At 40.5% G+C, this 109,321-nt stretch overlaps 6 protein-coding genes and 1 non-coding gene across 9 annotated transcripts; 4 read left to right on the forward strand and 3 right to left on the reverse strand.

Annotated features, from left to right (window-relative positions):
* The first annotated feature begins 266 nt into the window (after positions 1 to 266).
* Positions 267 to 5,961, forward strand: LOC145438851 (uncharacterized). Its single transcript, XM_080316213.1, has 4 exons — positions 267 to 519; positions 611 to 718; positions 3,164 to 3,381; positions 5,571 to 5,961. The coding sequence occupies exons 1-4, from the start codon at positions 324 to 326 to the stop codon at positions 5,775 to 5,777; spliced, it is 729 nt and encodes a 242-aa protein (XP_080172339.1). The 5' UTR covers positions 267 to 323; the 3' UTR covers positions 5,778 to 5,961.
* On the reverse strand, positions 3,487 to 3,623 carry LOC145440042 (U8 small nucleolar RNA). The gene has a single exon (XR_013915414.1). It is a non-coding gene; the product is annotated as a U8 small nucleolar RNA (small nucleolar RNA).
* Positions 5,962 to 14,240: 8,279 nt separating the features above from the next.
* LOC145438857 (uncharacterized) lies at positions 14,241 to 19,249 on the forward strand. Its single transcript, XM_080316219.1, has 3 exons — positions 14,241 to 14,541; positions 14,603 to 14,663; positions 18,387 to 19,249. The coding sequence occupies exons 1-3, from the start codon at positions 14,302 to 14,304 to the stop codon at positions 19,022 to 19,024; spliced, it is 939 nt and encodes a 312-aa protein (XP_080172345.1). The 5' UTR covers positions 14,241 to 14,301; the 3' UTR covers positions 19,025 to 19,249.
* Positions 19,250 to 19,333: 84 nt separating this feature from the next.
* Positions 19,334 to 28,848, reverse strand: LOC145438854 (organic solute transporter subunit alpha-like). The gene is made up of 8 exons (XM_080316215.1): positions 28,574 to 28,848; positions 27,956 to 28,122; positions 26,727 to 26,956; positions 26,546 to 26,657; positions 25,871 to 25,973; positions 24,368 to 24,520; positions 24,228 to 24,294; positions 19,334 to 22,260 (listed from the first exon to the last, which is right to left on the reverse strand). Exons 1-8 carry the CDS (start codon positions 28,635 to 28,637, stop codon positions 21,975 to 21,977), a joined length of 1,182 nt encoding a protein of 393 aa, XP_080172341.1. The 5' UTR covers positions 28,638 to 28,848; the 3' UTR covers positions 19,334 to 21,974.
* A 157-nt stretch (positions 28,849 to 29,005) lies between these two features.
* Positions 29,006 to 32,511, reverse strand: LOC145438856 (uncharacterized). Its single transcript, XM_080316218.1, has 4 exons — positions 32,015 to 32,511; positions 31,642 to 31,710; positions 30,535 to 30,764; positions 29,006 to 30,043 (listed from the first exon to the last, which is right to left on the reverse strand). Exons 1-4 carry the CDS (start codon positions 32,460 to 32,462, stop codon positions 29,810 to 29,812), a joined length of 981 nt encoding a protein of 326 aa, XP_080172344.1. The 5' UTR covers positions 32,463 to 32,511; the 3' UTR covers positions 29,006 to 29,809.
* A 3,917-nt stretch (positions 32,512 to 36,428) lies between these two features.
* On the forward strand, positions 36,429 to 58,626 carry LOC145438855 (thrombospondin-1-like). The gene is made up of 10 exons (XM_080316216.1): positions 36,429 to 36,956; positions 37,023 to 37,201; positions 38,551 to 38,616; positions 40,330 to 40,476; positions 41,390 to 41,440; positions 42,679 to 42,822; positions 44,664 to 44,729; positions 45,203 to 45,349; positions 47,586 to 47,692; positions 58,341 to 58,626. The coding sequence occupies exons 1-10, from the start codon at positions 36,892 to 36,894 to the stop codon at positions 58,449 to 58,451; spliced, it is 1,083 nt and encodes a 360-aa protein (XP_080172342.1). The 5' UTR covers positions 36,429 to 36,891; the 3' UTR covers positions 58,452 to 58,626.
* A 3,914-nt stretch (positions 58,627 to 62,540) lies between these two features.
* LOC145438862 (uncharacterized) lies at positions 62,541 to 76,044 on the forward strand. 3 transcript variants are annotated; one of them, XM_080316229.1, is made up of 19 exons: positions 62,544 to 63,088; positions 63,155 to 63,327; positions 64,120 to 64,253; positions 64,441 to 64,537; positions 64,598 to 64,714; positions 65,233 to 65,355; positions 65,784 to 65,825; positions 66,022 to 66,156; positions 66,218 to 66,259; positions 66,356 to 66,460; positions 66,535 to 66,648; positions 66,723 to 66,773; positions 70,111 to 70,224; positions 70,295 to 70,360; positions 70,421 to 70,564; positions 71,575 to 71,640; positions 73,868 to 74,017; positions 75,074 to 75,192; positions 75,816 to 76,044. In XM_080316229.1, exons 1-19 carry the CDS (start codon positions 63,024 to 63,026, stop codon positions 75,918 to 75,920), a joined length of 1,962 nt encoding a protein of 653 aa, XP_080172355.1. In that variant the 5' UTR covers positions 62,544 to 63,023; the 3' UTR covers positions 75,921 to 76,044. The 3 variants fall into 3 exon arrangements, with proteins under 3 accessions (XP_080172354.1, XP_080172353.1, XP_080172355.1); XM_080316228.1 differs by lacking the exon at positions 75,816 to 76,044 and having other exon boundaries at positions 62,541 to 63,088; positions 70,114 to 70,224; positions 75,074 to 75,664; XM_080316227.1 differs by lacking the exon at positions 75,816 to 76,044 and having other exon boundaries at positions 62,542 to 63,088; positions 75,074 to 75,658.
* The last annotated feature ends 33,277 nt before the right edge of the window (positions 76,045 to 109,321 follow it).

Below are 109,321 nucleotides of genomic sequence, written 5' to 3' on the forward strand. Positions count from 1 at the left end.
GAGACAGATGTAAGCAAACAGTGCGTGAAGAAACATTTCGATTTTGGGTTAAGTAAATTGATTGGTGCTATCGAAATGTTCCAGTCATACGTACAGCATGTTTGTTAGTTTGCAAGCGTATCCAGCGAGCGAGTATAAACGAATGCGCGATGCCGCATGATAATTATCCCCAATTATTGTTAAACATTAGGGAAGTCCGAGATTGTAGTAAAGTATAGATGCTCAGTTCGTTGATTAGGTGATTATGATACAGCATGTTTGAATTTGCTTTATTGTGATATAACTCCAGTTTCTGTGGGGTAGTTGCTGATCGCCGTTAGATAATGGTGCAGCAAGGAATTGTCCATGGCGCCACAATATGGCTCTTTCTATACTCTAAAATATGCCTCGGCCATGCATCGATGCTGGATGCGACAGACACAAATGGCAACGATACTACACTCGATTTCGGTACTTTTCTGGAATACGGCGAGGACGTAATAGCATCAACTGACGTCGACATTCAAGACATCGGACTAGGTATGCTATTCCTTTTCCCCACTCGTTTCATGAATGCGGAGCTAGCGTTTCCGAATGTAACCAATTTTGCGTTTGTTCGCTCCATTTCTAGTGTTTGAAGATCTCAATGAGAAGATATGTAATCTGAACTCGCAAATTGCAGACGCGCGGAGCGCACTGAGATCAACCGTGTTCGCTCTAAACCAGGTCATTCATTCAGGTGAGTATCTGTTCGATGGCATTGGGAGCATTGCACGAAAGGGCTAGCGGTGGACAAGGTTTTCAGCGTTGCTATTCAAATATATGCGTAGAAGTAGCGCCGTAGATTTCAACTCAAGTATAAGTAGGGCTTTTCAAGTTGTGCCAAAACTACTTCAAGTGTAAGTATTATAGCAATGGAAGCTCGGAATTGCATTCAAGTAATTGCTTTCGAAAAGCTACTCCCGAAATTGCAACACAAAATGACTCATGTCTCTACCGATAATAACTAAATTCTGGTCTCAGTGGTGGCAATTTCACGCGGTTATTATGACGATTTCACACATGGACGTGCTGAGAACTAATCCCCAAACTATACTTTCCACTTTACAGAATCCAAAGTGTGAAAGAATATATTTTTGATTAAAATACCGTTCACGGCGAAGTGGTCTACACACATTAACACCAGGACAGTGGTTTTTAACCAGTTTATGGGGTTCCGCGGAGTGCAAGAGACACACTCAAGACTCAACTCATACATGTGATATGTGATGTTGCGCCGATCTTGGTCATGGGTTGAAGGCCGGATCGGTAGTCAAATTGCGACTGTAATGGTGGATAATCCGAGATTTATCTACGGAAAACTAAAATAAACTCCGCTTCCACAAGTTGGAATTGAGTCAAATTTGTTTCGCATCGTCTTTGAAGACAACCTGAAAATTTCATGGGGTTGACCGAAAAATTTGATTTTTTTTTTAAATTTTCTCAAATAAATTAAAATTTTTAACTGAATCTGCCGAACCTTATATTTGTTAGAATTTAACCAAATTTGGTGTGCAGCGTTTTTAAGGGTAACCTGACAATTTAATCAGCGAATGGATGGAATCCGGGAAAGAAGTTATTTTTTGTGCAGTAGCGTACGTAGAGGAGATTGGAGTTCGCAATCGAAGCCCCATTCTTCTGAAATATGTCAACTATATTCCCAATTTTTATAAGCTCATTTGTAATTAACCAATTGGTATCACGCTGTTAGGGTTTGACCGAACAAAACTTCCCAAGAAGAAGTCTCGCATTTCTGAACAGGTATCAGAAAGGGAACAGCAGTATCATAATAATTTGCAATGTATATTCCTTACACTGTTTTCGCTTTGTGTAAAAACTATATTTTAAAGGCTTAGTTCTTTTACCACTCCATTGATGCACAGGTCATTTTGTGCACCAGTAATCTATAGTAATGAATTAGATGCGTAGTTAGATGTGTATTGCTGTGCATTTTTTTTCATGACTCATAGAAAATGTGGGGTTCCGCGAAGGCTTGAAGGTTAACCTAAGTGTTCCGCGGGTTGGTAAAGAGTAAGTATAGTGCTAGTAAGCAACACCTAGCATTTCGAAATAAGCATAAGTACTCCGTAATCGACCACCTCTTATTAGAAGCGCAAACGTTCGAGTACTCGGATCCGAATCGCGTATAAATTCTAACGATTCGAGCGGGCTAGTGAGAGACGATTTTTTCGAGCTCATTGTCATTAGGAGTTGATTCGATAGCATCTTCCGTTGTGGAAAACTTGACACCTGGGTTGGTCGTGTCGCAACATCCGGAACACGTAGTCCAAAGCTGCTGAAGGCGGTGGAAATGAAATATCGGCAGAGTTGTAATCAAGTCACGAGGTTCCGAGTCGCAAGTCAATCTCACTTTCATAGTTTTGACTCGTGTCAAGTCGAGTGATTTTCAATTCACAGCCGAGTCAAGTTCGAGTTCAAGTCATCTAGTTGAGGCTGGAGTCCGAGTCCAAGTTCAGTTTTCATTTCAATCTGGTTCAACCCACTTTTTCAACTCTGCTCGAGTGATATAGAAAAGGCTCACATTCATAATATAGTAATTTTCCTCAGTCTGGTCTTATTTTCCAAGTATCAGGACTGATAGACGAAATACCAAGAATGTGGTAACAAGTATCAATGAAATGTCTGTCTTCGCCGTCATTTTACGCATTTGAAAAAAATGACTCGAGTTAAGCCGAGTCACCAAAAATTCGCAACTCCAGTCAATATAACCCTGCATATGTGTGACGTCGTGAAAAAAGTACCCAATAATCTTTAATGCGGTGTAGAACTGGTATTGTATTCTTTGTGGCAGCGTGACAGGTACATATTTTAAATTTCCACGTTGTTATGACGTCATAAGGAGTGATATTCGTATGCTCGACTCGAGATCTAATACTCGCCTCTGAATCGAATCACTCGGCCCAGTCATAATTATTACTATTATTTTGCTACGATTGTGAAGAGGATGGAACACGGGTCTTTGGTTCGGCAACAGATAAGCTTGAAGTGCTGCAAAGCATAAGGAACATAGGGCACTATATAAGAATGATGTCGATACCACTGTGACATCCCGATATTAAAATCGGAAGCCTTACTTCTCCTCTGATGTCTTTGCATGCCTCTGAAAAGGTTGACTTTATCGCAGACGACTGTGACTTAGAATACGAGGGACGTTGCTTCCACTTGAGGTTTGAAGCTGACATGTCTTCTGTGCAAGCGACGAAATATTGCAAACGTATGGGTTGGAGTCTGGGAACTGTGTATTCTAAAGAACACTTGTACTCTCTGCGGAAGCACGCACGCAGCGTATTTGATGGCAACGTCTCAACAATGGAATTATGGATCCAACGAGCAGACCGGGCGGTAGGCATAACTATAGTAACTAACCTACGGATAAGCATAGATGATGTATATACTACTTAACTGTAGTTTCTTTGCGAATAAATGGTGACGATATCGTCGTCATAACTCAGACTTCCCACGCACTGGAGTCGCAAGCCAGGGCGGGGCGCCATATAACTCATGCAGTCATGATAGGCGCTGTCATCATGTGTTTCTCATCTGATAGCCCTAAGGCTAACAGGTAAGGATCACCAGACTGACGATGCGGGTAGAGGGTTAAAAATGTTTATTTCGCGCGAATATATATCACTATTTGTGGTGAGTGGTAATCATGTAAATGTTGATGGTATGAGGCATATTAATTGTCAAGATTTTGTGCTTGTATATAGTAGGGTTACCATATTTTGGAAATCTGAAAAGAGGACACTTTTTCAGAAATTCTAAACTTGCAAAACCGGAGTAGAATTCTCAAAAAATGGTAAAATTTTCCGACATTGAGGTCGGTTGACTAAAAAAGGTCAACTTTCTCGCTCGGTGCCCAAAATACAGTATTTTCCTTCACACTGCCGGGTAGTTGACTAAAAAAAAGGGCAACTTTTTACTCGGGTCCCGAAATACCTGCCTGAGCGTATCTCCGGTGCTGATTTACGGCATGTCAGTTGAATTTTGCTTTATGACCAAAATTCTCAAAAAAGAGGACAATATCTCAAAAAAGAGGACAAAAGGGCGTCCTCCGACGACACTTTCAAAGTCAAAGAAGAGGACAAATCCTCTTAAAAGAGGACGTATGGTAACCCTATTGTATATGTGGATAAATGAGCGAATGCTGTATCGATTCAGCAATCCGGCCCGCCAAGTACTTAATTTTCCTATATCCGGCCCGCCGACTAGAAAAGATGCCCGCCCCTGATTTACAGAAATAAGTCTAATTTTAATCGCATTTATAGAAGAACGGTATATACCTAGAGTAGGTTTAGACCAGGGGTGTCAAACATACGGCCTGCCAGACGATTTCACCCGGTCCGCGAAGCAATATAAAGTAGATTTAAGAATGATCGTGTTATCCAGCATATTTCTTACAAGTATTTCGATTTAAAGTAAGAAATACTTCCAATGAATATTCCTCTCAAGACAACAAATTTCATGACATGTTCTTGTTCATATAGGCCACATTATAACTAACCCACAGCGGTGCTATAGTTTCACTCTAGTCGCCATTAGGAGATAAGTTGCTGTCATTGGCACCCGATTCCAAACAGGCGAAAGGTGCACACTGAGTTCAAAGGTTTATGAACAAATGGGTAACCGTTATATGCAGGTACATGGAGAATAAAAGAGTGACATAAATAGAATTCAAATATCTTTTGTCGCTCAGCTGTATCAGTTTAGCCGCAAATAGTCCCCATAGCGCCCAGAGAAACCCGAATCGCGATTTAATACTGATGTCCTAAATTCCTACTTACGTAGGCTTACCATATTTTGGAAATCTAAAGAGGACACTTTTTCAGAAAGTTCAGACATGCAAAATCGGAGAAGAATTCTCAAAAACCGCTAAATTTTTCCCACTTCGTGATCGGTTGACTAAAAAAAAAGGTCATCCCTTCCGCTCAGAGCTCAAAATACCGTTTTTTTCTCCACATTTCCAGGTGGATGACTAAAAAAAGAAAAAAAAAAGGTCATCCCTTCCGCTCAGAGCTCAAAATACCGTTTTTTTCTCCACGTTGCCAGGTGGATGACTGAAAAAAAAAAGAAAAAGGTCATCATTTCGCTCAGAGCTAAACTCACCGTTATTCACTCCGAAATACCCGCCGGAGCTTAACTTCTGTGCAAATTTGCGGCATATCACTCGCAATTTCCTCTAAATCTGACCTAAATTTTCAAAAAAGAGGACAAAATCTCAAAAAAGAGGACAAAAGGGCGTCCTCCGAGGACACTTTCAAAAAAGTCAAAAAAGAGGACAAATCCTCTTAAAAGAGGACGCATGGTAAGCCTAGTATATAGTATACTGTAACAATGTGCTAAAGCAGAGTCAGACACTATCTTGTACCCTCGAATATCACGTGATATCGCTGCATTGTTGAATTTATTTTGTCCCTTCCAACTGTTCAATACGCCGCTAACACTGTACAAACCACAACGTTTCAATTTTCGTGGCGACATACAAAAGTTACTTCACGAAATGTCATTAAGCACTTCACAAATCTCTTCAGGTAATAGAACAATCGGAGCAATCGGAACAATCGGTTGCGTCTGGGTCAGGCGCAGTGGACAATGCCCTGGATGCGGATGTGACGTCAACAGAACTCGGCAAAGGATTTGGTACTGCCATCCAAATAAGCGCGACCAATACCGACGAAGACAGAGTCTGGCAATATCCAGTACAAACCTCATTGAACGGCGTCATATGCGAGTTGTAACTCGAAAGATGCTCCTCTGGCGGTGGTGACGAGCGGCATGTTCTGTCCTAACATCTCGCTGCTGTTCACAGACATAAGGAAGCATTTTTCGAACGCGCGGTGGCAATACGCATGTTACGCTTGTTCCTATCCCTTTCCACCAACATAAACTCTATCAACTGTTATCCAGTTTATATACATTTCACGCGATGAGTCATAAAAGTCCGTGGCTTACACTATAGTAGCCTGTGAGTTAATTATGTGCTGTTCAAGGTAAACATCGACATACTATACGTATAGAGAAGATCTACATGTTACTAGTACCTGACGGCGATGGGAGATAGACTACACGAAGAGTAGTGTGGAAAGACTTGTATTCCCTGGGATAAAACGCATATAGTATTGACGTATGAGGTCATATCTTCGTATATGCTTCCTGACGGCTTAGGCCCCTGTGGCATCTAGGAGAAGACAGCATAGATCAATATAGGTCAACCGCCGACATAGATGAAGCGGTACTTATACCACAATTAGCACCTGTTATAGTTGAAAAATTGAAGGAAAGTGTACTGGGCCACCCGGAAAAGAAACGATCTCCCGTAATGTCAGTTTAATCAGTTATGACTTTGTGGTGGGCAGTATATAAGCTGCGGTCACATTGGGCATTCTTCGTCTATTTCAGATGTCACCAATATGATGCGATTCTGTATGTGCTTTTGCTTAAAATCTGAGGCTGAGACTAACTTGACTTGACTTAATGCGAGATATGTAAGTAGGGCAGTGTAACGAAAAAGATATTACCAACGACAGAGCGATTCAATTATATGCATGACGTAATGCAGATAACGCAGCATATAAACTTTTTATTGTGATTTATAAATTGATGTAATCTCTTGCATATTACATCATAAATGCAGAGTACTCGACCGGCGATTGCGAGCCGACATTCCCGCAGTAAGCAGATGGGTAGTTAGTTAATAGGCGCGATGCGCCACGTTTAGATTATGAATAATTTCCTATTTCCCGTTGTGACATGCACATTATTTGTTCGGTTAGCGTAACCTTCAATCGATATTTGAAATTCTATCTGCACTATATTTCCCCCTTTTCGTAACTACGATACGTATAGCATACACTACGAGCAGTACGATTGGCAAATGTTAATTGTGCAGTGTAATGTACACACTGCCGTTGATAGAAACGGTGAAACGCTACAGAAAGCCCATTGTATGACATTGAGTGCGTATAGGTTAGGGTTACCATATTTCTGTCACTCAAGTTCCGGACACTCTTTAGCACCCGCTAGTGCATTTCAAAATGAGGTATACGATCACATTGTCTGTCAATATGACGCAACACTAGCAAAGCTTCGCTTACCGACCAGAGGTGGTCACGATCCGGTTCAGGGGTATATGGCTGTGTGTTGTGTAACCAGGACCGAAACCACATTTTTAAGCCCCCTCCCGCCCAAATAAACAATGATGTTGGGCCCACCATAGGCCGCATAGGGCAATCGATGCAACTTCTGAGGGGCTTGTTATATGCATCTGGTCGTTAAATTTATTGAATGAATTTTGTCAATACTATTGGTTCTTCCGTATAGTAATATATAGTTTGATTCACTCTCCGCCCACATGATCATAGTTAGCGGTAGAGCTGATGGAAAATGATGACTTCGAAAATACAGGGAGCGTAATTTTACATCGTTAAGTCATATTCATGTCACACCAATAAGATTATTTATCAGCCTAATGTCGGTGCGCAGCACGGAGCTTTATAAACACCCCACATCCGGTGGTTTCCAACCTTTTACAGTCGCGACTCCATCTCCAATTTGAAAATGTTCCGTGGCCCTGATAAAAATTCCACGAGCTGATTACTAAAATAAGTCAGCACCTTTGCCAAGGCGTACTTCCGGGCTATTTTAAAAGATGATTACGCTAAACATCTTCACCAACCCCAGAACAAAAGCAAACGACCCCCACATTTTGAACCACTATCTGTGAATATAGCATTCAAACGGTCTTAACCATCCCTAGGAATACACCGTTCTCCTATAATTGCGATTACAATTAGGCGGTCTGCCGTTCTCATTGTGGACTATGGAAAAGTCCGTTCGGTCCGCAGTTCGGCCTGGTCCACCGTTTAGTATTGCGAGTTCCGCCTGCCTCGCGGTCCGCTCGTTCCGACGTGAGTTACTTTCTCTTGGTCCACTCGGTCCGCTTTTAAGTATTAGAAGTTCCACCTGTTTCACGGTCCGCTCACTCCGCCGTTTAGATTTGAGCTATTTTGTCTAGGTCCGCTAGGTCTGCGGTCCGCCGTTTAGAGTTCACCCATGTGGCGGTCCTAAGTGTAATGACAGCTCAATTTTTTCAATCATAAATTTGAACGCTAAATATATATAAAATATTACGTATTTACTTTTGCTCATATTATATACCACGAATAGACAGAAGGATTTCGATTGGTTGAATTTGAATGACAAAAACAACTTCACTACATTTCATAAAATTGATCTAAAATATATGCTGGATGCAAAGTAAAGTATATGTGTGATATGCAAACACTGATTACATTGAACTCTGATCTCGGTAGCAAAGCATTGCCAACGATCGACGTATTGCAGTTAGCTTTTGTCTTCTTTGCCGATTGATACGACCACAAATATCGAATACGTTAATCTCTTCCATTGTACAGAGAAAATCGCAACTTCAAAATATAGATTATAGAATATATCTCACGTGTCTCGCCGCTTAACGATTTAGGGTTTTCTGAGACGGCTTTATCGTTAGAAATAAATAAAATATCATATGATCTTCGCACTTTGTTTCTGTAGCCTGAATATACCTTCATATCATGAAACCTTTGCAGATTCTTTATTCGCAACTTCGCAAGGAAACCAATTATATAGGACAAGGTTATCATAATTCTAATTCAAATAAGTTTATTTTATTGGTTAATTACATTGCCACATACGTAAGGTTGTATTTAAAACGAAAATCAATTTAAAACAAGCATGATGTCAAACAATGCCCTTGTTTAAAACATTTTTTTGATTTTTTTCAAGTTACGAATATTAAATTGTGACGTCATAGTAGATTGACATTGACAATTGAAAATATAGGGTAAATATAGCTCGTTTGTCGAAATATCTGTACTATTGTTGTTGAACCGACTATTCTAGGGGTTCCAACATACGTCGGATATAATGGGTGGTAATTATCCGTAGGATCATACAACATGTTTTTTGGTAAGTATTTACACAATTATGACATAATTTTACAACTTTAAAAAACACTATTTTTTTAAAAAAGGCCTTTGTTTGAAACACTGTTTAAAACATGTTTTAAACAAAGTGTTTTAAAACGTCGTTTGTTATAAATTCAACCCTACACATACGCATTAGGTCTGTTGGGCTCTATATGGTTTTCTATGTTTTCTAAATCAGTGCCCTTCAACCTTTTTCGTCGTAGCACACCGTGTTAATATTTACTCGTAACTCGTACACCCCTGACCATTTAACTCACTGGTTCCGTATAGTATAGCCTAAGCCTTATCCAGGGGTGTTCAACGTCCTTGCTATTTACGGCCGTGCTTTGATTCCAGATATAGCATACGGCCGTTTTCCGGCGGACAGACGTCATGGCCCATCTGGACGTCAGGTAGGCTACTCATGTTAAATTGGCTATTGGAAGCTTCACACCGCGGAGAGCCCTTGTGGTGTTCTGTACCATCACTGACTTCTTGAGATATACCTTGCGTATAAAAGTTTGAAATTGTAGCTGCAGAACACCCCACAGGCTTACTATCTCTTCACAAAAATCGTGAGTATAAATGCTAAGAAATGGTAACTGGATGGCTTTTGTGGTCACGCGAGGCGTGAAAACATTTTCCACATGGAAAATTAATTTTGTCGATAATATTGGTTGTTTCATATACTGTTAAATATTTATCCATTCTTAGCTTACATCATCAGATTAACCGATAAAGCTGAAGGAGGGGGTGTCTTCGAAAATTTTGTGCACAAAATTAATGATGATGCAACTTCTGCCAGTTGTTATTAATCACTTTGTTACATTTTTTTAAATTTTTTGACCTCCCATCCAGGATTGTAGGCATAGTAGAAATATATATTGGAATCAGCCAAACGCACGAGAAAATCCTTCGTTCGGAAGACGCACACGATTCCGACTTGGTATTTTTTTATGGGGTGGACCATTTTCCTCTGCGGTTCGCATTTGTACGGTGGGACTCAGAATACACTATTATATTAAAAACGAAAAATCCAAGTCACCCTGAATGGCCCCAAACGTTAATAAAATTTTCAAGTTTTTTATCTCTCAAAGATTTGGAACCAATTCGTTAATTCAAATTGCACATGGACGGTCGCCAACACACGCTAATATATTTTTTGTTGAGGGCCGCATAATTATTGTTTAACGGCTCTTGCAACGTCTGCAGGTTGGCCATGTCTGGCCTGTTGAAATAAGGATGAACAAGGCTGCAACGTATTTGTAATGCTAAATACTAATCAGGGCTCGAGATTACTGGACCACCATCTAGCACAGTGTTTCTCAAACGAGGCGGCCCGAGACACCCTGTCCATGCCCCTGCAATTATGTACATTGCGCTATTTATATGCGTCTGGCAGAAAGTACTAATTCAATATTTCTGAGCACTAGCGGTGATTTCCTCGAGAATCATTATAGATGGACAGATATCGCAACCATAACATATGTCAATTCCATCCTGTTCTACTCCAAAAGAAACCAGCAAGCCCATTACTAACGTTTAGATCAGTGGTTCTCAAACTATTTTAGACACGACATGACATTTAAAAATTTCGCCCCCCCCCCTTATCGTCATATCACAAAGTGAAACCAGAATGGTATCAATCCCAATGGGTAGTTTGCTGTCATGGGAGGTTATGACTGTTGATTAGATAATTTTAAAATATGAAATTAGGACTATACACAGAGCAATAATTGGAGGTAAATCGCGCCGAGCACGATTTTTTTCAGTTCAACGCAGCTTCGTGTCCTCCTTCAGATGCTCTCACGCCCCCAGTTTGATAACCACTGGTTTAGAGGATCAGGAAAAGCATCTGCCTATGACATCACAAAAGTAATATTACTTAGAATTTACGTACAGCTGATATGAACAATGAACATTGTACGATATTGCACACCCAGCCAACATGTTCTGAAGCAAAGACTTCCCCTTTCTTGTGATAGCTAGTCATTGGTATATTTTAATGCGGATCTGGTTCAGCCCTGTATACGCCATCTGAGTGGTACACCCTTTTACAATTTTGGTACGCTCCAGGGTGTACGATACACCCGGTTAAAGAGCCCTGTTCTAAATGATTGCGAGGCAATCTCGATCAGAGGTTCTTAACCAGGGGTCCATGGACCCCTTCCGGTACGAAGCACCGAAGTATTGGGGTACGATATGCAGTGTGAAATTATACGTTATGGGCAGATTTAGTCCATGGGTGCGAAATCTCCTTTGACGGGACTATCACAGTCCGGTATTTCAGCGCTGACCGTAACTTCAGCCCCAGAACAGACCAAGACTCATGACATTTCGATGTAGCCATGACCAAGTTAACTGCATTGCCAAAAATATCGGCGGCGATAAACATTTGAACCCTAAAAACACAGCACCTTGGTGAAATGAATCCTGTCCAGCTCTACGGGGGCCAAATACCAGGGTTTGGAGCAGCGTGACAAAGTGCTGATTATATCCTGGATAGGGAGAAACAGAAACAGAAACGTTTCATGACAGCTCAAGGAGGTAAAGAAATACTGATCTTAGAGTAAGTCACATGCCTTTGGAGTGACGGATTGCCTTAGCCCACAGTTCTCAGTAATTTATGCCCCCCGTTTGCAGTCATGTCGATCAAAATAGCATGCGACTTTGTGGCTCATGCTGCGCTTGTCGTGAATCAATACACTCATTCACTGAACACCACGTTAATAAAGATGTGTGTGATGCAACTGACGCCACTATTAACCATTGATGTGATATTGACATTTCATGAAACGAGGGCATCGATAAAGAGACAACAACCACTTCCGAGAACTAGTCAAACAATCTGAAGTGTTCTCCTTCGAAAATATTTTGGTATTTTGCATATATAAGCGTCGAGGCATGAATGGACAATGGTGACAATGATATATCCTTAACAACACTATCGTTAAATTCTAACGGCTAGGCCCTTGAGCACACACGGTGGGGTACATTAAATATGAAACTCTTGATTTTGTGTTTGCTCCACCTCATGAAAAGCTGAAATATCTGCAAATATTAGAACTGACCCACTATCTCCTGCCTGAAAGCAACAAAGATAAATCTTTTATATGGATTCCAGGACACTCTGATATAACGACCGACTCGCGAAGGAGGCTGCAGCCTATGACTTCACCGACCGAAGTGTAGACATTACCATCAGCGAGGACAACTCCTTGGTCCTGAGTAACTGCAGGCAAGACTGGAGCCAAAGTCTCGTCGAAACTGTCGCTGGAGCCTATTTCAAGAAAGTCCTGCCCTGACATATACAGTGTATACACGAAACTGCCAACTATAACGAGGCCACGCCGTGCCGAACCGACCATCTTCAGATTGCGGACGGGATACTGCCGTCTATAATCTCACATCGTACCAAATTTGGGTGTTCCGATACCCCTAATTGTACCATATGCCATGTTGAAGAAACTGAAAAGCTCATTATTATCGAAAGGGGGAAGTGCGCCAACAAAAGGTGGCAGTTATAACGAATAAAAGTGCAAAGTAGTTTTAAGATGGTTTTGCATCATTATATGAGGAAAGTCGCTACAGGAACCGCGCGAATTAGCCTACCCATCACAGTAACTATTAAGCATATTTTCGCAGGTTGTAGGCTACCTATTTGTTGAGTCATTGATCATTATCAGTCGCGACGATGCATCTTGCAATTTTGAAAGAATCGAATAAGAAATGGTAAGCATCGGCCCCAGACTTTAGGTTCGTCAGCATTTAGGGTCGCAAGATTGGACCTTTTGGGAAAAGATGACAAACTGTTGTTTCTGTCTCCTATGGAACGATACACTGTCTGAGCACCCGATGGGGGACCCGAGATTGGCCCTTTGGGGGACAGCTGAAAAATTGCTGTTTCTGTTCCCCATAGAACGATAAGCTGCACCGAGCTTTGTTGGTTTCATGATTCCTGCGCGGAATTCTTTGAAGACGGAATTATCTGAAACGCTACCTCTGAAAATCTTTATTCGAATGAGATGGATGATGATTCTCACAACTAGCGACGACAAAAGCGGTCACTGGAGGCTTTTGTGCCCAGGAAAGGTGCTGTGCTGTTTGTGAGATGGTGCGTTCTGTGTCTAAATCTTATATACTTTTGCGCAACGCATTTCACTGACAAACAGCGATGGCCCAGAAACTACAAGGCCTGTCCGCGTGGAGAAGTCCCTCAGTTGTCAATTGAACATATTTGGCGTACAGGTTGTCGTTCTCGCCTGTCTGCTGGCATGCGGCCCTAGGGTATCGAAGAAATCGAAATCGGCCGTGCATATAGCAAATAGGTTGGGCAGTATAGGCAGTGATCATTGGGCAGCCTTGAACTATTAGAAGATTCAAATAAGCGTTCAGAAGTGAATATCTACAATATCGAAACACACAATATGTTCATACTGCCACATATATTCCACTTGAAGCTTTTCGACAGACTCTCACAGGCAGCAAACGTCAGTAAGTGCGATTAACAAAATTCGAAATACAAATACTTTTGTCGTTGTGACGTAATAACGACAATCATGCGGTCGCGAACGGCAGATATGCAGTATTCACTATTCACACATTGCTAGGGTTACCATATTTTGGAATCGGGAAAGGAGGGCACTTTTTCAAAATTTTCAGACTTGGAATTGCGAAAAAAATGGTAAATTTTTCCCAATAACTCTGTGGTTGGTTGCTCAGCTCTAAAAGCTGTGAACGAGGACGAATCGCCAAAAAGGAGGACATTCAGGCGTCATCGGATCAATCCGAAAAAGGATGACAAATCCTCCTAAAGGAGGACGTATGGTCACCCTACACATTGCACAATTACGGTATAACATGGACAAAATCGGCTGTAAAATAACCGAATAACAACACAACACCAATGAAATATTCCCAGATATAGAGATGTTTCATATCGTATCACAAAATGCGACAATTCAATATGTTATCCTTTTGTAACGGCACAAAGTCAAACTGAACGCACTCGTCCAGATACTTTCTGTTATTCTCAGCCAGTCATTAAGACTTTTTGTACCTATACACTTCAGCAGACAAGTAAACTCGGAAACTTGTTTATTGAGAACCTCTTATCTAAACAAAAACTACACTTTGCAGCTTTGCATATTTTGCTGCGACATCGAGAGTTCTTCATACAAGCCATCGATCACAGTCGTGTTTACTGAGATAGGTCTTGACAGCCCATCAGGGTAAGTTGAAGAAAGTTGATTGAGAGGGAGGCAGGTATTTATTGACACGATAATATCGTATATAAATGAATGCCGAGAAGGATCTGGTACGACTAAGAAAATTTTCTGTTCGAGTCACCTTTCGCGGAATAGGCTGTACATTATTGTCTTACTTGGCGATCTGTCTTGCGACTATCGCGGAAAGACGAAGTATTCTGAGAAATATGAGCAAAAATCAGCCAATGACAATCAAGAATATTATGTGGCTTTGTCTTGCGGCCATACTTCACGGAAGCGTTGCTAGTGAGCTGGATGGAATAGGCATGGTAGTTTGAAATTAATGTGATTGCACTATTAAATGCATACAGAACTTGTCTTGCTTCGCAGAACGAACTGGACTTCCAAAATCAACCTAAAATGACAACGCCTCCGGAGGATAAATCCAGTGGTTTGTAAATGCCTTCTTCACTAACTTGCAACGTTTCATTAATCGGCCATTTTACGATTTTCTACGGTCTAGTTATATACTTTCCTATGTTACCTTTCCCAATACAGGTAGCGAGGTAACCTAAATATCGCACAGATCAGTGCTTTTCAGTCATTTTCAGCACCATGCGCACTTTTTTTGCAAAATAAATTTCATCCACGCACACCAACCGAAAATTGTTATACAAAAAGAAGATTGAGATACTTAACAATATTCTGTTCAAATGTGCAACAATTAGTCCATCATAGCTTAAGCCATCAAGTTTCTCATTAAAAAGACAACTGAATCCCCTCGCTTTGATATCAACTATAGTGCACTAAAACCCTTCTCGGTCAAATAAGTTGATGGGTTTTGTACAAAAACGTCTTCTAGTGTTTGGATGACAAGGTCTTTACAATAACCATCCAGCACTCCTATCCAAAATAGAGCGTACTTTCACTGTGCGAAAATGCTTGCAGGCAGAAATCGTTCTTAAGAGACGACACAAAGGTCCCAGAGGCTCCAGTTCGTCGAAACTGTGAAAAACCCGCATGTTTGCGTTGGGGCTTCTGCCTCATGGTTCGGAATAAAAGCTCCAAAACTATCGAGAAAGGGAAGGCACATTAGGGCTCGCTTATAATACTTCGCTTCAACTTGCGGTCTGTTTTCATTTTCAATTTCCCATTTTGTGTGCCGAAAATAAATGAGAAGAGCAGAGAAAGTCCCGACACTGTGTGTTCGGCACTTTAGCTCGATCTAACTTGAAAGTTCATAACAGTTGAATAAACATAAAGCTGCTTTTTAGACCACGAACAAATTACAAAAATCAGAGTGGCATCTCACGACCCGAGCCTCACATATGAAAAAGGATGCACTTTTAACATAGCCTATTCACAAGATTCTCTAACTTATCACGACAAAGTCAAATGAAGCGAAGCGACTGACCTACTCCCACGCTTCGGTAGTAAAAGTCCCGGGATCTGCCGAGTGATTTGCAACTTGGGTTTTCACTTGACGCATTGACGACTGCTATCATCGTAGCACGATTTTCATATAAACGGATGGAAAAATTGATCCACCACGAACATAACAATGCAAAATGTGATAAATATAGAATAGAAGTACTAATATAATTGTTTCTATACTAGGATATATAGCTTATAAAATTAGCAGTCTATCACTTTAAGTCAATAGCAGCAACATTCACCTCGAAAAAATCAAGTACGAATTGCACTGAGGACCAGCGCGTCTACACCTTCTTCAAATGTCAGCTAATATCATCCAGGACCGTTTCCCGATGACCACTCAGGTTTTAATATACTCATCTGATTCCATAGCGTACTGTGAAATGAAAGTAAATTGAAATCTTGCTAGGTTAGACACGTGTCCAACTATCACTTTGAAATTGGCTTATCATTACGCGTAAATTACGATTACCAGCAGCGCGTGTGTACCATTTTCAAAGTTAATTTAGTGTCACCCAGAACAGTTTCACGAGGACCAATCTAGTTTTAATATACTCGAATGATCATATACTGTGATATAAAAGTAAATCAGGGCAATTGTAGGTCTGACACGATGTCCAACTATCACTTTGAAATTGGTCTATCAATACGCGTATATTGCGATTACCAGCCCCGCGTATGTACCATTTTAAAAGTTAATTTAACGTCACTCAGAACAGTTTCCCGATGACCACTCTGGTTTTAATATACTCATCTGATTCTCTAGCCTACTGGGAGGTAAAAGAAAATTAAAATCTTGCTAGGTTAGACACGATGTCCAACTATCACTTTGAAATTGCCGTATCATTACGCGTAAAGTGCGATTACCAGCAGCGCGTATGTACCATTTTGAATTTGAAGTGAACTGATCATTAGATGACTAGGATTGTCGGCCAAACATGAGCGGTAAATCGCTGTCTAAACACAGGATTTATCATGATTGCGATTATCGCTCATGTTCAGCCCACAATCCAAGTCATCTAATGATCGGTTCACTTCAAATTCATATTTCAACATCGTGTCGGGCCTAGAATTGTCTAGAGTAGTCATCGGTAAACGGTTCTGGGTGACACTAAATTAATTTTGAACATGGTACATATACGCGCTGCTGGTAATCGCAATTTAGCGTATTGATACGGCAATTTCAAAATGATAGTTGGACATCGTGTCGGACCTAAAAATGTCCTAATTTATTTTTATCTCAAAGTATATGATCATTTGAGCATATTAAAACTAGATTGGTCCTCGGGAAACAGCTAGTCCAGGGCGTTGCTAAACAAAATTTGAAAATGGTACATACGCGCTGCTGGTAATCGTAATTTACGCGTAATGATAAGGCAATTTGTTATAGTGATAGTTGGGCATCGTGTCGGACCTACAGATGTTTTAATTTACATCTATATAAACGTATAGGATCATTGGAGTATATTAAAACCAGATTGGTCCTGCAAAGTAAGCATATTTCGCGTCAAATTCTTGAAAATTCGCCGATCAATTGAACTATATTATAGTTGCTAACATTTCCCGGCCAGCGATCTTCCCTACATCACACGACAAAGCGTGAAATACCCTGCTCCAAAGACGAGTCACTAAACTTACGCCAAAACGCATGACAAAATCTCCAGCCATGACGAAGGGCTCAGTATTCTCTCGAATCGGTCTCACATAACCGATCAACTGGAAATCTCATCATGACGCGTTCTGGTGTGTCATGACACCAAATTGCTGCATGTGAAAAAGCTTTTCACATGCAGGCTTTTCACATGCAGCAATTCGGTATCACGACTGTATGACGGACAATGAAGACATACAAAACGCGCACATCGCAATTCTACTTAACACTGCTCTGACGCACGCGATTTCAAATTGGGGTGGATTGAATTCCTTTGCGTTCGCACATTTGTACTATTGTTGTCTACTCATATTGCATAAACTAGACTATTCGGTGCCGACTGTCGACCATTTCGACGACGGAGGTTATCCAATTATCGAAGTTTTCGCCAACCAGCGACGGTCATTTTTGGCCAAGGTTTTGTCGCCTGTAATCTTTTTGGCACTGCATTTTTATAAGCGGTCTTAGGATAATTTGAATTATACCACGTCAGAAAAAGTATTATACGTCTGTCCGCTGAAGCGGCTGGAAGCAAAAGGGGAAGTGAAAGCACGATGAAATGATACTACAACTGACATAAGAGGCAGTATAGAGCAAGACTGCCACAAATGGACGTGTTTCTTGAGATTAGGTTGAAACCAACTGTGACATAAAATCACACTTTATACGAACACCAACAATTGTCCATGCAACAAGGGCGAACGAAACACATAAATGTACGAATGTTCAATTATATTTATATATACATATATAATGTGTAAATTACATAAAATAGAAACGCATCCATGGTTATGAGTTGACATAATAAATTATGAATTATAAATGGTCTGTCCTTCATAAATTATATGTACTGGAAATGTAAACAATGTCCCTGTGTATATCACTAGTAAAGCGAATTATGCAGTAAACGACGAAGGATTTACCTCTACCGAAATCGAAACAAGATTATACTGACATATTCTTGCTATCGCGTCTATTAAGCATGAAACCATTTATGTTGGTTCATATGAAACATATAAATCATCAGCAATTTTCATGATATTGAATCCACTAAAATCTAAGTCGAAGATATGTGTTTTATATTTTCAGGATGCCCCCAAGCCTCATTCCGATTCCCGTACGATAACCAGCTCGGTGATTACATCCGCTTAGTGGAGCCCATACCGCAGTTGACGGAGTTTACTGTTTGTTTCGAATTCACTAAAAGCCACCGGAAAGCTGACATGGTATTTCATTATGCAGCAAATATTCATCACGATTGGGGAAATGACTATAGGATGCTATTTCGATTCAATGAGCTGTGTATTTCGATAAGTAATCACGAAACTTGCATTCAGTCATCTTTTCACGCCCAGAAAAAATACCATATTTGTGCTGCTAATTTCGCCACGACTTCCGTTGTTAAATCGTACGTTTTCGTTAATTCGATCTTACAACATATCGTTCACTTTGGCCATAAGGGGTCTATAGTCGGAGGTGGAGTGATAGCTCTAGGAATTGATCAGGATCTTGTTGGAAGACAGGGAAACGCGAATCTCCTATATCATGGAATCATATCGAATATGAGGTTCTGGAGAAGGATTCTCGATATCAAAGAAATTGAGCATTCTTACAAAGATCCGTGTTTCTGTCCTGCTGGTTACCTTTTCGCAGTGACATTACGTAACGTGGACTTGTTCGGAGCGGCAGCACCGATATTTACTGAGCAATGCAAGCCGTCTGATTAGTCACATGAAACCGATTATTAGCAAAGCACTGGTTTCGAAAAAAGAAGTTTTCCACAAGTTTTGAAGAATGCAATCGAAACAAAGTCAATTAATCTTGATGTATATAAATGTATATGATATAAACGCCCAAGGATGGTTGAAGACTGAACGAGAAAAACAATTCGAAATCGTGTAGACTTTTTTGACTTCGTCGCACCATATTCAATAAATCTAAAATATTATTTATCCAGCATTTATATTTGTAATGGCTGCGGGTTCCCATCTTATTCATCAATATTGCTGCAACGGCCGGAATAGCTACTGTTGTGGTAGCTGAGACAGGTCTATGAGGTAATGACGGTGGCGTATCCAGGGGGTTTCAGGGGTTCTTCCGTATATTACTATTTAGTTTGATACCCTCTCCGCCCACATGATCAGAGTTAGCGGTAGAGCTGGCGGAGGATGATGACTTCGAAAATACGGGAAGCGTAATTGTACATCGTTAAGTCATATTCATGTCACACCGATAAGATTATTTATCAGCCTAATGCCGGTGCGCACCACGGAGCTTTATAAACACCCTACATCCGGTGGTTTCCAGCCTTTTATGGTCGCGACTTCATCTCCAATTCGAATATGCTCCGTGGCCCTGATAAAAATTTGACGAGCTGATTACTAAAAGAAGTCAGCACCTTTTTCCAGACTTACTCCCAGGCTATTTTGGAAGCTGATTATCTTCAACATCTTCGCGAACCCCAGAATAAAGACAAACGACTCCCACATTTAGAATCACCATCTTTGGATAGAGCATTTAAAAGGCCTTAACCGTCTCTAGGAATATACCGTTATCCTATAATTGCGATTACAATTAGGCATATTTAGGTAAATCAAGGTTATTTTTAATTTATTTTTATTGCGGTTTTTGCGAAGGTGGTAGTCCCATATTAAAATCAATATAGATCAGTGGTTCCCAAACTTTTTCGGTGTCAGGGCAAAATTTAAAATTTCAGAGCACGGTCGGGGCCGCACGAATATCAGAGCAATTAAACATACCCAAATGTCATCAAAATATGAAAATTGGCATTGTTCCGATCAATCACTTGACGCCATTGGCCATTGTTATACTCATCGTGTTGCTGCGCTCCCATTGTTCAGAACAGTCGACCTTTGGAGGCTATTTCGGAGTAGTTTTATTGCCCTGGCGAGATTCCAATTTGCATTTTTGGAATCAGTGCATTCCTATAAATACCGGACCTATCAAATTATGCAGACGCTTCGGTCGTGATCGAGCTACAGGACTACCAATTATGCTCCTTTCGGGGCGATTTAGTGAGTCACGTTTTATCGCGTAGACGCGCAAAGCGCAAAAATTTTCTGTAATTCATGATTGAATCGGTCAATATGATCGGGAATTGCATATATATTGCTATCAATTTTTATCCTCTCTCTCTGCTCACGTAATCAGATTTACAGGTAGGGCCGAGGGAAGTGTGTTTGAAAAGGTAGGGCCCCTCAATAATAATTAAACATATTCGCGCGTATACCCCGTTGGCAGGAAGGAAACAGCACTTCGTCACCCCCCCCCCCAAAAAAAAAAAAATAAAATAAAATAAATAATAAACTTGGGTCTTGGGCTCCAATAGGGTGATAAACCTACCCGCATCACCTTGTTCGCTTTTGCCACGAAATTAGCAACACTATTAAGGGAGCCAGCGCGAAGCGCTAAAATTCTCGATAATTCATGATAAAATCAGTCAATATGGTCGGGAATTGCATATATATTGCTATCAATTTCTTTTCCTCGCTGCTCACGTAATCAGATTTACCGGTAGAGCTGAGTGAGGTGTCTTGGAAACTGTAGGGCCCATTAGTATGATTCCGTAACACGGTATTTCGTGACCTTCTGTCTGCTATATCAAAAAATATCGAATCGCCCAAACAGGCTTCTAATCTAAGATACGCCCACGATTTCAAATTGGTATTTCTTCGCAGGAATATAATTTTTCCCTGCGGAATGGTATTTGTCTCGTGATGTTATGATTGCCAAGACAGTATTTTGTTTATATAACGACGTTTTCGCTCAGCATACGGGCAGTCCTGTTCGGCCAAGGTTTTCTCGCTTGGTGCGTCGTAGCGCGGTAAAGGCTAACGCCGATATGCCCGATGCCCATTTCTATAAATCTTGCGCATTTTTTCTTGGGGATGCATGAGTACCCAAAAATCAAGATATTTGGCAACATAGAATCACGCCTACAGTAAAAAAAATTGAAAAAGATGCATAAATTTTCCAAAAAATACTCTATAATTTATGCTAATTCACGAAATAATTTTGAGCGCCGTTCGAGCGAGCTCGCCCCCACCCCTTCATTGGGGCTTTGGCGTGCGGCAGTTACAATCCTGTCTTTACCTATATCTATAGCTACTGCTCGTTCAATTGGACGTAACGATAGCAGTCTACTCACAAATTTCCTGCAATCTTAATTAAAAACTCCAGACTCCAAGCCAAGGTAGTGTATTGTATAAATATAAATTTAATTTTTTGTCATAACTCGATTTCTTAATATTTTTTGGGGGCCGCATGCGGCCCTCAGGGCCGCGCTTGGGAATCACTGATATAGATGATAGTTAATCGCGAGCGACGCCAAGAAAAATTTCATGTAGTATAAATCTTCCCAAAAACAATGTTAATATGTTGTTTTACGAAAATATGAGGCAACATTAAGCCTTCAAAATTCCGTACATTTGGGCATATTTTATAAATTCCTCCCGGACCCAGTTTGAATAGTGAAATTCCGGACTTATGGCAACCCTAGTATAGGTGAGACTGTCCCACAGAATATCGTACACCGAGCAACAATAAGTCTCATAATCCACATTTTGAAAGTCCACGAGACTTTCCAGCCCTATAACGTGCGGAAGTCCCACAAAAAGCAAACACAGTCGTCGTCGTCGTCGTCATCATCTATAACTATCAAGACGTTTTACTCGGAAGTTTACTTTGGTGATTGGCAATAGAAAGTCTGTCGTCGTCTCGACTCGACACTGTAACGGTGGCAGCTTGCGTGTGTGAGTTGAATCTGATGTTCGTTGGCGAATCTATCGTGCCGAAGTTTTGCACTCCTTCAACAACTACAGCGTCGTATTCCCGCGCTGAGCGAAGGCTGTGACTTGCGGTTATGCAGGCCCGGCCAGCGTAATCCACCCCGATCGTAAGGTCATCGTGAAGAACAACTTGGCGTTGGATATCTTGCGATCGTCTGAAACAATTTTCAATGTAAAGTCGATGAGGGCTGTCGAGTCGGAGTCGCATTTCAAAATTATAGTTTCAGTAAACTGCTCTAAAAGTAAGTTGAGTTGGAGTAGGATCTGCGGATTATCAAGTATCTGCAGTTGGAATTAGAGGTAGAGTGGCCTCTCCTCCGACTACTTTGAAAATAAAGCTTAATGTTCTCATTTATCGCTAAGAAGTCCCATCACCAAATTCGGTATTTCAAAAGACAATCACGAATCGTCATTGTCAAGGGGCAGGTGGTTCTCGTATACGAAGTATCTGAGGGTTATAATAAGAATCGAGTGAGCTCAAATACTCATGACCCTGATACTATAGGCTTACACCAGGAGTGGGCAGACCTGCTTCATGCGCGAGCCGCATATCGAAAATCTTGGCTCTAAAAGAGCCGCAACACATAAATTCATAAAGTACGAATGTATGACGTCAAATGAAATGTAGGCTATCGAATGAAGTTGATTATTGTGAGGCAGGGCCGGCCAACCCGTGGCCCGCGGGCCACATGTGGCCCGCGAGAAGGTTTTGAGTGGCCCGCGAGGTCATTTCCGAAATTTCTAATATCATCATTCATCAAAAATGGATTGCACAGATTGTGAACTTGCAAGGCCAACCAAAAATTTGATTAGTCTGGCCGCAACACTTGAGATGTGATGACTGAAATATCAGATTCGACGCATTGACAGATCCATCAACCATTCACATATTGGTATATCTTTGTACACTACCATAAAGCAGAATAATTTGCGGTAGATTTATCAAAGGTAAAAATTTTCTACAAGCTTGGCGCAACATGTTGTCGCTCGATTTCTTGTTTTTAATATTGTTGCCCTTTTGTGAAAATGGAAGAACACCTAATGAATCAGATCGAGTCTAACTATATTCGCGATTACGAGACAAAGTGTCGTTCAACGTATGCGAAATTGCGTTTGCGCTCGCAGTAAAACCGTCGACTATGAAACCTAGGCACGAAATGACTGACGCATGTTGGTCGCATCTTTCGATATCGATATGTCCATGCGCCGAATAGCCCAGTCCTCGCAAACTTAGCCCAGCGATATACAACAGGCCCGCAATATAGTCAAATGACAATATTATTGACCTATGAACTTCAAAAAATTTTCGCGCTTCGCGCGGCTAGTGGCCCGCGCAATAATTCGTCAATCGAATGTGGCCCATTGGCTGAAAAGGTTGGCCAGCCCTGTTGTGAGGTGATACGGTGCGTCTCCACCTGGGCAGGTGCTTGAAGTCAGGCTTGATATGAAATTATGACGTCTAAGCAGAGCGGAGCAATCCCTTCAAGTGCTGATGAGAATTTTAGGAAGATTACAGCTCGGTAATCTCAACGATATTTTCTTGGCCAAACTCTGCAGTTATTGCTAGCCTTTACAATACAAATGGAAGAGCTGCATTCACGATTGCTAGCCTGGAAATGACTGTGGCCTGCGCTTGGCATAATTAATTATCAAGTTCATTGTTGAACACAATGATGTATCATTGATTGACGACCAGGCATCCATTGTCGCGGAAGGAGCGTTTATGTGAACTCGATTCGAGCGTTCAATTGCAAATTTCTTTCGCTAAATGTTACAAGTATTGCGTAAACCATAGAGAAAGAAACAACACGAAAACAATACGCATATTGTTGATACGCGATAAAATATATCAATTTATAATCCTCTAGCAAAATGGCGAAACGTCTGCGCAATCATTTTAAAGATTCGCTATTATAGGCTGAAAGAGCCGCAGTTTGACCACTCCTGGGCTACACCGACCGCCTATTATAACCATGATAATTATAATGATTATCTGCAGGCAAAGCAGGCAAATCAATATCGTAATCAACGGAAACGATCGCCGCTATTGACTGCATTCGCCGTTCCTAACCAATACTCAAAACCGCTATATGCTAATATGAATACGTGATACATATCTTACCTGTAGAAATGTCTAGCCACAATTCCCAAAATGAACATTTGATAAATGACGCAGCAGTTGTAGATCACTGGGTTTGAAACATAAGTCGAAGTTTAGGTTAAAACATTTATAAATCCCCGAAACTCAAAGAAAATGATTACCTCGCCTATTGCTTTGAAAATTCAATGGAGGATTGCAAGGAAAAGCGTCAAACTGCGCTAATATGTTGAAGATCAGAGCTTCGAAGCCGACAACGAAACTGGCAAGCTGGATGCATAGAGTTTTTCCTCGAATCGCATGAGTACTTTCCATGCCTGTAACGAAATAATGTCCATTGTATATTCGTATTGAATTTATGAGATATCAGTTGATCAGACCAAAATGTACAACAAGAATAGGTATTCAAACCGGAACATGACCCAAACGTTTCTACATAGAGGCATGATATTTCTGGCGGGAGCAGAATATCTCACGAACTCGCAAAATACAACTCGCGAGTTGCGTATAGCCTATATGATTCTTTTTCGGCTCTTGGCACACTAGAAAAATTATATAACACTCGCGGCTCACTAACAAGAAAGTAGCTTAAAATCAATTCGCGTGTTAACGCGATGGCAATGCTTGTTTACACAAAATACATATTCGACTGAGGTGATGTTTAATTGTTGACAATCATACCCGCTTTTCGTCGTTTTCAAATCAGTGTCTCTGTCTCTCTGTTACGGCTTTTTATTTAAGTCAAAAAAATTGTTCAAATAGACATTAAGGTACAAATGACTATATAATTTTGATTGCAGTCATGATGGAACAGGATTTTTAAGGAGACATCCAAAACTTTATGCAAAAACGGCATTACAAAAAACGGGAGTTTCGTAAATAAATGAGCTGTTCTTCTACAAAACGATTGCTTGGTTTATGGCTTTCAAATGAATTGACCACCCACCTATGCATGTTTGCTGCAAATCCTGAGAAGTATTGTCGAAGTGCGAGCAGAATTCCAGACACTGTGCTCACGATCTGCGGCACGATTTCAAGTTTCTGAGTTGATTTGCAACTTGTCAAAGAATTCTATCCAGACATAGCCGCCCAGTTACGATGTGGACATTACTATTCATCGGCAATGTCATGATTAGTTTCATAGAAATGGTAAAATGTTCTGATTTATCAGTATGCTTTAGTCGCATCTGCTTGTGTGCATGCCTGATATTTAATATTATACAGTGATTTTCCAAAATCCCTCAAAGGATAGCGGCACACCTGAGATTCGGTGGCGGCACACAGTTTTGGAGGAATAGCCTAGTATTTACTTCGGGCAAATTCCACAAGACTTGACACCACTTGGCATTGAATATTTTATTGATACATGCAAGTGCCTACTAATAGACGATGTTAGCGAATGTATAAATAATTATTTACAGCAAATATCAGTAGGTCATGGCTCATCGTAATAAATATTAGGCACTACGCAGGCATACTCATATGCATCAGAAGTGTTTCGTTGAATTGTTGAACAATAGGAGTCAAGTGCCCCAATGTTCTATCATTGTGATGCCCTGTTATTCATACGAATCAAAATCCGTCTAAAGCACAGCGCGATCAAATAACATATCATATCCAATACATAATGTCGAGATTATCCTTTTTCGCGAATAGTCATTACTCACCTTCGATCGCGATAGTGAATTTGAAAAGCAACTTCATTCCATAAATGCATATCAACGTCGAGGTGGCGCTGATGAGAGAAAGATAAACTGCTGGACTTGTTCCCTAAATTGAATGACAGAACGAAGTTTATAGGAAACGATAAAGACAGAGCAAGAATATTGTGACTACTTCAATCAGAGAGGATGGTAGAATCATGTGTAATCAGCGTAGATACTATATCAGAATACCTTTCGTCTTTACAAAAGTCTCACCTAATAGAAGTAGCTAGGATGTCTCGCAAATCAGTGAAGCTAGGATAGGAGTGAAAAATCATTTGACAACATAATGTTATACCATTCACTGTTGTCTATAGTCCAGGGGTCTCAAATTCAGATTTCCCATAGTTTTTGATGACGTCGCGGACTGCAGCATTAATAATAAGGGTATTCAATGTCTTTCAAGTAGGAAAGTAGGCCTTATTTGACGCTACCTTACCTTGCAGAATGATATTCCACCCACTCCTCTGGTGAAAATGTGATTTACTATGTAGCAATTCACGCCAGACACTAAAACTTGCTTTCGAAGCGAGCCACAGAAAAATGTACGTACAGTCGTACACGCGGGCGGCGTGTATGAGACCCCTGGTCTAGTCAACGCAAAAATTCAATGTCATGTTTAAGTTTATAGCATCTCACCTCCAGTCTATAATATCTCCCGTCAGCTCTGAGAATCACTGCGATGGCTCCGCATAGAGGCGTAATCACTACGTATTGCAGTATCAGCCACTTCACCGTCTCAGTCACCTTCCTGAAGAAAGTTACATGAAGCTTCAGTCGATATCCAATTGGTCATTCGTTCGAGATAAAACGGACTCACGCAGAATTCCTGATCGGCGGGAGGCAGACGAAACAAGGACAAGGCACCGCGTTCGGACGGACATCGACATTCCTACTTTTCTCGACGAACGGTATTGTACCTCCCGCAAATACGATGATCAAATAGTAATACTTGTAAATCGCGTACGCTTCGTATATGTTGTACATAAACCCCACTTCAACAACTGCCCGCGGCACGAACAGGCCTACGAGAGCTATCAGCATGATCGCCTGTGAAGGAAGAAGGGTTTGGAAATAGATCGGGCATCAAAAAGCTGCCTTTACTCAACGCTAAGAGGCATTGTTTTTTGCAAGAAAATATACATATAAACGAGATAAATACATCAACCGGTCATCAGCGAAATCATATTAAGGATTATCGAGGCTTGACGCCAATATTTCAAGATAGATATTAGGAAATTAATAATAACGATATATGACAAAATAATGAGTATACAGCACACCATCCATCTTTATGAATGCTCTTCTATACTATGCTATAATACCAATCATAGTAGGCCAATCAGTATTTATTGCTAATTTTTCCTAATTATAAATAAAGTCACTTGAGCAGATCCATCGATGATGTACATTGTATAATGTATATGTATAGCAGAGTTGAAATGATTCGAGTCGCGCCGTCAAAAGTTTCACTGAAGTAAGTTGAGCCTGATTTGAACTCGATGGTAAACAGTAACACTATGACTTGGACTTGACTCGGTGGCGGATTGAAAATGACTCGACTCCATTCGAGTCAAAACTATAAAGATCAATTTGACTTGTGACTCGGAACCTTGTGACTTGGTTCCAATCCTGATGCATAGTACACAGGTCACTATACTTCATGAAATGGGCGACTGACCTTGTGAATTGTCAAGTTCCTTCTCCATTGGCCTAACAAAACTCGAAATCATGATACTTATCCTAGACGGAAATAGATAGATACATAGTTAATGCAGAAATATTTGGAGAATATTGTTCTTCGGGTCGTACTTAGCTGCGGCAAGTGACATTGTTCAATTTTGATTTACATATTGACTGCGATTCTGAAAGAAGATTATTATTATTTATTTGATTTGTGATATATCTGGCATCCAAATAATATCATCGCATATGAACCATTGGTAATATATTATATACCGAAATTAAACCTGAGACTATCCACGTATGGCAATACTCCTTTAAATATATCATTATTCGGTGTTGTAAAGTTTGACAGTAAAATCATACCGGATAGGTGCTCATGATCCAGAGTAATGCGTTTCTCAGCATCTTGGAGTTAGATTTCAACATTACGTAATACACTTCTTCGAAAAATACTGCAAACGAAACGCCTACTAGAAGAGACGGAATCACGAGAAAGGCTACTCCCCCTCCACCCCATTCCTCTACCACATCTGCAAAAGCGACAACTATTAGACTTCGCAAGGGAATCAATGGTCCTCAAGTCAGAAACCTTTGCATGTCAAACATAATTATATATTTTATAAACTTCAATGTAGGCAATATTTTAAAAGGTGATGACTATCGTCTCAATTAATAACCTTGAACATTGGCAAAAATCATATGCTTCCATGTAGTGATTTGCGTGAGTATGTAAGTTAATTATGCCATGTTGTCAATATCACAATGCTCAGTTCATGATCTGAGGTGGGGATAGTGCCCTGAGCCATGAATGACCTATAAGGGAGGGGACTATATACCAAAAATAATCTCTGTGTGGCGGCTATACTATTCTTCTTCCTGCCCGCAGCGGATAGCCACACGGGATGTCATATTGATCGTAGCTTAAAACATAATAAGATCTATTCACCATTGCTATAATATATACATTCATGTCCTACTTACTTGACGCAAATTCGTCCGAAGGAGGGACATACACACCGCAGCCTTTGCCAATGTTATCGAACATAATACGTTATAACGCTGTAGTGTTATACGCACGGCACTTATCAAATCGCCGCGATATCAGCTTTGTCGATACCCCCGTCCCGTCCTATATCATGTTTGGTGTATTGCCATGTATTTGGTTCACGTAAATATTTACTTAGACCTCATGACAGCATGATGATGTAATGTCAATTCCCTATGATTGGGTATTGAAAACAGCACGGCCGCCTGGTTAGAAATATGCCAGAGGGATTGATACTATATACTGATACGTGAATAAGTTCGGCACAAAGAACTATAAATATATTCTGATACGCGATCGTAACAAACAGCACACCGAAATATCACGAAAATGTATTGAAAGTTGCCTACATGAGAGCTAGAGACGACTCACAATAACAAAGACATTTGTATTCATACAATATAACGGAATGCACGCATATTCATAAATATTAAACATATTTTCGGATATCACAGCGAAGTATTAAAGTCGCATTCCTGATCGGCACGGGCTCTAAAGCTGCCTCGACACTTTTGAGAGCAGTTTTTAGTCAGAAAGTTCGATTCGAATGTGTAACCAATACTTCAGTAAATGCAATACTAGCCATTACATTCCAAGATGTCATCCGCACCAAACACCCCAAATCTCAAGTAGTTAATCACACAGCCGGGCACCTCATTCATGGTATAGGCAGAGACCGTATGGATCCAGTGACACGCGGTTCTAGGGATTGATGTTTGTGGTTATGATATATACCCCTGATATTTACCGTAGGCAGTCGGGTGGCACAATTTCGTCATGATAAATCTCAAGCCACGTACCATTGCACTGCACTTTCAATTTATTCTGCATGGACTACGCATGAAACACCGGTACAGGGTACACCAATAAAATGATTTTCACGATATCGCTTTCATCACAAATAGGCAGCTCAATCGTAAACAGTTTTGTTTATTTTGACAGTATGTATCCGTATACCTTATTCACACGAGCTAGCGTACAGCAGACCTATCGCGTCCACCTATCATAGCCTATCAACCATGCATCAAAGAGTCATCCATGCAAAAAGAATTCAAATCAAAGTATCTAAATGAAGCCTGAAATATTCAGGTAATATTATTACAAGAGAGTAAATAAGTCACGCATTTAAAGCCAACGACAAATTCATATCGCTACGTATCCGTCCGGGTCCTCTAATACTCGGACCCACTGCCTTCGTTGTCGCTGATGTCAACGGCGTATTCACACAGACCGAACTGCCTCACGTGGTTGCCGGCGCGGTTGTAAAATCCTTGTCCACCAACGTGTGGATTTGACTTCACGTACAATTGAATTGTAGTGTGCGTCGGGTGCCTGGTTGGTGTTTCGGGTCTCCATGGAACAATGAAGTTTGCCTCTGTGCCGTTGTGAAATAGCAATTGTCGCAGCTGCAAATGAAGAATGCTTTAGGCGGCGTAGCATGCGGTTGATTTAACTTGATTGCGTCGGTTACAAAGAAATACTGATGAAAATGCTGCATGACGCAGTCAGAAATTTCATCGACATCACGCGACCGAATCACCGAAAATATCCATGTTCAAATTCATGAACTTGCGAAAGGAACAACGACATGAATAGATGAATAGAACATAACATTCCAATGTGCGCGTCATCTGACTACCTCAAAATTGCGTCGCTGGTTATGGAGTTTACAAATACGGCATCTGTATAAACAACAATCGAGATTCGTGTATATGTGGGAGCTAAAGATAAGGAAATGCGAGTCCACAGCAAACGAAGCAGTTGGCGCGTGAGAATGAGATCATACGTAACATTTTAATATTGACGTCTCAGCTGCTACGTATATGATTAGCAGCATGCCGGGTCAAAATAAAACAATTATAATCACGACTATGGCATGTAATCAATGGTTACTTACGAATACGTCGTATCTCATTCCCAGCATCAGGTGCGTACTGCGAGGCAGTCTTGTCGCACGTATTGCATTCACTGTGAGATTATAATGAATGGGATCGTATATGTTTGCAGCTGCGCCTCCCGAACTCTCGCAAGCCTCGACGTATTGCTGCCATGTCCTTGGGTTTCCCTCACCGCTGTCGGTGAGATTGTAACAACGATTTTTGTACACAAGCATGCAGTCATCAGGATCTAGAAACGACAACAGCATCGGGTGACGACATTATAAATATGAAGTAGCGCTCTAGTGTTTCGGTTACAATTTTAACTAACGTGAAGAAATCCTCCGCATACCATTATGATTTCCAACACGACTTGTATTGGTCTCGAGATCAGTAATGCCGTAAGCGGAAATAGTTATCAGTGCATGCACGGCGTACAATATGTCCTGTGTAATGTCCAATGTATAATGTACATGTATTGTATATTGTAAATTTATTTCCATCGCCGGGGTAGCCCGCATGGGGTGCAATTGTTAAGATGTCGCTCGTGCAATGCAACGAAAGGTCTTATCACGGGATGTTGTAACAACTGGTGAATAGAATTCTAATAGACCCAAGGTCATTTTGTACTTGTAGGACCACGCATTCGCACCTAATATTATATGAATTCCAAAGAGAAGCTTCTGAGCCAGAGTCAGTGACTATTTGCACCACGGTTCCTAAATACACAATTTGCATCTCCCGACATAGATGACTCAACGACCGTGCGGCTATGTACTCATAGGAGTGACTGAAGAAATAAGTCATGTTATTATAAATTAAGATAAATTCCCAAAAATCAGTACAATTTATGACCTCACAAGTTCCTCTTAGTTTTGTGTTATTTTTCCATTTTCGCTGTCATCGTGATGTAACAGATGGTATGAAGTTAAATTCCAAGGAATTTTGATCATATATGTTAAGATTATTAAGAAAACACTGGCATTTCACAAAAATGCTCTCAAGATAAATCCTTCTAAGATTCGTTTACGAACGCGAACCTCTGTATTATGATGATTCGCATACCGACCACGGGCGTGAATCAAACTTTCACGCCATCATTATACCTAATACCAGCAAGTACTAACCTCTATTGCTCAAGTGAGGCGGCAAGTATGGTCCTCTTGTGCAGCAGGACCCAAGCACCTCAACTGTTCCTAAAAGGAAATGTGATCATGATTAACCGACAATGTCGAAATAAAGACGTGGGGTGCATACATTTGATATGATACAAATGTAGCCACATACTGTCGAATGTAGATAGTTTGGAATTTGTGTCGCCATGCCAAATTCCACGGGATTAATACTCTAAGTTCCAGTTCTTACTTTAGAATTTGATAGTCATCGCTAAATCATTACGAGTTTGTCATTTGGACATTATCTTGCTGTATTTCTCCTTTCTCTCAGAAACTTTCGTTTCGTTTCAAAGAGAACGAAATTTATGAGTCAATCAAAACTAACTTCGTAAGACTTCCATCTCTTTCTCCATTCGAAGCCTCCATTCCTGAAATTCCGAGACATCAAACCCAACAGATCCGGAGTTTCCTTTGGGACCCGGAAGCCCAGTAGTTCCTCTCTCTCCTGTGGCACCCGCATCACCTTTGTCCCCTTTGCTTCCTTTAGGTCCCAAAGGACCGAAATTTCCGTATGGACCCCGAGTGCCACGCGGACCCCGAATACCTACCTCGCCACGATCGCCCTTGCTCCCTTTTAACGCTGTGATGAATTCGTGAGATGGGTTACACTGCATTTGGGAAGATTTCTTTACAGATGGTTGGCATGTTATCGTGTATTCTGACTCGATTGTTACCCACAGTGATGTTGACAATAGTAAAACAGCTAACCTCATTTTGTGGAACGTATACTTATATCTATAATAAATAATGATCTGTTGATCACCAAAACACATAGTGTTAAATCTATTACTAAGTCGACAACTATAGCTAGTATATGTATGCAACACCACGACTGCCAAAAGTCTTGTGAAGCTATCCGCTAACCGAACAGCAATATGACTCTTGAGCAATGACGCTTGCCGTATTTATTTTCAAATAGCATTTGATAAACCTCATCAAATTACCCTACAGGTATATTTATTTATCTCAATCCGTGGCCATTTCCGACGAATGTGACACATCAGGTGTGTAAAGATTCGAAAATTAGATTTCCGACATGATTAATTGGTGCCTGCGGGCAATGTGTGACGTCAGAACTATTGTGGGATCGCCTTGTAATTGACACACAAGCGGGACACATAAGCGTCAGATGTCAGGTAAACTGTTAGATGAATCGACGGTACCACATATGGGAGCGCATTACCATAAATGTTTTTCCGGGAGTGGCACATTCAACAAGTAATCAGAGCCGCATTCGATAATGTCGGCGGTGCACATTACACGACACAGCACTTCAGAGTGCACGATATAGCAACAGTCGCCGCCAATGCAGACATTGTAGAGAAAATTATTACATATAAGGTAGGGCTCTTCAGCCGGGTATTACGTACACCCGAGACAAGGGTGTACCACTCAGATCGGGTGTACAGGGGTGTACTAGATCCAAATTTAAATGGACCGATGACCAGCTATCACAATAAACGGGCAACTTTCTTCTTCAGAACATGTTGACCGGGTGTGCAATATCGTACAATGTTCATATCAGCTGTACGTAGCTTGTAAGTTACATACCCTTTGTGATATAATAAGGAAATGTTTCTGAGTTTCTCCCCACCATTTAAACGTTGGTAATGGACTAATTGAATCCTTTTGGAGTAGAACAGGATGAAATCGACATATATTCCGCTTGCGATAGTTGCCTATAATGATTCATGAGAAAACCATGCACCGCGAGAGCTCAAAAATAGTGAATTGGTACTATCTGCGAGATGTTTATAAATAGCGCAGTGTACATCATTGAAGGGGCGTAGACAGGGTGTATCTGGGGGTCGCGTTTGAAAACCACTGTGCTAGAAAGTGGTCCGGTAACCTCGAGATCAAATTAGTATTTAGTTATCTGGTCAGGGGTGTACGAGTTTCGAGTAAACGATAAAAGAGTGTATCACGACGAAAAAGGTTGAAGAGCACTGATTTAAGGCATCATAAACACAATACCTGCACACAGCACAGAGTGCGCGAGTGTAGGACCTTAAGATCACAACTTTGCAAGGCTGCTAACAGAGTGGCGAGTTGCGTCGAAAATTACGGCGTTATGCCCGCGCGTGGGCAACGTGTCCAGGCCGCACTACAAATTCATGTTGGTCCCATGAAACAGCAGTACTTCTCGCAACCAGTGAGTCACGAAGCTATTTCAGGTTGGTCGCGAAAATGTTTTATAAGTTACATTTTTTTAATTCAATTTGCCAAATATGCGACACACCTCATTATATCACGATTAAACTAGCAAATACACGTTCTCCTTCTCTAAGTTGACTGTAAATTGACATTTTCGTGATCACAATAATTCGTGAGCCACATTTTCGTGACAGTCATTTTGATTGATTGATGAAATTTGACCTTGTGTTATTGTGCATGCCTGAGAATTGGAATTCATTCCTGCTCCAAAGACTTCGACAACGTTGACCGGGAAATGTACCAATTCACCCTGATTTGCCGCTATATCAGCAAATAATTGCTGCGATCGAAGCTGCCTATAACTTCTTTACGTTCGATGTAAAAGACTAATTACTGATTGGATACCCGCCTTCTCGTTTGTAGACATCTGTTATTTGTTTAATTATAGTCCTATTGATTCACTCGCATTTCCGAATTGTCGCCGAATTTCACATTGGTCGGCGTCGAGTCACACTCACACAACGCATTGTGTTTTGAATTAGGTCATGGGTGGCCAACTCTGTGTACATGTCCTAGTTAATGAAAGAATTCGGTCAATAATAATGTTAATTGCATATATTGTAGATCGCCCCTGTATACCGCGGGGCTCATTTGACCATGAAATGATTAATCGGCGCTTGGACATATCAATATCGAGGATTTCAGTGAACGTGCGTCTATCCCTTTGTGCAGTGGTTCTTAACCTGGGGGTAATTACCCCCAAAGGGGTAATTTACCAATTTTTTGGGGGTAATATACATTTTTTTTAAACTTGTAACGCTGCACTGAAATATTTTGAAACGTAAATATGAATGTAGGCTAACTATTATTTCTGGGCGCTTGAATATATTTTGTTTCAAACACACCATGCCTGCTGTGATATCATATTAACCCCTAGTGATTATGAATAACAGGGTCGAATGTAGTTTAGTATAGTGCTAGGTAAGTCCAATTTATTTAGCAGTATTGGGGATCATATATTGTTACGGATGCTGGCAAATTAAAAGACAACGAGGGTCGTCTAAGTTCAGCTTTACATCTATAATGCAGTAACAATATCATAGAAATTGAGTAGTCAGTATTGAAAAGTGTAGTGGTCTAGTCTAGTCAGAAAAATTAAGTCTAACATCATCAAAATGCCTTCGAAGAAATGAGGGAAGATATTGGAACCTTTTGTGTTCGCCTTCAAAATGAATAACCAATCTACCTCAGCATGAGATTGAACTTATTGCCGTGAAATAGGATTTTCTGCAATGGTATCCATCAACACGAAATAAGTTTGCGATTGACAATTACATGAGATGATGTCTATTATCCTCCCCTTTTTCTAGATGTGACCACCGGACAACAAAAAAAGAGCCTCAGCCTTCCCATTGACATGATATTTTCAACAGGCATTTCAGTGTACATTATGACGTCACTTTATGATGTGATATTATGATGACGTCACGTTATTTTTTGAAAAGGGGTAATTGCATCCCATCATTTTTTTCTTGGGGGTAACGATATGAAAAAGGTTAAGAACCACTGCCTTTGTGCAAAGATTTCATCGCCGACGATCTTTCTGCTAGTACAGACGCGAAGTCGCATGTCGGTCGACACGTTCTCACATAATTGCGAATATAGTTAGACTGAATTCCGTAAATTAGGCGCATTTTTTATGTTCAATTTCCAGGAGGAAGCACCAATGCTAAAAGCAAGAAATCGATTGACAATAAATCGCGCGCAATGCTAAAAAATATCTAGTCAAATTAATCTGCCACGAAATATTTTACTTTATGGTCATATATGAAGATATACGAAAAATGTGTATAGACCCTGGCTAACGCCAATACGTCGGAACTGATATTTTAGTCATCAACATCCCAAAGTCCGCGGTCAGGCTAATCCAATTTAGGTTGGTCTTGCAAGTTCACAATAAATTACCTGGGTAATTTTTTGTTGTTGATATTATAACTAATTTCTAGAATTTCCCCGCGGGCCACTCAAAACCTTCTTGCGAGCCACGGGTTGGCCGGCCCTGAATTACGTTGCCATCGTTCGGTCATATGATATCTCATTGTGGGTCGCGCATTGAAGTCTGCATTGCAAATGGATCACGAACTTAAAAAGGTTGAAAAGCAATGCCATACAGGATCTAGAATCAATACGAAGTATTATATTCCAGGGAGCTCATCATCAAAACCACCTACCTTCGTTTGCCGAAATGATGCATTTATATACATATATCCGATATAGCTGGTGAGTTCTTGTCGCCCGTACAAACTTAATGCTGTCTTTCCTCGCCCCCTCGTATCCTGATGTGCCATCGGTTGATGGGGAGAACGAAAAACTACATTTCTATTAAAAACGGAAACCATTTACTCCACAAAGATTATGTACGCCGGATATTAGATCATGAACTAAACAGAGGCTACCATCATGACCACCTATAGTCCTGCGCAGACAATAGTGCTCGTGTTCGTGCATGTGCAATATTACTCTCAGGTCAGCGACGCCTACAGGGAAACTATTATGTATATAGCCACAACATTACATGTGTTTCATATAGGCTACACTCGGGTTGGCCTGACTAGACTCAATCCTTTCTTGGTTGGTGACGGGAATTCCCACTGTAAATTTTGGCTATGCCATCAGATCACTCAGTGAATCGGAGGCTAGCGCTAGGAAGATGGCTCTGGGATGTCGCAGGAGGCCTATATCAGTTCGACCGATATGGATAATCATAAGTGTAACGACTGCAAAAGTATGTTTCTTGCCCGTCTTCTCTTTTTGGTTTCTTGAACTGGATGGATTTGATAAATACACATATTCGTCATGAATTTCAAAATGCTGGTTTCAAAATATCAACTCAAACGTTTCAAATCTGCACCTTCCCTATTTCGGAACGCATTAATTTCGATGCGGTGAAACCATTGGAGTACTAAATAAAGCTCCTGCAGAAGATTTGCATGTATCTAGAATATTTGTATTAGTTCATTACGGAGGTATATTTTACACGATCTAAATATGCATCTGAGTAAAGTGTTAACGGCAGTAATGCTGACAATGCTAATTGCTGAAGCCAATGCTTGGTAAGTCCAAAACTTCGATGCGAACTTTCCGTATAACATAATGTTCTGCACCGCTACAACGTACAGGCGTCGTCGTCGTCGTAGGAGCTGCGCAACTAATGGGTGTACTTGGAAATGGGGAGACTGCAGTCGTACGTGTGGCGGTGGTCAGTCCAGTCCGATAATAACCACGGAACGCGGTTCATGCGGCCCCGCATGTCACCTTCCTGCTCCGCGCGCATGTAACGTTGAATACTGTAGAGCAGGTGTGTCAAACTTACGGCCCGCGGGCCACATCCGGCCCGCCAGGCAATTTCATCCGGCCCGCGAAGCAATTTTGTGTTGATTGAAAAATGCTTAGATTATCCAGCACATTTGTAACAAATGTGGAGATATTTTAGAGAAAATACTCCCAATAAATAATCCCTTAATACAGAAAATGTCGATCATGTTCATAGGCCAGATTAATACCATCTGACCGCGGCGTTGTGGTTTCACACTAGTGGACACTGATAACAAGTCAGTGACATTGACACCCAATTTCGAGACGACAAAAAGGCCACACTGAGTTAAGAGTTGTGTGTAAAAATGGACCAAAAAGTAGTTATTCACAGAAGCGAAAACGCCAATGTTAGATCCATTATATGTAGCATACATGGAGAATATATTATTTACAAAAATATGATTCGACTATCTATGGTCGCACTGCTGTATCACTTCTGACCGAATAGGTCACCAGACTTAGAGAAATCAGACTCGTGATTTAATAACAATAAACCAAATTCCAATGTCCGCGTTTACAATTAAATATCGTGTATTCACCACAACGCATACGCAGGGCTAATTCTAGATTACGACTAAAGCATGGGGAACATGGAAATAGCCGTTAGCCCCACTATTTTAGCCGTTCGTAACTGTATTATTTTTGCCAATTGCATTGCTCGCGAATAATAATGCTAGAATGAAACAGCTATGATCCGTGCATTATCCTAATATGCTTTATATAATAAAGTATTCAAGTGAGAAACAATAACATCATGATGTAATATTTTGGAATCAGTCGACTGGTCCGGCCCGCGAGCGATTTTAAGGCTTGAATCCGGCCCGCGAGGCAATTTGACACCCATGCTGTAGAGGTATAATCAATATATTTAAAACTACCATCACTTCATGATCGAGAATGTAATAAATATATATGGTACGACTAAGCCAGTTTCAAAAAATGCTCTATAATTTATGCTAATTCACGAAATAATTTGGGGCCCCCTTCGAGCTTGCCCCCCCCCCAATTGGGGGGTTTGGGGTGCGGCAGTTACGGTCCTGGGTGAGATATGGTAGTACTCACGGTGTTTCTGGCTCTTGCTCAACGGCGCGCGTTGTACATGAACCAATATATATAACGTTTTCGCTGGTATCAGAATTTTGCGCTGGATTCTGATCGTGATATGAATTAGCACACACACACGCTCTCACACCTGACCGAGAATGACATTGCTGTACCGAGAAAGACGCGACCTAGAATGTACACTACCGAGAAAGTAATAATACATTCAGTCGCATTTAAAACGATGGAATTTAGATCACTCGCGAGACGTGACAATATTTCCTATTGCAGATATTGACGAATGCGAATTCATTGTAAACCACAGTCTCAAGCTCAACGACTCGCGTACTTATATCGGTAAGAATCACTCCTGCTCAGGACATATGATTATCGAAGCTAAGCAGCTACTGCAGCTAAGTCATATGGTGGAATTTTATTGTATAAGCAATGTAGGCTATATATTGAAAACGTGTTCGATGAAATAACGATTAGTCTCTTTGCAGTAAACCACAACGTAGTAGCAACCTAATCAGGGATTGATCCACGAATGAACACTGTTAAACAATTATGTTGCTTTTCCTTTATCCTCCACTCTATTACATGAGCTAGACAGTGGTTCTCAACCTTTTTCACCTCGCGGACCGGTAAAATTTCCAAAAATGTCTGGCGGACCGGGGAACTTTCAAAATTGAAATGAAGCCAAAATGTAAAGTATGTAACCGTTTTTTGCAATTATATGGTGCTAGAGTGTGACATTTAGACGGATTTGATTAATTATCTTCATGATGGCATCCATGTGATTTTATGCTAGTGAGTCTGCCAAGTCGAGGTAAAATTGCCTTGTCCAGATAAACGTGCTACCGCTGAGAGTCGTTTACAGTCTTTCGCGCCAAAGGCCGTGGGTTTAAACGGCCACGCCAACTCAATACCGACCGACAATATCAAGAGTAGAAGCGTATCGGAGTCGAACCAAGCACCTTGTCGTGCTACCTTGCTCATTGCACACTGTCACCAGACGCAGGATACTCTCGCAACTACGAATACAATGCGTGCCGCAAGACAACACCTTGCAACAGCTGTACCGGCCATGCACAAACCCGGGCCGAAAAATTACTTCGTCAGCTCACCCCAAAAACGCTGGTCTTGGGATCACAAAGGGCGATAAGCCAAACTTCCGGAGACTTCGCCCCCAGACCCTAGAGTTGGGTGGATGTTTTCACCTGTACTTGTGAGCACATTCATTCTACTCAGTGTAAGCAGAAAGTTTATGCAGCCTAATCGCGCCAATAGCGAAAATTTCCGATCATTCATGACTGAATCGGTATTCTCGCTGCCGAATTTTTGGCACAACCTTCGGAGTCCCATGTTAGCCTGAACTTGTGTTGGTACGTCGCGGCGTGGTAATGGCTGACGCCAAAATGTCTATCTATATAAATCATGCGTATTTGTCGGAAAAAGGCACCTATAAGCATGACATTTGGTGGCATTAAATCGCGCAAAGCGCGAAAAGAAGTTGAAAAATGTTGAAAAAAGTTCCAAAAAAATTACACTATGATTTATGCTCATTTGTAAAATAATTTTGGACCTTTTTCAAGCTCGACCCCTCTCCAATTGGGCGTTTTGATGGCCCCAGTTACGTTCCTGCCCGAAGTGAATGAATCGAAAACGAATGATCGCACAAACTGCGCTGTTTAGCGATGAGTCAGCTCGTATATGTTCTGTACTTGTCGCCTTCAACATTGCATCTTGAAATTCAGGTATAAAATTGTAATATACCTCGCGGACCGGCAAGAATGTCGTCGCGGACCGGCACCGGTCTGCGGACCGGCGGTTGAGAACCACTGAGCTAGAACACAATATTATGTGCCTGTCTCCGTCTATTTCTCCGTATGACCGGTAAGAACGCAAAAATCATGGTTTCCTGCTGCAGCGCCTAGGTTGCATATTTATATTTGTAAAACTTGCCGATTATCGCACGAAGTACAGTGCAAAACGTGTCTATGTAAGTCTCGATCAAAAATATCATGCAGGCCCATACATATATTATTTTTGTATTTCTCACAATAACAGATATCCCGGTGCATGGAGGAGACAGAGATAATTACGAGCTGTACAAGGTACAGCGATGTCACGAAAAAGCCAACTGTTCAGACATTCCGGGCAGCTATATCTGCGAATGTGTGAACGGGTATTCTGGAGACGGGTTTCTTTGCCAAGGTGGGCACCTGGCTTGATTTGCGATACATGCATCATTTCTGACAAACCCCAGCGTGCTTGAAACGACAAATTTGTAGTGAGTTATGATGGTTCCATAGAGGCTATCCCGCAAATAGACATTCAAAAAGCGAGGAGCAGATATTGAGTGAGAGGAGAATCATCTAGACCTCGATGAAACAGCTTTTTCTACCTCTCGAAATTCAGTTTTACTGTTGACCAAGTCGCAACAATCCGTCCAGGACACAGCATTTCCACTTAGCATGACTTTGCGGCGTTTCACCATGTTCACCGCATTCACTTCAGGGATAAATCGACATCAGCACAAGGTCTGTTCACATTCACATTGTATTAACTAATTCCAGATCCTATCTGTAGTGTCGTCGATTGACTTCTCAATTTTGCCATACCTTGATTAAAATTGAATTACTCGCTATTCAGATATATATAATATATAATGCTTGCAGCCTGAAGAGATGGTTCAAGTTGCCCTTTTCAAGTACAGAAGTAAGTGGACCTAGTTTGGCATAAAGCGGAAAACTGTAAAGTATAACGTACAGGTAGACTGAAATCATACCAGCTTGAGTAAGTAGTGGAATGGAAGTATACGAGAACGACTTGGAGTAACTCTAATGGTGGTAAGGTGGCTACTCACCACCTCTCACAACTTCACCAAGATATATAACTGTACCAATATTTCAGCCTAGACATGAACAGTGAACATTTTCCCAAATTTCCATTTCTGTACCGGTCATTAAAATAAACTATAAAGCGATGCCACTTTGCTGTTGTGGGTCATTCCATCTATATAGAAGTTTTTCGATGGTGATCGTGTCATATGCTTGCTATATGTATCAACCGTATATGATTCCTTCAGGCGGGGGCACTCAAAGCTAAATTATATGCAATTTTTCAGATGTTGATGAGTGCTTAGCAATGTTTGGACGAGAAAACAACCATACCAGCGGTGAGTGAGAAATTATGAACGCTAAAAATATCCTATAAATCCATACAAGGGGGACATACAATAATTTATATTTAAATTAAAAAATAATAATTTCTCGCCATGAATTCCCATTACCCACAGCAGTGTGAGTCACAATGAACTGTAAATAGTAGGGCATACCTATTGACACCTCCAGCTCATCACAGAGATTCCATAGCTAAATATTTCCACCCAGATCTAATACTTATCTCAGCATCTCCTTAGTATGTTTACTTGTCCATAAAATGTACGCTAATCTTTTTACAAATAGTGTCCATCGCTCTGAAACTGATTATGAGCCGTGGACATATAAGCAATAAGCATGCAACATAATAGCATGTGGCACTTGAGCACGGGGGTAAAATTTGGGGTTCGGGTCGGGTATGGTATGGTATGGTTGAGATTGGGTTCGGGTTATGGTTTAGATTTAGGATATTTATAAGTGTAGATTTTGGGGCAAGGGTCGGGGTGAAGCATGACAAAGTGACGTATGTTAAAATGTCGCATGCTGATCTGTCGTTTTTCATTGTATCACATATGCTCATATGTCGAGCAACCGCTGATTACCGGATAAGTATAGCTAATGTATAATACCAGTCCCCGACCGGTTCAGACCAAAGACCTGATCAGTAGTACTGGTATCCGTGGCTTCGCCACTTGGCGCTCAGCATTTGCGGGATTGCATGGAGGGGTGGTGCAGGATTTAATAAGCCTTACAAGGCTATTTATGGTGGCATCGCAACATCATGCACCCATGGTATGCATATGTACAGATTGTGTGTATGTTTATCATGCGTTGCTACGCTACATGAGCCGTTTTATATGCCGCAAAAACATCAAGAACAAAAATACAGACATTCTGTCCCATCCTAATAGTCAAAATACTTATTAACTAATCACTTTTATTTAGTACTGAAGATCAGTTCTCATGAGTGCCATGACAAATCGACATGCTACAACCAATTTGGAAGCTACGCATGTGTGTGCTACAAGGGCTATTCGGGAAATGGATTTTATTGCGATGATATAAGCACTACGATTTCATGCGCCATCATAGTTACGGCTTCCAAACTTCTTTTTCTCACACCGCCCTATAGATCTTGACGAATGCGCATTTGCCGAAGAGTTCGGTGACGACCGTGAAGCTGGATACATCACCCGAAGTTCTGCGATTAAAGGCGGCATTGGAGATATTCATAATCCACTTCATGCTTCTTTAGAGAATCCCGTCCCCACTTACGTCAACGCCACTTCACTCTATGCGTATAAAAGCTGTGGCAGCAATTCGACTTGCACGAATATGGATGGAAGCTACGAATGCGACTGCCTTTCGGGTTTCGTCGGAGACGGTTATTATTGCGATGGTGAGATCAGGGCCGTAACAGCACTTCGTCAGCCCCTCCCAAAATGTTGGCATTGGGCCCCCCCATAGAGTGATATACCGAACTTCTGAGGGGCTTTGCTCCCCAGACCCCCCCTTTGGCTAGCCGCTCTATGCTGTTACTTGTCATCTATATTGGGTGTCCGTTTGGTGAAGTACCTATTTTCGCTGAGACGCGCAAAGCGCCAAAAATTTCAGTAATTCATGATTGAATCGGTCAACATGATCGAGAATTGATATATGTTGCTATCAATTTCTTGTCCTCTCTGCTCACGTTATCAGATTTACCGGTAGAGTTGAGTGAGGTGTCTTGGAAACTGTAGGGCCCGTAAATAATAATTAAACATCTTCAGGCGGGCGGACCCGTTGGTATATGATTTCGTTACATGACGTTATTTTGTGACGTACTGTCAGGGGTGTAATGACTCGACGAGTCTCGATTTTCTGATGACTCGACTTGACTCGAGTCATTTTCTTAAAATTCGGAAATGACTCGACTCGAGTCGATCTCTGTATTGACTCGACTTGAACTCGATTCATTGCGTATGACTCGAACCAAGTAATATGACCCGAGATTCAGACGGCCAAGACCGACATTTCATTGTAATTCCGAAGAATATTTTAAAGTAACCACACTATCGGGATTTTGTCTATTGGTACTGGTACTTGAAAATACGACCAGAAACTAATGAAAGTGAGGAAAATTAGTATAATATAAATGCTAACCATTCGATATCACCAAACAGAGTTGTAAAAAGTCAGTTTAACTAGACTTTAACTGGAAACTGATGAGCAGTCAACAGTATAACTTATTGGACTCGGACTCGAGCCATAACACTGTGACTCAGACTCGACCCTCTGCTCGCTGACTTGGACTCGGAATTGACTCGGTGGTGAATTGAAAATGACTCGACTTGAGTCGAGTCAAAACTGTAAAAGTGAAATTGACTTGTGACTCGAAGCCTTGTGACATGGTTACAACCCTGCCTCCTGTCTGCTATATCAAAAAATATAGAATCGCCCAAATTAAACTTAAAGACACACACGATTTCAAATTGGTATTTCTTCACGGGCATATAATTATCCCTGCGGGATGGTATTTGTCTTCTGAGGTTCAGATTGTCAAGGCAGGAACATTCGGCGCGAGTCATTTAGGCGCCTGTATCTATTTTGTTTATATAACGAAGTTTTCGGTCAGCGTAAGGGCAGTCCTTTTCGGCCAAGGTTTTCGCGCTGCCGATCATTATGGCACACTTTTTGGAGTCGCATGTAATATGTCCTAAATCGTTATATTTCTTGGTTAGTCGTGGCGTGGTAATGGCCAACGCGAGTTTTTTTCTTGGGGGACAGTACCAAATATTGAAGATATTTGACAACTTGAAATCGCGCCCAGCGCGAAAATTTTTTTAAACAGTTGCGTAAATTTTCAAAAAATGCTGTATAATTTATGTTAATTCACGAAATAATTTTGGGCCCCCTTCGAGCTCGCCCCCCCAATTTGGGGGTTTGGGGTGCGGCAGTTACGGTCCTGGGTGAGATATGGTAGTACTTACGGTGTTTCTCTTGCTCAACGGCGCGCATTGTAGCCTACATGAACCAATAAATATAACATTTTCGCTGGTATCAGAATTTTGCGCTGGATTCTGATCGTGATATGAATTAGCACACACACACGCTCTCACACCTGACCGAGAATGACATTGCTGTACCGAGAAAGATGCGACACAAAATGTACACTACCGAGAAAGTAATATTACATTCAGTCGCATTTAAAACGATGGAATTTAGATCACTCGCGAGACGTGACAATATTTCCTATTGCAGATATTGACGAATGCGAATTCATTGTAAACCACAGTCTCAAGTTCAACGACTCGCGTACTTATATCGGTAAGCATCACTCCTGCTCAGGACATATGATTATCGAAGCTAAGCAGCTGCTGCAGCTAAGTCATGGTGGAATTTTATTGTATAAGCAATGTATATATTGAAAACGTGTTCGATGAAATAACGATTAGTCTCTTTGCAGTAAACCACAACGTAGTAGCAACCTAATCAGGGATTGATCCACGAATGAACACTGTTAAACAATTATGTTGCTTTTCCTTTATCCTCCACTCTATTACATGAGCTAGAACACAATATTTTGTGCCTGTCTCCGTCTATTTCTCCGTATGACCGGTAAGAACGCAAAAATCGTGGTTCCCTGTTGCAGCGCCTAGGTTGCATATTTATATTTGTAAAACTTGCCGATTATCGCACGAAGTACAGTGCAAAACGTGTCTATGTTAGTCGCGATCAAAAATATCATGCATGCCCAATTGCCCATACATATATAATTTTTGTATTTCTCACAATAACAGATATCCCGGTGTATGGAGGAGACAGCGATAATTACGAGCTGTACAGGGTACAGCGATGTCACGAAAAAGCCAACTGTTCAAACATTCCGGGCAGCTATATCTGCGAATGTATGAACGGGTATTCTGGAGACGGGTTTCTTTGCCAAGGTGGGCACCTGGCTTGATATGCGATGCATGCATCATTTCTCACAAACCCCAGCGTGCTTGAAACGACAAATTTGTAGTGAGTTATGATGGTTCCATAGAGGCTATCCCGCAAATAGACATTCAAAAATCGAGGAGCAGATATTGAGTGAGAGGAGAATCATCTAGACCTCGATGAAACAGCTTTTTCTACCTCTCGAAATTCAGTTTTACTGTTGACCAAGTCGCAACAATCCGTCCAGGACACAGCATTTCCACTTAGCATGACTTTGCGGCGTTTCGCCATGTTCACCGCATTCACTTCAGCGATAAATCGACATCAGCACAAGGTCTGTCCACATTGTATTAACTAATTCCAGATCCTATCTGTAGTGTCGTCGATTGACTTCTCAATTTTGCCATACCTTGATTAAAACTGAATTACTCGCTATTCAGATATATATAATATATAATGCTTGCAGCCTGAAGAGATGGTTCAAGTTGCCCTTTTCAAGTAGAGAAGTAAGTGGGCCTAGTTTGGCATAAAACGGAAAACTGTAAAGTATAACGTACAGGTAGACTGAAATCATACCAGCTTGAGTAAGTAGTGGAATGGAAGTATACGAGAACGACTTGGAGTAACTCTAATGGTGGTAAGGTGGCTACTCACCACCTCTCACAACTTCACCAAGATATATAACTGTACCAATATTTCAGCCTAGACATGAACAATGAACATTTTCCCCAATTTCCATTTCTATACCGGTCATTAAAATAAACTACAAAGCGATGCCACTTTGTTGTGGTGGGTCATTCCATCTATATAGAAGTTTTTCAATGAAGATCGTGTCATATGCTTGCTAGGGGAATAGTCCTGGCAAGTGCGGCCTTGAAATGGGGGCTTTTATGAGAGTCAGGCTACATCTAGACCAGTGGTTCCCAAAGTGGGCGCCAGCGCCCCCCCTCTTGGGGGCGTTCGCGAGCGTGAAGGGGGTGCTAGCCATGAAATGGGCGATTGGGGGCGCTAGCTATAAAAGTGGGCAGTATAGGGCGCTGAGAGCAAATGGTGGCGGTGTAGATTTAGATGGCAACTGCTGCATGGGTAGTGTTGAAACGATCGATAAATAAAGCAGCTAAATTCGCAGTAAAATGCAGAATCGATTCAGCCAGGGCAATCTATGGTCATCCGCCTATTTATTCAGATGCACCGGAAAAGTCCATTGTTACTTAACAATGTCGATCCATCCCATCAAAAGACTGATTTAGCAGACGGCACTATCTCTGAAAAGCGTGGTTCATTGTGTGCTGTGAGAAGTACTAAGTAGGCCCTATTTGAGCAGTTATTGCTCACTGCAAGGTGTGGTGGCTTTGCTTTGTTTCATTCGATCGTGGATTTACCATAGTGCTTCGACCGTGCGAGAAACTATATCGCTTCCCCTTGACGGGCAGATTTTCCAAAATTTATGAGTAGAATATATCCGTTCTTAGTAATGAATAATGATGAAGCCTAATAAAGGTGAAAATAGCACTGTCCGGATTCAATGATAAGCCCGTGATTTTGCGACACGTGAACTGTTTCAAATTCTCAGCTTGCATGAGCTACCGGTCCAGCTCGAATACCCTATTTTGATGGAAAAACATAAATCGATCATCTCATAAAATTGCACGAGGATATGATAATTTGATTCCAGGATATATTCCAATTAGAAAACTTCTCACCGGATATTCAATCCATTCTGTGAAGTTTCCGAGCATGAAATGATTGAGGAGCTGATTACATTGTATTGAGTTCAACCCAAAGTTCAATATCTACTATTAATCGTTCTGGATACACAATTGAATCAAATAGAAATACTCTGACTGAAGCCGGGTTGAGTTTTTCGTTGTTTCCCTTCCGCGCTCATATTTGATAGAGCGTGTGTTCACTGCCGTGGAAACTGGAGATTTTAGAATGAGATTGTTCTTATCAAAACTCAAACCCAATATGTCAAGGATGATGATCAGCTTCATCCGCTCATTATTAGCTGTAATGAATGCAGAACAACTTTCGTTTTATCATTTAGGCGTGGTGTGATGGGGTGTGTCGGCGGGCACTGGCACTTTATTCGTTGTCCAGGGGGCGGTAGCTCAAAAGAGTTTGGTAAACACTGATCTAGACTGTGATGATCATAATAATATGAGTAAATGAGTATGCTGTGTACAGCATAATCTTCGAGCCGAGTGCGATGAGAAAAGTAAAATAAGTTTTATTCTATTTCAGAGCCTAGCAAATTGAAATCACCAGCCACTGACATTGTCACCACTGTATGGATATCTGCTGTAGTGATTGTAACCTTCGCTGTCGGTGTCGGTGCTGTTCTTTTAAAAGTAAGTCGGCTTCGCGAGTCAGCCTATACCAAGTATAAACTGAAGATGCGGAGTGGTGTATCCGTGCAACTCCAACTTGGTAGCAACAAGACACATGCAAGGAGGCTTGTACGTGTGAGAGAACGATTGTGAAAAAATGCGTGTATGAATGGAAGTAGTCAGAAAGCGTACCAAAGATCTATGAACATTCCAATATTCCTTATAGTGGTGCAAACGAGCTGAATAGGCGATAACCACAAAAATAGTGTGTGTGCGAACAGGGCTTTGGAGCCGGAGCCGGAGCCCCGGAGCCGTGCATTTTCACCGGAGCTCTACATAAAATTCAGCCGGAGCCGGAGCTGGAGCCCGTTATTTGAGGAGTATCTGCTGATTTCATATAATTTAACAGCAGGCCTGAATTTTATTGCTGTCCACAGCAATGGCATGGAGTAAAGTGCGTTCTAGTGCAACTATGATGTTTTCGACTATTGACAAGCATTCATCATGACGTCACAATCCGACATGGCGGCACCTATGTCTTCGTTGCTGCATCCGATGTTACTGACGGCTGACAGACTCTAGATTACTATAGATAACTAACCTATGGGTATATTAGTAATCTATATAGATCAGGGATGGCCAACCTTTTCGGCTAAAGAGGCACATGCAATTGACGAACGAGTGCGCGGTCCACTAGCCGAGCCAAGCGGGTAAAATTTTCAAAGTTTATAAATGAACTAGGTCAATAATATTATTACTTGAGTATATTGTGGGTCTACTGTATACCGCCCGCTGGGCTCAGTTTGCAAGGACACGACTATTCGGCGTCTGGACACATCGATATCGAAGGTTTCCAGTAATATGCGACAATCATTTTGTGCCTATATTTCATCGTCGACGATCTTTCTGCGAGCGCAAACGCGAAAAGACTTTCTCCCGTAATGGCGAATACAGTCAGACTCAATCGGGTAAATCGGGCGGTTTTTTTTCATTTTCAGGAGGGGGTAGGCTATCAAGCAAGAATTCGAGCGACAATTAAATACGCGAAGCGTGAAGAAAAATTTCACTACTATTTTAGTTTATTGTAATGTACGACGATTTACTAAAAATGTGACTGGACACTGGATCTGCCAATGCATCGGAACTGATATTTTAGTCATCAAAATCCTAAGTGTCGCAGCCAGACTTGTAATTTTTGGTTGGCCTTGCAAGTTCACAATCTGAGCAATTCATTTTCGATAATATAACATGATTTCGATAATATAAGAGGAAATTACCTCGCGGGCCACATTCGGCCCGCGGGTTGGCCACCCCTGATATAGACAGACCCATTCGATAATTTCCAGAGCCGGAGCCGGAGCAGTGGTAATAACGGCGGCTCCGGAGCTGGAGCCGGCGCTAATGTATGATAGAAGAAAGCTCCGGAGTCGGAGCTGGAGCAGTTAAAATATACGGCTGCTCCAAAGCCCTGTGTGCGATAAAGAACAGCAAAAGCAACTTGGCCAGGTTCGTTTTCTGAGATAATGGCTTGACAGCACGAAGTGAAATGTGCAAACGTTTCCAATCAATATAGCTCAAATCAAGGTATTAAAATATCCAATATTTGCTCACTTTAATATTAATCGCCTATCGCCAGCATGAAACAACATTCACCATAAGATCAATATCTACTCAATCCTTGACAAATTTATGCAAAATGCTTGAGAAGGTCCATGTTGCAAGATCTAGCTTATGATGTATGTCTAATGGTAAGATGCCGGTGAAGCACCGTACATCAGAACTGGACAATAAACATTAAAATGACGAACAAAACAACTATCCCGATACTGTTGTTTTCCCTGTCAGAGGGATGTCCTATAGGCAGGGTTGCCATACCGTCCTTATTTCTAAGATTTGTACTTATTTTGAAAGGCCAGGTTTTAGAAAACTCAACTGTCCTTATTTTTATAAAATGTCCTTATTTTAGACTTGTGTCCTTATTTTGTCTTATTATTTTCAACAACTACAGAACTTCGATCGTTTTCCTCTGGCATCCGTGTGGCATAATATTATAAAATTATGCTTTTGAGTTGTGATTTTATGACATAAATGAAAGGAACTCCCGTGGTGCAGAGGCTACATGCTACACGATTTGACTTCTAAGTGGTGAGATACCAGTTTTGGCTGCGCCAAGCTATCGCAGCGGACGTCATTTTAACAGTATTAAACAGCATTACCAGGTTTCTGTTGTTTAGTCTACAGCAGAATAAACTGCGGGGAAGGCAGCATTTATTGTGTAGTGAAAAAGGGAGCAGTGCTGTCGACAATTGGGTTAAAAAGTGATAAAGCCCTAAATCCTTGATAAATTTATCTAAATTATACTGCACATATAGTTTTAGCTGCTAATGAGGCTAAATGTGATTAGTTAAAATGAGCAGACGTAAAAACGATATTTGTGACAATTATGGGAGAGAATTCAAAAGTATCAAACGAAGCTTGAAGGACGAGTGTTTCGCATATTGCAATATCTGCAATTGTGATATTAACTTGTAGGCCTATAGGAAAGACCGCTATTTCAACTCACACAAAGTATGCACAAAAACGCTTTTTAATGCTAATCTAATTTTTCGACTGTCCATTAGGGATGTATGTGTAATGATTCTTAGTTGCTATGTAATCATAGTGTCGTATATGGTGTCGACACAAGCACATCTCACGGCTCAGTGAAACTGGCTACGTCATACTTTCCATTTGGTAGAAGGCAAATTTACGGTAATTTTTGACCGGCTTGCCGAGCATCAAATTTGATAAAACGGGTATCAATCGAAAGCTCCCGCTGTACTGATGACGAAAATATAAATTTTATTTCGCTCATGGCCCTGGAACCCCCACAATCAGCCTCGAATTTTTCATTGTGATTGAGAGCGGCATAGTGACGAAACAATGCTGTCTGTCGAAAAGAGAGCGTAGCTCAATAGCAAATAAGTGGCTGCGCGGCGAGAGTGAGTGCTCAGCTGATGTCGCGGCAATGATATCGCTGTATTAGTTCTGACGCGAAAGGTCTCCGGCATTCAGAGAAATCCGAATGGTGATTGATAAATTATAAACCAAATTCCAACGTCACCGTTTAGTTAAATCTATATCCCTGACAAGGGCTACATGGGTCTAGGCTTGGTAATAGAGCATTCCAGTGGAAAACAAAGGTAAAGATTTGTTATGGTAACATTTTGGAATCATTTGACTTGTCCAGCCCGCAATCTATCTATTAATGGATTGAATCCGGACCACGATCCCAGTTTAATTCGACACTCCTGCTGTAAAATTTTAATCAACATTTCACTTGCTGCATTCGCGGACCAAGTGCTACCCTCACAGGCAGGGCTGTGGAGTCGGTAAATTTTACCACCGACTCCGGCTCCGACTCCGACTCTACACATTTTCAATATACCGACTCCGACTCCGACTCCTGAGTCTTTAAACGTACCGACTCCGACTCCGACTCCAGGGTCTTTAAACGTACCGACTCCGACTCCGACTCCCGACTCCGACTCCAGCATTATTACCAATTTACTTCGAAAATTATATGCCACCTTGTCGGTTGAATGACTATCATACAACCATTAAACATATGCAAACATATGATTACCGGTGACATGCTAAATTGTTTCATTGTGGCACAGCTCGAATTATCCACTATGCAATTAACATGAAAGAACGATTTGCTAAATATCCTTCCTTTTTCAAGATTTTATAACATGGACTCTATAATATCCTGAGATGTATGAATCATTCAAATATGGCAGATATCCGATCCTGTATAATAAAAATGTAGATAAAAAATCCAAGTGTAGCTCTTGTGTATAAGTCAGCAACTAATTAAGAGATTGAACTTACTAATTTTGTCATTGCACACTATCCTGATTAGAAGCACACACACTCTTACTACTAATACAGATTGGTCATAAATGGAATTTAGTTAAGTAGTCAAAGACCATAGCCAATGTCTAGTCTACATGTACTTAATCAAGTATTCAAGGATTGGGCATGCAGTCTTTCTTAATCATTTGTTCGACCCAAACAGCTAAGCAACACTTCAAATATTTTTAATTTTGTCAATTGAGAAGCATCGTTTGGTCATATTTGCATCATTGTTACAATTTAACAAAACCAGCCGATGCATTTGCTCTGTCACAGTATCATGGTATAATTTCAAACATTGCAACAATTTTGACTGCATCGCCAAAACGAATATTGCGATTTTCTTCCCATGTGCAACTGAATTGTAATTTGAAGTAATGTCTAATTTTATCCATATCAGGGGTGGGCAACTTTTTCGGCCAAAGGGACACATGAGATCTACGAACCGCTGCGCGGGCGATTAGAATGTTGATAACCTTTTTTAGTCGTCCGATAGGAGCGAACCGAATTAGGTAACATTGCAAACAAGACTTATATCATTACGCTCTAAAATTGATAACAATATGTCATGCAACTGTGCAGTGCGCAATTAGGCTCTGGTCGCGTGAAGCGCGAATTTTTTTTGCAAGATATAATGACTGAATTATATAAATAAATATGTTGCTAACATACCTCGGGAGTCGCATCTGTATACCACTGGGCTCATTTGGCAAGTACTGGATTATTCGACGTTTAGACATAGCAAAATCGACGGTATCAGTGAACATGCCTCTATCATTTTGTGCAAATGTTTTGTCGACGATCTCACTGCGAGTGCACAAGCGAAGCCGCATGTTGGACGACACGTTATCTCCTAATTACGAATATAGTTAGACTCAATTCTGTGAATAATATGTATTTATAATTTTCAGAAGGGGCTCAAATACTGAATGCAAGAAATCTATAGTGACAATTAATCATGCGAAGTACCGAGAAAAATTTCACGTCAAATAAATCTGCTATGAAATATTCTACTTTATGGTCATATACGAAGATCTGGGATAAATGTGGATGGCCCCTGGATACGTCAATGCGTCAGAACTGTTGTTATAGTCATCATCAAATTTCGCGGTCATGCTAATCAAATTTTGGTTGGCCTTGCAATTGTACCTGATGTCATAAATAATTTCGAGAATTACCTCGCAGGCCACACCTAACCTTCTCGTCTGCCAAATTCGGCCTGCGTGCCACGGGCTGGCCGCACCTGATCTGTATGGTTATTAATAACAGTGATTGGTGGTACATAAAAATTCTATTGATAATTCTTTGAAAGCAAATGTTTTCGTGATAGAGAAGTTGGAGTCGGAGTCGGAGTCGAAGTCAGGGTCATTCTCACAAACTCCGACTCCGACTCCGACTCCAGCTATTATAGTTTTCACGACTCCAACTCCGACTCCATCAAGCAAAAATTACCCAGACTCCGACTACACCGACTCCGACTCGGACTCCACAGCCCGGCTCACAGGTCACGGAAAGGCTGATAATGTATGCTCATGCTCACACTTAACCAAACGACTATAAATTATCGACATCCGTATCAACGTATCCCACCCGTAATTATCAACAGCGCGACGTGTTTCTGGAGCCATACACAACAAGTGGACTAAGCCAATCGACATTATAATAATCTGACATATCCAAGGTAGACTCGTAGACAGCTACTTAGGTGGAAAGATCTCTATAAGTTGAAGGATAATGCGCGAAAATTCGTAGGACACTAATACATTCTGTGGACCCAATTCTACCCTTACAAGTCAAGGAAAGGCTGTAATGTGTGCTCGCTTCTAGCCTAGAAAATGTATCAACAGCGCAATGTTTCTCTGCGACGCGATTGCACTTAAAAACACAAGCTCATTGTCCAATGGCCATTGCCGCGACGCTAGCTGAGCACTCTCACCTCACTCTCGCCGCGCAGCCGCACCATTCCTCTTGAGCTACTCTCTAGTTTCGCCAGACAGCATCGTTACGTCACCATGCCAATCTCCATAACAATGGATAAGTTGAGGCTGATTGTGGGGGCTCCAGGGCCGTGAGCGAATTAAATTTATATTTTCGTCATCAGTACAACGTCAGCTTTCGATTGCTACCAGTTTTATCAAATTTAATGCTCGGCAAGCCGGTCAAAAATTACCGTCAATTTGCCTTTGACCAAATGGAAAGTGTGACGTTGACCAATTTACTTCATTGAGCCATGAGATTTGCTTGTGTCGACACCATATAGGACACTATAACTTCGTTTCCATGGACGGCCGACGGACGGCCGAAAAGCCATGTCGCAGGCGTTGTACATGTCGGCCGTGTTTCCATGACCAGGCGTAATCTGACCGTGACTTGGCCGAACTAGGTGGGCGAAGCGATCGCGATGACGTTTTTGGCTGACTTACTCAGTAATATTTTCATAATAATCACAAGATTGCGATAAATGACTCGGTAGGAATGAGCCGAGATGATTTGTAGCGATCATTCAATCAAACAACCCGCTTTGACATTGAACACGTAGAGGTGGTCAGTAACGAAGTACTTCTACTTTTTCGAAGTACTCAAGTAGCTTTCCTCTACTTCTGGTGGTAACTCAAGTAGATTTGATTTTTGCTACTTCTACTTCTACTTCATAATATTTTGTGATCTACACTTACTTTTCGCTATTTTCTGTTTGTCAAATAGAAGTAGTTCAAACTTCCAATCAGGAAGATAGCCTGAGGAATTTCGGGGCTGTTTTCATAGAGTACCAACATTTAATTTCCATAGAAGTTGAGTAAGGCCCAGGATTTTCGACGCGCTGAGCGCGCAGTGGTATGGTCGTTACTAGGGTTGGGACTTCGGGATCAAATTTGAAATCCCGGGATCGGGATTAGAAAAGTAGTAAAATACACATACAAGTTACACAAATAACATTTAGTCCTTGCGATATTGAATTGACGCAAAACATAAGAGCATCAAGAGTATCATCGTTTAGATCAGGGGTCTCAAACTCCAATTTATGCTCGCGGGTCAATTTCGTAGTTTTTGATGACGCGACGGGCAGCAGCATCAAATAGGGGTATAATATGTATTTCCCAGTACGCCTTTTTTGTCGGACCTTGCAGATTAGCATTCCATACACACTGTGAAAATGTGATACACTATTGTAATATTCACGGTTGCCACGAAAAAGTCATATTTTTCAATATTTTTTGAAAATATTGTTGTGCTTGGCATAATTTGGCGACATAAGGAGTTATATAGACATTTAAAAACCATGCGAGACGACAAATGCATCGTGTCATCGTAAAGGCTGTCGCATTATAATTTAGCAGCTAGTGGACGTTTGGTGTGTGATAGCGATTAAGGTTGTTGGAGTGGTTTCAGAAGGAAGTTTCAAGTTCTCAAATCCGAATTCTGAAATTTTCGAGTTTAATATTGTCGAATGCTTGAAAAGTCAAAACGCCGACGCGGCTCGCAAACACAGTTCTGGCGGGCCGCGTGTTTGAGGCCACTGTTCTAGACAATCAGCCGAGTTTGTGACATTGCTTTATTACCAAAATAAGAGATATGGCGCTACATAAGCCTTGGTAGATGCTGTTCACAAATCCAGGGATTTCATCGGGACCAATCCCGGAATCCCGGGATCGGGATTGCTTCAAATCCCGGAATCCCGGGATCGGGATTTCCCGGGGTCCCAACGCTAGTCGTTACCAGTATGATTTCATGAAAGTATCTATGAATATAATTTAGGTAGCGGGTTGGCGTGATTCCGTTCATACAGGGATATCTAGAACTAGATATCTAGATATCCCTGTGTTCACACTACATTGTCGCCCTTCGCCTATATGAAATAACTCATCGCAGTATATATGGCTCATCATAACGTTTGAAACTGATGTTTCGCAATCTAGCATTTACTTGTCATATCGTAATCTAGCATGTCCATGGCGCTTTCTAACCTGGAAAAGTGGACTCTGACATTTTTTGTTAGTTTTAGAGCTGTTTTAGCATACCACCTTTGAGACTTTCTGGACTAAAGGCATGAAAAACGTGTCCCACTTTTAGAACTAGTATTTATGTTTTATTTCCAATTCCCAGTATCATATACTTTGAGTTATAATTAATATCAGTTGTTTTGTATGGATAACATACATGTTGAAGTATAAAAGCAAGTGTAGTAATGCCTTTAATTTCCCGAAATAAAGCTACACAATATGGCATTTTACGGTCCACCATATTTTTTATTAACGTTTACTAATTGCGCAAAGTGTTTACACCGTATCCTCAGGGATATCTTGAAACTCCGGGATTGGACACCCCTTTTCAAGGTGCCCTGAAGTAGGCCTATGTTGATGCAACCAAGCAGCTGCAAAAGACTTCGCAAAACATCAAGGACGTGTCTTTTGTACATATTTATTAGGAAATAACACAATAAATAACAATAGGGATGTCAGTTGTCACGGTGACGTCACAGTCAGTTGTCGTGGCGACGTCAATATGACACCATTTAGCATTTTGCAGAAGCCTTCGAAGTCAGTTTGCGGATCTTGCGAACGTTTTTCTTCGGTGCCTCTTCAAGCATCGGTCTGGCATTCAAACGCTTGAGGTGATTTTTTGCAAAACAATTGAAAGCACTTTGCACAATAAGGTTGAAGTTCAAATGGCTAGATTTACATTTGACATGCATGAGGTGACGAAAACGAGATGTAGAAGACACAACATAACGCATTGCATTCAAAAAAACGTTGCGCTGATTCATACAGCACATCAACTTTTTTAACGTGTCTTCATCTGCTGAAACAGCTGAGAAATACTGCACAGCCAATAATGTAATGGCAAAGCAAATTTCAGTTGGTTCAGCAAGTCCTCCACGATCTGCCATGTCAAAAATCGTTTTATATCTCTCAGGAATGCAGCCATTAATATCTGGAACATTATTAATACCGGATATGAGCACGCCTCTGCAGTCGTCACAACGCCTACGGCGGAAAATTGAGCGACCAATATATCCACTAACAAAGACTACAACAGATGCATCAGTATCGTCCACATCATTTGTGACGACAGTTTTCATGAAGTCAGCAAGCCACTGGAAATCTTCGTGGTTTGCTGATGCATCTTCCTCGCCCGGTTCACAACTGATAATTGCTCTGGACAGTCCATCCCGCTGCAGCTTCTAGATATCCCTGCGTATCCTATACAACTTCTCCGTATTGCTCTTCGACTAAACTACGGGCCTTATAATATGGGGGATGGCGCCATACCATGCTATTTTCTAAAATGTGCTGTTCGAGAAAACAGGATAAGTATGGCATTTCCATATCAATCCTATCATTTTCATCTCATGATGTGGACGAATGCTTATGCTATCGAAAATTGGATACCTGCTGGTATGCGTCAATGTGAATCAAGCTCGTCACCTTTCGCATAGCTCAATTTGCACCTTTGTACAATCCATGTGAACAAATTAGGATCGTTTTCACAACTACTTACTTACTTGAGTACTTTTAAAGTCAGTCAATTCTACTTCTACTTCAAGGAGTTTTAGGTTGCTTATGGAAGAAGTACCTCTACTCGTGCTTTAGTAGATTTTTTCGTCGCTACTTCTACTTCTACTTGAGTAGCTTTCTTGACTACTTTGACCACCTCTGCGTACGCCTAAATCCATCCAACATGTAAATGGTCATGATGAACCACTTGCATAAAACTAACAGAACATAAAATAAGATGAAAAGAAGATGAGAATTAGGTGGCATATCGTAGTATGTGGGATATATAGATGTGGGATATCGTGGTCCGATAATTTCGAGCGCAGAACAGTAACTCAATCATTAGTCTACCGATACTATACTGTTTCGTCATCTGACATGAACTTCGAGTGTCCTGTTGATGATCTGCTTACCAGGGGAATGTGAATAAGTTCACCTATTTGTGGTCAAACGGTAGTTTGTATTGTATCCATGCACCAGAACACAAACCCTCGAATTGTGGCAGCAGCGTATGTGAGCAGATCACGAAGAAAATTTCGGTAGCCTACGGGTAATTCGTAGCAGTACGGTTACTACTAACTTCCGCTGCAATCATAATTAAATTCCTGGTTTCTCAATGCATCCAAGATCCGCCCGGAGTGCAGCCATGATTAAGTTGATACGAAAAGTGTATTGTAAGTAGCAAATAGCTAATCGAAGACGCAGCGCAAGCTTGGCCGAACGGCCAAGCCGAAGTATTCACTCGATGGCCGACGAGTGGGTCGAAGTGGGTGTGCTTGCGCAATAAAATTCTCTCGTTCGTCGGCCGAGTCTCTCAAAAATGGGCCCATCGGCCGTGCATGGAAACGCAGTATATGATGTGATGGCACTGTGTCTAGTGTCTAGCACAGACCACGTGGAATGGACACTTGGTGGAAACATGACAATGCATGCTTCCTTCTTGTCTGAACTGAACTGGCCGCCGCGTGGACGCAGAAATAAAGCTGTCTAAAAACTATTGGGCTTCTCTTTACTTCTCTATATTAGGCGGTCTTCCACACTAGAGACATTTGCCTCCTCATGCGGGCTGTTTTATTCATCGAGCCATGACATGTCGGAATTGTTGGGTCCGGGAGCGAAGAGCCAAAACTCATCGTATAGTAAGACTTTGACCAATATAATTATATGAAACTGTCTTTTCATTATTTCTTCATTACGACTGCTTCGGGCATAGGTTGCGCCATAACGGTAAACTGAGCATACCTTTGCTGCTTAACGATAGAAAATTGTATTTTCCACAGATCAGACGTTGCAGAAGCACCGCACCAGGAGCACATACAAACACATTCTCCCAGATTACTGACGAAACGAAAACATACAGCACTGGCGATTACGAAGTAGTTAGTTATTAAAATCAATTGCTCACAGCGATTGATGCAAGTTTTGTATTGTATAATTAAACACTCGCCTTTTGTGCGAGATCATCACAACCCATCCGCAGAAAGCATTATGGACTAATTTTACATGTATGGAGTTTGTATTATTTAATATTTGAATGAAAACAGAATCATCATATTTTTCAGCGCATTTCACGTGTGTCATTTAGCTTTCATCTATAGTTCAGAATTTCAACTTGTATGTTAGGTAGGCTACGCCTGCAACCTATAGCACCACGCGTAGCCTCTACAGATTGCCTAAATCTATTGCTGTATGATATACGAAATAATAATAATCATTATTATCATCAGCGATTATATTATTAACATCCGCTCGAGACGCACAACACAATACGATGTAATGAAATCGATAAAAACTCTACTTTGCAATTAAAATGCAATTCAATAACTCACATGTCCCTTGATGAAACCCTTAAAATGTCAATATCGAATCGATAAACAAACTGGGAGAGCTCTACGGGGAGAAGTCGCTCATCCACATCGTACATATGGGCGAGGTGATTCTGATGAAGAGATGACATGCGCTGAAATAAAAATGTCAAAGTCCAAAGAGCGCCATTCACCCTCCTTCTCATGGCTACGAACTTGATACGCTGTGAGTGTGGATGCAGTAAATCGTAAAATAATTTTTCTCCGATACTCGACTGTAAAGCCATCCGAAATGAGCATGTGCGGGTTGGGTAGGTTAAGTATAGGTATATTCTAAAACAGTGGTTACCAACGTTTTTTGTTTTCGCACCGCATTCCAGACATCATAGTTCGCAAAGGGCCGCATGGAAATAATCAAGTACTTCTAACGAACATTTTAAAGCAGTGGTTTATGACCTTTTTTTCTGTAGTACCCCTTTTCATAAATTGTCATGGTCTGGTACCCTCAAGAATTGTACTCAAGACGATAGCGTAGAGCTGTAATTTCAGTCGGGTCTTTTTACTTTTAGACTTTTAGACTATTAGAAATATTTCTCGTGAAGAATCTTACCCGACGACTACTTGACTAATAAGAGAGAAGTATCCGAGAAGTATCAGAAATGCCGCTTAGACATGTCGCAAGGAGTTCAAACTAAACACGGTCGGGGACTGTAGATTCCAGCATAATTCATACTATTTTGTAATCGCTGTGCTCTATCCCAGTTTTGCGACGTACTGTTGATTGCTTTGGCTTGATTCAAACTTTTCACTGCTTGCAAAGTCGCTGTTGCCTCCAAAAACAACATACATATGAATTGAGCGAAGTAGGCTGGCTCGGAATATCCCTTCCGAACTGGTATATCAAGACGACCAAATGGACATATATCTTCTTATTCAACGACCGTTGGAAATCCGCTAGTAATATCCTAATAAAGATAAATCAAGGCGATATAATAAGCAATAAATGAACCTGTCGACTGTTACCGCGTCACTCAAGAAATGGATGCACGTGTACTTTAAAGCAATGTAAGTGGAGAATGAGGAGCCATGAAGAAAACTAAATCATCATGACATAGCCGGTCCTGTGACTAACTGTAATCCACCAAGGCAAGTATAAAGAGTCGCTCACAATAACCAATGAGCGGTGGTAATGAAAAGTAACAAATTGGAACCATGCAAAATACCACAGGACGATTGTACGACAGGACCAATGTTCCCTCTAAGCTGCGCGCGTGCGCAAATGCGCAGTACTTTCACGGTCTCTGCGAACTGAAAATCTAAGCTGCGCACGAAAAATCTGAAGTGATGACCTTTTTTTTAGTCGTTACGCACTGTTTTCCAAGGGTATGCGCAGTGAGTTGGTGAGTGTGCGCAGAACCATCAAAAATTAGAGGGAACATTGGACAGGACGTGAGTTCGTACGCGATGCGGGCAAACGAATATTACGTTCCTACGTTTTACACAGGGCTGTGGAGTCGAAGTCGGAGTTTCGCTCATTTTTCCTAACGGAGTCGGAGTTGGAGACTCAAAAATTTTTAGCACGCATTGGAATCGGAGTCGAGAAAAAATATTGGCTGGAGTAGGAGTCAGAGTTTGTGAAAATGATTCTTTAATATGAAAACGAGTGCTTTCAAATTTCTCTTAAAATTACTAATAATAAATAAAATAGGATTGGAATATGTAACAACAATCACAGTTATCAGTAACAATATCGATAAAATTGGACATTTATTCCAAATTGTAATTCAATTGGTTAGAGGAAAATCATTTCAACCAAATCGCGACCAACACAAAATTACAGATGCAGTCACAAATTGGTGCAATTTTTGGAATTATATCATGATATTATGAAACAGTAAACGCATCGTCTGGTTTTGTAAGTGACAACATCACCTGTAACATTGATGCAAATATAACCAAACACTGCTTCCCACTTGACAAAATCAAAAATATTTCTAGTAAGTAGTTTAGTCACTTGGGTCGAACAAAGGTTTAGGAAAGACTGCAAGTATAGTCCTAGCCCATGAATACTTGACTGAGTGCATGTAGACTTATGTTATTTGACTACTCCTTAAATTTCGTTTATGACCATCGTTTATTGGTTGTGAGAGGGTGCTGTGTACTTGTCATCAGTATAGTGTTTAGTGATAAAATTTGTGGATTTCTGTTTTAGTTGCTGACTCATACACAAGAGCTACACTGTCTATATCAATATTTTAATTATACAGAATGAGATATATTTCATGTTTGAATGATTCATACATATTAGAGTATCCGTGGCTTGACGAGGTTATAAAAACTATGACATATGAATAAAAGGAAGGATATTTCGAAATGAATGCTTCCATGTTAATAGCAGAGTGAATGTTTCGAGATATGTACCACAATGAAACAATTTTGCATGCAATCGTCTATAATAAGTTTGCAAATGTTGAATGGTTATGTGAAAGTCATTTCACCGTCACCGTGGCATAAAATTTTCGACGTAAATTTGTAGTACTTTTGGAGTCAGAGCTGGAGTCTGAGTCGGGGTTCTATGAGGAAAATAGTCGGAGACGGAGCCGGAGTCGGAGTTGGAGTCGGTGGTAAATTTTACCGACTCCACAGTCTTTCCACATGAAGTACTGACTCTTGCTCTCCTCACCAAGCATTAAGCCATTACAGTCAGGAAACATGATTTTATTACAATATAATCAAGGGTTGACTTACCATCGGTACTCATGGACAAATGAACTGGCAACTTCTCTAGCCGATCGACGGAACTAGAAGCGTAATTGTACTTCTACTGGCAAAAAAATTAAATTCAGGATATAACGGACGTTTATATGCGTCACGTAATAAAGTACTATGAGGTTATATTCACACCCTATATCTAGAGGCAATGCAGAGTAACATATTCGGGTGTGCTCATGATAACACTCAAAACCACCAACCTAACCCGACCTACCTGTTGACATATTCTTCAAATCACTACAAGGAAGTAAAGGATGATAACATATATAACTGGAATGCATGTGGAGAATGCTTAACATTATACTTTCCAGTAAACCACCAGCGCAAAATTACGGAAATATAATCAACAGTCATCGTAATGAAACAAAGAACCAATGATGTTATGCAATTATGGCGAAGTGGCGACCTCTTTATGCGCGAAAACGAATCCTTTCAAAGAAGCACATTGCAATTCATATTATCAAATGAAGGGCATAGGTTGCAAGAGTTCTTGTCGCACGAACAAACTAAATGCTCCTTCCCGCGCCACCTCGCATCCTGATGCGTCACCGATTGGGGAGATCGAAAAACTAAACGTCTATTGAAAACAAAACCCATCAAATCCATAAAGATTATGTATGTCGGATATTAGATCATCAACTAAACATAAGCTGATATCATGACCACCAGTCCTGCGCAGACACTAGTGTTTATGTTACTGTATGCGCTATCGAACTCTCAGGGCAGCGACTCCAACAGGAAAACATGTTAGATGTATACAGTTACAAAATTGCATGTGTTTCATAATTGCTGTGAATCTACAAAGTTATGAATCGGATTCGTTTTCTTTACTGTGGCAATGGTATAGGGATACTAATTAGATCAGGATCGTTTTATAGCTGTGGATTGACCAGGTCGGCATTTCAGAGACTGAGTAAAACGCATTTCGGGGCGATCTCAAAACAATTGCATTGACCTGGCTACATTGAATTGTCTTCTCGGCAATGACGGTGAATTACATCTGTAAATTTTGGCTATGCTATCACGCGGACAATTAGACGCTAGGATGATTACTCCGAGATGTTTAGGAGCACCGGCGGTGTAGGTCGACCCTCTGTTGATAACTATTCAGTGTAACGGGGAAGTATGAATGTTCTTCTCTTCTAGATTGCGTGAAGCGCATGAATTTGATAAATGCCTGTATGGATGATGAATTTCACAAGGATCGTTTCTAAATATTATACCACGAAGATGTTAGGTTGGCATCATCCCTATTTCGTCAAGCATTACATTTCATTCTGTAAAACCATTTGTTTAATAATGTTTATACGGAAGATTTCCATTTCCATATTCACGCGAAATCTCTTTTGATTATCAATACAGAGGTATATTTCGCAGGATCTAAATATGCATCTGAATAAAGTGATAGCTGCAGTATTGCTGATAATTTTAATTGCTGAATCCGATGCATGGTAAGTCCAAAACTTAGAGGCGCAGCTTCCGCATAAAACAATGTTATGCATCGCTACAATGGACAGGCGTCGGCGTCGTAGGAGTTGTGCATCTCACGGTTGCACTTGGAGGTGGGGAGGCTGTAGTCGTACCTGTGGCGGTGGCGTGTCCAGTCCGATAATAACTAGCCATCGCGGCCCATGCGGCCCAGCATGCCACCTACCTGCTCCGCGTGCATGCAACGTTCAATGTTGTAGAGGTATGTCGTCAGTCGTTATATATAAAGCATTATCATCTTATAACAGTGGTTGCGAACATTTTTTCTTCATTTCCCGCCTCTCTTTAATTCCTAGTCTTCATTCCGCACAACCTAAAACCCTGTATCTCACCTTTAAATATGCTCCCCTCAATAAATTGTGGTAGGCGTTGCATAGTAACGACTTCATATTGGTGCAAGTTACGACGCCCAAGGATTGATAGTGACGACCAGTGTAAGGAGACCCACTGATTGCGGCATTTAACTGACCGAACGTGAATCAGAGATCGAGATAACTATGGTCATATTTTATTTTAACTTTAGTCGTCACTACGTCTTATCAAACTTTCAGTTCACCAGAGTGATATAGGGGATGTTGAACACAAGCTATTTAGTTTAGTCCGCTCTGGGACGTTTGACAATGACGGTAGACATAGGCAATCGCCTTCTACTTCAACATAAAACTTATTGCATACCGGTATCACGCAAGATTCTGCGAAAGCGTAATTGCTAGTCATCCTTCTCGTGCTAAACGTATTTGTGACCCTAATATTGCTTCCCCGCCAAGTCAAAATGAGTTATTGCGAACAACACGCGATAAAATCAGCGATGCGTTCAACCCAGAGCAGTGAATTGGTGACCGTAATCGCAGTGTTGCTCCTCCGTACATCAGTATATACTGGACGTAATTGTGTCCGTCTGTTCCCGATCAGAAAGCCCGGAATTCCACAACGGTTGGGAGCCACTGCCATATAACCTATTATATAATTTACTATGCGAAGATTAATTTTTCAGTTGATTGCGTCGAGACTGGGTGGAGCGCATGGTCCGATTGCAGCACAACATGTGGACCAACCGGGGTTCGAATCCGACGAAAAACTACTCGAGTACCAATGAGTTGTGGCGGTACCCCTTGTACTCCGGACCAGGTGATTATTAGAACTGTGATGGTGATTCATTTGGGATTTTGGGTTCGGATCAGACAGGAAACTGGCAACTGGTACCATATGATTGAAACGGTATACGGACCGTGGGCTATTCTGAATTTCCTATTTACGAAAAAGATTTATTGTATTTGCTTCAACTTGGAACGAATATCCATCATTCTATATATAGACAAAGCCGTGCAGTAGATTTTGCTTCAACCAGGGCAAGGTAGACCAAAATACTTGCAAATGTCAAAAAGGATGGTCTGGACATTGTTGTGAAAAAGGTCGGTTTACCAGTAAGTCTCAGTCTCCAATGGTTATGTGACACACGTGTTGCTTTTTAGATGTTGATGAATGTAAATCGGTTAAATGCACTCCACACTCAACTTGCTTCAACGCTATCGGCTCGTATGAATGTGCCTGCGATCATGGGTTCTCCAAGTACAAATCAGAATGCCTCGGTAGTATCTTTACTCTTTAGCATACGATTCTCCAGAACTTTCTCATATATACGGTTAAACGCACGCTCTTTTTGGGTGATTAGTGAGGGTATGTCAGTAATTGGCCAAAGCGGTAATACGGTCATAAAAAAGCACGTTAACGCCAGAAATGCCCTATTTTTGTTCCCAATGGTGACCCTGCACTCAAATATGGGTCGCTCATATGGGTATTGGATATTGACAGCCCGTTTGAATTAGGCCTACATTTAGGCTTAAAAACTATGGATTTGAGATCGGGACGTTGAATATTTTGATAGGATTGGATTTGGATTTACAAATTGTCGTGAAGCCGAATTCGTGTTTGTATTTCAACATGAAACTTCTAAAGATCTTTAATTTCCTTAAGAGTTTTGTATACATTTGAGTCATCGGTAGATAGATTGAATTGCAATCGATGATATTCAGTGGCAGCATACCCGTATTATTATTATTTTGTTATTCTCAGAACACCCTTATCATTCACTATTTTTGTACTTCAGATGTGGATGAGTGCCGCCACTCCTTTCATACCTGTCACAATCTGGCAGAATGCTTTAATGATCACGGACATTATACTTGCCGTTGTGATCCCGGTTATACCGGAGACGGCATCAACTGTACAGGTAAATGCGATTCAGACTATATATGTATCCTACGCTCTCAAGTATTTACGAATAAAGAATCATAATATAGAGCACAAGTTAAACGGAGAAACATTTCAAAATTAAATAAAAAGAAGCGACTTCTATGAATAATCGAACTTTAGTGTCATTGAGTGTATTGAAGCCCGGTCTTGAGCCTTCAGTCTCCAATCTCTCGCATACATATCTGATAATTTATTAAAATTCTGAGAGCATTAAATGTACAGAACAAAAGGTAATAGAAGAGGCATAGTTTACGAACGATATGGACTTTCAATGCTTTGGTCTATTCATTTCAAAAAGGAGTTCGGACTTCCTTAGCTCGTTATTGAGCTCCATTTCTTTCACGAATTCTCGTGGCCCACATAAATATCCCAAATCGAAGTTATTTCCATATGTACATTGTTTAGACATTGACGAATGCTCACTGGGAGTCGACCTGCATATGCCGGGTAAGTAAAACAGGAACGTACGAGTCGGTACGCAAATAGCTGAAGGTTTAATATAAAATTCGAATCCAGATGTGGTATATATTCTGAGGTTAAGACATCGTACGAATCACGGAATGCATACAAATGTATGAATGTCAGGATATGCCTCCCTGTTGTATTAAATCAAAATCAGGAAAACTATTGGCGAGATTTCTAGATAGAAACGTATCGGCGAGGGACGTAACTATCAAATCGACACCTTGTCACAAACACGCAACTTGCTCAAACAACTTCGGATCTTTCTCGTGTCGATGCAACGAAGGATACACCGGCGACGGAGTGTCCTGTGATGGTTAGTCCGTGAAGTAGTATCCGTTTAACCACAATATACCTGATCGTAATACATGTTTTAGACATCGATGAGTGTCAACTTCTCAATTCCGTGCTTGCAGAAGGTATGTTAATCATCGGTTCAATTGCTAATTCAATACGGTACTTGGAACGCTTTACGCCTACTATAATTGATTCTGTGGATATTCCTATGTTATCAGGACTTCCAGTTATATGTCATGCCAACGCGTCTTGTGTGAACACACCTGGTGCGTACCATTGTGAATGCAAACCAGGTTTCGTGGGAAATGGAACGGCATGTGTTGGTGAGCGAATATATATTATAACTCGCGCTGCGAGAGCTAATATAATGCTCGGAACGTAATCGTAAAATATTAAGAAATCGACGAATGTCAGTCACAACCTTGTCATAACGGAGCAACGTGTTTGGACGAGATAAACAGATTTACCTGCAAATGCGAACTTGGATTCAAAGGCATAGTGTGCGAACAAGGTAGCCTATATAAACCTTGAGCTGATTGCTTCCGAAAGAAGGTCTCCATGGTGACTTGAATGCAATATTTTCAGATGTTGATGAGTGCTTACCGATGTTTGGACGAGAAAACAACCACACCGGTGGTAAGTGAGAAGTTATGAGCGGTGCATATATTCATAAACATGTACACATCTAATGAGAGGAAGATAGCAGCATATCGTAACCGTAAAAGGAGTAAATTTTTCACCATGCATTCTCATTGCCCGCAGCAGTGTGAGTCACAATGAGCTGGAAATACTAGGCTACACCTATTGCACCCTCTAACTTAGGGGTCACCAACGCGGTTCCTCAGGGGCCACATGTAGCCCGCAAGGACCGGGTGAGTAGCCCGCGGTCCTGTTCTAAAAATAGATCGAATAGCAGCATTTACCAATATTTGTTAGACTATTACCAGTGAGCTTTTAAATAAACAGATTGATTGATTTAGCTATTTTTGTTAAAATCACACGAACAAGTAACTTACAAATGACGTTTAAAATGATGATATAAAATATCCTCAATTACGATTAGTAATATACCGACATGTAATAGAATCACAAGATATCACAGACGTCGAATACGGCGCAGTGCCTATGCCTATACAGGCGACATCACGGAATGCCATCCACGGTCTTCTTGAAATGGCGGTGGGTTCCGTTAATGTAGCTCGACGTCCAGGACAATTCCAAAGTAGTAAACAGCATTACTGTTCGATAGCAGATAGCCGTGAAGTACTAGCAGATTTTCAATATCTGTATGCCGATTACGCATTGCATCTATTGACACAGCTTGTTTCTCTTACACTTAACGGAGTTTAGTACCATATGCTTCTAACTTTCTGCAATCGTTGCTGTTGTCCGGTATATTGAAACTCTGTCATGTCTGGATGCTGAACAGTTAGAGATTGAAATTATAACAGTGCAAAATGACCTCCACCTCAAAGGCCACCAGGCTGCAACAAACTTCTGGTGCCTTGTTGTCACGGAAAAGTACAGTGGTATATGCGCAGCAGCTATGAAGGTTGCAAGAGTGTTTTGTTCAACGTATCGTTGTGAATCAGCCTTTTCGGACATGAACAAACACAGAACACGCCTATTAATGCATATCTGGAACACTCCCTCAGAGTTGCAGTGTCAAGTTACATACCAGAGAACAGCGCACTAGTTGATAGCAAGCAATGCCAGGCTTCCCTCTAAATCAGTGGTTCTCAACCTTTTTGCCTTCGCGGACCCCTTTCGGACCGCCACGGACCCCGTGGACCCCCATGAAGTTTCAGTTCAAATTGAGCTGAATTATCTTGCAATCGTTATATGTCCTGTGCAAATGACAACTGTAGGCTTAGTGATTCTAAACAGCAAAATAATGACCTCTCTTAAAAATAAGATCATACTATTTCATGTAGAAATTGGGTAGACTTCTACTTTTCCAAAGCGAATTCTGCAACTGCATTTCCTGAAATACGTGGTCGTGTCTTGAAAACCCGCGCCTTCGATTTCATATGAACGAGTGCCGAAAATCCATTTCCACAAATGTAGGTGGTGGCGAATGTAATAATAACGCATAACGCAACAGATATGGCACAAATATGATCGCAACAAATATGGCACCAAAATTAATGAAAAAATTAATGAATATATAGGACCTAACGTCAAGCCTGGTCATTTCTATTTAGCACAGGGGCGGCCAACCTGCGGAGGTAGAAGGGAATTTGTGCGGCCGTCGACACGTAATTCAATTAGTATGTGTTTGCGGCCGTCGATATGCAAGTTGAAATTACGAATTCACTCCCGAATTTTCGAGAGAGTTTAGTTAATCTTGAAATATTCTTCGCGCACTGCGCGATTCAATGCGACTTCATTTTTCGGTTTTAATATAGTGGTACCCTCCGCAATCTGAACCGGAATCGTGTGCTCCTCGCGGCAGAAATTTGTTTCTGGTACACTAGGGCGATTCCAATTTATTTCGAATATACCTACAACAAGTAAAACCATTCAACAAAGTTGCTAATAATAATTGGCACACCCGAAGATGCATTTATCATTTATAACTTGCCCTAATTTTTTGAAACACTTCCACTATCAACTCTACCGGTGAATCTGATCACATGGGCTGAGAAAGGATAAATGTTTGACAGTAATATGTGATACTGCTACTATTAATGGCGGAATCCATTCGGGAATTTGAATAATTTTCGCGCCTCGCGCGATCATACACAGGCTCTGTTCCTATTCAAAACATTAACTCTCGCGATTTCGCTGCGTATAATAGGCCGATATAAAAAGTAGAATAGTCCGGAGTTCACTGGAAATGGACAGTTTAACATAGGTATTTTGCTTCCAGCTATTTCATTACGGTTTGTCCTGGAATGCGGCCGCAGGCTACATAAGTAATCGAAATGCGGGCGTAATTAGCAAAAAGGTTGCCACCTAGCACCTTATCATGCAAAAAGGTTGCCACCTAGCAGCTTATCATGAAGTTATTATGGGAAATATAGTTGAGTATATCACAGGAGAAATTGGATTTTTGTAAACATTTCGAAGTCACCGTGATTGACCTTTTGCTCATCCAATTTTTTTCCACAATCCCCAACAAAACATCTCTAAGCAGCAAAATGTTTGTATCAGTAGGCTATTGGCAATTTAGCAATTAAAATGAGTCTGTACAGTAGGATATTTCATTTATTTCATTTCAGATGGCCATTCTATCGATGTGAGCTATGGAGTTTTACTATTAATGAAGCGAAACTGTCTCTTGCTTTTCCAAATTAAAAAAAAAAATACAAACTATTTTGAGGCTTCGCGGACCCCCCGGTTGAGAACCACTGCTCTAAATGATATAGGAACAGAGAACATGATGTCCGGTCTAAAGTGTGACACGATTCATTTCAAAATATGAGTTGACTGCTGTTGTATAATTTATACCAACATGGTGCGAAGTAATTCATGATTTCTTGAAAATTCTTAGTGGCTAGCTAGTTGATGTTTTAATTTGAAAGACTCTCTTAGAAGTCTTTCCGCAATGTGGTTCCTGCCCAGTGCTATGAGAACACCAAAGCGGAAATTCTCTCTGGTACGGGTAAACGACTCTCTTAGAAGTCTTTCCGCAATGTGATCCCTGCCCAGTGCTATGAGAACACCAAAGCGGAAATTCTCTCTGGTACGGGTAAACGACGGGAGTAAATGGTAGCCCGTCGCTTCAATCAGTACCCAAGAAGTAGCTCTTGGTTGCAAAAAGGTTGGTGACCCCTGCTGTAACTTATCGAGAGAGAATCCACAGCTGAGTTTCTCAAACCACTTTTTTTTATTTCAGCATGACATGGATTTCTAGGCTCTGTCCGAAGAGTATATATTTTTTTTTGAACGTTAAGTCCTTCCTAAACAGTTAATTGAATCAAATACCAACTGTCAAAATATTTACCAAGTAATAACTACTTCTCTTTAGCAGTTAATATCAGTGCGCATGAGTGCCACGACAAATCGAAATGTTACAATACATTTGGAAGTTACGCGTGCGTGTGTTACAAGGGCTATTCGGGAAACGGATTTTATTGCGATGGTAAAAATTTCGATTTCAAGTATCATTACAAAGCCGGCTTCAAGACTTCTTTTCCCACACCGTCCTATAGATCTTGACGAGTGTGCATTTAGCGAGGAGTTCAGTGGCGATCTGGACACCGGATACATCACTCGAGGTTCTGCGAATGCACGTGGTATACTGGTGATCATTGTACTGACTCCTTGTGCTTTATAAGAGAATTTCATCCCCACTTCCGTCAACGTGACTTCACTATATTCGTATAAAAGCTGTGACGGCAATTCGAGTTGTTCGAATATAAATGGAAGCTACGAATGCGACTGCCTTCAGGGTTTCGACGGAGACGGGTTTTATTGCGATGGTGAGATATATGATAGCTAGTATATATAAGTAATTAGTAGGGTGATTACTTTTTGACCTAAAAACGCAAGATTTTGACATTATGCAATTTAATTTTGTCAAAATTTAATTAACGATATTAGGCATTGCTGCACATATAGTAGTAATTTTTTACATTTTGTTATTGTATTTGTCTGTCCTTACAACTTACAGCTTGTCTGTCCTTACAACTTACAGCTTGGCTAGAATAAAGAAAAATAAATAACCAGAAGCAGTTGTTTGCTGGCGGTATTGAGACCAGTGTATACTTGTTGAGTGCTATGTAACACGCCTGTCGCTTTATACCTGCAATGCACTTTTTATACTACAAGGATACAAGGACGCCAGGATACGGCTTAATCAAAGGCTGCGTGGAAATATGTTTTGACCGTTTATAACTGTATTCAACCCCCCACGCCATCGTATTATTGTCATAATTCCATAGTTTGTGAATAAAAGTGTAGCTAGAATAGAACCCCTATGATTTGTAATATGATGTGATATAGGCCTACTATCTTGTGTATAGGCTTGATAATAAAGTAAATGGCATGCGTTTTAAGGTAATATTTTGTAATCATTTGACTGGTGTGGCCCGCGAGCGATCTGAAGGTTTGAACCCGGAACGCGACGCATGTTGAGTTTGACACCCCTGATGTACATTGTACAATTTTGGCCTACAATTTTTGACCTAAAATTGTAGATTTTGACCAAATTTAACTTTTTTCGCAATGTCAAGATGTTAGTCTCTGTTTTTTGCTCTTTCCGTCCCTTGTGGGTACGCAAGAGCACCGGCTCGGGGGAAGAGGAGCCCAGAATAACCTCCTGCGCGGATTGAAACTGGAACCCGGGTCGCCTGGGCGGCAGGTGCTTGTCGTCAGCACTACGCCATCTCCCTGCAAAGACTGGAATGCTCTTCGGGACCTTTAGTTTGATTACGCGATCCCCGGTTCGAGAAGCCGTAGATAGCCTATCTGTATATATTTCTTGTTGCAGATATTGACGAATGCGAATTCATTGCAAAACACAATCTCAAGTACAACTACTCACGTACCTACGTCGGTAAGTAGACTACACCGTTGCTAATATAAGAGCATACGACTAACGCATAGCTGCAGCTAATCCATGGCATAATTTTATTGCATTAGCATGTGCACTACTTGCAACTATTCTCCTTTAGCCTCTCGTTTTCGCAATAAGTTTCTAAATGGCGCGTTGTGCAGATGTCTTTTGCAACAAATGCTCTTTGTACAATGCACCGCAGCGCACGTTCAGTAAACCTGTGCTTCTCAACCGGTGGGTCGCGGCCCACCAGTGGGTCGCGAAGCTATTTCAGATGGGCCGCGAAGACGTTCTAACTGTTACACTTTCGTGTTCAATTTTACAAGTATTCTAGACACTTTATATTCTCAAGATTAGAAGAGTTAATGCACATTCTCCTCCTAAACCAAATTAAATTGTTGAGCGGCCATAAGCGCCACAAGCCACGTTGCCGTGCTCACAATAATTCGTGAGCCAGATTTTCGTCACAGTCATAATCATTGGAGTGTGAAATTTCACAGTGCGTTATTGTGTATGCGTGAGATTGAAATTCATTCTTTCCCCCAAAGGCTTGCGATCGTTGATCGAGATATGCAGCAATCCAGCCCGATTTGTCGTTATGATCAGCAAACAATTGCCGCAACGCAAGTTACTCATAACTAGGCTTACCATATTTTGGAAATCTAAAAAGAGGACACTTTTGCAGAAATTCCAGACTTGCAAAACCGGAGAAGAATTCTAAAAAACCGGTGAATTTTTCCCACTTTGTGATCGGTTGACTAAAAAAAAAGGTCATCTATTCCGCTCAGACCTCAAAATACCGTTTTTTTCTCCACATTGCCAGGTGGATGACTAAAAAAAAGGTCATCAATTCGCTCAGAGCTAAATTCACCGTGTTTTCTCTCCGTAATACCCGCCGGAGCTTCACTTCTGTGCTAATTTTCGGCATATCACTCGCAATTTGCTCTAAATCTAACCTAAATTTTCAAAAAAGAGGACAAAATCTCGAAAAAGAGGACAAAGGGGCGTCCTCCGAGGACACTTTCAAAAAAGTCAAAAAGAGGACAAATCCTCTTAAAAGAGGACGTATGGTAAGCCTACTCATAACCCCTTTGTGTTCGACGCAAAGTCGAATGGCTGATTGGATACACGCTTTCTCGTCTGTTGTTGTTTGTGGTATTCATGGACCATGGTGTTTTTCTACTACAATGGTCATTTACACCAGGCCGATATTCTTTATTATGATTCAGCATCTGACGACTTGGAGCACGGTCCACTTCCAGACATTTTTAAACACCGCTTAAGCAGATCGGATGGCGAGGAGCCTAGATAAGCGTTTCACGTCTGTAATCATCTGTAACATGCAGGACCATAACTGCCCCACCCAATCCCCCAATAAGTGCATCGAGCTTGAAGAGGGGTCAAAATTAGCTCATGAATCAACATAAATTATGAAGTATTTGTTTGGAGAGTTATTGAACTTCGTTCAAATTTTCTTCGGGCATGGCGCGAATTGGCATTGTTCGTTGTCTTCGTTTTAATAGCGGTATACTCATCTCCCTAATAGAATAACACGCACAATTTTTAAAAAATAGGCCTTTCGGTGTCGGCCATTACCGCGCCACGACACACGAAGATATATGAAGTTTCGGCTTACATGTGACTCCGCGAATTGTGCAGCCAAAAAGGTCGACATTGAGAAAACCTCTGCCGAAAAGGATCGAAACCTTCGGTTTTTATTGGCTTATGCCGAATTATCCATGGACTATATACGGTAGGCGCCTAAATGGCTGTCTCCAAATATCGCTGCTGCCAAAAATCCATAGTAGTATATGTAATTGTCGACATCATTGACCGAATGCCATCGTGAATTCCGGAAAATATTCACGCTATAGGCGCGACCGGATAACTGTAACACACTGACACCATAAAAACTGGCACCCACGAGCAGTGGTTTAAGCGTTAATCGCGAAAGGGCGTCTAGTGGGTCGCGAGATGAAATTTGGATGAAAAGTGGGTCGCGAAATGAAAAAGGTTGAGAAGCACTGCAGTAATCGATGCACAATTCGAACCTTACGTTTTCTGGTATGACTGGTCAGAATGCAATAATCATGGTATCCTGCTGTGGTACCGATACCGGTTACATTTCTGGATTATATAAACTTACTGATTTTCGTACAAAGTAATAAAGAATATATCACGTTGGTTACGAATAAAAATATCATGTTTCTGTCTTTCTGAATAACAGATATTCCCGTGTATGGAGAAGGCAGCGGAGATGACTACGAGGTGTACAGGGTGCGACAATGTCACGAAAAGGCCAACTGTTCAAACATTCCGGGCAGTTTTATCTGCGAATGTACCAACGGGCATTTAGGCGACGGGTTTCTTTGTACAGGTACGCATTTGGCTTGATATGAGATGCAAGTATCATTCTCCTCCGGTATGGTTCTCACGACATATTTGTTGTGATTTATGACAGTATCAGTATTGGTTCTATGTAGGCGATCCTGAAAATCGGCATTCATACAGTGTAGGTATTGAGTGAGAGGCGGAAGATCCAGACCTCGATGTAACAGCTCTCTTAACCTTTCAAATTTCAGTTTTATATTGACGGAGTCGCAATGAGCTAATTTTTATAATGCAAAACATTGTATTTACAATACAATTCACTCAGATATAGGCCTAACATGTGAAACGATGCCATTTTCCTGTCCAACATCCACAGTGTCCTGAATCCTGATACATGCTTTCATTAAACCGCTCCAGCATGCATTTCGTAGGTTTGAAGTCGGTACAGCAAACATTTTGTACGAGGGTATCACAAACCTTGACACCAACGAGCGAAAGAATAGTAACAGATCATCCTGTATTTTTAGATGATCTCCAGATTCGGACTGAAAAAGCTTGTTGATTTTGTTGAATTGTTGCAAGATCGGGGTCAAAAACTGCAAATACAACTTATTAACTGGCTCACCATACATGTTTGATAAAAAATCAAACAAGCCCAAAAGCAAGCAACCCGCGACTCCTGAAAATAAACCGCTAATCGCGAAAACGACAAGCCCAAATTCTCGCGGGAAAACCGCGAAATTGGCAACACTGCCGGTAACCCTCTAAATTCAGTGAAAGAGTTATTTTACGTCATACTATAGTCGTGCTGGATGCGTTTGTGACGCCATCATTGGTCATCCAGAGTTAAAAATGAGGTTTGTGAACAACACGCAATATAATTTTCGATACATATATTACAGACCTGTTAACTGGTAACGGTAATCGGAATCGCGCACGTGTCTCCGTAAATATGTAGACTGTCCTGTATATAATTTTGAACAATTGCGTCTCTTCCCCACCAGAAACCATTGAATTCCCCACCAGTGGGGAATTTCCCACCGGTTGGGAACCACTGCACTAGTGCAATGTGAAAATGAATATGAATTTTATTTTATTTCAGAGCCAGCTCCATCAAAACCACCTGCCAAATTGGAATCACCAGCCGTTAACGTTGTCACCCTGGTGCTGATATCTGCTGTAGTGGTTTTAACCTTGGCTGTCGGTGCTGTTCTTTTCAAAGTAAGTCGAGAGTCAGTACTTCGTACCAACTATATACGCGGAACGGTGCATCCACGCAACTTGGCGGCAACAAGAAACAGACAAAGGCTGATGGAGGCGAGAGGGAGCGGTGATTAAAGAATGCGTGATGAATGTCGTTCGAAAAGCATACAAAAAGCAAAGATCTATGAATATAAAAATATTGCTTGTCGTGGCGTAAATGACCTGAATAGGCGATAAGCACCAAAATAATCTGTGGGCAATAAATAACAACAATAATAACTTGGCCAGACGCCTTGTTTCCTGATATAACGGCGTGACAGCATGAAGCGAAATATTCAGGCATTAACATTATTTATTGCCAATCTCCAGCTCAATTCAAGGTACTGAAATATCCAATATATTATAGTTGTAAATTGTAATAATCAGCGATTCTCGATGTCGTCGCATGCCAATTGCCAATATGAGACGACATTCACCATAAGATCAATATCAACTCAACCCGATATCCTGGGAAAATTAACCACTAATGCTGTTTTGAATCCAAATGCGGCCGTGAATAGCAAAAAGGTCGAAGGCCCCTGGGCTGTAGGCCATAACGTTGAACGTTGAACATAACGACAAAAAATATATATTTTCCACAGATCAGACGTAACCGACGCACCGGTTTATTCGCAATTACATTCTCGCAGATATCTGGCGAAGCGAGAGGATATAACACTCAGTGCGATGACGAAGTACCTTTCTAAAATCTTGATTGTTTATAGGATTGCTGCAAGTTGATATTTTTGTATTGAAGTTAATATTCACATTTTATACGATATTATCAGCATATATGCAGAAAGCAATAATATTACATGTATTATGTATGTACGGTTACTTTAAACCAGGGACAGGTAATATACGGCTAGCGACGGGATTCTGAGCGGCCCGCAAACAGTTTCCGGTCTTACATGATAGTGTGACCCGCGGGTCTACATCCATTTGCAAGCAAACATTTTCGACCATCAAGCTTGGTAATATGGTTGAGGCGAAACATAACAAAACAGATCGATTCTGCGTAGGCTCTCCGTTTGATTTATAAGAAAACACGTCGCACACTTTGTGTATTGCTAATTCAGTGTTGATCTCTTCGTTGGTTAGATCGAAGGGAGCATCTCCTATAACTCCCCGCGTCTCGGATGCTTTCATTTTGTACTGCTTGGCTTGTACCTCAATCGGTTTGTCAGTACTACAGTGTTTGGAACAAGTCACTACCTTCGAGTCACGAGTCATCTCGAATGATTGCACATTTTGACTTGAGTCAAGTCAAGTCCATCGAATTTCAAAGATGACTCGAGTCAAGTCAAGTCACTCGTTTTTTGAAGGTGACTCGAGTCAAGTCGAGTCAAGTCAAGTCAAGTCACGAGTCAAGTCACGATTCAAGTCAAATTGAATTTTCGAAGTACGAGTGATGATGCAAAGTAATTACATTTTGCTAACTTGGGAAGGGACAGATTAATTGGCCATTTATTTTGAATCAAATAACGAATATAAAGTTAAATATACATGCAACAATGGGTTGCATCGCTCACGCACGCGAAGAACTTCTAATAAAATACGTGAGTAACTGTATAGTGTATAGCTAACTACATCCTGTTATCAGCCAATAGAGAGGATCGAATACGAAGCCTCGAGAAGTTGAACAAATTGATATGGCACAACAAACAACACACTACCCATCTATACACATCCGTGAGAATATAATCGCATAAACTATATTCGTTCGATTTAAATCATACAAGAATGTTGGTAAAGGTAAGCACTACACAATGTAAGTAAACAAAGATAGGTTTCTATAAGATTAAACTATTGCTATTACGACAAAGTAACTGTGATTGTTTCGCCTATAGTCAATTTATTTGTTATGTAACAATGGAGGGTCAGTGAAACGTACAGTAACAAGGGAAGATCAGTGAAACGTAGAATCAGTGAATGATTGCTTGCTCTCACAAGTGACACCGGCGTATCGTGAACAACCCGAACATACATAAGATCGGGTGATTTAATCGTCACCGTTTACTTAATGACTTGAAATTGATCCGCATTTCTGAAGCGCCGAGTCAAGTCATTTTCGCAAAGTGACTCGAGTCATCCCAACTCTGGTACTCAGTAGTACGAAGGTTAGTGCACGTCAGTAATTTGGTGACCTTATCCTAGTTCGAGCATACTACGCACGAATCGCCGGAAGGAAGTACTCCAATAAATTTGTAGGCACCATACCTAACACTTGATACGGGTGTCTATTAGTGAGCAATGGATTGAAAGATCGTAGTTGTCTCGTGACACCCTTGACGATTACTGAATTACTAGTTGGTACCGAGTTACTTGGAGCTGATTCTTTCGAAGCAGTTCCCTTGAGCTGATCTTCTGTCCGTGCTTCTCCTTTTTAACCCGACATTAGCTACGAACTATGACAACAATGACTATTTGGAAGGTAAATGCAATAGAACGACTGTCTTCTTGAAGAAACTTCTCCTAAAGCACTGCAGCCTTCTTGTCAAAGCTAATTCCCTTGATTGGGGCACGTCCTCTCGACACTCTGCTCACCTCGCGAATGGATACCATGATGTTGGTTTATGAAGCTAATGAGAATGACCCACACATTGGTGGGGAATCGGAAATTTGATGGTCAGTAAAATCGTATTACAAGCAGAGGTGGTCAGTAACGAATTACTTCTACTTTCTTGAAGTACTCAAATAGTTTCGCTGCTTTGGTACTTACTTAATTAGATCTAATTTCCCGCTATTTCTACTTGTACTTCGTAATATTTTGTGATCTACTTACTTACTTTTCGCTATTTTCAGTTTGTCAAGTAGAAGTAGTTTAATCCTCCAATCAGGAAGATAGCCTGAGAATTTTCGGGGCTGTTTTCATGGAGTATCATCATTTAATTTTCATAAAAGTTGAGTAAAGCCCAGAATTTTCGTCGCGCTTAGCAAACAGTGGATACGGAGTGATCTATATGATTTCACGAAAGTATCGGTGAAGATAATTTAATAGGGCTGGGCAAAATCGAGTACCTGAGTGATTCGAATCTCAATCATGTAATATGCTTCGAGTCGAGTCGAGTAATCGAGTATCACTCATAATGACGTCATAACAGAGTGTAGTACGTCGAAGTTCAAATATGTACCGTTTATGCCACGACAAAGAATATAATGCCTGCTATCCATCTCATAAATGATACTTTGGTATTTTTTCGACCATACGGAATTCATTGCTCTTGGTGACAATGGAGGATGTGGGATGACAATGACTTCGGAAATGTGCTATGTCCAGTAACCTTCGTAGCTTTGTACTATATGTTTTGTATGTTACGATACCGCCAATCAAGGTTTCAAGTCTTCAACAGTGAAAATGAGTATCAAAACTATAATTCTTGTTGATAAATTAACTTTCGGTGGCGAGAAGCGTATAATTTCGGTACTCGAAAAAAATTGTATTTAGCTACTCGACTCGAATCATTAAAATTATTACTCGATTCAGATTCGAGTACTCGAATCATTGTGCCCAGCCCTATAATTTATGTAGCGGGTTGTGTGGCTCCGTTCACACCGAATTGTCGCCCATATGAAATATTTCATCACAGTATATGATGGCCCATCATAACGTTTGAAACTGATGTTTCGCAACCTAGCATTTACTTATATCGTAATCTAGCAGTCCATGGCGTGTCTGTCCTAATCTGGGAAAGTAGACTCCAACTTTTTTTAGCTTCAGACATCATTTAGCATACCATCTTTGAAACTTTCTGGACTAGAGACATTTCCCGCTTTTAGAAGCAGTATTTATATTTCTCTTTCAATTCCCATGCAGTATTCCCATGGATAACATATACATGTTGAAGTGTAAAAGCTAGTGTAGTAATGCATTTAATTTCCGGAAATAAAGCTACACAATATGGCATTTTTACTATTCACCATATTTTTTATTAACGTTTACTAATCGCGCAAAGTGTTTACACCGAATCTGATACAACTTCTCCATATTGCTCTTCGACAAAACTACAGGCCTTATAATATGGGGGAGGGCGCCATACCATGATATTTATTAAAACGGACTGTTCGACTAAACAGAGGATTAGTATCGCATTTCCATATCAATGCTATCATTTTCATCTCATGATGCGGACTTATGCTTATGCTGCCGAAAATTGGATAGGCCTACCTCCTGGAATGCATCAATACGAATCAAGCTCTTGACAATCCATACGAACGAATCACGATCGTTTTCACAACTACTTACTTAATTGAGTAGATTTAAAGTCAGTCAATTCTACTTTTACTTCAAGTAGTTTCCAGTTGCTCAAGGAAGAAGTACTTCTACCCGTACTTGAGTATATTTTTTCATCGCTACTTCTACTTCTACTTGAGTAGCTTTCTTGACAACTTTGACCACCTCTGATTACAAGATATATTTTAATTTGACAATTCCTTTGTTTTTTGTAATTTTGTAGATGATATTACGGCTAGCAGTACGTTCCCACGCTGGTTTTACATGTCATGAGGTTCTGTAGTGATTGACGAATAACCCCGTATATAATTTACGTTCAGTCTTCGATGATTGAGTAACATACATCGCGGACATATGACACAAAGAAATTGGGGATAGAATTGGTACATCACGGCTACTTAAATGAATAATTTCATCTAAATTAGGTTATAAACGCTGGAAAATTTCCACACATCAAAAGTGGAATACTGTTTGAGAGGTTGTGCAAATGCGAAAGTCTGGAAAAAGTAGCAAATATGGTATTGAAGAATGTTGCTATGGTATAGAAAATTGTAAGTACGTTATGGAGCAGGGTTGTAACCAAGTCACAAGGTTCCGAGTCACAAGTCAATATCTCTTTTATAGTTTTGACTCGAGTCAAGTCAACTCATTTTCAATTCACTACCGAGTCAAGTCCGAGTCCAAGTCACGGAATAGAGAGTCGAGTCCGAAAAATCAAAAAATCGTTACTCGAGTCATTACAACCCTGGTATGGAGTAAGGAAATTGCCCACTCCACACCATACCACACCATACCATGCCATGCACGGGGTACCGCTTGTGCCTTTAATAAAATTTCTCGTAGCCCTTGTCCATTTTCTACACAATACCCGATGATGTCTATATTAAAATCAAAAGCACCATTGACATGAAATAGCGCGTAGCGTGAAGAAAGTTTTCGATTTTAATAAATCTGCCCAGAAAACATTCAACTTTTCGTTGGTTTGCAAAATTTATGTAGGGCTCTAGATAGCGTATAGGAGTAAATCCACAATGCATCTCGTGACTCGTTACCCTGATATTGTGCTTTCTACCCCAAGGGGCCCACTGACCTTTAGTTAAGAAACCATGGCCGAGCGCAGTGATTCCTAAGGTGGGCGCCAACAGCCCCTGGGGCGTTAGCGAGCGATATATGGTCGATTAGGGGCCGCTGGCGGTATAGGGGGCGCTGAGCACAAATGGGGAGGTATAGGATTAGAAGGCAACTGATATGTGCTAAAGCAGCACAATGAGCGATGAAAATTCAATCACTGCAATTTACGGTAGATCCGGGCGTTGGTTCCATTCAATCGGTGGTGTACCGGGAAAGTCCATTGCTGCTTCACAGTGTGGATCCTCTCCATCAATGGACAGATTTCGCAGTCTGCAGGATCACCACAAAGCGTGGTTCATTTTATAATATGCAGTGACAATTACGATGTATTCGGATACTCGTTGCTGCACATCGACGTGCGGTCGTGCGATTATACCCCTTGTTTGATACAAGCTTGGACATTTTACTTTTACAGAGCTGCGACCCTGGTCTTGCCCATGGCGTTTTCATTGCGAGAAACTATATCGCTCTCTTTACGATCATATTCTCCAAATTTAATGAGTTTAATAACTATTCAATGTAATGAGGAAAATCCGATCAAGGTGGAAATGACACTGTACAGATTCAGTGAAATTTAGCGAAACATGAGCTTGATACCGATTCCGATCTGATATTGCGACATACGGCCCGCGACGGGATTTTCAGCGGCCCACAGACAGTCTCCGGTCTTACATGATAATGTGGCACGCGGTCACAGTCTACCGCAATCCCCCAATACTTGCTTACAACGTCAAATTATAGTGACTATAGTATAGGCTGGTGGTTCCCAACCTTTTTTTGGTGTCGGAGCCGCATTTCAAATTTCAGAGTATGTTTGGAGCCGCACGAATACACTCATTAGGTATAACAAAAATTATAAAGCCTGAAAGCACGTACCAACCAATAGAAACACTAACAAGAAAATAAAATCAATTTAATGACCTACTTGGCCTTGGCTTTGAACTTCAAAAAGTGTGTCAAAGTGAGGCGTAATTGCAGATAATGCTGTGCGAAGCAGAGGTGGTCAGTAACGAAGTACTTCTACTTTTTAGAAGTACTCAAGTAGTTCACCTCTACTTCTGGTACTTACTCAAGTAGATCTGTTTTTTCTACTTCTACTTCTACTTCGTAATATTTTGTGATCTACTTACTTACTTTTCGCTATTTTCAGCTTGTCAAGTAGAAGAAGTTTAATCCCCCGATACGAAAGATAGCCCGAGGAATTTCGGGGCTCTTTTCATGGAGTGCCAACATTTAATATTCATAAAAGTAAAGTATAGCCCAGCAATTTTGTTGCGCTTCGCGCACAATATAGTTATGTAGTGACAAATATGTTTTCACGTAAGTATCAGTTAATGTAATTTAGGTACCGGATTGCTTGGTTCTGCTAACACCGCATTGTCGCCAATATCAAATATTTCATCACAGTAAATATGGCCCATCATAACGTTTGAAAGTACCGTTTCGCAATCTAGCAATTACCTATCATATCGTAATCTAGCAGCCCGTGACGTTTCCAGCTAATCTAGAAAATTCGGGTTGTTTGATCGTTACACCTGTTTAACCATATCACCTTTGAAGCTTTATGGACAAAAGACATGAAATATATCGTCCGCATTTTAGAAGTGGTATTTGTATGTCACTTTCAATTCCGAGTATCATACTTAGAGTTTTAATTACTTTCAGTTCTTTTGTCTGAAGAACATACATGTTGAAGCATAAAAGCAAGTGTGGTAATGCATCCATTTTCCGAAAATAAAGCTACCCTAAATATAAATTTTACGATTCACAATATTTGTTGATATCGTATACTAATCGCGCAGTGTTGAAACCGTATCCGATACAACTTATCCGTATTGCTCTTCTTCTAAACTTGGGGCCTTATAATATGGGGTAGGGCGTCATGATATTTTCTATAACGGGGTCTTCTAGTAAACAAAGGGTTAGTATCGCATTTTCATACCAATACTATAATTTGCATCCCACGATGCGAAAAAATGCTTATTCTGTCGAACATTGCTACCTCCTGGGATGCATCACTGATAGATAAATCTTTAGTTCTTTTTTTCTTTGCGTTCCAACCTGAGAAAGATGACCAATGACCATGAAACTACTTGTTCTGTTCGGGCCTAGATAAATTTACGAGCAAACATTTACGGCCATGAACACTAACACAAAGATGCGTTCCAATCTAACTTCACTATGGATTTCTACGTCCGATATGCAGCCAGAGTTCAAAGAATATGTTGACAACGTTGATCGATCGCATATGTGTCATTGACTTCAACAGCTATTGAAGTAGGCTACATACGTTAATAAATTCACTGAATACTTTTTTTGGTTTCTTTGCTATAAACTTGGTGTTTACATTAAATGCGATGTATTCCTTGTATAAGTGCATTAATAGGCCAACGGGATTAATGTGTCGATTCAGGAAGCCTGTCAGCCAAGTACTTTATTTCCGCATATCAGGTCCGCCGACTTGAGAAGGTATCCGCCGGTCGCCCCTGACTTAGAATCATGCAGTAATCATATTGAAGAACTGAACAAGGCCTTTGTAATTCAATTTTATTTTAATTAGCAATTCCAGATTAGATAATAATCAATCCATTCTGTGAAATTTCCAAAGTGGAATTAGGAGTTGATTAGATTGCAAAACAGTTTTGCGCACCAAAGTTCACTCGCTCTCGCTGAGAAACGAAAATCAAGGACAAATGTCTTCCTCGAGGTCTGGAGTCTGGTTGAATTTTCACTCCTATTTGCTGTGAACAAGCTGACAACAGAAACCGAATTGACATAGTGGGGCATAGAGTAATTTGTTCCTACAAAAAATGGAACACAAAATTAGGAGGAGGATGACAATAAACCAGCCTCGTCCGTTTCATTAGTTGCAAACCGATGTAGAATACGCGAGAAGGACATGGGGGTGCTGATACTTTATTCTGTTACCGGGGAAGGGAGGGCAAAGGATTTTTAAAAATGGGAAACACTGGCCTGGGCAGTTTGCATCAATATATTTTGTATACCAAATCATTATAGTCATTATAATCATTTCACAATGTAACAGTATTTTTATTTAACTCGATTTGTGAAGGCTCTTTTTTATTTTATGGGGCGCTAAGTTCGAAAATCGAATTACTTTTCTCGTATCATCGATATTTTGCAACTTACCACCCTCCTTGTTTCGTCTGACTTTACATATGAAAAAGTTTCAAAAGTGTTTCTGTAAAGTAATTTAGACCAACTTGGAATAAAACGCTGTGTACTAAAATGTTTCAGGTAGATCCCTATTGAATCCAGCTTTATTATAAAATTAAAATAAATATGTTGATTTCCAATTTTCGTTTAGCGGAAGTTCCGCTGGAAATGTTTGAAATAGATGTTACTCATGACTGATTTTGAAAGCCATTGGATGCTAAACCTGGTTTTGACCTTCGACCCCATTTGATTGTGGAAAAGATTTTCAATTAATCTTCCAGAGCTTCTTCTAATCATTAGTCATTGATACTAATCGGTCTTAACAACATATATATGTTTTATGGCCGTTACTGCCGCATGCAATGTCCATGTAATTGAAATTCATGGTTGGGTGAGCATAAAATAGTGATTAAACTTTGTAATCGGTGCTTGAACTTGGGCGAAAGTAATTTTCTTTTGTATTTAACTTCAGATACTAGACCAGGGGTGGGCAAACTACGGCCCGCGGGCCGCTTGCTCGTTTTAAGATAAGTCTTAAGAAAATATAATGCATACGAGAATGTAATTATTGTAGCGTCTTGACAAAACTATATATTAATAATAATATATTTCGCCGTGACAATGATAGGCTCACTATGATGTGTATTTTATTGCTGGCGCTATAGCCCCATTTCAAGGCCAAATTATTTTAAAAGATTACAATTACTTAAACTCACAGAAAGTTGAAACGGAAATGACATAATTCGGATTAAGAGTGTGATTTTAAATTGCCAACTCCGTCAAGTTTATCATACTTTTAGTGCTGTATTTGGGAAACCGATTAGCGTGCTTGTTAGGTATACTCTTCTTCGATTAGTGTGAAAGTATTTTATATTTATATTATATATAGGCTTACCATACGTCCCGCTTTAGGCGGGACAGTCCCGCTTTTTAACGTCTTGTCCCGGCGTCCCGCCCAGTCAGCAAAGCGTCCCGCTTTTTAAGGCCGTAAGAAATTTAGGTCAGATTTAGAGCAAATTGCGAGTGATAAGCCGTAAATTAGCACAGAAGTGACGCTCCGGCGGGTATTTCTGAGTGAAAAACGGTGATTCCAGCTCTGAGCGAAAAGATGACCTTTTTTTTTTTTAGTCATCCACCTAGCAATGTGGAGAGCAAAACGGTATTTTGAGCTCTGAGCGGAAAGAAGACCTTTTTTTTTTTTTTTTTTTTAGTCAACCGATCACAAAGTGGGATAAATTCACCGGTTTTTGAGAATTTTTCTCCGGTTTTGCAAGCCTCAGATTTCGGAAAAAGTGTCCCCCTTTTAGATTTCCAGAATATGGTAAGCCTAATTATATATATATTGTAGAAACGTATTTGGATGGTCCGGCACTGAAACAGCACCAACGGATACTAAGAACCAGTGCATAGCGAAAGAGAATCCCATTAAACTTGGACAACTTATTGACGGACACCAATATCTTAAAACACGTAATCGATTTTTTAGCTTCCTCATGATGACATATATAATTATTGACAATTAACTTTCCACCGAGAATATCCTATACAGAATTAGCAAGTTAGCTTGTTTTATTGATGAAATTTATTGGCTTGTGGTACAAAAGACCAACGGTGTTATGAGTACCATAACATATGATTTTATTAATAAATAATAATATAAAGAAGCGTATTTAAGACAACATGGTAATGATGATATCAGCATTGTGTGTCCTGGAGGTAAGTCAAAAGTAGATTTCAGTAAATCTATGAACAGATCGTTCCTCACAGATTCAACTTGACATCGTCTTCCAAGAATCGGCACAATAGACTTTCATCCCTAATTTTGACAAATTATCGAGGACGACCAGTTAAAAAAAATCCTGCCAATGTTTTTGAAGCGTGTACGTTTTCCTCAAATCAATGTTTAAAAATATATATAAATATATATTATCTCCATATTTCCTCCGTCACTATATAATTAAATTAAAATAGTGCGTTTTGGCTAATAATCTCAAATTTATAAAGTACGACCCACGAATAGACTCAGATGTTGAATGCGGCCCGTGCGTTGAAATGTTTGCCCATCCCTGTACTAGATCTATCTCCAACTTTATATGTAAAGTAGCAACCCATTGGATGTCTATAAGGTTGATTTGACCTTGAACCACATATAAACAAACCATTCACATATTCACATTCACTATTCACATATTCACATCAACTATTCAGAGTATCCAGATAAATCCGACTGCCTCGTCATGTGGGTAGATATTTTGCAATCATCAACCAACAATGGTCTAATTGTGATGTTGATGATATTGTTGCTGTTGCTGTAAGTTGCATGGGGTTCCGCGAAGGCTTGCAGCTTAGCGTAAGTGTTTCCCAGCCCGTGGCAGTAAAGATTGATACCCACTGATATATACATACATTCGATACGGCTGTTGACATACATAAAATCACTACCACACGGAAGTAATCTGGGAAATGCTTACATTCCACCAACGCAAAATGACGAAAATAGTAAAAAGTCGTGGTAATGAAACAAAGAAACAATCACGTTATGAAATTTGGAAGTGGCATCTCTTACCCACGAAAACTAATGGTTTCAAAGAAGCAAATCGCAAATCAAATCATCCGATATAGAGTATGTGTTACAAGAGTTCTAGTCGCCCGAACAGACCAAACTGCGCCTTCCGGCGCCCCCTCGCGTCCTGATGCGTCATCGATTTGTGAGATGCAAAAACCAATCGTTTACTGAAAACAGAAAACATTTACTCCATAAAGATTATGTATGTCGGATATTACCTCATGAACTAAACAGAAGTTACCAACACGACTACTTAGGCATGAGCAGACAATAGTGTTTATGCTAGTGTACAATGCTTCCTAGCTCCGATGACAGCGACGGCAACCGGAAAACATGCTCTGTATTCAATTCAATTTATTGCTACAATTTTCATCATTTCAATACACCACAAGACAGCGATAAAATGAAAGATAGGAAGGTGTCGAAACGACTTGGAATAGTCTTCGCAATCCGACACCAAACTGGCCAGGGCGATGTAAAAAAGAAGGCATGTACAATGAATGAAAGGTTGAAGAAGGCGAGATCGATATGTCACGTCGTGGTCCGGTAAACTAGAGGATTAACTAGTATTTAGTCAGTAGAAATTGTTTGTAATTCGACTTGAATGTGGACATGCTCGATGACTGTCGGATAGCCGGAGAGACACTGTTCCACATATTGATATCGAGATAAAGAAGTTATTGAAGTTGTTGGGGCAGTGGCCGCAGTGGAACTGATACATAAACTTTGCAATTTCTAGTTTCCGCACCAGGTCGGCCTTTGAGGCACTAAGTAAAACTTATTTTGGGTCAATCTCAAAACATTTGCGTTAACCTCGCTAGATGCAATTGTCTTCTGCAATTGTCTTGTGGCTAGCGCTAGGGAAATTGTTTTGGAGATCATTTTGTCGGCGTAGGCAGGTCTGTGGAGTCGAATTTTACCACCGACGTCAACTCGGACTCCGACTCCATCCATTTTCAATATACTGACTCCAACTCCGACTCCAACAGCACTACAAATTTGCTTCGAAAATTACATACCACAGTGACGGTGACTTTCATAAAACCATTAAACATATTATTCACGATGGCATACAAAATTGTCTCATTGTCGCACAGCTCGAGATATTTAATGTGCAATTTACGTGGAATTATTAATTTCGAAATATCCTTCCTTTTTTCATGTGTGATAAGTAGGGCGATTTTTTTTTTACCTAAAAACGGAAGATTTTGCACTCAAAATGAAAATTGTGACATTTTTTGTCATTAAAAAATTAATTTTGACAAATTTTTTCTTCATTATGCGTTTTCGCACATAGTGTTACAATTGTACTACATTTCTTCATTTCTGGTTGGAGCGGTCTGTCCTTAAGAAGTATAGCTTGACCTGAAAAAACTTTTTGACAATTTTTTTCATGAAAAAAATTCATTTTAACGAAATCTGGACCTATAAAGAATTGCAGTAGTTACATTACGCATTATGGTACACATATTCTAAATTTGTTGTAGTACAACGAAGGATACTGTTCTACATTCTCTGGTAGAAAGTATCCGTCCTTACTAAGTAACTTGTCAAGGATGGAAAAAGAACGCTCCACAGTATCATTTGGGTGCCTGCGAAACTCTCTTGGAACTCTCGCACATAAATGCAAACTTTAGTGTCGTGCGTATTTGACAATTTTGGCATTTCAAAAAACAAAACCGAAGCAAGCTGCACCTTACCTACGGTTGCCGCAGAATCGGTTAGAGTATTGGGTTACGTTGAGCATAACATCATGTCAACATATATGTTTAATATTGCCGTTTATGATTCACAATCAGCAGAAAATGGGCCGTCTACAACAGTATGCCTATAAAATAGGCTGCAAGCTGTAAATTGTCAAATGATAAGTTTACCGACAGTGCAAACATCTACGACAGTGGTGCCACCCATAGTGTTTTAACACTAGATCTAGTGTTTTGTCGATCGTCCTAGTGTTCTAGTGTTGTTGTTTTTTGCACAATTTTGCTAATCTAGTGTTTTTCAGCAATTGTGCGAACAATGAATAATCTAACATTAGACTACGAAATTACACGCTAAATTTATCGCTAATAAGGCGATTTGGTGCTTCTGGCTGTGTTTGTTTTCAACAATTCTATGTGGTGGTGCAGTAACAAGCAATTACTACGTAACAGAGAGTGCGGTGTGAATCCGTACTTATGAGCGAAAGTCTCGGAAAAAAATGAAGAGCGATTTCGCTCTGATGCTCTGTCGTTTCTTGTTGAACTAAGTCTGCAGATTCGCGCAAGATTTTCATTTGCCGAGGAAAGCATACTTGAGTGTATTGAATCCGTTAACAACCTTATCAACACAAAGAAAAGTAAAATCAATCATTCCTCTAGCTGTGAAATTTTCCCTCTGTGATATTATTTGATGAACTTGACGATTTGTCGGAAGAATGGGTGTCAGATACCCAAGGTGGGTGTCAGATTCCATAGACTACTCCTAGTCGCTTCGACATCTTCCTGTCTTTTCATTGCATCGCATTTTTTGTGGTGTATTGAACTGATAAAATTGCTAATAAACCAATGATGATGATGATAAAAAATGGGCTGCTTTGGTAAATTGGCAAAATGAGCTGCAGGTTATCAACAGAATTTTGGCAAAAATTAAAATCTGTGCACAGTGGATTCGGTGAATCAGAATTCCCTTTATTAGGAAAGCCCATGACGAATCTCTTGGCATTGAGACACTCCACTTCATGCGTGGAAATGAAGTATTATGCGCATGGACTCCTCCCCGTTGTTTCGTTGAAGATGTACGGTAGTGAGCAAGATGCCACACAAAAGATACTTATGTTTGATGGATGATGTACAATCGAAGATAATTTTTATGATGCCGTACATTTCGAAAGCGACAATATTTGATTTTTTAATACCCCATTGAATTCATTTCATTAATTTTCGTTGAATAATCATGCATTATTTCAGGCATATGTATCGAATTCATGTGTGGAACACTTGTTATCTATGGATTGGTACCTTGGTCATCCTGATTATACTTGGCAACGGCAAATTTTTCCTGCAATTTACTAATCTAGTGTTTTTTCGCCAATCTAGTGTTTTTTCACGACATATTCTTGTGTTTTTCCGGGAACGTAGAGTGGCAACACTGATCTACGATACCAACGAAATGCCGGTTGCTCGGGGTCCAGGAACCTCCAGAATCAGCCTCGAATTTTGCATTGTAACGTAGTTTGGTATTGTGAGGCAGCAATGCCATCTATTGTATTGGCCATTGTTGCGGAAGCGATTGAGCATTCACTCTCGTACGCACTTGCTGAGCTCAGAGATGCCACTCCTGGATTTTTTCACCCAGATCTGGGTTTTTCGAGCATGACCTGGGTTTCTGGGTTTTTGTGCTTGAAATCTGTTTTTTTTTCAACATTATGTTTGTCAGGTCAATTTTGCGGCGCAAAATTGATTATTAGATTAGTAAGATCTTCTAATGTCGACGGATTCCACTGTGATTGAAACGGCAGAGTCCAAAGAGACCCATTTACTAATGAGAGGTCTCGGCGAGCAACTCTGATTTAGGACTTGAATGCTACCGGTAGCGCTGGAACAAATTCGTTGTGTATCAGCAAATAATATGTAACTGCTGTAAAGTATGCAATTTATGCACATGGAAAGACCAATTGTTGATCTAACTAATTTACCATGTTGACATCAGAGTATATTCACTTTCAACAGGGACACTCGAAGAGAGACATTTTGGGCAACCGTGCAAGTTATTCAGAGTGTAGTGTGAGGGGTTTGTTAAATGCAAATGTACTCTTGATCTCATGATTTGGTAGTTTCTTTTTCGAATAAACAGCCCAGATAAAAGTGTTTGTCCCGGGTTAATGAATCGAAAGCTATTTTAAATCTATCTGGTCAGCTCGCAGTCACTAGAACTACCCTACAATCATCCTCACGATACATGGGGATTAGCATTGTTACTAACATTACGAATACCGTATATAATACACTACGTATTGACCCCCCATACCGAATGCCTGGTAGCAATGTGTCGAGAAGAAAACATCATATTTCGATAGATTTGCTCATTTAACTGAGCAGCATGCATATTATAGTATGGAAATGAACCGTTGGGATTTCAATATCAAGGGCTAAAACTTCTTCTATGTCCGTATAACTGTCATTGATGACTCTCAGTCACTGGTTTACAGCTATATCATCGAAATTTGAGTGAAATAGAGGATCTGGGTTTCTCTGGTTTTTTTCAACGTCCAAATCTGGGTTTTTCCAAAATATCTCAGTGGCATCTCTGGCTGAGCTGCTTCATATTGTTCCAGGCAGCACTGTTGCCTCGCAAGTCGCAATACCAAACTCCGTTGCAATGCTACATTCGAGGCTGATTTTGCGGGGTTCTCGGACCACGAGAAGACTAAAATTTATATTTTCGCAATCAGTACCGCGATAGCGGTCGGCTGATACCAATTTTATCAATTTTCGCGCTCGGTAAACCGGTCAAAAATTACCGTAAAATTGCCGTTGGCCACATGGAAAGTATGACGTAAACCAATCGCAGTAAGCCGTAAGATTTGCTTGTGTCCGTCCATACCATTGTAGGACACTATGGTCAAGCCATTGGTTAATAAAGCTGCTGCAGAAGATTCCCATGTATCCGTGAAATATCTTTCGAGCATCAATACAGAGGTATATTTTACAAGATATGAATATGGCTCTGAATAAAGTGGTAACGGCAGTGTTACTGACAATGATATTGGCTGAATCCAACGCTTTGTAAGTTAATAAATTCGATGCGCAGTTTGCAAATTAAATAATGTTTTGCACCGCTACAATAGCTGGGGCAGTCGGCGTCGTAGGCGCTGCGAAAATCATAGTTGCACTTGGACGTGGGGAGCCTGCAGTCGTACGTGCGGCGGTGGTCAGTCCACACCAATAATAACTAGAGGTCGCGGCTCATGCGGTCCGGCATGCCACCTACCTGCTCCGCGTACATGTAACGTCAACTGCTGTAGAGGTATTGTCTACAAAAAGTATCATCACTTTATAACCGATAATCTAATGAATTGAACCAATTTTTTAGTTAATTGCGTCGAGACTGCATGGAACGCATGGTCCGATTGCAGTACGACATGCGGAGCAACCGGAGTTCGTATCCGACGAAAAACGACTATTGTACCGATGAGTTGTGGTGGTACTCCTTGTACTCCTCATCAGGTGAATATTAAATTTGTGCGGCTATGTGTGGAATCATGTGGTCGGGACTTTTGGTTCAAATCAGGATAACGAATATACAGCTATACCGTCGGCAACAGAAACCACATCTTCCCATCCCAAAATGCACTCCGGATCAGAATAAGGACAGAATACTGATTTTCTGTCATTCGAAAGTAATGTTTGGTTGGTATATTTTTTAAACTTTATGCTAGTCACTGCAGCAATTGGCTTGATCTCAACGTGCTTTAATAAAGCATCCCACTTTCACAAAATGTTTAATGGCAAGCTTGGACATCCCGCCGATGCCACAGCTGTAATAATCGAAGACTCAATGCATGAACGTGAATCGGGTTTCTTTTCCAATAGGCCCTATCCCTGAGTCGTTAGATATATTGCATAGTCAAAAGTCAAGTCAAGTTGAAATTTCAAGTACGAGGCATGATTCAAAGTCATTGCATTTTGCTGGCGGTTTTAAATGCAGATTGAGTCCCCATTTATTTTCAATCGTGGAACGAATATACAGTATACACCCAAGAACCTACGCAAGTAGCGGTATAGCCCAGTCTAATATTAACAGCCAAAATAGAGGATAAAATACTAAACCTCAGAAACCTGAAAAAATTTGATATGATGCAATATCACACTATTCCCAACTACGCTACGCATCCGTGATATATACAAATTTAAGCCTGCTTCAATTGTTGATGACTGAGTATTATAAACGTATAAACGATATCTGTTCGATTTAATCATACAGTCGGGCACTGGACACTGTGAGCAGTTTATGGAACAGAGATACATTGCTACTAGATTACTATACTTGAGGTTACCATGATTTAGAAACCGGAAAGGAGGACACTTTTTAGAAATCATGAAAGTTAGTTAAACGAAATTGAAACTATGGCTGGTTTTGTAATATTTACCGTAAATACTGTTGTGCTGACTGAAAAAAGGTCATCACTTTGACGCCTTACCTATTTACCGTAATTTTGTGTTGTTGAAATAAAAAAGGGCAACAGTTTGATTCGACTCCTGAATGATTCGCTCGAACGTCCGCATTAACTATTTCGCGTTGTTTATCCCAATTTCTAGTTGACCTTCTCCATTAGCCTAGCTGTAAAAGCTTACAGGGGGACGAATTGTCAAAAGGGAGGACATTTACACATCCGTGGATGAGGAAAAATGAGGACAAATCCTCCTAAAGGAGGACGTATGGTAACCCTACTTTACGACTGTAGTTTACGGCAACGTAAACTGTGAGCTGCAATCCCTGCGTTCGTGGTCAATTTTTTATATAACAATGGAGGCTCTGTAACACGTACAACCATTGATTGATTGGTTGCTCTCACAGAACAGAACATCGTATCGCTAACAAACCGAACGTATACAACATACAGCGATATAGTGGACACCAATTATTTGATGACTTCAAATTGACTCGTACATTTTGCTTCGATTCACGAGTCAACGCACATTTCTGAAATGTCGAGTCAAGACAAGTCATTTTTGCTAAGTTACTCGATTCAAGACAAGTAACACGAAAATGCTGACTCGAGTAGGGTCATGACTCAAGTCATCCCAACACTTCTTCGGATACGTGGAATTTCATCACTACGCCCTAATAGTTTTCAGGTTATTTTATAGGCCGCGAGTAAGTAATGGCGAACGTGCTAACCTTATTTTTTAATAATTATGTTACAATATAGGCCAGGGCTTATCAAACTGTGGTATGGATACTGGGTTCATTTCAAGAGATACGTGAGTAACTACAGCGTACCTGTTACGTTCTTTGGTCTAGTTTGAACAATAACTCATACGACGAGGCTGCAATATGAAATCAGTATATTATCAGAAGAATAACTTTAATACAGGTGACACGATCCAGACAGCATTTAAACGAAAGACAAGTAGACAACTAACACAGGGTATAAATACGAAGCACGACAAACGAGGGAATGATGGTTGGCGGTAATGACTAATTCTAGACAAATAAGAGACAAAAGATACCAACGTAAAATGCACGAACATAACAGTACACATAGGCGCCGACTTACGAGATCATTTACACCAAGACGATATTCTTCATATTTTCCGTAAGTGCCGACTTATAGCACGGCCCAATTCTAGGCTTTTTTGTAACACACCACGTACACGGTTCGGGGTTTTGGTGAATATCTTGTAGCGTTTCCATGACTCGATGTTAGTGAAGGAAAATCGGTTTCCCACAGCCAATTAGGTGGAGCTTGTCTTTGAAGATAAGGCTGTCTTGCTTCCCAACTTTCTCATTCGCCATTATAGAATTTATCTTCGCCTCTTGCCGGAATCTAGTACAACCTGCATAGGCGGCTGAATGCGCAGCGGCACAGTTCACGCAACATGGAAGGTTTTTGCACTCTTTGCTATACTGTGATCCCTACCGCATTTCCAACATCGCTGATGACTTCGACAGTGTTTAGACCTGTGTCCGTAGCAGTTGCAATTACAACAACGGGTTGGAGGCGGATTGTACACCCTCGTACTCCAGTGTTGGAGATCTATATCTATAGGCTCTTCCTCGCCATCTCATCCGTGTATCCGGTGTCTTACAAAAATCCTAGAAGTGGGCGGTGCTACAAGTCGACAGCTATGCGGGAGGTGCAGAGAGCTTGATTCGTATTGATTTATCCCAGGATGTATCAATTTTCGATAGAATAAGCATTCTATCGCATCATGGGATGAAAATTATAGTATTGATTTGAAACACTTTGCTTACTAGAAGACCCCGTTTTAGAGAATATCATGGCATGACGCCTCACCTCAGGCGAAGAGCAATACGAAAAAGTTGTATCGGATACGTTTTCAACACTTTGCGCAATTAGTATACGTTAATATTGTGGATCGTAAAAGTTAGATTTAGTGTAGCTTTATTTTCGAAATATAGAGGCATTACTACACTTGTTTTTATGCAACATGTATTTGTCTGTTTGTTTTCGGAGTATTCATGGAGTTTGTCGACTACTATGGTCATCTACACAAGGCCGATATTCTTCTTATTTTCCGTAACTGCCGACACGGCCCACCACGGCTTTTGTAAGACACCGCTGACGCGGATGAGGTGGCGAGGAGGAGCCTAGGTAAACCTCCAACACTTAGGTACCGTAATTCGGAAGTCGACCTCGGTCGGACTCGAACCCGCAACCATTAGTGTCGCAGCCGCGGATCATACCACTGCGCTATCTCGCCACTCCTAGAACATATCTGTTCTGCAGACAAAAGAACTGAAAGTAATCATAGAGCTCAAATGATGATACCCGGAATTGAAAGTGAAATACAAATACCACTTCTAAAAAGCGGAAAATTTATTTCATGTCTTTTGTCCATGAAGCTTCAAAGGTGATAATGCTGTGTGAGCGGAACCAAGCAATCCGGTACCTAAATTATATTCGCTAATACTTTGTTGCAAACGTATTTGTCGCTCCATAACTACTGTGCGCGAAGCGCAACAAAATTCCTGGGCTTTACTTGACTTTCATGAATATTAAATGTTGGTACGTCGTGAAAAAACAGACCCAAAATTCCTCTGCTATTTTTCGTATTCGGGGATTAAACCACTTCTACTTGACAAACATAAAATAGCGAAAAGTAAGTAAGTAGATCACAAAATATTAAGAAGTAGAAGTAGAAGTAGAGAATATCAAATCTACTTGAGTAAGTACCAGAAGTATAGGAAAACTACTTGAGTACTTCCAAAAAGTAGAAGTACTTCGTTACTGACCACCTCTGGGTATACTGCCTCACTTGCCCCGCCTGACCGCACATCACTGTTATCGATTGATATTTGTTTTTATCACAACCATCGTAGGATGCTAAATATTATCATTGTTTCATTTTGGAACTTATATCTAATTACAGTCAGAGACCTGCAGTAGATTTTGTTTCAACCAAGGCAAGGTAGGCCAAACTTCCTGCGAATGCCAAAAAGGATGGTCTGGACCTTGTTGCGAAACAGGTTGGTACTGCCAGTAAGTCTCGGAACCTGCTGGTTATTTGATCGACGTGGTGCGATTTAGATGTCGACGAATGTAAATCGGTTACCTGCACTCCACACGCAACTTGCTTTAACGCTGTCGGCTCCTATGAATGTGTCTGCGATCATGGATTTTCGAAGTACAAATCAGAATGCATCGGTATTATCTTGATTTTTAGTATACGATTCTCCAGAGCGTTTTCTCATAAACACTCAAGCGCAAGCTCCTTTGTCTGGGTGAATATTTATTGGTCGGAGGCTGATATAGTAGTACCGCGATGATGCATTTAAAACAGGCTGGGTATAGTGATAACGACGCAGATGCAACATTTTCATTTAAAATGATGACTTTGCACTCAAACATAGATCGCACTCATATCTACTGACTGCAATGACGCGGCCCGGGTAATGCTTCATAGAAAAAGATTTGAATTTGAAAATAGGACTTTAGGATTTTTTTCGGTCCGATTTCGGATTTACAAATAGTTTTGAAGCTGAAATCGTGTTTTTATTTCGATATGAAATTCCATGTAATGATCAACATTCACGTCTTTTCAATAATCTGAGTCGTCAACAAATTTGGACGAGCCTTCGCGATGGAAACATGATAGATTCGATAGCAATCGATCTATGCACCGGAATCATACGGACTACTTCTATTTTTTTAAATATATATTACAACATTCTATAACATTTGGATTTTTAGAACACTCTATTTTCGTATTTCAGATGTGGATGAGTGCCTTCATTCTGAACATACGTGTCACAATCTGGCGGAATGTGTTAATAACCACGGACATTATGACTGCCGATGTGATCCTGGATATACTGGAGACGGCTTCAGCTGCACTGGTAAATGCGATCAAATCTAAATTTCCGACGTCTGTACGTAATTAAAATTGAGTTAATACTCATAGATCATCACAAATTCAACGGAGCAACGTTTTAGAAAAAGTCTTGCTAAATAGGAGTCAGTTCTATGAAAAGCGTGACATTTCGAGGGTTGCATTCAAAACAAACGGTGTTTTAAAACACTTTGTTTAAAACATGTATTAAACAGTGTTTTAAAAAAGGCCTTTAAAAAAACATTTTTTCAAGTTGTAAAATTATGCTATAATTGTGTAAATACTTAACAAAAAACCTCTTGTATGAGCCTACGGACAATTACCACCCGATTTAGCCAACGTATATCGATATGGGATGGTTGGAACCCTCAAAATAGTCGGCTCAACAGCAATAGTACATATATTTCGTCAAAGGAGCTATTTTTACCCTATATTTTCAATTGTCAGTGTCAATCCCTTATGACGTCACAATTGAATATTCGTGACTTCATGACTTTAAAAAGCATAAAAAGCAATAAAAAACATGTTTTCAATACAACATCCATTGTAGCAGTATATTTATTAAACTCGAAGACTTTTCGGGTGCCTCTTTTCAAGAGTTATCGGCACACTAAAGGGATTTAAACAGATTTAAAAGCAAAACCAAAAAGGCAAAGTATGACGCAACAATCAAAATCACAGACCATGAAATTCGCATTGTATCAATGGCAACAATAACAAACTACGAAGTATACGGACATACGGTACTATAGTAGCAGCACAATTTGTAAATAAACAGTTACACGCACGGAACAACACGCACTAATGAGAAATTTGTAGGTTATAGAGGAAATCTTTCTGTCTGCATAAAATAGGTTTGCTCAACTGAATAATAGTAGACTCCAACACTTTTAAATGAAACACAGACCTACCACGCGCAATGACAGTGAACATATTGTCATCATAGTGCTGTGCACAGGCAAGGTTTTTGATGCAAGTAATGTTGTTTACCAATACAAGTGCCACTGTGATAGTAGGTATGTAGGACGTACATCTCAAAGATTGTTTGAGCGTGTCAAGCAGCATATCCCAAAATTGATTCGGTCAAAAACATGCGCAGATGATCGCACGGAGCTCGCACGTCAGTGCAAATTGGCTGCAAAAACAGACTGCTATGATGATTACCAAGCATATGCTTCGTCAATCGGTCAGCATCTGAGCGATAACCTTGCCTGTGCACAGCACTATGATGACAATATGTTCACTGTCATTGCGCATGGTAGGTCTGTGTTTCATTTAAAAGTGTTGGAGTCTACTATTATTCAGTTGAGCAAACCTATTTTATGCAGACAGAAAGATTTCCTCTATAACCTACAAATTTCTCATTAGTGCGTGTTGTTCCGTGCGTGTAACTGTTTATTTACAAATTGTGCTGCTACTATAGTACCGTATGTCCGTATACTTCGTAGTTTGTTATTGTTGCCATTGATACAATGCGAATTTCATGGTCTGTGATTTTGATTGTTGCGTCATACTTTGCCTTTTGGTTTTGCTTTTAAATCTGTTTAAATCCCTTTAGTGTGCCGATAACTCTTGAAAAGAGGCACCCGAAAAGTCTTCGAGTTTAATAAATATACTGCTACAATGGATGTTGTATTGAAAGCTATATTCAAGTTCTGTACCACGAACCAGCTATTTAAAAAACATGTTCTAAATTAGGGCCATGTTTTAAACATGTTCGTCTTAAATTGATTTTTTGTTTTAAATGCAACCCTAAACATTTCTATTGCTATGCAACTTCACGCCATTAAGTACATTGGTGCCTGATGATATTTGATAGGCGTGGTGTGAACCTCGGTTCACGTTCGCGTTCTGTGTGTGAACCTCGGAACTTTAGAGGTTCACGTTCACAACGAACCTTGGCAGGTTCTGCACTGTGAACCTTTTTCGTATGTTATAATTTTCACGTCATTATAACATCTTCGGTTAAAATTTATTGCGTTTCAACTGCGGGCCACTCAATACATGGCGCTGGCGGCATAAAAAAATGACACTAAACAAGCATGCACCTTGACAATCTCAAAAATTTTACCTGCTTTGTTAAAAAAGTCTGCTCGAATTATCCAGCTTATAGTGAATATTTAGTGACTCTCTGCTGTGATCTTGACCCGCAATCTCACAACATCAAGAGCGAACGCTACATCAGTGCTTTTCAACCTGTGTGTCGGTTTGCACTAGTGCGAATGACAAAAATTGCAATGCGAATGACAAAGATGGTGCGAATAGTGCGAATGAAAATCCGGATCAAGTGCGAATGAAAATCGTGAATAATTGTTAATTTTTCTGACGTGGAATAATTCAAATAAACCTGATATGAAATTTAAGGTCAGTGTAACTTTTGTAGTGGCGACGCAATTGTAAAAACTTGTTAAAATTACGACGCACGACTAATCGTAGCTTTCACAAGCCGTAGGAAATTAATATTTTCGCACTATAATTATTACGTAACCAAAAGCTGGTGTAGTGGAGGACATACAGTATCAGGGTGGAGTGAAAATGACTTCTTTTTTAAAAATCGATAAAGGGGGTTCTTAAATCCCGACAAATGACCTGAAATTTCCAGCCGGCAATCCCCCAATTTCTGCGCGTGAGGGGGTAGATTTGCATATTTCGGCAACCGCAGGTCGTAGAGTCATGAGATATAGCTCAAAAGGCGCAGAAATATCATGTTTATATAAGTCCTAAGAAGAAACTTTTCTCAATAGTGAACACAAAACTAGTTATCGCCTCAAAAAACAGTAAAAATGCGGGTAACGGCGGGAGTAACTACATACTCAAATGTGTTCGGGCTGCGGGGAGCCAATCTTGGTGATGTGAGGTGCCAGTCGTTTGCAACCGAGTTGAACACAAGGTTGCAATAAGAAGGTCCTTGTCCAACAGGGATGCTCGCCGGGCTGCCGTAAGCGGGCCAATGAGTGGCGCTGGCGATGCCCAATTGGTTGATCTAGCTAGAATATTGCTGTGGCGACTCCGGTGTACATCCAATTTCTGCGATTCTCTCCTATTGTTGCACAACAGCGTCGCCAACTCCAGTGTGCATAGGACTTTAAATGTACCAGACAAGGCCGTGAATATCGTAGGCCCCGAGCCAACCCCTTCTGTGTATGGGTACATGAAGACGTAAAGTTTTGGCCAACAAACCACTGAAAAAATGCGGTGCCAAAACATAAGCAGCGACAAAACCTTGGTCTAAAATGACCGATGCTGGATGGCCAAACCTTTCGATATGGATATGCTCCGTAGTCGGCACGGAATAGTCCCGTTCTTGCAATCTGAGTTAACAGTAGTACAACTGCGACACGCAGAGGAATTTAATTTGCCCAATTTGAAATCGCATGCGTCAGACATGTTTTGTAGAGCTGTGTTGGGTAGAATTGTGGTGTGCGCGTTCTGTATGTCATATACATGTCCGTAAAATCGTAGCATACAACTGTAATATTAAAAATTAATTCCTTTTTATGGGTGAGGCTCGGGTCTCGAGATGCCACAAAAACTGTGTGGCAGTCTAAAAGCTGCTTTACCGTTAATAAACTGTTATGAATTCTCAAGTTAGATTGCGCTGAAGAGCAGAACACACAGTATCGCGAGTTTATTTGCTCTTCTCATATACTCGCGAGACAGAAGTTGGAGTAACGTAACATATGGTAGCGAGCTCTAATTTGCCTACTCGCCTTTATCTTTTGCACGTCATGTTCTAAGACAACACAGACATGTGGATATTTCACTCTTTCGACAAACTGGAGCCTCAAAAACGATTTATGCCAGCAAGCATTTTTCACTCGCGAAAAATACGCTGTATTTTGGATAAGAGTGCAGAACAGATTTTAAGACCTGGTCCTCCAAACATCATTAGACGTTCTTGTACAAAACCCAACAACTTGTCCGGCCGAGAAGGGTTTTAGTGAAATAGTTGAAATCAAAACGAGCGAAAAAAGTTGCCTTTTTTCCAGAGACACTTGATAGCTTAAGTTACATAGTAGCCAATTTGCTCCACATCTGAACAAAATGTTGTTAGTATCTTCTTCTTTTTTTGTATATCGATTTTCGATTAGTTTGTGCGAATGGAATTTATTTTTCAAAAAAGTGCGAATGGAGCTCAAAAGTTTGAAAAGCTACATGTAGGTAATCATTCAAACAATCAATGAAATTTATATAGTTGTCTGATGTAAAAATTGTAGCAGGTGTACGAGGTCCATCTCGATTTCATATGTTTATTGTATCATAAACAACAAATCCGTGCGATTGGGGTTTGGCAACTGCTGTATAACTTGTTAATGGGGTAAAACCCAGAGCACACTCTGGTCACCATCAACGTAGCAACACTCAGACGCCGAATACATTGTCCGGTCTGGCCTAGATCGTCAAGGCGTAAGCTAATGTTCCCTTGCAAGTCCTCGATGAAATTGTTGGGAAAGCGACGGAATATATTGAATTTTTGGGATGATTATATCGTTTAATTGCTCCAGTTGATACATTCGGCGACGTTTGAAAAGTCTGTATGTATTTCAGCATTGTGGCATAATGTGGCCTGAGTCGTCGCTAGGTATCGTGTACAGTACATTAAGATATCACTTCACTGAAATGTAGGGATGGAATTAGCAATATGACGTCATGTGACGTCTGGGTTCATGTTCGCGTTCACATAGAACCTTCCAGAAGGTTCGCGTTCTTACGAACCTGAACTTTTCAGAGGTTCACACCAGAGTTGGATCAATTGTAATTTGTATTTGAGCTGAAAGCAATTAATTACATTTTTGATGTAATTGTAATTGTAATTGTAATTGAAGTATTTCTATTTTGTGTAATTGTAATTGTAATTGTAATTTGATCAAAATTTTGCTCAATTACAATCTCAATTACATTTTCATGGAAACCTGATAATCACAACATAAAATAATCATTTAATCAATCATTTATTCGTCGCACCAGTGAAAATCCGGTACGCACCAGGATGACGATGAGGGGCGTTAAGGCCTTAGTAAACAGTCACCACATGTAATAATTAGCCTATTTAGGCTACATAGGTGTTCTATGCGTGCTGCGTTGTAACTAGATAATTCAGTCACGCTAAACTGTTTCCCATACTTCAGTAGCAACAGAAAACTTTGTGAATTAATATATATATAGGCTAAACCAGTGGTTCTCAAACTGAGGGCGTGCCCCTTTGGGCGGCGTGAAAGCATCTGAACGGGGCGCGACGCTCCAGTGAACTGAAATCTTTTCCGCGCTTGGCCCGATTCACCTCCGTTTTATGGTTATTGCTCGGTGTATAGTCTGAATTTCGTATTGGAGAATTCTCTCATCAACAGTCATAACCTTCCATATCATCAAACTACATGTAAGGATTTCTAACTTTCTGGTTTCATTGTGTGCTATTACGATAAGGGGGGCACGAAATATTCACTGTCATAAAGGGGGGGGGGGCGTGTCTAAAAAAGTTAGAGAACCAGTTGGCTAAACTAAATCATAATATTTTAAAAATGGATGAAGAGCAAATAAACTCTTCTGAAACCTGTGCTGAACCATTTCCTACACCGCGGCCAAAGTTTCTTTTAATCTCTCATCAGTACCGAGGCTTGTTGCAACAATAGCAAAAAAATTCAAGTTTCCAACCAAGGCTTCATCAAACTTGATCACGCAATTGTAGAGATGTTGTCCCAATCTTACCTCCAATCTTGGCCAAATTTACTGGGGCCAAAAACTTTTCGCCACATGATGTTTATCAAATGCAATCTAACAGTTTCCGAGCAAGTGAAAATGTGAATTCGAACCAAAATATTGTAATTCCTAGTTATCAGGAGGTTCTTTCCTTTTGCATTTATTTTAATTTTACGCACCTTATCGGTATCATCCTTATCGCTGACGCCTTACCCCTTATATTTCATTATCCTGACTCAGCTCTGAGTAGCCTAATCGTTTGATTACATTTCATTGACTGTCCTGTAGCCTATTCGCTGTTAGTCGCCTAAACCTTTGGTTCTTAAAATTAGCTTGAAACATTTTTCTGTCCTTGTAGTTTTCAGTACTCATGATTAGGAATAGTTCGAATGCGTTCGAGTTTTTTTTAATTAAAGGGTATTCTACACATCAGGAATGAAACATGAATAGCTTGAGATTGTTGCTAATTACGAGACGTCGCTACGGTTGTCAAATAACACCTCTTTACTGAAAGAATTGCCTATTTAAAAGTAATTGTAATTGCAATTGTAATTAATTACATGTGTAACAGTAATTGTAATTGTAATGGTAATTTGATATTTTTAGCATTGAGTAATTGTAATTGTAATGTAATTGAAACATGCAAGGAAGTAATTGTAATTAAATTTAAATATTGTAATTGATCCAACTCCGGTTCGCACCATCCCTAGTATTTAAGCCTTCTTGTGGTCTACATCAGAGGTCCCAAACTCAAATGTGCTCACGGGCCAATTCCTACCTTTTGATGACGCCGCCGGTCGCAGCATCAAGAGGAATATTCAAAGTCCTTCCCAATAGGCCCATAATAGGCCTTATTTGACGGGATGAAATTGTCCGATTGAAAGTAAGTCGACCTTGCAGACAGAAATTCCAGACACATCGTGAACGTCTGATTTACTATTGTAGTAGGCCTAAGACGACACCAGGCATGGGAAAATCACATTTACAAATATTTGAATAAAATAGTTGTTGTATACTTTGCATAGAGTGAGTATAATTTGTCAAAGTTATGAGACATAGACATCATCAGAGAAGTCAAATGCATTATGTCATCATAAAAGCCGTCGTGATATAATTTAGCAGCTATAGCGGACATTTGACGAGTCACAACTATAGATGGAATATTTTTGAATATAATAAACATTGATCTGATATCCCAGCACTTGAGCAGTGTAGTATAATCCAGGTGTCGAGTTTTATCCGGATAATTAGGATATTGATCATATCATTGACCGAATCAAATTAAAAGAGCGTCAGATTTACCTTGGTATATAGCAGTGGTCGGGAACCTATGGCTCGCGAGTCACATATGGCTCTTTTGGGTATAAGATATGGCTCTTTTCCAAATATTCATTTTTGTACTGAATTGATCAATATTGCAGCGACTTGCTGGTCAATTTTCATCACGGCCAGAATAGTTATTCTCGTGGCAGTTTAAACGTGTCTGACAGGTAAAGACAATGCGGTCTTCGGGTATAGAGGATCGGACCCCCTCTTCTCAAAATCATCGAATTTAAGTGACTGTCACGCCGGCGGGCAATATCACTCGCGAATCCTATGTACCCGGATCGAAGTCTTGAGTTGTACGATACGTTGATTAGTCAGAGAGCATAGCAGACATGGCGACGCTCATTTAAAAACGCAGTTTTCAAATACATATTGTCTTCCTGAGCTCCGGCGCGAAATGAACTGTTGTGAATGTGACATTCACAATTACAAACTCTAATTCAGAGGTCTCAAACTCAAATGTGCTCGCGGGCCAATTTCCTAATTTGTGATGACCCGCGGGCCGCAGCATCAATAAATAGGGGTATTCAATCTATAATATCCAACTAGGCCTTATTTAACGGCGCCTTGCAGACAGGCATTCCACAACCATCGAGAAAATGTAATTTACTATTATACTATTCACGCTTGGCACGAACAAATCACATTTTGAAATATAATATTTGAATAAAATAGTTTTTGTGCCGGGCATAATTTGTTAGAAATAATGAGTTTGGACATCATGCGAGAGGGCGCATGATATTATCGTAAAAGCTGTCGGGTTGTAATATTGCAGCTATTGGACCTTTGAAATGCCACAATTTTATGTACAATATTTTAGAATTCACTAAAGATTGATCTGATATTAGAGCATGTGAGCGGTGTAGCCTAATCGGGGTTTCTGATATAGGTACCAGTGTTGGGATCAAGTCACTACCTTCGAGTCACGAGTCATTTCGAGTCATCGCAGATTTTGACTCGAGTCAAGTCAAGTCAATCGATTTTCGAAGGTGACTCGAGTCAAGTCAAGTCACTCGATTTTTGGATGTGACTCGAGTCAAGTCGAGTCAAGTCAAGTCAAGTCACGAGTCAAGTCACAATTCAAGTCAAGTTGCCTTTTCGAAGTATGAGGCATGATTAAGTCATTGCATTTTGCTAGATGTCTGAAATGCAGATTGCGTGGTTATTGATTCTGAATCGATGAACGAATATAGAGATAAATATACAAGCAAGAAGGCGCTATATCGCTCACATATACATAGAAGTGCTAAACCACGGAAGTAATTACATAGCCTCAATTTAGTTACAAGCCAAATTAGAGACTATAGAGAAACGAATTAATAAGATGCAATGCATTACCAATTTACAAATTGATATGATACCATTCGAGTCTGCGCCAATGGTTGCTGACTATATTAACTATATTCAATTTCAACGAAACAAGAGGTTTAGCTAAGGTATAAGAACAGAGAACAGAAACAGAATTATACATTTTGCTATTAAATTACTCTACTATACTATATACTAGTTTACGACAGCGTAAGCTGTATGCTTTGATCAATTTATTTGTGAGAGAACAATGAAGTTTCAGTAAAACGCACGATCATTGAATGAATGGTCGCTTTGACAGGTTACACCAGCGTTTCGCGAACAATCCGACCATGAACAAGATAGAGTGATTTTATCGACATCGATTGCTTGATGACTTGAAATTGACTCGTGAATTTTGTTCTGAGTCACGAGTCAATCCGCTTTTCTGATACGCCGAGTCAAGTCAAGTCAAGTCATTTTAGCAAAGTGACTCGAGTCAAGTCAAGTCATACGAAAAAGGTGACTCGAGTCAGACTCGAGTCAAGTCATGACTCGAGTCATCCCAACACTGATAGGTACTCGTGATAAGTATAGGCTATTATTACTGTCATTGCCAAAGTCAAATTAAACCAGCGTTAGGTTTTCTTCGATTAATATTGGAACAGATCAATAACAACTTAAATATAATCATTATTGTTCCATAGTAATAGCATTGTTTCTTAACCGTTTTAGCGATCGTACCCCTTGTACTTTCAATTAGATTTCCAGTGACCCCTGTCGATTTTCAACACAATTTATATAGGGACCTATAAAAATCAGAAAGCCCATTCACATAAAACCGCGCGTAGTGCGAAGAATATATTCCGGTTCAATGAATTAGCCCAGAAAATATTCCACAGCATATAGGACAATTTCCAGACTGCATCTGGTACCCCCTATGGTGCTTGGTACCACGAAGGGGATACGGACCCCTGGTTAAAAACCCCTGGAATAGAAATGACTAATCGCGGAAGAATCAATTGGTGTTACAGCTGTGGAGCGTACCACTACCTTACTCGCCACCGATAATAACATGGGCAGAGAGAACAAACAACATCCAGGATGAAACCACAGAATGCCAATTAATGGTTTCCATACAAACCTGATTAGATTTCTATATTCTATGTACCCTACGCAACGCAAGCTACAGGCTTTTGATATATTACTATTCCCCACGACAGCTTCCTAGATTTTTGCGTCCGTAGGATTGCCATGTCACTATTTTAACTACTGATTTTAACGTTCGACCCTACTCAACTCGACTCATTTTTAGTTTATCACTCAGTCAATCCAAAATCGAGTAATTTGACGAAAGGTCGCACCAAACAAAATTACAATTTTCAGTCACGAATCATCAACGGTTCATGTTTTGTCATCATGAACCTGAAATGTGACGTAATAGCGATATTCCACTGCATGGTAGATTTTAGGAAGCGATGTGATAGTGAAGTTTGTTTAGATTTCAGGTTTTTGTAGTAGTTTTAGAGTGAACTTTAAGTTCCTAAATCTAAAAAAAAGATATATGACACTAGAATATATTGTCGAATACATGAAATTGAAAAATGCCTTCGTGGGCCGCACAAAATGTTCTCGCGGGCCGCATGCGGCCCGGCGGCCGCGTGTTTGAGACCTATGCTCTAATTACAACAACGCCATAGCTATCCACGTTATTGATTGGTAAGTATATAGTTCTGTGTAGTGCCGGCGATAAAATGTAGGCTATGCGTGTAGCGCAACGTTAGTTACCGCTAAATGCGTTGAGAATAGTCAAGTCCATAAGTATTTAGATTTTCTGATTCAGTGTGACTGTCACATTCGATTAATATCAGTTATAATAAATTCTAAGCAAATTACGATGAATTGCGTTATCAATGGTGAGGCTCACTGCCCGTCTGTGCCTTACCTCTCGTTTCGAGCTTTATTTTCGAACAATAAATACCAGTTTTTACAGAGAAAATACGGCGCACACGAGGAATCCCATGTAGTGAGTTCGAATTAGTGCTACCATGACGCCACAATTGAATTCCATGACGTCACTAATTTTCAATTGTAACGTAACAGTTGATTGGCATGTATGGCTCTTTGGTAGTTGAGATGGAAAAAATAGGGCCAATATGGCTCTTCGGACAAAAAAGGTTCCCGACCACTGGTATATAGGAAAGTAGAATTGACCAATCGCCCAACAATCCAAGAGTGTTACAGCGGTGGAACGTTTCACTTAGGCTTGCATTTAAAACAAATGGTGTTTTAAAACACTTTGTTGAAACATGTTTAAAACAGTGTTCTAACAAATGCCTTTTAAAAACCAAATTTGTTTTTTCAAAGTTGCATAATTATGCCATAATTGTGTAAATACTTTCGGAAAAACATGGAGTATGAGCCTACTGACAATTTGCACCCAATATCGTCGCTGTGGATTCAAAGTTGCTCATGTCCATATCGAAGCAACTCAATTCCCAATCCCATAGCTGACACCCCTAGCGCTCATATTTAAAAAAGTTGATCTTATTCGAAAGCTATTGTTATACTGATTCCGAAAATGTACATTAAAATCTGATCAGGACAATTGAACCCCCTCGAAATACACCTCAAAGTGTGAAAATAGGCAATGTTCTGCACGATCTCATCCACGCAAAGGTCATTTGTTATGGTCATTGTGCTCCGTCACTACGATTCTTTAGAAGAATGCCGATTTCATACTTTGAAGGCTGTTTCGGGGTGGTTCCATTGCCTTGATAAAATTTATATGTCGCACCAAAATGTTCAGCCGATAACAGCAGATCTTTCCTGGCTCAACACTTTGATACAAGCTCTACCTATCGCGCATATATACCTGAATATCCGTCTTTTCAAAAACATTAATTATGAACGTTCAAAATTTGTTGCTCGGAGAGCGAATCATCGGTCCCCACCCGGTGGGTCCAAAGGCACATGACCCGGGGACCTACGAGGCATACACTCGAAAACTCAAATGTTATAACTTTTCTTGCTGTGTAATACAAACTAAGCTACAGCAAGCCAAAGAAGAATGTTTGGTCGCATCCGTCAAAAATTAGAATTAATAATAACTAGGGATGGTGTGAACCTCTGAAAGGTTCAGGCGAACCTTTTTGAAAGGTTCTGTGTGAACGCGAACGTAAACCTCGTCACGTCACGTGACGTCATATTACTAATTCAACCCTACATTTCAGTGAAGTAATAGCTTATATTATTGTATTCGATTCCTAGCGACGACTCGGGCCACATAATGTCACAATGCTGAAGTACATATTGACGTTTTAAACGTCGCCAAACGTAGCAACTGGGGCAATCAAATCAGGGCTTTGGAGCAGTCGTAAATTTTAAACCGCTCCAGCTTCGGCTCCGGAGCTCTCTTCTACCATAAATTAGCTCCGGCTCCACTGGCTCCAGCTCCAGCTCCGGCTCCGGCAACTACGGTTTGATTGTAGCCGTCTCAAGGAACCATCATTTTGTGGAGGAATGCACAGTCCTGAGACGCGATAATGACTTTTGGTCGTCTTTCGATGACGTCATATCCACACGAGAACCCAATTTACTCCATGCCCTTACATGTGCACGTAGTGCAGTATTAAAACAATGATGTGACGTTTTAATGCCCGTACTGCGCTCCTTAATATCAAGCCGTACAGTCCAAGTTAATCTTTAACTGTAACTGCAGAAATGAGCGCATGTCGCGACCTTATCAGGAGAAATCCACTTTTTACCAAATAGCATATAGCCAACGGCTTGAAATTCGATATTGGGGCGCTCGTTACCAGTCCGTCCGTCGTCAATCAAGTTTAGGGGAATGTGGAAGATGCCATTTGGGGTACAGAACTTCATAATAACGCGAAACAATAACTTCCTATTGTTAATTTATTCGCTAAAAGCTTTTCGACTGACTCTCAGCAGTAGCGATGAACGTCAGTGATATAGTGAATCAAATTCGAAATGTAGGAACTATTTTGTATGTATGATAATAGCAAAAACAAAAACTGGTAGACAGGCAAGATACGGTAGTAACGATACAAACAAACGCGAGTACATATTCGGTTATAAATAACCGGGAACAACAATACATAAGATTAATGAAACGTTCCAAGAGTGTAGCCAGAAGGAACGCCTTAATTTCTTTCCTGAATTCTCGTGACCTGAAGATCGAGAAGCCAATTTTATTTCAATGTGTATTTCCTTTAGACATTGATGAATGCTCGTTGGGAACCGACCTGCCTACGTATATGCCGAGTAAGTAGGCTGAAGCATACAGTCGATAAATAAATACCAGAAAGTTTCATATGTAACTCGAATCCCTATAAGGTATAGCTTAATGCGGTATAAATCTCGAAACGCATAGACTCCTGTGATTATCACGCTATTCTGCCATGTCATATTAAATGAGTAAAAATATTTCCGAGATTTCACCTATTAATAGACCAACCCTTGATAGCGTAAATCAGTGGTTCCCAACCTTTTTCGACCCATCGCCCCCTTTTCAAGGTCAACACCCATCATCGCCCCCCCCCCCCAAATTTTGTGTGCCGAAAATTGGGCACACAAACTGTAATCACCGGCGGGTTGACTAAAAAAAAT

Source organism: Botryllus schlosseri, chromosome 5, assembly GCF_051294905.1.
Source record: "Botryllus schlosseri isolate E-star chromosome 5, Bs_hap1, whole genome shotgun sequence".
In the NCBI taxonomy this organism is placed as follows: domain Eukaryota; kingdom Metazoa; phylum Chordata; class Ascidiacea; order Stolidobranchia; family Styelidae; genus Botryllus; species Botryllus schlosseri.

Excerpts from the sequence above, each read along its gene's own strand:
- LOC145438851 (XM_080316213.1), top strand. The coding sequence starts at position 324 with ATGGTGCAGCAAGGAATTGTCCATGGCGCCACAATATGGCTCTTTCTA. Across the intron at positions 719-3,163 it reads AAACCAGGTCATTCATTCAG|ACGACTGTGACTTAGAATAC; the intron begins GTGAGTATCTGT and ends ACTTTATCGCAG. Across the intron at positions 3,382-5,570 it reads TCCAACGAGCAGACCGGGCG|GTAATAGAACAATCGGAGCA; the intron begins GTAGGCATAACT and ends AAATCTCTTCAG.
- LOC145438855 (XM_080316216.1), top strand. The coding sequence starts at position 36,892 with ATGCATCTGAGTAAAGTGTTAACGGCAGTAATGCTGACAATGCTAATT. Across the intron at positions 40,477-41,389 it reads AGACGGGTTTCTTTGCCAAG|ATGTTGATGAGTGCTTAGCA; the intron begins GTGGGCACCTGG and ends GCAATTTTTCAG. Across the intron at positions 44,730-45,202 it reads CGACTCGCGTACTTATATCG|ATATCCCGGTGTATGGAGGA; the intron begins GTAAGCATCACT and ends TCACAATAACAG.
- LOC145438857 (XM_080316219.1), top strand. The coding sequence starts at position 14,302 with ATGAATGCCGAGAAGGATCTGGTACGACTAAGAAAATTTTCTGTTCGA. Across the intron at positions 14,542-14,602 it reads AGCTGGATGGAATAGGCATG|AACGAACTGGACTTCCAAAA; the intron begins GTAGTTTGAAAT and ends CTTGCTTCGCAG. Across the intron at positions 14,664-18,386 it reads TCCGGAGGATAAATCCAGTG|GATGCCCCCAAGCCTCATTC; the intron begins GTTTGTAAATGC and ends TTATATTTTCAG.
- LOC145438862 (XM_080316227.1), top strand. The coding sequence starts at position 63,024 with ATGCATCTGAATAAAGTGATAGCTGCAGTATTGCTGATAATTTTAATT. Across the intron at positions 64,715-65,232 it reads GTACAAATCAGAATGCCTCG|ATGTGGATGAGTGCCGCCAC; the intron begins GTAGTATCTTTA and ends TTTGTACTTCAG. Across the intron at positions 66,157-66,217 it reads CGACGGAGTGTCCTGTGATG|ACATCGATGAGTGTCAACTT; the intron begins GTTAGTCCGTGA and ends TACATGTTTTAG.
- LOC145438854 (XM_080316215.1), bottom strand. The coding sequence starts at position 28,637 with ATGTTCGATAACATTGGCAAAGGCTGCGGTGTGTATGTCCCTCCTTCG. Across the intron at positions 26,957-27,955 it reads GGATCATGAGCACCTATCCG|GCGATCATGCTGATAGCTCT; the intron begins GTATGATTTTAC and ends CTTCCTTCACAG. Across the intron at positions 24,521-25,870 it reads ATTCACTATCGCGATCGAAG|GCATGGAAAGTACTCATGCG; the intron begins GTGAGTAATGAC and ends ATTTCGTTACAG.
- LOC145438856 (XM_080316218.1), bottom strand. The coding sequence starts at position 32,462 with ATGTGTTTTGGTGATCAACAGATCATTATTTATTATAGATATAAGTAT. Across the intron at positions 31,711-32,014 it reads AGAGATGGAAGTCTTACGAA|GAACAGTTGAGGTGCTTGGG; the intron begins GTTAGTTTTGAT and ends ATTTCCTTTTAG. Across the intron at positions 30,765-31,641 it reads GCCTCACTTGAGCAATAGAG|ATCCTGATGACTGCATGCTT; the intron begins GTTAGTACTTGC and ends TGTCGTTTCTAG.